Source organism: Microcaecilia unicolor, unplaced genomic scaffold (genome assembly GCF_901765095.1).
Source record: "Microcaecilia unicolor unplaced genomic scaffold, aMicUni1.1, whole genome shotgun sequence".
Taxonomy (NCBI): domain Eukaryota; kingdom Metazoa; phylum Chordata; class Amphibia; order Gymnophiona; family Siphonopidae; genus Microcaecilia; species Microcaecilia unicolor.
Genome location: NW_021963063.1, coordinates 54533 through 198711, shown reverse-complemented (window position 1 = coordinate 198711; position 144179 = coordinate 54533). Strand labels below are relative to the sequence as shown.

The 144179-nt window shown below is 43.5% G+C and overlaps 3 protein-coding genes across 3 annotated transcripts; 1 reads left to right on the top strand and 2 right to left on the bottom strand.

Moving 5' to 3' along the window:
- Positions 1-44068: 44068 nt before the first annotated feature.
- On the bottom strand, positions 44069-69940 carry LOC115458868 (borealin-like). Its single transcript, XM_030188704.1, has 11 exons — positions 69864-69940; positions 62528-62643; positions 57467-57595; positions 56575-56615; positions 52941-53007; positions 51542-51621; positions 51141-51226; positions 50599-50682; positions 46611-46734; positions 45392-45487; positions 44069-44368 (listed from the first exon to the last, which is right to left on the bottom strand). The coding sequence occupies exons 2-11, from the start codon at positions 62625-62627 to the stop codon at positions 44324-44326; spliced, it is 852 nt and encodes a 283-aa protein (XP_030044564.1). The 5' UTR covers positions 62628-62643; positions 69864-69940; the 3' UTR covers positions 44069-44323.
- Positions 69941-70249: 309 nt separating this feature from the next.
- On the top strand, positions 70250-85585 carry LOC115458867 (axonemal dynein light intermediate polypeptide 1-like). The gene is made up of 6 exons (XM_030188703.1): positions 70250-70419; positions 75346-75476; positions 76664-76833; positions 77674-77852; positions 78973-79137; positions 85360-85585. Exons 1-6 carry the CDS (start codon positions 70339-70341, stop codon positions 85393-85395), a joined length of 762 nt encoding a protein of 253 aa, XP_030044563.1. The 5' UTR covers positions 70250-70338; the 3' UTR covers positions 85396-85585.
- A 2814-nt stretch (positions 85586-88399) lies between these two features.
- Positions 88400-126217, bottom strand: LOC115458869 (nucleolar GTP-binding protein 2-like). The gene is made up of 16 exons (XM_030188705.1): positions 126021-126217; positions 124772-124856; positions 114567-114661; positions 113655-113794; positions 109413-109597; positions 106451-106517; positions 104376-104534; positions 103184-103297; positions 102916-103044; positions 99295-99399; positions 96396-96554; positions 95017-95124; positions 92414-92871; positions 92060-92139; positions 91067-91158; positions 88400-88593 (listed from the first exon to the last, which is right to left on the bottom strand). The coding sequence occupies exons 1-16, from the start codon at positions 126082-126084 to the stop codon at positions 88450-88452; spliced, it is 2184 nt and encodes a 727-aa protein (XP_030044565.1). The 5' UTR covers positions 126085-126217; the 3' UTR covers positions 88400-88449.
- Positions 126218-144179: the final 17962 nt, after the last annotated feature.

Below are 144179 nucleotides of genomic sequence, written 5' to 3'. Positions count from 1 at the left end.
GGACTAGGGGGCATGCGATGAAGCTACAATGTAGTAAATTTAAAACAAATCGGAGAAAAATTTTTTCTTCACTCAACATGTAATTAAACTGGAATTCGTTGCCAGAGAACATGGTAAAGGCGGTTAGCTTAGCAGAGTTTTAAAAAGGTTTGGACGGCTTCCTAAAGGAGAAGTCCATAGATCGTTATTAAATGGACTTGGGGGGAAAATCCACTATTTCTGGGATAAGCAGTATAAAATGTTTTGTACATTTTGGGGATCTTGCCAGGTATTTGTGACCTGGATTGGCCACTGTTGGAAACAGGATGCTGGGCTCGATGGACCTTTGGTCTGTCCCAGTATGGCAACACTTATGTACCTCAGTCAGGAAAATATCACATCAGTTGAAGTGGGGACGCAGAGCACTGGGAGATTTTTTAAAAAATGTATTCTACTGAGAGCTTCCAAACCTGAGCTGTGTTCGACTCTTTGGCCCAGAGTGGTCCCATCCGTGGGGCTGATTACTCTGATTCAGAGTAGAGCCTCGATACGAGAAATAGCATGCAACGTGATTTCTGACATCCAGTGGCCTTCTCTAGCATTTATCTGGCATCGGCAGCTGGTTTCATGGACATCCAGGGGACTTCTCTTCACCCCCCCCTCCTTCCCTCCCCCTCCCCATATTGGGGGGGGGGGGGTCATTTTGAGGCTGCAGAAGGAAATAACAAGGGTTGGAAATAGCAGTAGAGCTGGAAGTTATGAAGTTGGCGTGATAGCAGCCAAACATGACTTTTCTAGGTTTCTGTGCACTGTTCTTTTGTTTATGGGTTCAGCATCAGTTGCAGACATTAATAGCACGAGAAGAGAGGTTAGAAGTCATAATAAGGGGAGATTCCTGCATAGGTACTGTATCTAGAGATTCTCCCCGACTCCTACTGTTAAAACCAGTTAATTTGCCAAGGGCTAGATTCTATATATGGTGGCTGAAGAATCCATGCTGAATAAAAGTATGCCTAGGTGTTTTCTTTAAAGTATGCCTAAATTTAAGCGTACTTTATAGAAGTGGAGGAGTGGCCTAGTGGTTAGGGTGGTGGACTTTGGTCCTGAGGAACTGAGTTCGATTCCCACTTCAGGCACAGGCAGCTCCTTGTGACTCTGGGCAAGTCACTTAACCCTCCATTGCCCCATGTAAGCCGCATTGAGCCTGCCATGAGTGGGAAAGCGCAGGGTACAAATGTAACAAAAATAAAATAGATACTATTGGAGATTCTACATGGAATGTTGCTATTCCACTAGCAACATTCCATGTAGAAGGCTGCGCAGGCTTCTGTTTCTGTGAGTCTGACGTGCAGGACGTCAGGCTCACAGAAGCAGAAGCCTGCGCGGCCACATTGGTGATCTGCAAGGGCCGACTTCTACATGGAATGTTGCTAGTGGAATAGCAACATTCCATGTAGAATCTCAAATAGTAGCAACAGTGGAGGAGTGGCCTAGTGGTTAGGGTGGTGGACTTTGGTCCTGAGGAACTGAGTTTGATTCCCACTTCAGGCACAGGCAGCTCCTTGTGACTCTGGGCAAGTCACTTAACCCTCCATTGCCCGCCACATAGAGCCTGCCATGAGTGGGAAAGTGTGGGGTACAAATGTAAAAAAAAAATTAAAAAGTCTAAATTCCAGGCAGAGCGGGTGTATTCTATAACCATACGCATAGATTTTAGAAACTTCCATGCCCACTGCCACCCCCTTTTCAACTTTGCAACTTAGAATTTATGCACAACACGTTATAAAATACGCTTAGCTCTGTGTGTAGATTGTAATTAATGCCAATTAGTGTCAATAATTGCTTGTTAAGTGGCAAATTAGCACTGATTGGCTTGTTAACTAATTAAGTGCCTGCGTGTACAAAATCTAGAGTACGACTGGATTTGCATACACAACTTAAGTTACGCTACATAGAATCCGGGGATGGTGGCCCACAGTCCAATGACTCACACACAGAGTGCAGGGCTTGACCGTCCTCACTGACATTTGAAGAACTCGAAGAAGCCTTTCTCAGGTCACGGTTCTCAAGCGTTCCTACACCAAGTCACAGGAGCTAGGAGAATGTTCGGTCCTTCTCCTGAAGACCTTGCCACACCCTTCTCCCGCATCCTTACGTCCATTGACATCACATGGGCTAAGAGTTTGCCTAGGGTAGGCTAATCTGTGTTGCTCAGAATTTGCAAAACACTTCTGCCTTTCTCTTTTAAAAACCAGAAGTTATTTAACAATACATATACTTAAGTCTCTAATTCAAAGTAATCCCAGTTTTCACAGGCTTCACTCCTTTTAAAGTAATAATTTGAGGAAATATTTCTGAGGAAAACTTTAGGAGTCATACCCAGAACTCTGGGAAAAACAATAATCTCGATATTAATCATCTATAACAATATTCATTTTATTATTCAAAATTTCTGGTCTATTATCATTTGCAAAATCATAACCACTTCTTGCTCGTGTAGAATCATTTGTTATATCAATTTTTCACTCTCAAAGGGTTCAGTTAAATTGTCCACGTAACTCTCTAATAAGATTATATCTGAAACAAAATTATTTACTGCCACCGTTAGGTCCCGAGGCGCCTTCCAGATGGTATTCATTGTAACCTCCACGGGAGCCAAAAACTCCAAGTTGATTTCTCATAGGTGTTTAGGAGTGGTTCCGCCGATTCGGGTTCTGCTGTAAATGTCCTCCGTCTCAGCATATGCCTCTAACTCACTCCTCCACTCCTTTGGGCATGGTGGTTGAACACTTAATGGCAGACTACACCTGTGTGAAGATGCTACATCTGTTGGTCTGTTTGCTCTTCCCACTCTCATTTTTGCCTGAGGTTTTTTTGGCTTTTGCTTTTGTGTTTCTTTTTCTTGGAACGGCACATTCTTTCATTGTTTGTGTTTTCTGCAGCCTATTCTCACTGGAAACTTGATTAATATACTTTTGGTTTAGACTGAAAGGGCTTCCTGGCACTGATCTGTTTAGGGGGCTCCCAGTCTTCCATGGCTGAACCCTTCCCATTAGTGGCACCTTTCCTCTCCTGCCCTGATCTCATCTTCTTTGTAGCTGTATCTGGCCCAAGGACAAGCCAGTCAAGCTGTAGTGAATGTGATTCCACGGGGCTATGTTTTCTGACAATATTCTGTATTTCCAGAGGCTTACTTATCCATGCATCATTGTCTATAATGAGATTTGGCTATGGAGATTTGTAAGTGTGCTAATCTTTGGTGTGACTTTTTCTTATAATTAATCTCTTTGAACAGAACGTTGGCAGCCTGGAGAGCCACATTTGATGCAAGAATGAAAATAATTGCATGCGTGTCTGTCGATCTAATGTCCAATGTAAACACAGAAGAACCAAAGCCTTCGCAAACATGAAGACATAAGAACATAAGAAAAGCCATACTGGGTCAGACCAGTGGTTCATCTATCCCAGTATCCTGTTTTCCAAACAGTGGCCAAGCCAGGTCACAAGTACCTGGCAGAAACCCAAATCGTGGCAACATTCCATGTAGAACCCCAAAGAATAGCAAGATTCTGGAATCCTAAAGAGTGACAAGATTCCGTGCAGAATCTCAGAGTAGCAACATTCCATACTCCAAATCCCTGGGCAAGCAGTTACTTTCCATGTCTGTCTCAATATCAGACTATGGACTTTTCCTCCTGGAATTTGTCCAAACCTTTTTTAAACCCAGATACGCTAACTGCTGTTACCACAGCCTCCGGGAAAGAGTTCCAGAGCTTAACTATTCGTTGAGTGAAAAATATTTCCTCCTATTTGTTTTAAAAATATTTCCATGTAACTTCCTCGAGTGTCCCCTAGTCTTTCTACTTATGGAATGAGTAAAAAATCGATTTACTCTACTCGTTGTGCACCACTCAGGATTTTGTAGACCTCAATCATATCACCACACAAGAAACAGCGAAGGTGATTCAAATGATACACAGATGATGCATCAAAAGTTTATTGTCCAACAGTCAAGACTCAACACAGCCGTGTTTCGGCCTGTATGGCCTGCCTCAAGAGTCTCCAAAAGATTGTACGTCTGACCTCAAACAAATGACGTTGTGTATCACAAAGGAAAACGTCTGTTGCAAATATTTATTCTGTCATGATCCACTACACGCCAAGAAATTCACCAATTAGCTTTGTGATGAAATAGAGGAGCCTGACAAGCTGGAGTTACTGGTCGCTGCCATGTCCGTCTCTTTCTCCTGTTTCGCCAGAGAGCTGATTGGTGAATTTCTTGGCACGTAGTGGATCACGCCAGAATAAATATTTGTGACACACATGCTTTCCTTTGTGATACATGATGTCATTTGTTTGAGATCACACCTATACTGAATATGCATGAGAGAGATTTTGCACACAATGGATTTCCAATATATGCAAATTATCTTGTGCAAAAGCATCGTGGTGATCCTGAAAACCTCACTGGCTAGGTGTGTCTCTAGATGAGCAGCAGTGATTTAGCTAAGGAGAGCTGTTACATAGGAAGGTATTTTTACCTTGCTGTATTTCCTGTGTGTTCTGGTGTCTTCTGTTTGGAGTTTTATCAGAGCACCTGGTGACCAGTACAGTGCAGCCAGGGCTCCAGGCCTCAGGTTCAAAAATTAGATGTGGGCCCTCTAGGGACAGGAAAATAGCTACTGTACCTGAATGTAGCTCACATTGAGCTACTACTGAAGGAGGTGTGAGCAAAACCCAAATTTGTAATAATTAATAATTCCAAGTGACAAACATTAATCAGGCCCTAATCAGAACACCAGTGTTTCATCACACCATGTCCAGTGCAGCGTAGACAAAGCACAGGATTCACAAGGCTGTTCCAGTGGCAAGAATTGCAACATGTCAGGACCTGTCTTTTCGTGGTGGCCAAAGTTGGTGGTTGCAGAAAGGCAGCATTCACAGCTCTTGAGGGGAGGGAATCTTAAGCCATTATTTGAGACCTAGCTGCCATACTTAGGGTCCAAGCTAGTTGAGCTCTTGAGCGAGCTGCAGTGTGTGGCCCCTGGCCAAGGAATTGCTATCACCTTGACTGGAGTGTGGGGGACATGTATAAAAATAAGAAATAACTCCAATTGCAAATAAAGGCTCAAGGTGCTAGAACCAAAATACAGACATGTTTTGAGTGATCTGGATGCCTAGTACCCACCAAAGGGATAACCAAGTAGCACTTCATGAACAGGGCTATGGGTCCATCCTGCTGTGTTATCTTAATTCATTTCTCATCGACTTTTTCCACAGTCATTCCCAATGCCTTTTCCTATCACAGTAAGAAACTGCTCTTAGAGCCTTCTCTGTGTTCTCCCTCTTGCTTTCATTCACCGTCGGGCATAGGGTTGGTGCATTCTTTAAGCACTGCACATGCGCCTTCTTGTAATTCAGAAACTCCTCATCATTAACAGGTCTCTCTTCCAGTCTGAGTCTGTGAATTGTTTCCCCCCATAGTTGATGCCTGCAACATTTTGAATGGCGCTTGATTCTCCCAACCTTTCAGCATTATTTCAATAAGGTGGTCGATTAATTCGTAGCTATTGTACAATCACGAGAATTGGCTTAGAAAGCTTCATTAATGATTAATATTTCAATTAAAGTCTTGAAAATTCTACGGCATTAATCATTAGCGCTTTCAAAGGCTGCTGGGAGGGAGATTTGTAATTTTTTGTTTGACTGTCTCGTTGAGCGCATGCTGTCAGATGCAAAGGACAAAAAGCAAGTTGTCGTCTTGGTGAAAGAAAAACGTAACTGTACTAATGATGATGGTCATAATTATACAGGCCAACCTTTCAGGGTTTAAAATTAAAAATAAACATGAAACATGATCACGAACCTTAATGATGAATTGGAGTCGAGTCTGCTACCAGTCCATAACACTTTCACCTTGAACAAAATAATTGAACTTAGCTGAAAGAGAAAACTTTCTTTATTACCTGTCGCACTGATAACATCTATGGAGTTTATATACTTTTCCCAGATTCTATATATACTGTCCAGATTTAGGCGGACTCCTGAGATGATTATACAAATCAATTGAGTAATGAGCTCATAACATCAATAATCGGGTGCTAACAACCAATTATTGATGTTAATTTGAATCCCATTAGAATTTAGTAGATGATGGCAGATAAAGAACTGTACAGTCTGCCCAGCAAAATAAAAGTAATTACATAAGGTATAATATGATACTTCTTATGTATATCTGATCTTGATTTGTCCTTGCCATTTTCAGGGTATAGACTATAGAAGTTTGCTCGGCACTGTCTTTGTTCTAAAAGCACTTGAAAAGCTCCACTCCAGCCCATCCAAATCTATTCAGCCACAATCAGGGCACAGACCGTAGAAGCTTGCCCAGCACCGGCCTTGTTCTCCAACTTCTGAAGCTGAGTCTGCCTAGTCAAGATCAGGGCACAACCTGTAGAAGTCTGCCCAGGACTGGCACTGATTCCCAATTACCGGTGTTGCCATCTAATCTCCGCTAAGCTCCTTCGAATCCATTCCTTCTAAACAGGATTCCTTTGTGTTTATCCCAAACATTTTTCAATTCCATTGCCATTTCCATCTCCACCACCTCCCACGGGAGGGCATTCCAGGTATCTACCACCACCTCAGTGAAAAAAATACTTGCTGACGTTATTCCTGAGTCAGCCCCCCCTCAACCTCAATTTATGTCTTCTAGTTCTACCACTTTCCCATCTCTGGAAAAGATCTGTTTGTGGATTGATACCGTTCAACTATTTGAACATCTATATCATATTACCCCTGTTTTTCCTTTCCTCCAGGGTATACGTGTTCAGGTCAGCTTCTCTATTTCTGCAGGAGGTCTGTAGATAACACTTATCTGGATACAGGTTTCATCGTCTCTTTCCAGAGTGATGCATATAGATTCTTCCTTTCCCAAGGTTCCCTGCATTTCAGGCGCTCTGATATTGTTTTTCACGTACAGCACCACTCCACCTCTTCATTTTTGTAAAGCTGTATACAGTGGAGAGTTATTAGGCAATGCTTGACCTAGTCTGCTATGATCTTACCCCTTCTAATAATCTTTCTGGTATAGTCGCTCTTCAGTCTTCTGAAGGCAGAAGAGTTTCAGAAATATCATTTTGCACTAGGCAGAAGGCCGAGAGGAAACATTTTTGGTGGCAGGATTGCAAGAACATACAGCTGGCAGGATTGCAAGCACCATCCTGCTTCACAGAGAAGAGTACAGGAAGTTGGCAGGATGAATCGATGCTCAGGAATGGCACATTTGGCTCAGAGATGTTCCGCGAGGTCTTGCGTAAGTGATTGATTGATGGCCAAGCTTTTCATTGGCTCCATCAACTGTGAATTTAACAAATGTCCTTGTATTAAGCGTGGTATTATGATTCCGAATTGTTCTTGTTCACAGTACCTTGCTACCCTTATTCTCTATCTTAGTTTTCAGTCTTGGGTCCTCTCAAGTCTCACTTCTTTCACTTCCCCCACCCTCTAAATATCGCTCACAGGTTTGATTTTTCTTACCTGGATCCTCCATTTTGAACTCCAGTCGTCTGTACATTTGTCAGGTAGTCTTTCTTTCAAAGTTTAAGAAGACCAGAAAGCCTTAGCTTTTCCAACTCATTCAGACAGAGCTTCGGGTGAGGGTTAAGGCAATCTCTCCTGCACTTTTCCATGTTCCCTTCGCCCTCCTGTTCACTTTCATCAGCATTTCTTGTGATGACTGACTTTTCAATGCTTTGTATTATCCCTGTGGTTGATTTGTCGTAACAAGTCTACTTGTCTTGCTGGGGTTTTTTTTGTTTGTTTGTTTGGGGTTTTTTTTTTGTTTGTTTGGGTTTTTTGTGTTTTTTTACAAATAAAACATACACAGTAAAATAAACCAAACATAAAATACTGAAATCATTCTCAAACTTCCCAAATTCCTTACAAGAGTCCAACCACAACTGTAAATTATCATCTTTTCTTTACCCTGACAGTACAGGAGTCAATCCTCAGTACATTGATATCAGACTCCAGCATTTGCTTGGATAAATAGAAATGTTTTCAGTTCCTTTTTAAAGAGATCTAAACTCTGAATCCCTCTCAACTTAAGAGGCAAAGAATTCCAAAGCTGCGGACCGATTATTGTGAATCTGGCTGAATGATATTTTAATCGCACAGAACGAAAAGCTGGAATCTGCAAAAGGGCCTTGTTTATTGATCTCAAATTTCTTACTGGTTGGTGTAAATGTAACCCTGCTGCAACAATCATAGGAACGTTATTATTTAAAACTTTAAACACCAAAGATATTATCTTATACTTTATCCTTTGCTCAGTAAGAAGCCAGTGACGTTGTGTCAGCACAGGTGAAATACGCATGTAACGAGAACGTCCTACCAAAACTCTGGCCGCTGTATTTTGCATCACTTGTAATACTCTTAGTAAACTCTCAGATACTCGCTTAGACTGTAAGCTCCTTGAGGCAGGGACATACCTGAATTCTTATCACTGGTTTACAATGCTGTGAGTGCCCAATAGTGCTCGTAAGTGTGAAAAATGCTGTTTCCCTCCTCCCGTCTGGATTGAGGGGACAGAGAGGAGAAAAGGAGGAAGAACTGGGAATCACAGCAAAGGGGATGAAGGGAAAGAGGAACAGAAATTAGGTTGAGGAAGGGATGATGCCCCTGAATATATAGTTAAACCTCTAACTCATGGACTGAAGTTCTCGCACCTATGATTTGCACAATCAGTACTACTTGCTCTTACATTCAGAGCAAGTCCGTTCTGTCTTAGGACCACGGTCACCTCATTTCTAACATTGTCATATCTGTCCCTGCACTGAGAGGGTTAATCTTATAACAGAGGACTTAGGTTCAGTGAGCCTCTGTTCTGGTGCTGTTTTATAATGGAACTTTGTAAGTTTAAGTGCTTTGAAAATAGTAACATAGTAACATAGTAGATGACGGCAGAAAAAGACCTGCACGGTCCATCCAGTCTGCCCAACAAGATGAACTCATGTGTATACCTTACCATGATTTGTACCTGTCCTCTTCAGGGCACAGACCGTATAAGTCTGCCCAGCACTATTCCCGCCTCCAAACCACCAGTCCCGCCTCCCACCACCAATGAGCCCCGATAGGCACCTAATTTGTGATTTTATGGAATGCTAGTGTAAGTCAGCAGCACTAGCCACTAGATTCAAGCAGCAGACATCATGTCTGCTTGAGAGCAGGTATGAATGTTAGATAATGTACATGCGTGTATCTTATGAAACATACATGTACATTGCAACTCAGCTCATGCTCTCACCTAGAGAACATGGGCTTCTATAAAATTACCTGTCACCTAAATCAGTATTTTATACCCCTCCCCCAAGGTTTATATATGGTTCCCAGATTTGCACACCTAAATTTGCACGTGCTCCTGAGATGCATGAGCGTGAAACGCGATTTGAAAGCGCAAAACCCCTCAGCAAAAAACTACACTGGCTCCCAATCAAAGAACGCATCGCCTTCAAAATCTGCACCCTGGTTCACAAAATCATCTACGGAGAAGCCCTGAGTTACATGACAGACTTGATTGACTTACCAATTAGAAATACATCCGAATCAACACGATCTTATCTAAACCTGCACTACCCAAGCTGCAAAGGACTTAAATACAAAACTACTTACGCATCTAGTTTTTCCTACATAAGCACACAACTGTGGAACGCATTACCAAAAGCCTTGAAAACGACGTACGACCACCTAAACTTCCAGAAATCACTAAAAACCAACCTGTTTAAAAAGGCATACCCTACCGATCCAACATAAATGCCTGATCTCTGCAACACAACCAAACTAAAGCACGTAATGGACATAACACAACTCTTCCGTTCTCCGATTCCCTAATGTGTCTGTGCCACATGAACTTGATCTTACCACAACATCACCCTGTATTTGTTCACACTGGAGCCTGCAAAGGCCTCTCCGGTACTATGTAAGCCACATTGAGCCTACAAATAGGTGGGAAAATGTGGGATACAAATGTAACAAATAAATAAATTGGCTAACGAGCTGTTAACCATCAATAATTGGATGCTAATAACTAATTATTGAAGTTAATTGACACCCATTAGCATTTGCACGCATATCTGCCTGCGTGCTATTCTATAAGGCAGTGCGCCTAACTCCCATAGCGTGTATCCCAAAAGGGGGTGTGGTCATAGGCGTGTCAGGGTGCTCCAAAAGGTCGTAAGCGCAGTTATAGAGTACTGGCTCAGCACGGCCAATACTGGTTTCAGCACTGGAATCCGGGACTAAGTGTGATTCTGTAGAGGATGTGCACCCTAGAAATGTGCTTAGCACTGATCTTTTCCGATGCTCATTTTTTGAGCGTAATTTATAGAATCTGGCCCACAGTGGTTTATACAATTGCCCTCTTAATTGATTAGAAATGGAGAGAATAAAGAGTGAAATCTCACAATTCAACTATTTCATGCACACCCACACCCTTACCCAATTTACTTTTTTCTTACTATGCCAGAGATTCCAGTTCAGTAGCTTGATCCATTCTGAGAAAGCTGCGGGTTCAGTTGGCTTCCCAAGGGAAGCAGCAATATTTTTAAGCCCTCACAGTTACTGTTTCCACCTGACATTAATCACCATTCCATTTCTTCAGTCTTGATTTGCAGTCAGGAGGTGGATGTCTGAGGAGCAGAGAGGAGAAAAAAAGCCTCCTTAGACCTTATCAATCAGCATCTTCCAGCAACCTGGCTTCCCAGACTCCTGGATCAGAAGGTCACAATCAGTGGGAAATAAGCTTTCTATTTTAAGCAGAACTTTCCTGTCAAGCCATTCATCCTGCCAGGTGTGAAGAGCACAAGCAGAAGGTAAAGCAGACGGTAACCAGATGACTCTTCAGTTAGTAGGAACTGGCTGAATTACTTCTCAATTTGCTCTACCTCTAGACGGAGGTACAGTCTGGCAATTCTCTCACACCACCTGAAAACCATCACTTCTACAGGCAGCAAACGTACAGGAGCAGCGCTGCGGTGACCATGCTATAAATTCAAATCTGAGTGAAGAACCATTCATTATGAGATCTGAGTTTGGAACATAAGAGTTGCGTAAGCTGACCCAGTTGCACCCAGCAGCAGTGGCGTAGCCACAGGTGGGCCCGGCCCACCCATTCGGGGCTCAGGCCCACCCGTCAGTAGCACATGTTTAGCAGTAGCTGGTGGGGATCCCAAGCGCCGCCAGCTGAAGACTTCCCCCTGATGGTAACGAAAGCGCTACTCTCCACGATACTGGCACCTGCACATGCTCAGTTTTCAGCGTAAGCCTGCTGCAGACTGCCAAGGTGGAAAGAAGTGTTTTCCCGCCAGCTGAGATGTTTTTTTTCGTGGTGGTGGTGTTGGTGGGGGGGGGGGGGGGGCCGGAACACTTGGTGCCCACCCACTTCTTGCCCAGGCCCACCCAAATCTGTTGTCTGGCTACGCCCCTGCCCAGCAGCAGAATATTTGCAAAGCAGATGAGCTCATTTTGTATTTGTTTCAAATGATCTTTGTGTTCATTTAATAAGAAATTAATGCAGTCCAGTTACCTCTAAGCTAAAGGTCACCCATAAACTACAGTCTTCTGCTCTTTCTGGACACAGTTACATTCATTTATATTGAACCAGAGTTGAAGGATTTCTGCTCCTAACTTGAGAATTATACTTATATATTAGCCTCTTTATTTATTTTTGTTACATTTGTATCCTGCGCTTTCCCACTCATGGCAGGCTCAATGCGGCTTACATGGGGCAATGGAGGGTTAAGTGACTTGCCCAGAGTCACAAGGAGCTGCCTGTGCCTGAAGTGGGAATCGAACTCAGTTCCCCAGGACCAGAGTCCACCACCCTAACCACTAGGCCACTCCTCCACTGTTGCTACTATTTGAGATTCTACATGGAATGTCGCTATTCCACTAGCAACATTCCATGTAGAAGTTGGCCCTTGCAGATCACCAATGTGGCCGCGCAGGCTTCTGCTTCTGTGAGTCTGACGTCCTGCACGTACGTCAGACTCACAGAAACAGAAGCCTGCGCAGCCTTCTACATGGAATGTTGCTAGTGGAATAGCAACATTCCATGTAGAATCTCCAACAGTAGCAACATTCCATGTAGAATCTCCAATAGTATCTATTTTATTTTTGTTACATTTGTACCCTGTGCTTTCCCACTCATGGCAGACTCAATGCGGCTTACATGGGGCAATGGAGGGTTAAGTGACTTGCCCAGAGTCACAAGGAGCTGCCTGTGCCTGAAGTGGGAATCGAACTCAGTTCCCCAGGACCAGAGTCCACCACCCTAACCACTAGGCCACTCCTCCACTCATTTATTGCTGTATGTCTAAAGTTTATACTAAAGTTTCCCTGCAGTCCTAAATTTAGGAGCCACTTTTTATGGCAAAAGTCAGAGGTGGACTGACCCTATGGGCAACTGGAGAGTGTCTGAGGACCCAGAGGCTCTGGGAGGCCCAGTGCCTCTCTTCCCTTCCCTGCACACTATAGCCCCCCCCCCCAAGCCTCAGTGGGCCCTCCCCAGGTCTACTTTGAAAAGCCCACTCTTTCCTGCCCACTGCTGCTGCTCTGTTCGGCACTGCCGCGTCTTCAAAATGGCTGCCAAGATTTCCTGTGGCAGTCTCACTAGACTGCTGAGACCTGTAAGACTGCTGCAGGAAGTCTCAGAAGCCATTAAGGTGAAGCAACGATGGGCAGAAAAGAGTGGGGGGGGGGGGTTGTGCCACTGAAGAGGCCACTAGACCACTTGGGCTTTTCAAGGTATGCCCGGGGGGGGGGGGGGCCTGTAGTATGCTGGAAACAAAGGTTGGGGTGGTGGTGAGGGCACTGTAGTGGGGGCCTGGGGGGGTCAAATCACCCCTTCTGCCTGGGGCCAAGATCACTGTCAGTCTGCCCCTGGCACAAGTTTTTTCTTTAGTCGCTTCAGTTAACGCAAAACGTGATTAGGGATTTACATAATTATGATCTTATAACTCCCATATTGGTTTCTTTACAGTGGTTGCCAATTTCATTTTTGGGTGCATTTTAACTGTTTGTTTTTTTAAGACTGTCCATGTTAGAGGTTTTATTGGAAAGAGAGATACCACTTTGCATTCCTTTATTTTTGATCTTCTTAGAATTCCAAGTATACAAGAGCTTTGGTTGGTTGGTTTGAAGTTATTCTCAACTCCATTTTGTTCCTCATTCCCTTCAGCAAGACAAGATTTGCTTTTTCATAAATTAGTACAGGCTTATTTTCTGTGGCTTGTTCTGAGTGATGGAGGATTTTTTCTGTATGAATATTATTTATTGATTTTTTTGTACTATGTTATTGTGTCTTACAATGTATTGATTGTGTATTTTATTATATATATTTTTGTAAACCACTTAGGACCGAAATGATCCAGTATTAAATCTGTTGCATAGGTACATAAATACATTGGTAATTATGTTGACTGTAGCACTGGGCAGCTGTGAATGTGGCACCACAAAGCGTGATGCATCTGTGGAATTCCTGTGTTAATTCTGTGGTATAGATGAGGAAGGTTTAGGGTCATAATAGAACAGGACAAAATGCCCTCCTGGCTGAAATATGTGAATGAAATGATCTGGCTCAGCCTGTGGTTCACAGCTTCAGATGCCAAACTTTCATCTTTTCAAAGCATATGGACAATAACAACGGGAATTTCTCTGCACCAAAAGTGGGAAGAAATAATGTACATGCCTTTTTTTTCCAAAGAATTATAAACTGTGCATAACCTTTATTCACTACCAGCTCCTTCTTCTCCTGTTTCACGTTATTTTTGAAGTTGTTGAGTGTTCTAATTTCAGCCATGTAAAAATCTAGTTGTACTTAACTTTAATCATCATTCTGACTTTCCCTTTGAAAATATTGATTTGTTTTGCCCTAAGTCTGATGGTGTTAATGTTTTTTGGTTTTGAATATAGTATTCAATCAATCATTTGAAATGGAATATCAATTCCTCTCTGTCTTCACGGGGACTTGTTCGTCTGTGTGCCTGGCTCTACTTTACAACCGTAACAGAAACAATCTGTCTGGTTTCTAAGTGCATGAAATGATTTGCAGAATTGAAGAGAACAGCTTGAACTGGGAAGAGGAGGAAGGGCTCCTGGAAGTTGCTCCTGATTAGAGTTTAGGATAAGGTAGAGAGGGTTGTTACATGCTACCTGGGGATTCCTGACGGCAGTACTGGGGTACCAAATTGTTCAGGAGGAAACAATTTCCAGCCATCTTCTTCTACGGGGCCATTAAATGTAAAAGGTTAAGGGATCCTTTTACTAAGCTGCAGTTAAAAAGAAAAATAATAAAAAAAAGTGGCCTTAGTGCCCCCTTACATGTGTTTTTCCCGTGCACTATGGCCATTTTTACAGCTGGAAAATGACTGATTTTCTATTTTTTCTATTGATGGCCCTGCACTAAATGCTTTTCACAAGTATCACTCAATGCACACTTTATATATATATATATAGAGAGAGAGAGAGAGAGAGAGAAAGAGAGAGAGAGAGAGAGAGAGTAATCAAAATGTTATATGCTATATAGAACTATATGTATGATCACTGTTATGTATGTATATTATCTTCAGACCATCAGAGGCGGATCTCCATTAACTGGCGGCACGCCATTTAACGTTTCACATATGGTGACTATCCCCACCTTTCTCGTCATCGGTCTTTGATGTTTATACTATATATCTTTTGAATATTTAGTTACTTCAATTGCTTCTACTGTATCACTAAGACAAAAAAATGTCATTTTACTTAGCTTTTTAGTCTTGACGACTTATCAGACTGAAGGTCGGGGCTGCATACCGACACGTGTTTCACTAGATAGGCTTTTTCAAGGTATGCCCCTTTATGTCTCAAAAACAGAGTATCAAATATTCAGACCCCATCAGTTAGCACGCGATAACGTAGATGCACTAAGGGGCCCTTTTACAGAGTGGCGGTAAGCCTTACCGCTCGCTCTTTCGGGACTGCCGCCAGTGGCCTCTCCTCCGTGTCGAATTTCATCCTATTCTGTTAAACTTTCAGAGATTTATTCTTCCCCAGAGAGAGGAACAGACATTCTTGACCTCTTTTTTGCATAATTTTGTCTAAATACTATTGGGTCGGAAAGAATAAAAATGACTCTGCACTGCAGAAAATGCTATGACGTGAACTTCAGCAGAAATCCCCTTCTCCTCTTTTTGCAGATACTGTGCTCATAGAAGTTCGTTTGTGGAATTCCTTCCCTACCCCCCCCCCCCCCCCCCTCAGAGTTTAGCATATGAAGGCATTTTAGTTTCAAGATTAGTATGGACAATTAAAAAAAAAAAAACCTTTTCAGGGTTTCAGGCTTACATCTGATTCCTGGTATTACGCTCATTTCTCAGTTACTCTATCAACATGGTCCCTGGCAATATCACCTTCTTGGCCTGCCAGAGACTTGCAGAGCAGCATGTGCAAGGAAGGAATCAAATTCCCAGGCATTGGAAGATAAAGGTGAAGACACTTGTCATTGTAGCACACTCAGCTGTCACACCAGCTGCCCCTGACTTTGGTGGTTTTCTTCTCATTATCTCAGCAGGAAGCCCTCCCCCCACCACACACACAAAAATTGATCACAATACATCTTCCTTGATAGGAAGGGCTTTAGCTTTCTGACTAGTAATGTGCATGGGATGACAAATTACAGCAGGCCAGTGTCTTTGTAGCAAAAATGAGAGTTTCTCTCATTTCTCTGTTAAGTAACATAGTAGATGACGGCAGAAAAAGACCTGCATGGTCCATCCAGTCTGCCCAACAAGATAAACTCATATGTGCTACTTTTTGTGTATACCTTACCTTGATTTGTACCTGTCCTTTTTAGGGCACAGACCGTAACAGAACAGGAGAGGCACCTCGGGGAGATGGTGTATTAAGGATCTCAAGGTGGCAAAATGATGGGATAAGGTGTTGGCCAAAGGATGCTAAGCAGAAGAGAGGGGGTCTTAATGCCCCTGTAGACGTTATTGGTGAGGCCTCACTTGGAGTCCTGTGTTTAGTTTTGGAGGCTGGGGGATAGACAGGGTGATTTGATACAGATATTTACATTCTGGAAAGGTAGTAATGAGCAAACATATCTTTTTCAAAGACTGGGAATCTACTACTACTACTACTACTTAACATTTCTAGAGCGCTACTAGGGTTAGGCAGCGCTGTACAATTTAACAAAGAAGGACGGTCCCTGCTCAAAGGAGCTTACAATCTAATAGATAAGAGTGAGACAAATATAGGACAATCAAGCCATTGTGACATCACTGATGAGGTTGGCTCTTAGGCATTGGTGGAATGAGGCATTATGACATCACAATGTCAGCTCTGGTTAAATCACTGCTATATGTAATACTACTACTACTACTACTACTTAACATTTCTAGAGCGCTACTAGGGTTACGCAGCGCTGTACAATTTAACATAGAGGGACGGTCCCTGCTCAAAGAGCTTACAATCTAATAGATAAGAGTGAGACAAATATAGGACAATCAAGCCATTGTGACATCACTGATGAGGTTGGCTCTTAGGCATTGGTGGAATGAGGCATTATGACATCACAATCTCAGCTCTGGATACCAGAGACTGAAACTCTTCACACTAAGGGGGGAAGTGGGCCAAGTATAGGACAGTTGAGCCATTGTGACATCACTGATGAGGTTGGCTCTTAGGCATTGGTGGAATGAGGCATTATGACATCACAATCTCAGCTCTGGTTAAATCACTGCTATATGTAATATTACTACTACTACTTAACATTTCTACAGCGCTACTAGGGTTACGCAGCGCTGTACAATTTAACAAAGAGAGACAGTCCCTGCTCAAAGAGCTTACAATCTAATAGATAAGAGTGAGACAAATATAGGACAATCAAGCCATTGTGACATCACTGATGAGGGTGGCTCTTAGGCATTGGTGGAATGAGGCATTATGACATCACAATCTCAGCTCTGGTTAAATCACTGCTATATGTAATACTACTACTACTACTTAACATTTCTAGAGCGCTACTAGGGTTACGCAGCGCTGTACAATTTAACAAAGAGAGACAGTCCCTGCTCAAAGAGCTTACAATCTAATAGACAAGTGAACGGTCGGTCCGATAGGGGCAGGCAAATTGGGGCAGTCTGGATTCACTGAACGGCAAGGGTTAGGTGCCGAACGCAGCATTGAAGAGGTGGGCTCCAAGCAAAGACTTGAAGATGGGCAGGGAGGGGGCTTGGCGCAAGGGTTCAGGAAGGTTGTTCCAAGCATAGGGTGAGGTGAGGCAGAATGAGCGGAGCCCGGAGCCGGTGGCAGTGGAGAAGGGCACTGAGAGGAGGGATTTATCCCGTGAACGGAGGAGGTCTATAGAATCTATAGAACTAGAGGGCATGAAATGAAACTGTATGGAAGTTAACTTAAAAACAATATCAGGAAATACTTGTTCACTGAAAGGATGGTGGATGCCTGGAATGTTGTCCTGGTGCAGGTGGTGGGGACAAAATGGTGATAGAATTCAAAAATGCATGGGATAATCAGAAAGGATCCCTGAATAGCAAGAGGCCAGGGCCAAAGAAAAGCTAATTCTCCACAGAGGTGTAAGTGCTCAGAGTTGCAGGTATAATTCTAAACAAAGGTACAGAGAAGGTAGCCTGCATGTTCTGCGGTGAGCGGCAGCTGTGACTCTGGCCACCTTGCTGGGCTGACTAGATGGATTGTGCTGGTCTTGATCTCTCTATCTGCCATCCATTATTATGTAAACATAATGTCCTGCCCTGTATAGCTTGTAGAATAAAAGTGAAAAATTTGGATTTGTGGTTTATAAAACAAAAATACATTAACTAATACTACTACTATTTAGCATTTCTATAGCGCAACAAGGCGTATGCAGCGCTGCACAAACATAGAAGAAAGACAGTCCCTGCTCAAAGAGCTTACAATCTAATCTAAACATTAAAAGGTTATCTCTTAAAACAAAAATCAGTGACAATTCAGTAAAGATATGTCAAACTTCTATTTTGAGTTAGAAACCTAGGAATTTAAACAATACTATAACTTTCTCATGCAATACAACACAAATGAATTCAACGCGATAAACACACCAAGCCTAAACCTTCCTACATGTCCGAGTTGATAGACCTACCACCCAGAAATGCTAAAAGATCATCCCGAATATACCTCAACCTCCACTTCCATAATTGCAAGGGCGTGAAATACAAGACGCTACACCCGTCAACCTTTTCTCACGTGAGCACGCAGCTTTGGAATACACTGCCGCGCAACTTAAGAACGATTTACGAACAAGCTTCCTTCCGCAAATTATTGAAGACCCATCTGTTTGAAACAATTTACGGAAAGAGCCAAAACACATAGAGTCCACACTCACTGTTCATCAATGCATCATACATCCACTTCTGATCTCTCAACCCCCGTAATTCCACATCACTCATACATTTACTCACAGAAATATGTACACCATATGTCTTTGTGTCTTAATACTGCCCTTTATGCTTCCCATTGTCTCCTTCCAATGTATCAATGTTGATGTCCCATTGTTATATTCCTAACGATACTTCGATGATCTTGCATAACTTGTACAATGTAACCCATAACCAAGTTGTAACAAATGTATTTCCATTATTCATATCTTATTGTAAGCCACACTGAGCCCGCAAAGAGGTGGGAAAATGTGGGATACAAATGCAATAAATAAATAAATAAATAAATAAAATAAATATTCTAAACAAAAATATATCAAAAGTTTAAGAAAATGTTTTCAAAACATTATAACATAGAAATAAACAAACTGAAAATCTATTGAATCAAACAATAACACACAATATAAAAAAAAGTGCACTGCAATTCCCCCATTAATTTATACATACATTCACTAACTATTAAAACCCAAAACGGTTCTTCCATGTGTTGCTCTTCAATATTTTAGATGCAAGTTTCACCTGATTGCATCAAAGCCAATTGTCCAATGGACAAGGTAATATAACGTCACACACTTTTTTTTATATTGTGTGTTATTGTTTGATTCAATAAATTTCCAATTTGTTTATTGCTATGATATAATGTTTTGAAAAACATTTTTTCTTAAACTTTCTATATATTTTTGTTTAGAACTTCTATTTTCACCATAGAAAAGGAATACTATTTCAAACCCTTCTGCAAAGCTCTCAAATCTGTCCTAGAGACCCCACAACCAGTCGATTTCAGGATAGTCACAACAAATATGCACGATAAATTTGCACGTTCTGGTTCTCCGGTGCATGCAACTTTATCTTATGCATATTCGTTGTGAAGATTCTGAAAATCCAAATGGTAGGGTTCTCAAGACAAGTTTGGGAAGCCTTGCTCTACAGACTCAGTTGACTCAGCAAATCATCTCTACTGGTACAAATGAACTCAAGGTTGTTTGGTAAAGCATTTTGAGACAGACAAAGGAGCAATGAATATTAATGTCTCAGGTCAGGTTTGAAAGAAACCCCACAATAATAACAACATTAAGTGAATTTAAGCAGCAAAAGAACAAATGCAATGAGGCAACTAGCAGCAAATTAACATCTTATTTATTTTAGAGGACTTGGTGTTATCTTTAGCAATAGGAGACAGAAGAGTCAGGAGACATTTAATTTAATTTGGCATTTCTAACCTGCTTTACCGACAAGTTCTGAGCGATTTACATTATCAAAAGATTAGCTAAAGTAGAGGCTGACCAAAAGACGAATCCAACGTTGGAGATACCTCTACTTCTCCTTGCTTGGTCTTCTTGACGTAGAGGTTTCTTCCTGCCTTTGTTTTTTTATCAAAAGATTGGCTAACATTAATTAGTAATAACTTACAGTGGAACTGTTCAGTATACAGTAAACAATATTACATTACATCATATTAACTAGCTAGACATGGTTGAGCATAATTGTTTATGTAAGATCATATTTAATATGAAACTTGATAGTCTTTGGAACTCATCGTCTGTAATGTAGACCCTTTGCCATTTTTATCGGGACAAGTTTAGGCAAAACGTTTGCTGTCTAAACTTATACCTTGTTCATTTTGTCTTTTAGTTATGGAAGATAAGCTACTGTCAGTAGTAACTAATAATGGAGGGAAGACCTCCAAACAGCAAACAGGGTGAAGGAATGTCCCAAAGAACAAACAGAAGTCAGATAAAAATGCATGCAGGGATAACAGCAATGAGGTGTCTGCGTACATTTTTATGCTTTCAAGGTCACTATTTTACTCCATTCAAGATGAGGCATTTTCTCCTAGTAACCATGGTCACACATCCTCAGCTATGACCCCTGAAGAAGGCATAACAGCCGAAACACGGACCATGTTGGGTCTAGATGACTCATGTGACTTTTTAAGGAGAATAAATTTATTGGACGATGTCTGACTTCTGTTGGCTCTTTGGGGCATTCCTCTACCCTGTTTGCTCAATTTTTTTTTTAAAGGACTTTCCCACTCATTTTGCTTTTGTTTGGGAAGACCTCCAAAGACATTAAGTTAAGACCCTGCAAGTCATGGTTTCCAAGACCTCTAGCATTTGACCACTGCTATGCAACGTCATGCTATCTGGCTTAACTACAGCAACCTCTCTGGGGGCAATATCTCCAAGAGGGTTAGTTTTGGACATACCACGACAGTGATGAACCTCGTTCCTAAACCAGAGTATGTGCAGTATGATCTCAGTCTCTCAAATTTACTGCTAATGCTAACCATTGTACTTGGAGGGCTTCCTTCTGGAATTCATGGGATGCGGCAGCTACCCTTGTGTGCAGGTTAAGCAATGTGAATGGTACATTAGAAGGGATCTGTAAAATGTTGACTCCATTACACAGCAGGCTAGACCATCTTCTCATAATTATCTCCTCATTCCTTTTCCGATGACATTCACTGATAGCTAATCACCATCTGCTGTAAGCATGAACAGTGCCAGAGCATAGTGTGTGCTGATGGCTTTAGCGATGAGAGTATTTTAAAAAATGTAGCTCTAATATCTTCGCTGCTTCATGACACTGGGAGTTATGTATTGTATTTGGCTTGATGGAGTAAGAGCAGCATCAGAAAGGGGGATGGATGCAAGGAATGCACTCCTAGCGGAGACAAAAATAAGTCTTGATCTGGAAAGCCTGGACAAAGCACAAGGTGTGGTAGTAACATAGTAGATGATGGCAGAAAAAGACCTGCACATTCCACCCAGTCTGCCCAACAAGATAACTCATATGTGCTACTTTTTGTGTATACCTTACCTTGATTTGTATCTGTCTTTTTCAGGGCACAGACCGTATAAGTCTGCCCAGCACTAGCTCCGCCTCCCAACCACCAGCCCCTTGATTTGTATCTGTCATTTTCAGGGCACAGACCGTATAAGTCTGCCCAGCATTAGCCCCGCCTCCCAACCACCAGCCCCTTGATTTGTATCTGTCTTTTTCAGGGCACAGACCGTATAAGTCTGCCCAGCACTAACCCCGCCTCCCAACCTCTGCCATCCAATCTCCGCTAAGCTCCTAATGCTGAAGAAGCTAGAGGAAAGCCAGGAATAAGCTGACGGTGGGAAAACTGGATGGATCTAGTGGACTTTATCTGCTGTCATTTTTTTTAATGACAGTCGTAGGAACAGGGTTGTGAGATTACGCTAATGCAAGCAACCTACCTTATACTTCCTCAAGAGCGGAAGCAAGGGGAGATGTATGGACAAAAAGTGAAGCAAGCACAATCTAAGAATATTATAGGCCATAGGGTAGTTGGATCAGGAGTAGCAGGCTACATCTTCTTAGAAACCACTACTGTTGACGGTAGTAGGTTGATGGTGGCCGGATATTGGGCATGCACATTCTGCTAACGCTATGGAATGAGGGAGCATATAATTCTCATTTGTTATTTCCCTGCGTATTTTGGCCAATGACCTCATAAGAATGCAAAAAAAAAAAAAAAGATATTTACACTCTACCCTGGACTCTATATATGGTACCCAGATTTGAGTACGATCCTGAGATCAGCGCACAACTTAATTGACTATTGAGCTGTTAACAGGTAATAATTGTCTACTAACAACCAATTATTGATGTTAACTGGCACCAAATAGGATTTGCACGCGCATCTGGCTATGCACGATTACATAATGCCGGGTGCCTAAATCCCTACAGTGTGCAACTCAAAAGGAGGCGTGGCCAAGGGAGGGGTGTTCTGAAAAGTTGCACACGTTACAGAATAATGGATCGGCGCGGCCAACTTGGGTGTTGGTATTTTACACCACATTTCAGTAAGCACCCAAAGTTACGGCGTGGGAATCGGTACTAAGGGGTTTTTTTTTACAAAGGCGCAGTACCATTTTTAGCACTCACTAATGATTAGGGGGCACTAAATGCTAGAGATGCCCATAGAGATATACGGGTGTATCTAGCGTTTAGTGCACACTTATTTTTAGCATGTGCTAAAAACGGTAGTGCGCCTTTGTAAAAGGTCTATAAAATAATAAGTGGAGTTGAACGGGTAGATGTGAAGCGCCTGTTCACGCTTTCCAAAAATACTAGGACTAGGGGGCATGCGATGAAGCTACAATGTAGTAAATTTGAAACGAATCGGAGAAAAGTTTTCTTCACTCAATGTGTAATTAAACTCTGGAATTTGTTGCCAGAGAATGTGGTAAAGGCAGTTAGCTTAGCGGAGTTTTAAAAAGGTTTGGACGGCTTCCTAAAGGAAAAGTCCATAGATTGTTATTAAATGGACTTGGGGAAAATTCACTATTTCTGGGATAAGCAGTATAAAATGTTTAGTAATTTTTTTGGGATCTTGCCGGGTATTTGTGACCTGGATTGGCCACTGTTGGAAACAGGATGCTGGGCTCGATGGACCTTTGGTCTGTCCCAGTACGGCAATACTTATGTACCCCCCTTAGTGCTGATTCCCATGCAAAACCCTTTATAGAATCGTGCTTAGTGCTAATCTTTTTCCGGCAACCACGTCCAGAAATTGGACCTGTGTTTTAATGCCTCAAGTCTTTTCTTAATCTGACCTTTATCTGGTAAAATTGAAACTCAGGAACTTTCTTCCAATGAAACAGGGCTGCCGAGAGGTGGGGGGAGGGGGCAAAATTCACCAAGGCCCGGGTCTCCAAAGGGGGTCCCACGCTGGAGGAAGACATCTTCTGCTGGTGGGGCATCGGGATCCCCGCCAGCCAAGGTATTTCAAACTTCAATCCTGTTGGGGCAGAGATTGGGGGGGGGGGGGGGGCGGCAGCAATGGGAGGGGGGCAGCAGCGGCCCTGCCCCGGCAGCCCTGCCCTGGTTCAGTCTCTCAGCGGTCCTGCAATGAAACAGAAGCATGCCACACCTGTTTCTTTGTTCTACATGTACCAGGATGATGCTTGCTTGACTCTAGACTTCGCGCCTTCTGTCTCGCTGCACCCTACGCCTGGAATAAACTTCCTGAGCCCCTACGTCTTGCCCCATCCTTGGCCACCTTTAAATCTAGACTGAAAGCCCACCTCTTTAACATTGCTTTTGACTCGTAACCACTTGTAACCACTCGCCTCCACCTACCCTCCTCTCTTCCTTCCCGTTCACATTAATTGACTTGATTTGCTTACTTTATTTATTTTTTGTCTATTAGATTGTAAGCTCTTTGAGCAGGGACTGTCTTCTATGTTTGTGCAGCGCTGCGTACGCCTTGTAGCGCTATAGAAATGCTAAATAGTAGCAGTAATAGTAGTAGAGGAGTAGCCTATTGGTTAGTGCAGTGCAGCTCCTTGTGACTCTGGGTAAGTCACTAAACCCTCCATTGCCCCTGGTACAAAATAATACCTGAATATATGTAAACCGCTTTGAATGTAGTTGCAAAAACCTCAGAAAGACGGTATATCAAGTCCCATTTCCCTTTCCTCCTTTCCCTTATGACATCACAATATCAGAAGTGAGCCAAGTATCGGGCAATCAAGCCATTGTGACATCACTGATGAGGTTGGCTCTTATTGGTGGAATGAGTGGAGGAGTAGCCTAGTGGTTAGTGTAGTGGACTTTGATCCTGGGGAACTGGGCTCGATTCCCACTGCAGCTCCTAGTGACTCTGGGCAAGTCACTTAACCCTCCATTGCCCCTGGTACAAAATAAGTACCTGAATATATGTAAACCGCTTTGAATGTAGTTGCAAAAACCTCAGAAAGGCAGTATATCAAGTCCCAGTTCCCTTTTACCCTCCTCTTTCCCTTATGACATCACAATATCAGAAGTGAGCCAAGTATCAGGGAATCAAGCCATTGTGACATCACTGATGAGGTTGGCTCTTATTGGTGGACTGAGCCTCCACCTACCCTCCTCTCCTCCTTCCTGTACACATTAATTGATTTGATTACTTTATTTTTTGTCTATTAGATTGTAAGCTCTTTGAGCAGGGACTGTCTTTCTTCTATGTTTGTGCAGCGCTGCGTACGCTTTGTAGCGCTATAGAAATGCTAAATAGTAGTAGTAGTAGGAGGAGGTGATAGTTACTGTCTGGCATCAGTAAAAGGCTTCAATAATCAAAATCTTGACAAATTCTTAAGCATCAGTTAATGCAAACCAAAAAAAGAATATTTGATAGCATTTCACTAACAACTAAACGACACAAAATTCTTGGTTTTAGTATTCAGTGATAGTTTCAAGGTGACTTTCCCTCCCAGCTTCTTCAGTGCTACAATGTAATTTTCTTAATCTTTCACACATTGTGCACTGTCAAGGTTGCTACTGATGGACACCTGTCAGACAAGCCACAGAGAGAGTTTATGGTTTGCAACTTCAAAGGCTACTGACCTATATAAGGTAACAGAGTTACTATTCTAAATCGTTTTCAAACACGTTGAAAGTGAAATCAAACCTCATTAAAAATGAACACGGAGGCACCCAAAGTTCTGTGAAATTTCTACACTTTTGAGGTGTTTTAAACTAGCTTAATATATAATGAGGCATGTTCATACTGTTAATAGGATCTTGGAGGCAATGTAGATTATCAAAACCCTCCTACAAGCCTATATTTAAAACAGATGCATAGGTTTGAAATGCTCTTTCACAAAATGGAAAAAAAATAAGTTATTTTTACCATCATCTGTGATTGTTATAAAGTGGTCTTTCTCCAAAATTGTTTTAAAAATCCAGAAGGATATCGATTATTTTTAAAGTTATGTTCATCTACATATGACTTTTCAGATAGGGAAATATCTGCCTAAAAATTTAAAGGCTCAGAGAGGGGTGTGATAAATTCATACTTAGGATAAATCTACATCAATGGACTACACATGGTCACGACTCAATCTAAGCGGCTAATTTCTATACTATTCAGTAACTATAACTGCTTTCAGTTTTGAGATGGGGACTTGTATTTTATAAAAATGAGAGTTTCCGCCTCGGCATCATTAGACCTACAGTAATATAATCACACCAGTCATGGCCTCTCTGCTTTAAGGATGGCAGGTAGAAAGAGTTGTATCTGCCTTCCACCATCTAGGCTGTCAGAGCAATTCCACAGTGCTGCGGTTGAATGTAGAACCAGTATCTCGTTGTAAATGAGCTTCAGCTGAATGCAGACACGGCTGGCTCTATTTTCCCCATGGTTGTGCTGAATAAATCAATGCACGAATCCGATATATTAATTTGGACTTTAGACAGGATCCAATTCATCCTATTTGGTGGTCTATACAAACCACCGGTCTGATTGTTTAGAGAGGAAATAGTGTTTTGTTTTGTTTTTTAAAGACCTTTGTGTACCAGAACTGCTTTTTCAGCCAAGGTCCTAGACTATGCTTCCAACAGGAAATGCAAGCAGGAGCAAGAATGCATTGTAGAAAGTAGTTTAAGAGACCCTGTATTTTGTTTTTAATATTTTATTGAGTATAATTGAAAATACAAAAATATATAGTTAAATTACTACTACTAGCATTTATATAGCGCTACCAGACGCACGCAGCGCTGAACATTTGACAAAGAGCTTACCATCTAAGTAAAACAGACAGACAAGACATTAAGGCAAGGGAAATACAGGGTAAAGAGGAACAGGGGAGGAGGAGGGCAAATGAGTAGGTACAAGCAAGTCACAAATGTATAATATTTACAAGAACAGTAGAACAAGTCCTTTAAAGAAAGCATGAGTACAATGAGTAAATATCCAGGACTAAAGTATAAATATTCTCAGATAACAAAATGGCCGACCTTTGTGATTTATATGCTAGATAAATAATTATCTAAAGTTTTCCATTTTAACAGTTTACGAGATTTCTGGAAAGTACAACTTAAGTTATTTTCATATTTTTTTATACAATATAACCCAATTCCACCACATGTGGAAAGAGGTGAGTTATCCTTCCAATGATTAACGATGACTTTAAGGGCAACAGATATTAGAGGCAAAATAATGGACTTAAGAGAAACCTATTCCATATCTTCTCCCACAACAAATCCTGTCTCAGTGGTGCAAGCACAACAAATTTGTGCCTTTTCACAAAAAGGTTATCCCTAAAGTGGTTGAAATGGACAATAAATTGCAGCATTCAGATAATTGCTATAAATTGGGCCATTACAAGAAATTAGAACATTTGGGATTAAAGATAGTTTAATCCTGCGTAGACGGAATTAATAGAAACTCAGGTCAGAGCTACCAGTTTGAGACGTCTGAGTTTTCATGCAGAGATACTGTTGAGGAAATATCTCAAGGAAGTGGAATACTGATTCAATATCTGACATGATAGAGGTATATAAAATATTGAGTGGAGTGGAACAGGTGGATGTGAAGCGTCTGCTCACGCTTTCCAAAAATACTAGGACTAGGGGGCATGCGATGAAACTACAGTGTAGTAAATTTAAAACAAATCGGAGAAATTTTTTCTTCACCCAACGTGTAATTAAACTCTGGAATTCGTTGCCGGAGAAAGTGGTGAAGGCGGTTAGCTTAGCAGAGTTTAAAAAGGGGTTGGACGGTTTCCTAAAGGACAAGTCCATAAACCGCTACTAAACGGACTTGGAAAAATCCAAAATTCCAGGAATAACATGTATAGAATGTTTCTACATTTGGGTAGCTTGCTAGGTGCCCTTAGCCTGGATTGGCCGCTGTCATGGACAAGATGCTGGGCTCAATGGACCCTTGGTCTTTTCCTAGTATGGCATTACTTATGTACTTATTAAATGTGAATATTTACCTCAGGAGGTCAAGATGAGAAGGTACCTGATGTCCCAACGGGTAGAGAAAATGTCTCTCTTAATCTGAGTTTTAGGAAACTACGCTGATCTATCAGAGCGTGCCCACTGTCTTGGCAACTTTCTTTTCAGAAGATGAAATTATGATTCTTAAAACTTAATTTAGAAAGAAAGATTTCCTATGTTGTGGAAGGAAATTGCAAATTTTTTCAGATCTTTCTAGTTACACAGTCTCAATGTAAGCAATCTACTACTACTACTACTTAACATTTCTAAAACGCTACTAGGGTTATGAAGCGCTGTACAATTTAACAAAGAGAGACAGTCCCTGCTCAAAGAGCTTACAATCTAATAGATAAGAGTGAGACAAATATAGGACAATCAAGCCATTGTGACATCACTGATGAGGTTGGCTCTTAGGCATTGGTGGAATGAGGCATTATGACATCACAATCAGCTCTGGATACCAGAGACTGAAACTCTTCACACTAAGGGGGGAAGTGGGCCAAGTATAGGACAGTCGAGCCATTGTGACATCACTGATGAAGTTGGCTCTTAGGCATTGGTGGAATCAGGCATTATGACATCACAATCTCAGCTCTGGTTAAATCACTGCTATATGTAATACTACTACTACTACTTAACATTTCTACAGCGCTACTAGGGTTACGCAGCGCTGTACAAATTAACAATTAAGGACGGTCCCTGCTCGGAGGAGCTTACAATCTAAAGGACGAAATGTCAAGTTGGGGTAGATAAGTTTAAGGCAAAGATTTTGGCCCTTAGGCCTACATTTTCTTAATTCCCCTTCAAATGTATAATCATTTTTACTAATACTATTTATTTCTTCTTTGAGCCAGATCAGTTAGAAAGATTATTAGATAAGGAAGTGAAATAGTATATCTATAGGTGGAAGATTCGTTAGATCGCTTTAAGTATTGACCTGGTAGAATTTGGTGTCTTTGACTTCTTTGCCTCGGTTTCCTTGCTTGTCTCTCCTTTCTTTGATGTGGACTAGATTGTTTTCTTTGAGTGCTTGCTGTACTTACTATATTTAAAACGTGAATTAAAAAACAAATCCTTTCTGCTAATAAGCAAAATGTTTTAGTGTAAGCTTTATTGAACAGGGATGACCTTTTATGTATCAGTAAAGTACTTGGAATACCCAGCAACCATTTCAGAGGGCCCTATGTCAGAAGTCTGTGAAGTAACCCCCCCCCCCCCCCTCCCAAAGTAAGATTCATTACATAGGACCTGATTGTGCGAGGCTTCCTGTGCCAGGAAGACAATATGGATGAACCTTATTCCATGATGCTATACAGTCATGAGAAATACAGCTTTTTCTCTTTGTGGCCAGTTTTGTAGAATAAGCTGGCTGCTCGGTCATAAAAGCATTCAGATTTATCTGCTTTTAAGAAACAATTGAAAACTTATATATTTGTCAGCTGTTTTTTTTTCTTGATGTTGAATTTACTGTATTCTGCAAATGGTACACATAAGTACATAAGTAATGCCACACTGGGAAAAGACCAAGGGGTCCATCGAGCCCAGCATCCTGTCCATGACAGCGGCCAATCCAGGCCAAGGGCACCTGGCGAGCTTCCCAAACGTACAAACATTCTATACAATCAAGCCATTGTGACATCACTAATGAGGTTGGCTCTTATTGGTGGAATAAGCCACTATGACATCACAATAGGTTAAATCACTGCTCTATGTAATAAAAGTGAGCCAAGTAGAGGACATAAGTACATAAGTAATGCCACACTGGGAAAAGACCAAGGGTCCATCGAGCCCACGACAGCGGCCAATCCAGGCCAAGGGCACCTGACGAGCTTCCCAAACGTACAAACATTCTATACAATCAAGCCATTGTGACATCACTAATGAGGTTGGCTCTTATTGGTGGAATAAGCCACTATGACATCACAATAGGTTAAATCACTGCTCTATGTAATAAAAGTGAGCCAAGTAGAGGACATAAGTACATAAGTAATGCCACACTGGGAAAAGACCAAGGGTCCATCGAGCCCAGCATCCTGTCCACGACAGCGGCCAATCCAGGCCAAGGGCACCTGGCGAGCTTCCCAAACGTACAAACATTCTATACAATCAAGCCATTGTGACATCACTAATGAGGTTGGCTCTTATTGGTGGAATGAGCCACTATGACATCACAATAGGTTAAATCACTGCTCTACGTAATAAAAGTGAGCCAAGTAGAGGACAAAATTACATAAGTAATGCCACACTGGGAAAAGACCAAGGGTCCATCGAGCCCAGCATCCTGTCCACGACAGCGGCCAATCCTGGCCAAGGGCACCTGTGGTGTGTTGTTTAGTGATTTTGATATATGTTTTATTTTAATGTTTTTATATCAAACTGATGCTTACAGAAAGTGGCCACAGAATACCAGCTTCAGTTGAAAGGAAGCACAGATACCCTACGCATGTGGGACAATAATTCCTTAGTGTTCTACTGTGGCAGACAAATACTTAACTTTTTGCACCCAAGTGACAGTGATATGTACACATAATACACTGAAATGTGCTTTTGCGACTGTTATCTGGACAGACCAAGACAGCAAGAGAAAGAATATGAAATGCAGGACATTTTTTGGCACTGCTACAGACTCAGACATAGGTAAACAAACCTATCCAAGGTAGAGATTCAAAGGCTCTCAATTAAATTAATCCTGCTTCAATTAAAGCCTCAAATATTAAACTTAAATACAGAATTGTAAAACAATTTGTAGTAATTAGCATATTTTATCAATGTGCTTTAATGCTGTGTAATGTGCTGGTAACTGAAATTTATAATGAGTTGTACCAGCAGATGGATTGCACACTTCATGCATCTAATGAAAAATGGAAGGAAGCCTGCAGCTCAGTCCACCGTAAGAGCAAAATAGTCTTGTAGTGATATTGGGGAATTGTTTGAGTGGATCAAAGCTATTTTTAAGGGGGGGGAATACAACTGATTTGAAGCTTGTGTGTTCTGCCTTTCAGAACACAAGTTATCTAACATAAGTAAATTAAAGAATTAGAGCACCGTAATAGAATTTTTAATGAATTTATAAACCAGCAGTCAAAGAAGAAGTCATAAGGCAGTGAACTTAACAATGCAATTAAATCATATAAAGAAACCAACACATGTTTAAAAACAAAATGCAAAACCGCAAAAGTAGAGGCTGACAAATGCGTAAACCAATAGGGAGATAATATCAAAAAACAGTTTATTCAGAATATTCATATCGGGGACCCGACACGGTCCGTGTTTCGGCGCCAAAGTGCCTGCCTCAGGGGTCACAAACAACTTTCCCTGAGAAGAAGCTGATTGGCTTGAATAATTCCTTTATATATGCACGTGGTTATAAAAACAAGTTAATCCACAGAGAGACTAAAAGACCGGCCAACCGATCAGCAAACACAGATATTCTGAATAAACTGCTTTTTTAAAAATATTATCTCCCTATTGGTTTGCGCATTTGTCAGCCTCTACTTTTGCTGTTTTGCTTTGACTCTCCGTGGAGGCTCCTCCTGTCTTCTTGTAAAAACAAAATGCACCATACGCAGTAAGACTGTCAGCAAGAAGGCCACACAATTACAAAGAGATGAAAAATAACCAGGTCTTTAAACATTAAAAAAAAAAAATTTAATTCAATTTCTCCATTAAAGAGCCAGGAAGAGGTTCTCAGGACGCACCTGGCCAGTCAGGTTTCAGGATATCCACAATGAATATGCATGAGAAATTTGCATGCTCTACCTCCTTGTATGAAAATGTTTCACGTACGCATTCATTGTGGGGTAGCCTGAAATCCTGACCCCTGGACTAGGTTGAGAATCCCTACTCCAGCACAGTGTAGGAGCAGTAACTGAAAAGGGTAGCCTCGCTCCTTGACGGCTGCAACCCAGTTGGGATTTCAGGATTTCCCCAATGAATATACATCCATACGACGAAGTTAAGAGGGAACAGGCTTAGGAGTAATCTAAGAAACTATTATTTCACAGAAAGGGTGGTGGAGGCATGGAATGGCCTCCAGGTGGAGCAGGACTGTGTCAGAATTTAAAAAGGCAAGGGATATAAGCACGTGGGATCGCTTAGGAAAAGGAAGAGTTAGGGATTACAGAGGATGGGCAGACTGGCCTTTATCTGCCGTCATGTTTCTATCTATACCACCTTACAATTACACAAAATACATATCAAATCCTGTTCGGGCGCACCTGCTTCTCAGAGTGGAGGAGTGGCCTAGTGGTTAGGGTGGTGGACTTTGGTCCTGGGGAACTGAGTTCAATTCCCACTTCAGGCACAGGCAGCTCCTTGTGACTCTGGGCAAGTCACTTAACCCTCCATTGCCCCATGTAAGCCGCATTGAGCCTGCCATGAGTGGGAAAGCGCGGGGTACAAATGTAACAAAAATAAATAGATACTATTGGAGATTCTACATGGAATGTTGCTACTATTGGAGATTCTACGTGGAATGTTGCTATTCCACTAGCAACATTCCACGTAGAAGGCTACGCAGGCTTCTGTTTCTGTGGCCTGCGCGGCCACATTGGTGATCTGCAAGGGCCGATTTCTACATGGAATGTTGCTAGTGGAATAGCAACATTCCACGTAGAATCTCCAATAGTAGCAACAGTGGAGGAGTGGCCTAGTGGTTCGGGTGGTGGACTTTGGTCCTGGGGAACTGAGTTTGATTCCCACTGCAGGCACAGGCAGCTCCTTGTGACTCTGGGCAAGTCACTTAACCCTCCATTGCCCGCTGCATTGAGCCTGTCATGAGTGGGAAAGCGCGGGGTACAAATGTAACAAAAAAAAAATATTTAAAACCAGCCCCCACAATACACAGAAAACATGTTCTCCCAGCCCCACTAGATTTCCCACTGGAGCATCCAATAGCTGTGCAGCCGGTGACAGTGCTCTAGAGTCACTGATGTCATGTCAGTGGCTCTGGGACATACTACCTACTGGGCAGGGTTTCTGGCTCCTGAAGGCACCATGCAGTGAAACATATTGTGTCGAGCCTGGATGTGAGGTGCATCATCAGAGCACTGTGTCTAGTTGGTCTTATGCTAGGCCCTGCTGTTATCTACAATGCGAGATCTTCATGAACAATAATTTGGATATTGTGAGATATTTGGAAAATGCACACTGAGCAGAGACAGTCTCGAACATGCCATATGATTTCAAATGTTACTTGCTCAGAATAGAGAATGGGTAGGCCTAAATACGCTTAACAATTTAAATCACAGCACATCTGTAATGAAGATTTAATTTTTTGCTCCATCAAATGAAAGATACAGGGAGGAAACTGATGTCTAACGAACTGGTCATACAACAAGCAAAAGCACTCAAAGTGGAGGGACACTCAATCCCTACGAGCAATCATCTCGCTTGTGGTTGTTTGGACGTGAGGCTCCATTGTATATGTAACAGATTTTTATTGTCCTATGCAAGCCTTGAGATCACAAGGTTCCTATTGGCTTGTTGTAGAGATGTCTAGTGGAGATGACAGAATCTGCATTTTCTGTGATTGGACCCCTTGAACGGAACAAGCGCCTGATGGTGCCAGTTAAAAAAAAAATGGTTGAAAACTTTTTTGTACGAACATATGGTGGGCAGTGATAGTTTGGCAACAGTACTAGGGGGAAGAGGATGTCTTTGGTTTGGATCTGTATTTGTGTCTGTTTTGTTGAGTTTTTCTTGTTTTATATTTGGCTTTGGTTTTATGTATGTGAATTGTACCCCGCCCAGTTATTAGGCAAGCTAGAAATGTGCAATAACTAAATGTTTCTTCCAGTTGTGAGTTGTTGTAGCACTGATTAGTTAACTAAACTGAAGTTACCTAGGTTTAGAATATGCGGGATGCAAAGAACAAACAAAGAAACTTCAGACCGTACAAAACATGGCAACTAGGCTTATATTTGGAAAAATGCGATTTGAAAGCGCAAAACCTCTCCGCAAAAAGCTACACTGGCTCCCAATCAAAGAACGCATTGCTTTCAAAATCTGCACCGGTTCACAAAATCATCTACGGTGAAGCCCCAGGATACATGACACATCTGATCAACTTACAAACCAGAAACATATCAGAATCAACACAAACATTTCTAAATCTTCACTACTCAAGCTGCAAAGGTCTTAAATACAAATCAATCTACGCATACAGTTTCTCCTACATAAGCACGCAATTATGGAATGCATTACCAAAAGCCTTGAAAACGACATACAACTACCTAAACGTCAAGAAATCACTACTACAACTTGTTCCAAAAGGCATACCCTAACGACCCAACTAAATGCCTGAACTCTGCTACACAAAACTCAAGTACATAATGGACATTACTCAACTCTTCCGTTGTACGACTCCCTAATGTGACAGTGCTACATCAACTCTATCCTATCACAACATTACCTTGTATTTGTTCACCGGAGACTTCAAAGGCTCTCTGGTACTGTGTAAGCCACATTGAGCCTGCAAATAGGTGGGAAAATGTGGGATAGAAATGTAAAATAAATAAAATAAAAGATGAATAGATTGGAAAAATACCTTTCTACTCTTTCCTCCACTTGCTGTGATCAATGGCTGTTCCTTCCCCTACAGGGCTAGATCATGGACTTCCACCTACTGGCCAAAACGTGCAGTTTGTAAATTATCAAATGTAATTTTAATACTGAAAAGGTCAAAATGTAATCAGATCTGAGTTACACCTGGGTACACCTATTTCCTATCTACTTCTGCTAAGATTGGGAAGGCTGAGCATGTTGTAACCTTGGGAGACTCTCATCTGGGTTACAACTGGTTCTTGTCCTTACTTAAAATATGGTGATATAGACCACTAGAAGCTGTCTGACTCCATGGGCATTGTGAAGTCTCAGATGGTTCAGTAACTTCCCAGACAGCCACCAGCACATTGGCCATGCCGACAACTGCAACAGCAATGTGTGTCTTAGGGTGAAAATCACTTAAGAAATATTTAGGGGTACACCTCTAGAAAATCCTGCTGGTAAAAGTAAGGCTGCCAACTGGACCCAGATGCACAGAATAGGGTTGAGCTAGTCCTGGATTAATCCTTTTGCATGCAGGGCCTTGTTCTGATATCCCCATTGCATTCCCTAAAAAAAAAGACAAGTCCCAGCATGCAATGGGGTAAATCCAGGACTGGATCAAGTGTCCTGCAAATCTGGGTCCAGTTGGTAGCCTTATCTTAAAAGGGACTGGCTCTGCTACTATGCACCTGTCTAGGCAGGGGGGGGGGGGCTATTAATATATCTAATTTAATTATTTAGTACCAGTAGCATTTCGCCAATTGGACTGGTCAATGGGCCAATAGATTTCAGGTAGTCTACAAATGCAAGCAACAAGCAGTCTCTTCCACATGGCATGTCTGCAAACACTTATAATGAAATAGACAGCAATACCTATTAAGATGGTCAATGCAGACAGGTTTGGCTGACAGCCCTCCAGCTAAACCCCCAAAACATCACATACAATACCTAACAAGTGTCTTGAGACCTGATCTGTTATAAAGTATCTTAAAAACTGAGATTATTCAGTTTCACTGTGGAAATGGTGTGCAGCTAGCAGTTTGAACTGAATAATACAACACATGTGGAATTGGAGTTAAAATACGGAACTCATTGTCTCCCTATCCGTTTCCGCATTCAATTCAAACTTCTCTTGCTGACCTATAAGTGCATTCCCTCTACCGCTCCCCAGTACCTCTCCACTCTTCTCTCCTTACGCCCCCCCCCCTCGGGTACTCTGTTCCGTGGATAAATCTCTCGTCTGTCCCCTTCTCCTCTACTGCTAATTCCAGACTCCATTCCTTTTATCTCGCTGCACCTCACGCCTGGAATAGACTTCCTGAGCCTGTACGTCTAGCCCCAACTTTGGCCGTTTTCAAGTCCAGGCTAAAAGCCCACCTCTTTAACGCTGCTTTTGACTCCTAACCACTACTCACTTGCCCTGTACCCTTTTACCCCACCTCTTTAATTCCCTTACCTCTTACTTGTTCTGTTTGTCTGTCCTATTTAGATTGTGAGCTCTTTGAGCAGGGACTGTCTTTTCATGTATGGTGTACAGCGCTGCGTATGCCTTGTAGCGCTATAGAAGTGATAACTAGTAGTAGTAATATAGAAGCCTGCCCTTGCAGATCAGCAACGCGGCCGCGCAGGCTTCTGAGTCTGACGTCCTGCACGTATGTGCAGGACGTCAGACTCACAGAAACAGAAGCCTGCGCGGCCGCATTGCTGATCTGCAAGGGCAGGCTTCTAGATGGAATGTTGCTAGTGGAGGAGTAGGCTAGTGGTTAGTGCAGTGGGACATGGGATGTTGTTACTATTTGAGATTCTGGAATGTTGCTATTACTTGAGATTCTACATGGAATGTTGCTACTGTTGGAGATTCTGTTGCTACTATTTGAGATTCTACATGGAATGTTGCTACTGTTTGAGATTCTACATGGAATGTTGCTATTCCACTAGCAACATTCCATTTTTAGATTGTGAGCTCTTTGAGCAGGGACTGTCTTTTTGTGTATGGTGTACAGCGCTGCGTATGCCTTGTAGCGCTATAGAAGTGATAAGTAGTAGTATTTATTCAGCAATATTTATTTTAGATTTGCTCACACCTTTTTCAGTAGGAGCTCAAGGTGAGTTACATTCAGGTACACTGGATGACAATTACTCATTATTTTCAGAGAGGTTTAAAAACCTGGTTAAGAATATTTGTCTTAAGTTGTGGGTAAAGAAAGTGGTAGATGTTGGAATGTAGGAGAACTTTTATGTATATTTCCAGGTAGGCCTGGTTCTCTTTTTGTGATCCGCACAGAACTCTTCCCAGTTCTGTGATCACCTAACTGAACTAAAGAAGAAAAAAAAAAGTGACAATTGTTTGGCACTGAACAATCAGAGAGCACAAGCCAATATAGGAAAGTGAACTATGCTCAGGGTGACTGTTCTGACACTGGTAGTGAAAGGTGCTGCCTTTGGCACCAAATATGTTTTTAAGTCACTAAAAGATCCATTTCTTAGCTCAGTGACATTCACCAGACATACAGGGTAAGCGGGCACAAGAAAGTACAATATGTTTGCAAACGCTGCCACTTGCAGGAAGGTGATGGGCAATGCAGAGAGGGCTTAGCTTCATTTTAGCAAGTCAGATTTACAATGAGAAAAAAAGAAATACAGTAGGTGGCTATGCTCTCCATAATAATCAAAATCCACTAAATGAAAATGTGTTATGAAAGGAAGGAAAAAGGCCTCAAAGAGCTCAAGAATCATATAGATTTTTTTTTTTTTTTTTTTTTAGAGCTGAACAGATCAAAAGATCTTCTCTTCATCATTGGCCAAAAAAGTCCAACTCTTAGCTGTCACTGCTAGTTGGCTTTTTCTTGTCAATTCGCTGTAGCTCGATATAGTATCGATCGTATCACTGAGTTTTTTTTGATGGACATTATACTCATAAAAAAATAGAAAAACGAAAAAAAAAATAAAAATTTGATGGATATCATAATCAGAGAAAAGAAGAAAAGAAAAAAAAAAAAGAGTGGAGGAGTGGCCTAGTGGTTAGGGTGGTGGACTTTGGTCCTGGGGAACTGAGTTCGATTCCCACTTCAGGCACAGGCAGCTCCTTGTGACTCTGGGCAAGTCACTTAACCCTCCATTGCCCCATGTAAGCCGCATTGAGCCTGCCATGAGTGGGAAAGCGCAGGGTACAAATGTAACAAAAATAAAATAGATACTATTGGAGATTCTACATGGAATGTTGCTACTATTGGAGATTCTACATGGAATGTTGCTATTCCACTAGCAACATTCCATGTAAAAGGCTGCGCAGGCTTCTGTTTCTGTGAGTCTCACGTGCAGGACATCAGACTCACAGAAGCAGAAGCCTGCGCGGCCACATTGGTGATCTGCAAGGGCCGACTTCTACATGGAATGTTGCTAGTGGAATAGCAACATTCCATATAGAATCTCAAATAGTAGCAACAGTGGAGGAGTGGCCTAGTGGTTAGGGTGATGGACTTTGGTCCTGGGGAACTGAGTTTGATTCCCACTTCAGGCACAGGCAGCTCCTTGTGACTCTGGGCAAGTCACTTAACCCTCCATTGCCCCATGTAAGCCGCATTGAGCCTGCTGTGAGTGGGAAAGCGCGGGGTACAAATGTAACAAAAAAAAAGATAAGGATGTCAACAAGGAAGGTTTTTTGGCCAATGATGACGAGAAGATCTTTTGATCTGTTCAGTTCTAAAAAAAAAAAAAAAAATCTATATGATTCATGAGCGCTTTGAGGCCTTTTTCCTTCCTAAGACATTTTCATTTAGTAGATTTTGATTATTATTTAGTCAAGTGATCTTGCATTTCCACACCCTTCACTTTTATTTGGTTTAGTGTATCCTCTCCATAAATACAGACACTGTTAATCTGCTATGGGGCTGAAATAGAAAGCATTTTTTTTTCTTCAGACACACAAACTTGGAAAAAAAAAACCCTTTAATACATCAATCCTTTGTCACACAGTGCATGTTACTACTTTAATAGTAAATGTCTATCTGTATATACATACTGTTTAAAAATGTGAAGGGTGCATCTGTATAGTCTATTTCCCTACAGGATAAAGTATGCTTGTTTTCTGATCTCTACTGAGTCAGACCTCCATCATCCACAGCAGGGCTGAAAGTATCTATTTAAATGAGGCAGCGGAGATGAGCTCTTATTTTAGGACAGAGAACATGCTAAAACACAACATAAGGAAATTTAGTAAATGTTTTATGGTAAAAGAGTAGCTTAAAAATAATTGTACATGTTCTCCCATAGCCTGTGGAGGGACGTAAATAGAGCACTCACGATTGGCTGAAGCTCTCTGGGATTTCATAGGTTCCATGACAAAACAGAGCTTCTCAACCTCTCTCAGAGACACATTTTCAGGATTGCACAATTAATATGCATGAGATAGGTTTTCAAGACCACCACCATAAATATGTATGACATGAACTTCCAGAGAGGCCTGTTGTATGCAAATCTAACTGGCAGGATGTGCCTCCAGGAGGTTGAGCAGCGCTGTGATTTAAAAAAAAAAAAAAAAATCAACCATGCTGTAGCTGGTGTAGTTGAGTTTAATATTTTCATTCTAATTGGGTCGATTGTTCAGCCTCTACTAACGTATAATTATTTCAGCAGTAGCCATTTCTGGGCAGACTTACAATTACACTGGCTCAAAAGTTATTGGTGCAATATTTAGAAGTGTTAGAGACTTCTTCTCTCCTCTCAATATTGCCTGTCTATTGTCTTCAAAAATGTATTTTGAGGGTTAAAGGAGGGAGGCCTAGAACATTTTTTTCAAGATACTATTACCTGAGGTGGAGGCGATTCCCACTTTTTTTTTTTTTTTTGGCTTACTACTACTACTTAACATTTCTAGAGCGCTACTAGGGTTACGCAGCGCTGTACAATTTAACATAGAAGGACAGTCCCTGCTCAAAGGAGCTTACAATCTAATAGATAAGAGTGAGACAAATATAGGACAATCAAGCCATTGTGACATCACTGATGAGGTTGGCTCTTAGGCATTGGTGGAATGAGGCATTATGACATCACAATCTCAGCTCTGGATACCAGAGACTGAAACTCTTCACACTAAGGGGGGAAGTGGGCCAAGTATAGGACAGTCGAGCCATTGTGACATCACTGAGGAGGTTGGCTCTTAGGCATTGGTGGAATGAGGCATTATGACATCACAATCTCAGCTCTGGTTAAATCACTGCTATATGTAATACTACTACTACTACTTAACATTTCTAGAGCGCTACTAGGGTTACGCAGCGCTGTACAATTTAACAAAGAGAGACAGTCCCTGCTCAAAGAGCTTCACATAAGAAACCTTAAAATAGGGAACGTGTATGCTAAAACCAAGCGCATGTTGTCCAGAAAGGAAAGATGTCAACCATCATTCATGAAAAGGTGCCTCTAAACCAAGTAAAAGTTTTAGCTATGGAAATCTCACCACTACAAGATCAACTCTACATAACTTTAGCAGGCATATTTTTTCAGTAACATACCAGAATATTAATACAAAGTATGATTTTTTTTTAATGAAATTCTCTTTCTTCTTGAGCCCCAGTAAGTCAATGGATGTTTTACTGAAAAGCTCACTTACTACTACTACTACTATTTAGCATTTCTATAGCGCTACAAGGCGTACGCAGCACAAATATAGAAGAAAGACAGTCCCTGCTCAAAGAGCTTACAATCTAATAGACAAAAAAATAAATAAAGTAAGCAAACCAAATCAATTAATGTGAACGGGAAGGAGGAGAGGAGGGTAGGTGGAGGCGAGTGGTTACCAGTGGTTACGAGTCAAAAGCAATGTTAAAGAGGTGGGTTTTCAGTCTAGATTTAAAGGTGGCCAAGGATGGGGCAAGACGTAGGGGCTCAGGAAGTTTATTCAAGGCGTAGGGTGCAGCGAGACAGAAGGCGCGAAGTCTGGAGTTGGCAGTAGTGGAGAAGGGAACAGATAAGAAGGATTTATCCATGGAGCGGAGTGCACGGGAAGGGGTGTAGGGAAGGACGAGTGTGGAGAGATACTGGGGAGCAGCAGAGTGAGTACATTTATAGGTTAGTAGAAGAAGTTTGAACAGGATGCGAAAACGGATAGGGAGCCAGTGAAGCGACTTGAGGAGAGGGGTAGTATGAGTGTCATTTCTGACTATTGGAAGTAGGGACGGGCTATCATTATGTGAAGAAATATTGTTCGCCAATAATATTGGCGCTAGAGTGCATACGCTTGACAATGTTTGTTCCAGAATGGGGGGGGGGGGGGGGGAAGACACAGTTTCTGGCTGCCCACCCCTGTGTGCTAGGCTTACATTTGCTGCATGAAAAATTAAGTATAGTATCAGATTGACATGTTGCCTTATTATATATATTTGCTTGAATAGTTTTCTGCCCTTTTGTAAAACATTATTGAAAATTCGGTGTCTTACGTACTGCTAATAACAGAGAACTTAATTTACTTAGCCCAATTAAAACCACAAAGTCTACACTACATTATATACAGATGACTGGTGCTTTACTACAAATATGTAAGGAGGCTAGGAAAAGTGGATATTGGTAAGCTGAAATATAAGTTGTTTTTTTTTTAAGCAAGTGGGGAAAGTATGCAGAGTACAGCTTGTGAAATTCTTTCCAACCCCCTCTATATGTGGGGTGGGGTGTGTGTGTACTTTCCATGTTTCTGGGATCAGGCGAGGAGATGGCAGGTTTAAAGATGAAATTTCTTAAATCACAGTGCTACAAGTGTATATACGCTTCATTTGTGTCTCCTACAGAACTGTATTGTGGCTTTTTTGGAGGGGGTTCATTTCTCTTCTGCCTCCTACCAGAAGCTTCCTCCATATTACCTTCTCCTTTCGAGTCCAAAAATGTCCAGATATACAGTACCACCTATCACTCTACCCGAAACATTAATATAAAATTCTGCTGAAGACAACTGTACTCAGGTGGTTAGGATTGACATCTCACAGCCTCCTCCCCCTACCCAAAAAAATTATTGTGGAGATAGTCTATTTTTTATTTGTTACATTTGTATCCCACATTTTCCTACACATTTGCAGGCTCAATGTGGCTTACATAATACCATGAAGGCATTCGCCAAGTCCAGTATGGGAATACTACAAAATGTTATAGTGGGATAGGGAAGATAAGATTCAATCAAGTTGGGTTTGAGGTAAAAGGGTTTGTCAATGTTCAACACGATCTTTGATAGTGAAGTGTTGCAGGGTTGAGTCACTTAAGTTGGGTCATTCGGATATGCCCTTCCGAATAGGTGAGTCTTTAATAATTTTCTGAATTTTAGGTGATCATAAGTTGTTTTCGCCACTTGTGGCAGTGCGTTCCACAAGTGCGTGCTTATGTAAGAGAAGTTGGACGCATGGGTTGTCTTGTATTTTAGTCCTTTGCAATTAGGGTAGTGGAGATTCAGATAAGACCGTGATAGGGGTTAGTGCAGCAACCTGGAAGCTAACTGCATACTGGCCGATATACAGACCAGTGCACGGAGACCTTGTCCAGGAGTCCAGAAAATTGGCAGATTTATGGGGACTCATAATTAAAACCGCAGTAACGACAAGCAGAATTGGTTATGGCCCCCGTAATACATAGTAACATAGTAGATGACGACAGAAAAAGACCTGCATGGTCCATCCAGTCTGCCCAACAAGATAAACTCATATGTGCTACTTTTTAACTAACTCAGGACAGGTACAAATCAAGGTAAGTATAGTAGTAAATATATGCAAAGTTTGCCAGTGACTTGATCTGGCCCTGTCCACAGCAACAGATCGCAGTGGGCAATACACACAGCAACCAATCGGAAAACTGTACGATTTCTGAAGTGGTTTTCAGAACAGAATTAAAGGGATAGGAAAATAGTGCTGGGCAAGTAGGGGAAGTAGATGGGCTGCTGCTTTTCCTGATTTGGCTACACTTGCATTTTAAATGTACAAATGAATGCATCTTTCTGATCAGCAATTGCTCTGAGTTCAAATGATCGGCAATGCACAGCAAAACAACCCATTCTGCAACTTTGTGCTGTTCTGTGAGAATAAAAGACAAGTCCAGGGCAGCGTCCACGCTCTCATTACCTCTCGCCTGGACTACTGCAACTTACTCCTCACCGGCCTCCCACTTAGCCATCTATCCCCCCTTCAATCTGTTCAGAACTCTGCTGCACTTCTCATATTCCGCCAGAACCGATATACTCATATCACCCCTCTCCTCAGGTCACTTCACTGGCTTCCGATCAGATACCGCATTCAATTCAAGCTTCTCCTTCTTACCTACAAATGCACTCAGTCTGCTGCCCCTCACTATCTTTCTACCCTCATCTCCCCTTACGTTCCCGCCCGTAACCTCCGTTCACAGGATAAATCCCTCCTCTCAGTACCCTTCTCCACCACCGCCAACTCCAGGCTCCGCTCATTCTGCCTCGCCTCACCCTATGCTTGGAACAACCTTCCTGAACCCTTACGCCAAGCCCCCTCCCTGCCCGTCTTCAAGTCTTTGCTTAAAGCCCACCTCTTCAATGCTGCATTCGGCACCTAACCCTTACCGTTCACTGAATCCAGACTGCCCCAATTTGACTGCCCCTATCAGACCGACCGTTCACTTGTCTATTAGATTGTAAGCTCTTTGAGCAGGGACTGTCTCTCTTTGTTAAATTGTACAGCGCTGCGTAACCCTAGTAGCGCTCTAGAAATGTTAAGTAGTAGTAGTAGCGTTTATAAAACGTCTTTCCAGCAGTGATGTACTGCATCATGGAGCTCAGCTGTACCCTAGATTATCTGAGAAAGACCACTTTATTGGAACTGGGCTGAATCTTTAAAACTGTAGAAAAGCTTTATAGAAAATTCTTTTCAACACAGTAAAATAAGGTGGAAAAACTGCCATGTTCACTTTGTACATTAAAACAGATGGCCCAAGAGTTAAGAACTATAACCCTCATACACAAGCAGACATTGACAAATGATTATCCAAGTTGACTGTAGTGGGTCTCACATAGTAACATAGTAGATGACGGCAGAAAAAGACCTGCACGGTCCATCTAGTCTGCCCACGATAAACTCATGTGTGTATACCTTACCTTGATTTGTACCTGTCTTTTTCAGGGCACAGACCGTATAAGTCTGTCCAGCAGTATTTCCCGCCTCCCAACCACCAGTCCCGCCTCCCATCACCGGCTCCGGCACAGACCCCGTATAAGTCTGCCCTCCCCCATCCTAGCCTCTCAACCACCAACCCCTCTTCCCCCCACCACCCAATTTCAGCTAAGCTTCTGTGGATCCATTCCTTCTGCACAGGATTCCTTTATGCCTGTCCCACGCATGTTTGAATTCCGTTACCGTTTTCATCTCCACCACCTCCAAGCGTTCACCACCATCTCCGTGAAGAAATACTTCCTGACATCTTTCCTGAGTCTGCCCCCCTTCAATCTCATTTCATGTCCTCTCGTTGAGATTGAAGGGGGGCAGACTCAGGAAAGATGTCAGGAAGTCATGAAGGACTAGGTGAGTATTACATGTTCTAAGAATTCAGCAGAGAGCTTTGGAACAGAACATGCTAACTACAGCCACTGTGACAAACATGATTGCGTTGACAAGCCTGCAATCACATCTAGTTCCACAGGATACGTTGCACAAGGAGCTGCTGGGATCTAATCTTCTTTTTGAAGAACTCCTACAGCTTAATTTTTCTTCAAGGACGGACAAAGTGGCCCTGCTATCCCAACCAGCCAGTGGGGTAGGGGCCCAACCATCTGAATCACTCCTCTCACTTTTGTAGCTTAGGCAGCAGTGGGGTCTATGTTTTAAGGTCCTGAAGCAATGTGCTCTTGCTGACATTCCTGCACATACTGACAGCAATTTGAGACATTATGGCCTGCCCTGGAAAATGTTACCGAGTCCATAATAAACTCTCTCAGTTAAAAATAAGTGCATTTTGGGAATGTGTCTGCTATGGTAAACAGTTTGTCACACAAATTAAATGCAATTTTAAAAATTCCTTTCTCCTATTTGGTGAGAGGGTACATGGAGGCAGAGAGAAAAAAAAAACCTGAACAGTATTCATTAGCTAGCTCAGGAAGAGAGACTGGATTCAGAAGCACTTAGCGGCACAGCAGCCCATGTGCTCAAACCAGCTGTTCAGATTATTTTAAACTCAGAAATCGTCCATTAGCACCTGTGTAGCTCTCACTGGAAAACAGGTTTTAGACACAGTGCATGTACTGAACAGCCCCAACATTCCAAGAGGATCTGCTAATATTCCCCTTCCCCTGCTATTTTTCAACTGAAGACAGTGTCCAATTTCACTATACTCGTGTATGATAAAACAAGGAAAATAAAAGTTTATTATAAATGTACAACATAAGACACCAACAAGTCCGTATAAAACTGTTTAACAATGAGAGGTACTGTACAAACTGCAGTGAAAGCACATATTTCACAAGATTTGTTTCCCGTCCCAGTCTTATGTACAAGGCACACCATTGTACAGATAATCATTAAACAATATTAACAATTAAAGTACATCTATTAAAGGCAGAATTAAAAGCTTCAGGTAAAATGTTGCCAGCCCGGGAATCAACTTTTGTTCTGTATTTTCTTGCATATTTTTGCAAGTCGATTCTTGAAAAGACAAAAACAAATTAAAAAAAAAAAAAAAGGAAAAAGTTAGACTTCTACAATGCAAGTAGGTTCATCTTAAAAAAGAATTATCCCGTATTAGAATGAATACAAAAGGGACTAAATTGGTCATACACCCTGCAGAAACAGATGCACCTCCTTATAGCATGGTCCATGCATCTCAACAGAACACACAGCAAACTGTAATGATCATTTATCATCAACTGAATTAACAGTGAAAAACACTTTCTAACCTGGCAAAAAAAAACAAGTCACAGCGATCATGAATGACCTGACAGAATGGATCTGACGCATTCTGGCACTATGTAGATTTTTGATATAACAAAAGAGAGGGAACGAAGTACAAACTAAAGTCCAAACAAAAAAAACAGCACCACGGGCCTTTAAAAATGGAACACAGTTCTTTAATGAATGAGCCTTGACAAAAAGACCCGACACGGGCCGTGTTTCGGTGACTAGCACCTGCGTCAGGGGTCACAGTGATGACGTGGAAAACTTGGGGAATAACTTGAATATATTCCTCTACAATATATTATTCCTTACCCCACGTTTGGATACAGAAAGTGAAAGTGCCTTGGTGCTTTGTAGCTTTTACTATATGAGACGTGGGGTAAGGAATAATATATTGTAGAGGAATATATTCGAGTTATTCCCCAAGTTTTCCACGTCATCACTGTGACCCCTGACGCAGGTGCTAGTCACCGAAACACGGCCCGTGTCGGGTCTTTTTGTCAAGGCTCATTCATTAAAGAACTGTGTTCCATTTTTAAAGGCCCGTGGTGCTGTTTTTTTTGTTTGGACTATGTAGATTTTTGAAATCACAGCAATGATATAATAGTTAGCTGACAGAGTAACAGTTACTGCTAGAGATGTAACATCTGTATATGCAAAGTAAGTATGCCTGATATCACTGTATCTAGAAATACATGCAACCTATGGGTCCTCCCAAAACACACATGCATTCCATTTTGCTATATTGATTAAAAAAAAAAAATAGGGACTTACTGATAACAGCTGAATACTTTGAAAGGTCTCATGATTCAGGTTACTAAGGTTACTAAGATCCTCTGTGTCCATTTCATTGGGCAATAATCGGATGTTCTGTACAAAAAAAAATGTTGATATTAATAAGCTATTGGTCCTAGTATCTTTCACTGCCTGCATATCGGACAATGATCGGAGATGCTAAATTTCATTCACTAGCTACCACTACAGTGAACCTAAATGGTGAAAGCCATGACGAAACTTTGTAGTATGTAAAAGAGATGTTCCTTTGATACAGTGCAATGTAAATCTGCAGGCTACATTAAGCACTGCCACGCTGGGAAAAGACCAAAGGTCCATCAAGCCCAGCACTCCGTCTCCGACAGCGGCCAATCCAGGCCCCAAGAACCTGGCAAAAACCCAAAATTTAATAACGATCAATGGACTTTTCCTTCAGGAATCTGTCCAGACCCAGGTTAGTATAGACACTAATATTGCCTGGCCTACAGAAGAAAATCTAGGAATGCAGACACACAGTTTATGTATAGTGTTTGTAGCTACAGTGGAACAGATGCTGGGCTGTAGGAAGCAGCAACATTTAATCCTGTTTTATAACAATGTGGTTGTTAACACAATGTCTTTTGCTTTCACACTATCATGTATTTCACCATCATGTAACCAAAACTTCTGCTAAAACAAATGTACATTCTTTTCTATTTCCAGTATCCACGATGAATTGTAAGCCACATTGAGCCTGCAAAAAGGTGGGATAATGTGGGATACAAATGTAATAATAATAACACTGGAGGACATCACGTGATGAATCAAAGTTCAAACAAATTTCTGCTGGAACTTTACTTCATGAGCTATAACCGAGTTAATATGACTTACTAAAAGCATTTTTAAAGCACACAGGCCTGTGGCAGCATGGGTACATCTTTTAGGCACGCGTTGGGCCATTTTATTTTTTACCGCAGCTCAGAAAAAGGCTATTTTTTAATAGGCCTGCACTAATATTAAAACTAGTGCACACCTATTTACGGCCTGAGCCCTTACTGTCACCCATTGACCTAGCGGTAAGGGCTCACACGCTACCCCACTCTCTGCGGTAGAAAAACAGAACATTATTTCTACTGCGGGATTCGGCATGCGCCAAACTCAGAATTGCATACAGGCCAACTGCATAGGTTCAAAACAAATTTGGATGGGGGGGGGGGGGGGGGGGGGAAGTCTCCTTTACCTTTCCATCTCCAACCGGCACATTGACAAAAACATTCTGAAAGTCTGTAAGAGGGCTTCCATTTGCTGAGCAGGAGTACACCTGTTCCTGGGGACCCGGTGTACGAAACGGTGTTTTGTAGAGCCTGCCAAAAATGGTCTTGCTTGTAATTAATGCCATCTGTGCACTCTTACACTACATTAATTAGGTTTTACAGCATGTTTTAGCTTTCAGGTTCGCACAAGATTCACTTATTACACTGCCTTCCTTATGTGGCCTATCACTTAAAGAGAGTAAGCCCTAAACAAAGTTTTAGTTTCAGTTAATTGTACATGACAGCAATCAAAACAAAAAAAAAAAAAAATCTTGTCATCTATTAATACTACTGTTTTTTCTTTTTTAATTTGGATTTATTTACCACCTTTTTGAAAGAATTCACTCAAGGAGGTGTACAGTAAAAATAAATCAAAGCAATAGACAATTACAGCAGTAAAAATATTCAAGCAAAACAAAGTATGGCATAGTATACTACTTACAATGTCAACACAATACGTAACAGAACATTTTAATAGACAGGATTGGGTATAAGCAAAGATGGAACATACAGATAAGAGGAGTTAGAAAATAAGGTGACTAATTTAAAGAAAGTTGCACATGAGGTCAGAGAGATGATTAAATGTTATCGCAGCTAGGGTAGGAGTGGATAAACATGTCCTGCTGCAGTATGTGCAGCCCGTGCCATTCCTTGTGTATGTGTGAGACTAACAAGTTAGTTACGTCTTCCATTAAATGCCTGGTTGAAAAGCGAAGCTTTCACCTGCTTCCTGAAGTAGAGATAGTCTTGGGTTAAGCGGAGCCTTTCAGGGAGTGCATTCCAGAGTGTGGGGGCTACTCCAGAAAAAACGCGCTTGTGGGTATCACTAATCTCTTTTGAAGAGGGTGTGGTTATGGATACCCCTTGGGAGGACCTTAGTGTCCTTGGAGGTATGTAGAGGGTCATCCTATTCTTCAAGTACTCTGGGCCATTTCCTTTAAGGGCCTTGACGATCAAACAGTGTTTTAAATTTAGCCCTGTATTGTACTGGTAGCCAGTGAAGTTTTTGCAAAAATGGTGTGATGTGGTCACATCGCTTGCAACTTTCTATGAGTCTTGCTGCTGCATTCTGAATCAATTGGGCCTAGTGCAGACCCTTTGTAGACTGCATTACGGTAATCCAGTCTTGATGTTATCATGGCATGCACAACTGGGATAAGAGTTTCCTTCTCAATGTAAGGAGAGGAGCAGCGTAGTTCTCGCAAACTGTAGAAGCAGCTCTTGAAGGCTGCTTGGATTTGAGGAATCAAGAGTAAGTGTTGAATCTCTGTATTCCAAGGTTCCTGACTTCTGATTTGAGGGGGAGTTTATGCTTCCCAAAAGAGATTTTGATGTCAGGTGTGTCCACTTTTGTTAGGGACCCAGACAAGCTCTGTTTTACTTGGGTTCAGGCAAAGTTTGTTGTGTTTAGCCCATTCTTGACTTGATGTTAGACAGGTAATCAGTTTATTCAGGGCTGTAAGTAAGTCAGGTTCAATGGGTATGAGTAGCTGCACATCAACCACGTATATGTAGAACAGAGAGTGTCCATTGACCGAATCAGCTTGGCTAGTGGCTTCAGGTAGATACTGAATAGGATGGGTGACAGTATTGATCCTTTGTGGTACCCCACAGGTCAGCACCCATGGTGGCGATGAGGTGCTGCCAAACATTACGGATTGTTGCCTGATTGATAGATAGGATGTAAACCAAGCAAGTACTGTTCAATTGATACCTGTCTCTGCCAGTCGTGCTACCATGATCCACAGTGTCAAAAGCTGCCGAGAAATCTAGCAGTACTAACACCGAGGTGAATCCCCTGTCTCAGTTTCTATGAAGATCACCTAGTAGGGATACAAAGACTGTTTCTGCTCCATAACTGTGTCTGAATCCAGACCGACACGGATCTCGCCAGTTTCTCTCTTCTAGTCAATCACTGAGTTGAACATAGACTGTTCTATAAATTTCCCTACAAATGGGATGTTGGATACTGGCTGGTAACCTTCAAGTTTCTTTTTCTCTAGCAAAGGGTGAACCATTGCCCTTTTTAATGTTGTTGGTAGTTGCCTATTAGAACAGGAGGAGTTCACGATTTTTGTGGCGCCTTCTATGAGGCCCATACTTGTCTGCTGCACTATCTTTGATGGGCAGGGATCAAGGGAGCAGGTAGTTGGTCGAAGGTCTCTTAGGATTTTGTCAAAACTCTCCTCTGTTATTAGGTTAAAAGTGTTCCATCTATCTCTGTCAGGAGGGGGTGAGTTTGTGCACTCCTGGTTAACTGATTGGAGGCTGGGTGGGATTGCCTGTGAATCCTGACTGAGACTTTTTGTTGGCAAAGTATGCAGCAAAATCATTGCAGTTCAGTTTTAACTGGGCAGGCTGGTTCTATTGTGGGAGTTACAGTAGGTTGTTTACTATACTGAACAGCTGCCTGGTTGATTTGGCATCCTGCGCAATGCATTGAGAGAACTATTGTTTTTTTGGTTGCTGTTAAGGCTTGGCGATACTTTATTATATAACATAGTAACATAACATAGTAGATGACGGCAGAAAAAGACCTGCATGGTCCATCTAGTCTGCCCAAGATAAACTCATATCTTGAATTTGTACCTGTCTTTTTCAGGGCACAGACCGCATAAGTCTGCCCAGCAGTATTTCCCGCCTCCCAACCACCAGTCCCGTCTCCCATCACCGGCTCTGGTACAGACCGTATAAGTCTGCCCTCCCCTATCCTAGCCTCCTAACCACCAACCCCTCTTCCCCCCACCTGCTCCGCCACCCAATTTCAGCTAAGCTTCTGAGGATCCATTCCTGCTGCACAGGATTCCTTTATGCATATCCCACGCATGTTTGAATTCAGTTACCGTTTTCATCACCACCACCTCCCGCGGGAGGGCATTCCTACCGTTTAGCCTGCCTTCATCTAGGCGAGATTTATGAATCTCCTTTCCAGTTTGTCCTTTATGTTTAAGGATCTGAAGTTCTGGAGTAGGGTATAAGATCTTTTTTAGTGGTACTGTTTTCTCTAAGGTCTTGGCTAAGTGTGTATTCCAGATGTCAACCTGTTCTGAAACTGTAATTGCCTTTTCATCCACATGTGGATAGTCCAAGGCCTCTAGGAAATTCTTAACCGTCAGCTTTTTTTTTTTTTTGTCTCTAATCTCCTTCCAAACTCTGGGAGCTGCCATTTGTTTCAGGCGGTCACTTAGGAAAATTTAATTAGAAAATGGTCTGACCATGATAGGGGTGTTTCAATACTGCCATCCCAGAATTTTGGGATGTCAACTCCCTTTGTAGAATACCAGGTCTAGTATGTGACCCTTTTCGTGGGTTGGAAAATTGATCACCTGTGTGAATCCTAGTGCTGTCATTGTGTCCAGAAAAGCAGCTGTAGTGGTATCTGCGGATTTGATGTGTAGATTGAAATCTCCCAAGATCACCATCCTAGGGTCACTCGAGTAACCAGGCCTAGGAGTTCTTGCACAGATAATGAGTTGTTATGAGGTGCTTAGTATATCATGAGTAGCCAGATTGGTTTCTCCTCTTCAAGCTGGATTAAAAGAGATTCTGATTCATTTAGATGGGGGATGGAGATTCTGCGCAGTTTGATTGTATCCTGAATCAAGACTGCTACCCCTCCACCCCGTGTTCCTGGTCTTGGTTAATGTTGGATATTGAAATGTGTCGGGCTTAGTTCAGCCAGTGGTAAACCCCCACTTTCATTTAGCCAGGTTTCACTTATTCCTCGGATGTCGAGATGTTATTACTTTACTATTCATTTACCCTTTTGGGAAATGGAAATCACTTTACATTTGTTATGCAGTTAATACAAATGTAAGTTGTTTATATACTTGTTGTACATTGCCTTCAATGAATTTCTTCAGAAAGGCTGTTAATAAATAAATGGGGGATTCCTGAAATTAAATGACTATTTACCTGGAGTTCATGTGCATTGACCCACTTGCTGACACATCTGCTACTCTGTTATTCAACGGGGTCACTAAGTTCCTTCGGCTTGATCTGTTTATAACAGAAAAAAAGAAAAGAAACTGAGTAACTTTTGCAAGTGTTATGATTAAATGCAGTCATGTCAACCCATTCTTTTGTATATTTTCACAAAATACACATCACAAGCTATTATGAAAATTCTAAAAATCCAAATGCTTTCTAATCTCAGAATGAACCTTCAGGTGCTCATTTTCAAAGCACATAAAGTTACTATGGAACTTTATAAGTCTAAGTGCTTTGAAAATGAGCCTCTTTACATAGTTTTAAATGTGCTAAAATTTTTTATTTTAGTCCAATAACAGGTATTAACAGAGAAAGATTCTTGGGTATGAAAAACTTCTTAGTTCCTAGCAGAAACCTATCATCTAAAGACATGGCACTGCTTTATAACAAGCTACCATCCCCTGACCGAGATCACAGGCAAACACCCGTTCTTCTATGCAAAAGCTTCAAAAAAACAGAATCGCTACCTTTTACTTCTGTTCATGGAGTTGGTGATGGAGCATGCTCTGTTCTTCCTGGTAGCAGCGGGGACTCTCTTTGCAGTTGGCTTGGTCTATTTAAACAATTAAGAAAACACGTTCATGGAAATCTGAATGTACTGTTGGCCCTGTGCAATTTAAAACTGCAAGACAACAGTGGGAACTTCGTTGAAAATGAATATTTGTCAGAGAAGACACCATGTTGTCAAAAAGTACTACAGGCAGCGATGTTCAAACCGATCAAGAAGTAAAGAAATTGAGAGGTGAATGTACACATCAAAAGAATTCCCAGGAGGCTCTTTAAAGTAGATGATCAGTATTTGTTTCTTTGCAGTATTTAGCACAGCTCACTGCACTTCCTACCTACCAAAGCTCCAGACGTGGTTTACCTTTGTTCTGGTTTTTTGAATTGTCTTTTCAGTTAAACAGACAACTTCTTGAACTGCTTCCATATTCTTTGTTTCTTTTGCTATAGGGAAGACAACAAATAAATGTTTAACAATAAAATGAAATGTCCAGGAAAAAACTAATAGCCATGTAGTTCTCCATTCAAAAGGAACCTGGGTGAACTGTGAATCATTCTTACTTCCAAAATTCTATTATGGTCTACTCTGACACAAGTTCTCTCTCTCTCATGTATTACAAAGTAATTAGGGCCGGGATAACAATTAGGCAAACTACATGATGACTTAGGGAACAGAGAGCTGCTGTAATCAAACCAAAACAATAGGTACTGACAGGCACACCAACTCAAAGCAGTTATTTCCCCTGGATTTTTGGAAAGAACCCAATTATGCATGTTTACAGGATTGGTCTGGGAGGAGTGGTGTTGATTGTTGAGTCTTGGAAGGTGAAGAGAAGAATTTCTTCTCTCAAATTAAACAAAGCTGCAATTGACTGCCAGTATAGCGAACCACTAACAAACACCCTGCAAATTTACCTCCCAATATACTACCTTGAATGATGAAAGGGGAACTTGGATTTTACTACAGCTGCACTTAAATTGCATATTTTACTATTCGGCCGAATACGAATAACAGGCATTGTGCTTTAACATAACAAATAATAAAACAAGCAACGTGAAATCAGAAACAAGTGTTTAATCAATAAGATTTAGCACAGTACAACCCCGGATTATTCGTATTCAAATTGAAATCACTATTTGGCCGAATATGAATAATGTATGTGGAGCTCAATCGACTCAAATACGAATATTCAGTATAGCCTAGTTTCAACGTCAACACAATCCCCAAAGACTTGCCCAGATTACCAAATATGCTGAGAACTGTAATACTGGGTTTAGTGAAGCAAGCTCCTGGTTCCTAGGAAGTGGTCAGAAACCAGCAATTCATCTGGAATAAGCTCGTAGAATCTAACAAGACAATCTAAGCACTAACTGGATTCAGACCAGGACCAGAAATGAGAAGCTCCAGGCAGCTATCAACTTTTAACAAATGCTGAAATCCAGTTTGGTGCTTAAAATGAAAACCGCTTAGATTTTATACATGATCCGTTTCACAAATATAAATCGGGTAAACAAAGGCCGAAATTTCACTGAAGCACTGGAGTGGAGGAGTGGCCTAGTGGTTAGGGTGGTGGACTTTGGTCCTGGGGAACTGAGGAACTGAGTTCAAATCCCACTTCAGGCACAGGCAGCTCCTTGTGACTCTGGGCAAGTCACTTAACCCTCCATTGCCCCATGTAAGCCGCATTGAGCCTGCCATGAGTGGGAAAGTGCGGGGTACAAACGTAATAAAATAAAATAAAAATAATAATATGCACACTGACCTTTCTTGACAGACTTGAAAGGTGTCTGAGAAACTTTTGTTATTATCTCTTCAACATCCAAATCAGCCTGAAATAAATCAGTCACAAAACCAGCAAATAAGATTACTAGAACATCACAAAAATGCCATCTTGTGAGCTTCCTGGGTTTCCTTTCCTTTTTGAATAGGCCTGTAGCTATCTAACCTCATCTATTGTTCACATATATGGGTTGCAAACTGAAAAGAAAACCCTGAAGTTTTATATTCAAGTTCAAAGCAAATCACAATTGAACTTATACAATACACAACAGACACCACAAAAAATAGGGGGGAAGGCCGACAGTCGCTCAAAAGAGCATGGTTCGGGATAAGGTATCTTTCAAAGATATCACCATAACAGGGAAGATAGAGTATCCTGATAGTGAGGTTGCAAAAGAGATTGTAGTAGATCGGGTATCTTTAAATAACAATAAAAATCAGACAAAAGATTGCCAATTAATACTGTCAAGTACTAAGCATGATGTACTTAGGAACAACAAACATAGTTTGAAATGTCTATATGCGAATGCCAGGAGCCTAAGAAATAAGATGGGGGAGTTAGAATATATTGCACTAAATGAAAATTAGATATAATAGGCATCTCTGAGACCTGGTGGAAGGAGGATAACCAGTGGGACACTGTCATACCGGGGTACAAATTATATCGTAGTGATAGGGTGAATCGGATTGGTGGAGGGGTAGCATTGTATATTAACGAGAGCCTTGAATCAAATAGATTGAAAATTCTGCAGGAAGCAAAACACTCCTTGGAATCACTGTGGATTGAAATTCCATGTGCAAAGGGGAAAAGGATAGTGATAGGAGTGTACTACCGTCCGCCTGGCCAGGACGAACAGACGGATGCGGAAATGTTAAAGGAAATCAGGGACGCAAACAAACTGGGCAACACAATAATAATGGGGGATTTCAATTACCCGCATATAGACTGGGGTAATGTAACATCTGTACACGCAAGGGACATAAGATTTCTTGATGAAATCAAGGACAGCTTCATGGAACAGCTAGTTCAGGAGCCGACAAGAGAAGGAAAAATACTAGACTTAGTCCTTAGTGGTGCTCATGATCTAGTGCAGGGGGTAACGATACGAGGGCCGCTTGATAACAGTGATCATAATATGATCGGTTTTGATATTGGCATTGAAGGAAGTGAAACTAGGAAATCAAGTACGCTAGCGTTTAACTATAGAAAGGGTGATTACGACAAAATGAGAAAAATGGTGAAAAAAAGACTGAAAGGAGCAGCTCGCAGAGTAAAAAACTTGCATCAGGCGTGGATGCTGTTTAAAAACACCATCCTGGAGGTTCAGGACAAATATATTCCACGTATTAGAAAAAAGGGAAAAAAGACTAAACGTCAGCCGGCGTGGCTAAACAGTAAGATAAAGGAAATCATTAGAGCCAAAAAAACAATCCTTCAGAAAGTGGAGAAGAGAACCAACTGAAAGTAACAGGATAGATCATAAGGAATGCCAAGCCAAATGCAAAGCGGAGATAAGGAGGGCAAAAAAGGACTTTGAGAAGAAATTAGCGTTGGAAGCAAAAATACATAGTAAAAACTTTTTTAGATACATTAAAAGCAGGAAACCGGCCAAAGAGTCGGTTGGGCCGCTGGACGAAAATGGTGTTAAAGGGGCGATCAAGGAGGACAAAGCCATAGCGGAGAAATTAAATGAATTCTTTGCTTCGGTCTTCACCGAGGAGGATTTGGGGGGGACACCGGTGCCGGAAAGAATATTTGAAGCGGGGGAGTCGGAGAAACTAAACAAATTCTCTGTAACCTTGGAGGATGTAATGGGTCAGTTCAGCAAGCTGAAGAGTAGTAAATCACCGGGACCTGATGGTATTCATCCCAGAGTATTAATAGAACTAAAAAATGAACTTGCGGAGCTACTGTTAGAAATATGCAATCTGTCCCTAAAATCGAGTGTAATACCGGAAGACTGGAGGGTAGCCAATGTTACTCCGATTTTTAAGAAAGGTTCCAGAGGAGATCCGGGAAATTATAGACCGGTGAGTCTGACGTCGGTGCCGGGCAAGATGGTGGAGGCTATTATTAAGAATAAAATTGCAGAGCATATACAAAAACATGGACTGATGAGACAAAGTCAGCACGGATTTAGTGAAGGGAAGTCTTGCCTCACCAATCTAATGCATTTTTTTGAGGGGGTAAGCAAACATGTGGACAATGGGGAGCCGGTTGATATTGTATATCTGGATTTTCAGAAGGCGTTTGACAAAGTGCCGCACGAAAGACTCCTGAAGAAATTGCAGAGTCATGGAATCGGAGGTAGGGTATTATTATGGATTAAGAACTGGTTGAAAGATAGGAAGCAGAGAGTAGGATTGCGTGGCCAGTATTCTCAGTGGAGGAGGGTAGTTAGTGGGGTCCCGCAGGGGTCTGTGCTGGGTCCGTTGCTTTTTAATGTATTTATAAATGACCTAGAGATGGGAATAACTAGTGAGGTAATTAAATTCGCCGATGACACAAAATTATTCAGGGTCGTCAAGTCGCAGGAGGAATGTGAACGATTACAGGAGGACCTTGCGAGACTGGGAGAATGGGCGTGCAAGTGGCAGATGAAGTTCAATGTTGACAAGTGCAAAGTGATGCATGTGGGTAAGAGGAACCCGAATTATAGCTACGTCTTGCAAGGTTCCGCGTTAGGAGTTACGGATCAAGAAAGGGATCTGGGTGTCGTCGTCGATGATACGCTGAAACCTTCTGCTCAGTGTGCTGCTGCGGCTAGGAAAGCGAATAGAATGTTGGGTGTTATTAAGAAGGGTATGGAGTCCAGGTGTGCGGATGTTATAATGCCGTTGTATCGCTCCATGGTGCGACCGCACCTGGAGTATTGTGTTCAGTACTGGTCTCCGTATCTCAAAAAAGATATAGTAGAATTGGAAAAGGTACAGCGAAGGGCGACGAAAATGATAGTGGGGATGGGACGACTTTCCTATGAAGAGAGGCTGAGAAGGCTAGGGCTTTTCAGCTTGGAGAAGAGACGGCTGAGGGGAGATATGATAGAAGTGTATAAATAATGAGTGGAATGGATCGGGTGGATGTGAAGCGACTGTTCACGCTATCCAAAAATACTAGGACTAGAGGGCATGAGTTGAAGCTACAGTGTGGTAAATTTAAAACGAATCGGAGAAAATTTTTCTTCACCCAACGTGTAATTAGACTCTGGAATTCATTGCCGGAGAACGTGGTACGGGCGGTTAGCTTGACGGAGTTTAAAAAGGGGTTAGATAGATTCCTAAAGGACAAGTCCATAGACCGCTATTAAATGGACTGGAAAAATTCCTCATTTTTAGGTATAACTTGTCTGGAATGTTTTTACGTTTGGGGAGCGTGCCAGGTGCCCTTGACCTGGATTGGCCACTGTCGGTGACAGGATGCTGGGCTAGATGGACCTTTGGTCTTTCCCAGTATGGCACTACTTATGTACTTATGTACTTATGTAGACTGAACAAAATTACTTTAGCATATTATACAGATCAGGGCCCTCTTTCACCTATCGATTATCTTAAAGAAATACTATATCTTCACAAGTCATATAGGTATGAGGAAATACATTCAGCATATGCCATCTTACCTCTGCCGCCTCTGCCAAGGCCTTCTTACATCCTCCCTTAGCTGGAAAAGTACAAGAGCATTATTCAAGAGCAGCACAACAAGAACTATGTTACTACTGTATAAATATAACCTTAGAAAGATATTAGAACTTTTTTTTTTTTTATTTAATTCTGTACTTAGAAAGGACATAGAAGTTGATGGTTTACAGACAAAGGCTATAGTGCTTTCATATCGCACACACTCTCCCTTCAAGGTTAAGCACAGCAGCCAGAAGACTGCCATTATATGTCAGGGTGCTGTACGATCATTCCATTTCATGGGCTCACTGTTTTAACATGATCTATGGATCTGTACTTGACCTAAGACAGATTCAGAAACAAACTTATCTGACACTTAGGGGCTCATTTTCAGGGCACTTCCCCCCCCCCCCCCCCCCCGATATTCAAAAGCATTTAATCAGCCAAGATCAGCACCTCATAACTGACTATCCGCCAATTTTCAGCCCCACTTTAGCAGCTACATTTGGCCATGTGAATACTTGGGATACCTTTGGTCGATTTGACATAACCGGCGTAGTCTTATGTTCAAACTGGACAAAAATAAACCCGATATTCAATGCCGGTCACCGGAAACCGCCCGGCATTGAATATCTGGGGTTAGCACTGACTGCTCTCGCAGTCTGAATATCAGCCCCTTAGACATTACAAAGTCATGTGGAAGTGTATTTTCAAAGCACGTAGACTTACAAAGTTACATGTAGGGCTATTTTCAAAGCACTTAGACTTACAAAGTTCCATAGTAACCTAAGGAACTTTTTAAGTCTAAGTGCTTTGAAAATATGCCTCTTAGTGACTATAAAGAAATGGTTAACACTTTACACAGACAAAAGAAAAAAAAATGTTGTATCATACCCAAGTACTCCAGCCAGTTCATCTCCCTCAGCGACACTGGAAGCTTGATAATTTCCAAATTATAGAGAGCATCTATTTCTTTTAGCATTCTTGAACCAGCTGTTTTCATCTGTTCGACTATAGTTTTGACTGGAAGAAAAAGATAGGTTTAGGCTTAAGCAGATATGTTCTCAATGTTTAGTACTGAGTTGAAAATTGCTGAACAGGATTATTCTATTTAAAGATGTATATTCCACAAGCTCTGCCTAAAACAGTTTACAGGATAACAATCAAACCTACATAAGTATTGCCATACTGGGAAAGACCAAAGGTCCATCAAGTCCAGCATCCTGTTTCCAACAGTGGCCAATCCAGGTCAAAAATACCTTGCAATATCCCAAAAGTACAAAACATTTTATACTGCTTATCCCAGAAATAGTGGATTTTCCCCAAGTCCATTTAATAATGGTCTATGGACTTTTCCTTTAGGAAGCTGTCCAAACCTTTTTTAAACTCCGCTAAGCTAACCGCCTTTACCACCTTCTCTGGCAACAAATTCCAGAGTTTAATTACACGTTGAGTGAAGAAACATTTTCTCCAATTCGTTTTAAATTTACTACATTGTAGCTTCATTGCATGCCCCCTAGTCCTAGTATTTTTGGAAAGTGTAAACAGACGCTTCACATCTACCTGTTCAACTCCACTCATTATTTTATAGACCTCTATCATATCTCCCCTCAGCCGCCTTCTCTCCAAGCTGAAGAGCCCTAGCCTTTCCTCATAGGGAAGTCGTCCCACCCCCTTTATCATTTTCGTCGCCCTTCTCCGCACCTTTTCTAATTCCACTATATCTTTTTTGAGATGCGGCGACCAGAATTGAACACAATATTCAAGGTGCGGTCACACCATGGAGCGATACAAAAGCATTATAACATCCTCATTTTTCTTTCCAATTCCTTTCCTAATAATACCTAACATTCTATTTGCTTTCTTAGCCGCAGCAGTACACTGAGCCAAAGGTTTCAACGTATCATCAACGACGACACCTAGATCCCCTTTCTTGGTCTGTGACTCCTAACGTGAAACCTTGCATGACGAAACTATAATTCGGGTTCCTCTTTCCCACACGCATCACTTTGCACTTGCTCACATTAAACGTCATCTGCCAATTAGACGCCCAGTCTCGTAAGGTCCTCTTGTAAATTTTTCACAATCCTGAAGTTGCATCATTTTCCACTTTGAAAATACAGAACCAGAAAGCTGAAGATTTATCTGGCCCTACAAGGGTATCTGTAAACCATGTTCTGGTAACGATACAACAGATATGCACACATTAATATGTACTGTATATGGTAATTCAATTAATATAAACTGTGCTGTGCGCAGTGAACAACAATATTAAGATAAGCAGCCCTGTCAGCTTGAAAAAGGATGCCATCAGGTCCAGCGCCAGGGTCCCCCATCTCTGCAAAATCACGTGGAAAGCTGTTTCCAACATCACTCATTCCACTGGGTCTAAGGAGTTCCTGCCGAGATAGTCCGCTTGGACATTCAAGCAAGCGGCAATGTGAGCTGCTGAAAGCACGGGCACATACTTCTCTGCCCACTGAAATCAAGACGAGACATGCACTTTGTGTGCCTCCTTGCTCGTTCATGTAGACTACCATTGTTAAATTATCCAAAAGGACCCGTACCAGGTTTCCTTTCAGAGTGGACTGAAAGACTCAAACAGCCAGGGCCCACAGGGCTTCCACTGCAGACCAAAGTACCTGTGCATGGAGATGAAGACAATGAGCTCTCCACCCCCACAGATTGGCATCCATCACCACCAACATCCATTGTAGCATCGACAACTTGGCTCCAAGGAAAAAGTTGTTTTGACTGCAGCCATCACATCATGCTGGCCTTCAGCTGACGGGTCCAAAACAAACAAAGTGTAATCCTGAGATATCGGGGACCAGAAGGATAAGAGCAACTGCTGAAGAGGTCACATGTGAGCTCCGGCCCAGGGAGCAACACTGAGAGTTGCCACCATAGACCCCAGAGTTGAACATAATCCCAAGTGCAAGGGTTCTGGATCTGAAGCAAGCAATGAATCTATTCTTGAATCTTGAGTCTCCTGAGATTTGGAAAGAAAACCTTGCCTTGTAAAGTGTTGAACGGGCCCCTAAATACGCCGGACTCCTAGATGGCTGCAACTGACTTTTGTGAAGGTTGATTACCCAACCTAGCGACTGAAGAAGAACCATAACTCGAGAGGCTTTCCTGGAAAGAAGAGATCATCTGCCTCAGAGAAGGTATCAGCAGCTGGCTGAACCCAGCTTAAACAGGCTCTGGCTGCGTAGCAACTGCAGATGGACACTTGAAGAAACAAATTGGAAATTTCAAATGTAAGTTTTAATGCAGACTCCAATTTCCTGTCCTGAACATCCTTAAGCACTATATCTCCCTCAACCGGGAGGGTTGTCTTTTTGGCCACAGCTGCCACTAAGGCATCAACCTTCGGCAATTTCTCCAAATCATCTGGGTAGATAAGGTGGACAGAGCCATGGCATGCTTGTACCCCAAGGCTTGCATCTGGAGAATCCCACTGCGCAGAAATTAACTCATGCATAGCCTCATGAACCAGAAAAGACCTAGGAGGCTTTTTTGTACTAGCCATCATGGGATTAAGGATTGCTGCGGGCTGAGGACAGGAAATGTTAAAGACCTCCAAAGTTTTAGTGATAAAGGCAGGAAGCTCTTCCCTATAGAACATCCAGCTCATCTATAGGCAACTCCCCTTCCCTAAGAGCTTCTGGTAGAAAAGAATTGTACAGACACCACCGACAGACTCCCCCCTTCTGAGACAGGAGGGGACTGGGGACAGAAAGAGTACATGTCAGGAACAGATTCCACACGCATCCTCTTTGAAGCAGAAGCTGCCTGAGACAATGAAAACTGCTTCTTACACTCAGCTACAGGGAAAGCCCTCTTCATTAAATAGGCCTGATGCATCAGAAGGGCAAATTCAGGAGTAAAGGGTACCTGACCCACTGCCTCTAAAGAATTCAGGGTGGAAGCCTTGGATCCCCTGTAGAAACAGATGCTGACGCGTGAGAAGCAGTCAGTAAGAGAGATGGACCAGTGGGACTCCAAGATGGCTGCTGCTGCAGAAGCTGACGAGGACTGAGCAAGCGCCGCGTAGGAACCAGAAGCGCCCGCCATTACCCCCAAAGCCATACAAGGAAAACAACTGTGCAGAAAACCTTGGCCACTAAAAATAACTCTTCCCCGCAGGAGCCGAAAAGTACCACTGCAGCCGCAAGCATGGGAAGTGAAAGAGAGCTACAGTAGTCACAGAGCAGACACTAATTAAAGATTTAAAGCAGTACTCGCCGTGGGCTGGTAAGAACAATGCTGATAATTTTTCTGTGAAGGGAAAAGCTGAGCAGTGCTGGATTTTAGTGTTTCCCAACCCCCCTCTAATGTTTAGCCACCCTCAGCAGATAAACTCATTGAGAACTTATGGTTGGATCTGCTTTTTTTTTTTTTTTTGCTAATGAGGAAGAAGCCTGTGGCGGAGGGGGGGGGGGGGGCAAGGAGGGACCTAGCACCACCAAGTGTACCCCAAAAAGGCACCATAATCACCCCTGGGCTCAACTGAACCAAAAACAGAACAGGATCCCAAATCCTCAGAAGACACCAGAAGCTGGGGAGGGACCTAGCACCACCAAGTGTACGCCAAAAAGGCACCATAATCACCCCTGGGCTCAACTGAACCAAAAACAGAACATGATCCAAAATCCTCAGAAGAGACCAGAAGCTGTTGGGAGACCATCCACCACCTGCTGGAGATAGAGTAAGACTAACTGACCAGAATGCAAACCGTCCTATATGACAGAGTTTTTTTTTTTGTTACATTTGTACCCCGCACTTTCCCACTCATGGCAGGCTCAATGCGGCAGGCAATGGAGGGTTAAGTGACTTGCCCAGAGTCACAAGGAGCTGCCTGTGCCGGGAATTGAACTCAGTTCCTCAGGACCAAAGTCCACCACCCTAACCACTAGGCCACTCCTCCTCCATCTCCACCTGCTGGCAGATGGTCATAATCCATCAGTTTCTGGATTCATCTGCTCTGATGACGAGCAAATACTGTTGATGTTTATAAACTAATTTGGGTTAAAATTGTTCACAAAAACCATCCATAACAAATACAGGCAGTCTCATGCTAGACAGGAATTGAGATATGCAAGGTCAGTACGTTTTAAAATTTCGTAAGCGTTTTAGAACGGAATCTGCAATCATAGGGCCTGTTCTAAAACACAGAAGTGGATGTAGACAACAGTGACGGGTTGAAAGCCAGCACCATAAACCGAGTATGCCATCACTTACTTGTTTACCTTTGCAACTTTAGAAACATAACTGTATCATCCTGACGCTGTCACAGAGACTGTTTTCCTTGCTAATTTGGTATTAAGTGTGTGTGTGTGAGGGGGAGGGGAGACCACTCTGCCCTGCAATGGCAAAAAGAAGCAAGTGCCTCATTAAAGGTAGATGCCTGATTCTTTTTGCCATTGCAGGGCAACACTGGGAAGTGAAGGAGGCAACCTCCCCTAATCATTCCAGTGGAATTCTGCTCATTAGCAGCTGTTTACAAAATCCTACACATGCTTGGAAGCAGCTGTAACTCCTGAGGTCGATCTTTTAGGACACTGACATTTAGGGCCCTGTTTAAAACCGCAGTAGCATTTTTATCACGCACTCAACGCTAGTCGCCCTTTAACACGTGCTAATCATTAGTGCGTGCTAAAAACGCTAAATGCGCCCTTAGCGTTGCTTAGTAAACAGAGCCCTTAGTCTTGCCCAAAACATGCCCAGAGTACATCCCCTTGCCACTTGCGTGCACGTGGGTTCGATATGGGCATATCCTGGCTTTGTAAAATGGGGCTGAGACATTTATGCAAGGCTCAAGTATGAAAAGGGCTCAGTAAATAGCTGGGGCTGAAAAAGAAACCAAAATTCTAAAGATTAACAATTTTCTTGACAACTTTAGCTTAGTCTCAAATTAAACAGAGACTAAGATAAACTTAGTCCCGTTACCTTGACTGTCAAAATCCTTCAAGAAAGCAGCCAGCTTTTCATTTTTCACCTTGGCATTTTTGCGTCCTCCATTAGCATTTTTCTTCTTTGCTGGTGCCATGGTGCAAATATAATTGCTAAAACACAATAAAAATAAATCAAAGGCAATAAGAACATCAAATTTCACCAGAAAGGAGTTATCACTATTTCTTCATGAGAATCCAGTTAGGATAAATTCTTTATGCCTGCAGCTTCTCTCTTTATGCCACTGACATTTAAACTTGGTGCAAAGCATGAAGGTGCTTGACAACAGACATAATGTCTTCCCTATCCTCTTTCAGTATCGGTATCACTTGGCAGGAGGCAAGGAAAAGACTATCATAAATTACGTAGGTTGAGGGAATGATTGACAATTGGGAAATAAGCAATTTTTAGCTTCAACAGTTTCAAAGTAAGAATGATAAAAGCCCAAGAGGCAACATAAACAATTAGGACAGTAGTTCCCAATCCTGTCCCCGGGTTTTCAGGATATCCACAATTAATATTCATGAGAGAGATTCGCTCAAAGAAGTGAAGAGGAAAATAAGGCACAAGCAGAAGAAAAAAATGGAGAAAAGCTAGGAATGGAATTGGTAGACAAAGATGTTCAGAATAGCTGTGTGGAAAGTGATGGGGATAAAGTGAACGTGCTAAATACTTCTCTTTGGTGTTCACAGAAGAAAATCCTGGAGGATAGCGGTCAGCTGCCAGGGCTATATCTGCAAATGGAGTGGATTCTGTGTCGTTCATGGAAGAATCAAACATATAAATGGCGAGTGACAGACTCACTCGCAAATGCGCAGTAGAGACTCCCCTCTCTGTCCCGCCCCCGCGTCAATATGTGATGACGGGGGCGGGACAGAAAGGGAAACTGCGCAAAACCGCCGAGGTTGCTACCGCTCCCCCCGCCTGAGGTTGCCGCTACCACTCCCCCCACCCGGTGTCACCGCCACCAGCCCTCCACCCGGCCCAGGCCCTCTCTCCCTGAACTTACATTCATTCGCCGGAACGCAGCATGCGCATCAGCTGAGCTGCCGTCCGCCTTCCTTCCCTGCCTGTGTCCCGCCCTCGCTGACGTTACGTCACACGAGGGCGGGACACAGGCAGAGAAGGAAGGCCGACGGCAGCTCAGCTGATGTGCGTGCTGCGTTCCGGCGAATGGATGTAAGTTCAGTAGCGGAGAGAGAGGGCCTGGGACGGGTGGAGGGCTGGCGGCGGCTCCGGGGGGGGGGGGGGGGGGGGGGGGAAACAGTAGCGGCGACCTCGCGGGGGGGGGGGGGGGGGGGGGAAGCATCGTCAACCTCCGAAACCCAATACCAGCCCGTTTTAACGGGCTCAACAGCTAGTACGTTTATAAATGACTGGAAAATCTGAAAGTGTACAAAGCTCCCAGGATACTGAGGGAACTCACAGAAATTCTGGGTGAACCTATTAAGGATTCATTTAATAGATCTTCAGAGACAGAAGAAGTTCCACAGGATTGGCAACGAACGGATGTGGTCCCTCTTCATATAAACGGCGACAGGGAAGAAGTGAGAAACTACAGGCCAGTAAGCCTCACGTTGGTAGTAGGAAAAATAACAGAGTCGCTGCTGAAGGTTGCGGGACGCAAGTCAACATGGCTTTTCCAAAGGAGAATCCTGCCAAACAAATCTGATCAATTTCTTTGACTGCGTGATCAAAGAACAGGATAAAGGACATGCACTAGATGTAATCTACTTGGATTTCAGCAAAGCCCTTTGATACAGTTCCTCACAGAAGACTCCTGAATAAGCTGAGAGTGTCAGCTGAGAGGGTTGAACTTAGGACCCAAAGTGGTGAAGTGAACTGGAAACTGGTTGACCAACAGGCTGCAAAATAGGATGGTGATAAATGGAATCTGTTCAGAGGAAAGGAAGGTGAGTAGTACTAGAGAGAAACAGGATGCTGGGCTTCATGGACCTTTGCTCTGTCCCAGAATGGCAATACTTATGTACCCCTGAGCCAAACAGTGGCCAATCCAGGTCACAAGATCCCAAAAAAGTACTGGGGCTGATTTCAGACTGGATGGAACACACAAAAGAAAGGTCCAAATCTCCCGTAAAATCAAAACAAACCACAAAAAATGGCGGAAGATAAACCAAAACAGACCAGAAAAACAAGGGAGTAAGAGCACCAGAAAAGTCCCTTTCTGGTCTGTTTTGGTTTATCTTCTGCCATTTTTTGTGGTTTGTTCAGACTGGATGGATCATACATGCACCTGCTCCACTACATGCAAATCTCTCTCAGGAATATCCTGAAAACCTGACTAGCTGGGGGTTCCCCCCAGACAGCTTTGGGAACCACTGGATTAGGGTTAGAGTATGTAAAAACTAAACATTAATCGTGTCATTCAGACCAACTACAGAACTCCTTAAAAAAAAAAAAAAAAAGGCCCTGCATTTCATATACCACCAGCTGTTAGCTGGTGGTTAAACTCATGAAGATGAACTCCATTTCCACTCAGATATTTATTTTGTCGCTTAAAAACTATTGTATGTGTGCTTGAAGCAAAACACAGAAAATGAGAAATGAAGTTGAATGTCTTATCACCAATAATATATCAAATTTTAATCTTTTGACAGCAACATATGAAAAGAACAGTTTGGAATTAAAGATGATCTTATAACGTATCTCATTTCATGCAAAAATTGACACTCTCGTTTTCAGGCGACAATTTGTTATCGGAGGAGATAGAGAATCTATCATATAACTGCTAACTTTGCAAGGTTCTATAATGATTTTTATGTTACCTATCACCACATATATGGATAGGATAAGAAAAGATCAGGGCCCATGATATTAAATCACCTATGAAAGTGTGTGTGCGTGTTACAAATCAAAATGTTTGTCACACCAGATCCTAGCCCTTGGTTCTAACTGAGCTGAAGAGTTAAAAGGAGCAGAAGGAAACCACAGGATCAAGAAAACATGATTAATCTATATACATGATTCACTTTACTGTCACACCCTGTTTTTTTACATTTTATGAAAAACAGCAGGTAATCAAGGGTGATGGAAATAAACGCTAAATTCAGGAAACTTCCACAGCACACCAATATGGACAATAACAAACTGCTGTTACTTTATTCATGTACATCTAACATTTAGACTGAGTTTCACTACAGTTTTTTGTAAAATGTATATGTTACAATTTGACTTTGTTATTAAATGCCTGAGTTGCTGCATGCTTACAACTATCAATTGCACAAAAGAACCATACTACTGGTGTGGAAACCATAACTGAACTTCACACTAAATCAATGTGGGGGCAACTTAAGAGGTAGTATTGCAAGATTACTGCACTTACAGGGTCTAGAACACCTCTCCCCTCCCTCCTGTTTCATCCTTGTCCTGAGCTTGGTGAAATTCTGTTACAACTTGTGCCTCCAGTCTATGCCAGGCATTTGATTCTTAGAAGGCTTGAAATTAATATAGCACCTACCATATCATATCACCATAACATAGCACCTACCATATCATATTACAACCCTTCTGAATACGATTCCCTTATGTGGCTATACCACATGAACATTATCTTACCACAACTTCACTATGTATTTGTTTACACCAGAGTCTGCAATCGCCTCTCCAGTACTATGTAAGCCACATTGAGCCTGCAAATAGGTGGGAAAATGTGGAATACAAATGTAACAAATAAATAAAAAGCTGGATGCAAGAAAAGCAGCCATTGTGGTAAAGGAGAAGTAGAAGAGCAACTTTTACTGACAGAAGTGTCAGTGCAAAATGACCACTGTACACCATGAATGGAGAAACAGAAGATCCTCAAGCATCAACCAATGCAACTAGAGGCCAAGAAAAAGGCAGATATTGTACCAATTGTCAGCATTTGGTTGTCTGGACAGGTGCTGTCTGAACTGTAACATTATGGTGCACAGACTTTTAAGGTGGTCATATAATGGTGATGGTGGGGAGTTGGTAAGATAGTAAAGTTTGTTAATGGAATGTGATTTTATTGCGAGGACGTTTAATTCCGAGAGGGAAGTTAATTTTGCAAATCACCTCCAAATTTGGTGCAAGTACGCCAGGGGTTCTCAACCCAGTCAGGTTTTCAGAATATCCACAATATATTTATTTATTTAGATTTGCTCACACCTTTTTCAGTAGTAGCTCAAGGTGAGTTACATTCAGGTACTCTGGATATTTCTCTGTCCCAGGAGGGCTCACAATCTAAGTTTGTACCTGAGGCAACGGAGGGTTAAGTGACTTGCCCAAGATCACAAGGAGCAGCAGAGGGATTTGAACCGACCACCTCTGGACTGCAAGATCGGTGCTCTAACCACTAGGCCACTCCTCCACTCCACAATGAACATGCACGAGATAAATGGAGGAAGTGCATGCAGATTTCTCATGCATATTCATTGTGGATATCCTGAAAACCTGGGTTGACAACCCCTGGACTGATCGAAAAAGACGGTTCTAGGTTGCCAACTGGCTCCAGATTCACCTAACAGGATTGATCCAGTCCTGGTTTTATCCCATTGCATGCAGGGAATTTATGGGCTTGCATTTCTCCATTTGCATTCTCTAAGAAAGCAAGACCACAAACTCTTGCATGCAATGCGGTGAACCCAGAACACTGGATCAAAGACAAAAAAGACTGGCTGGCTGGCTTCACATCGGGCTCTGCAACTTTCACTTAGAAGACCCAAACTCAAACACGTGAAACAATTCTTCCCGAGGGAAACATTAAAGAAACTTCAGACCGCTCAAAACACTGCAGCAAGGCTTATCTTTGGAAATACGCGATTTGAAAGCGCGAAACCCCTCCACCAAGAACTGCACTGGCTCCCAATCAAAGAACGCATTGCTTTCAAAATCTGCACTCTGGTTCACAAAATTATCTACAGTGAAGCCCCGGGATACATGACAGACTTAATCGACCTACTAACTAGAAACACATCCGAATCAACACGGATGTACCTAATCTGCACTACCCAAGCTGCAAAGGACTCAAATACAACTAACTTAGGTCCAGTTTTTCCTACATAAGCATACAACTGTGGAACGCATTATCAAAAGCCTTGAAAACTACGAACGACCACCTAAACTTCCGGAAATCACTAAAAACCAACTTGTTTAAAAAGGCATACCCTACCGATCCAACATAAATGCCTGATCTTTGCAACACAACAAAACTAAAGAACGTAATGGACATAACACAACTCTTCCGTTGTACGATTCCCTAATGTGGCTGTGCCACATGAACTTTATCTTACCACAATATCACTTTGTATTTACATAGTAAAATAGTAGATGACGACAGAAAAAGACCTGCACGGTCCATCCAGTCTGCCCAACAAGATACTACTATTACTATTTAGCATTTCTATAACGCTACAAAGCGTACGCAGCGCTGCACAAACATAGAAGAAAGACAGTCTCTGCTCAAAGAGCTTACAATCATATGTGCTACTTTTTGTGTATACCTTACCTTGATTTGTATCTGCCATTTTAAGGGCACAGACAACAGAAGTCTGCCCAGCCTCCCAACCACCAGCCCCGCCTCCCACCACAGGCTCTGCCAGTGTTGCCAGGGCTGCGGGTTTCTCGCCCAATTGGGCTCCTTTCTGCGAGCCGCTGTGGCTTTTTCACGCTGCGTGCGGGTTGCAGGATTTTGGGTGGCTTTTTAAAGCCCCGCCCACTTTTTTGACAATTGCGGTTCCCCCCCCCCGCGGCCAGTAGAAGCCCCATGGAGGTGGGCTTAATGATGTCATTTGTATGCAAACGGCCTCATTAATATTTATTAATGCCATTCATATGCAAAGCGACAATATTTCCTAATGTCATTTGTAAGCAAACGGCCTCATTAATATTTATTAATGCCATTCATATGCAAAGCGACAATATTTATTAATGTCATTTGTATGCAAACGGCCTCATTAATACTTATTAATGCCATTCATATGCAAATCGACAATATTTATTAATGTCATTTGTATGCAAACGGCCTCATTAATATTTATTAATGCCATTCATATGCAAAGCGACAATATTTCCTAATGTCATTTGTAAGCAAACGGCCTCATTAATATTTATTAATGCCATTCATATGCAAAGCGACAATATTTATTAATGTCATTTGTATGCAAACGGCCTCATTAATACTTATTAATGCCATTCATATGCAAATCGACAATATTTATTAATGTCATTTGTATGCAAACGGCCTCATTAATATTTATTAATGCCATTCCTATGCAAATTGACTCACTATTTATTAATGTCATTTGTATGCAAACGGCCTCATTAATATTTATTAATGCCATTCCTATGCAAATTGACTCACTATTTATTAATGTCATTTGTAAGCAAACGGCCTCATTAATATTTATTAATGCTATTCATATGCAAATCGGCAATATTTATTAATGTCATTTGTATGCAAACGGCCTCATTAATATTTATTAATGCCATTCCTATGCAAATTGACTCAATATTTATTAATGTCATTTGTAAGCAAACGGCCTCATTAATATTTATTAATGCCATTCATATGCAAATTGACTCACTATTTATTAATGTCATTTGTAAGCAAACGGCCTCATTAATATTTATTAATGCCATTCATATGCAAATTGACTCACTATTTATTAATGTCATTTGTAAGCAAACGGCCTCATTAATATTTATTAATGCCATTCATATGCAAATCGACAATATTTATTAATGTCATTTGTATGCGAACGGACTCATTAATATTTATTAATGCCATTCATATGCAAATTGACAATATTTGTCATTTGTATGCAAACGGCCTCATTAATGCCATTCATATGCAAATCGACAATATTTATTGTCATTTGTATGCAAACGGCCTCATTAATATTTATTAATTCCATTCATATGGATATTGACTCAATATTTATTAATGTCATTTGTATGCAAACGGCCTCATTAATATTTATTAATCCATTCATATGCAAATTGGCTCAATATTTATTAATGATGTCATTCACACGCAAATCGACTTTGTGCGGGCTTTGGGCGTGATCTGTCCATTCCTTCTGAGCAGGATTCCTGCAAAGGCCTCTCTGGTTCTACGTAAGCCACATTGAGCCTGCAAAGAGGTGGGAAAATGTGGGATAGAAATGCAACAAGTAAATAAAATACAATCAACCCTGTCAAGGGAAACTGGCCTGTGGACATTAGGCCTCCTGAAGGCCCGCAGGAGACTCTTGAGATGACACAATACAAAGAGCCTCCCCCACAGCACAATGACAAAGTACCTGAAATTGGGCCCCCGGAGCTCTTGAACAACCCCCCCTCCCCCTCTCACCTCGCTTTAACGCCGGCAAATCCCGCAGCACTAGTAACCGCCCGCCCGCCGCAACAAACTTCAAACTCAAAGCAGCTCCGCTGTCACAGCCAATCAGTGAAGGCGGAGGCCACGCACGCGCGCCACAGGACCAATCGGAGGAGGTGTTGTCAACCTCCACGGCCCAATGAGGAAGTAACAGTAATTCGTTCTGGCCAATGAAAACCACCTCTGCTCCCTTCCCCGCCCTATATCGTTTTTAAACGCCCGCCCATTCCAGTCCCCTATGTCTGGTCTTCTGCATTTTTTTTTTTTAGTCGCTGTCGCTTATTAGTCTGCAAGACTCCTCCCACCATCTCTTCGGCAATCTCCCAGTTGGCCACATCCGCTTCCGGGGTTCGCTCACTTCCGGCAGCAGTTTCCAGGGCAACGGTAATAAACAAAGAGCCTGTCCTGAGGAAGACGGAGGCAGCGGGCTAATCCCGGCCCAGCAGCCATGATCCCGCCGGCAGACTCCCTGCTCAAGTACGACAACCCCACGCTCATCAGCCGCAACACGGACAGGAAATCTCCCAAGGTGAGGAGGAGGAGGAGGGGCGGCCCCGGCCGTAGCCCTGAACCCCAGGCAGGCAGGCAGACACCCCTCCCCTCCCCTCCCCCCCCTCCCTCTCAAGGCCCCGGCACAAACGGTCAGAAACGTGGATCACCAAACTGAAATCCCAGTGCATGGTGGGATTTGTAGTCTTGCGTCTGTTTTTAAACGTCAGTACATCTGAATCACATCTGCATGCAAAGGAGGCTGTGCAATGAATGCAAATCTACTACTATTTAGCATTTCTATAGCGCTACAAGGCGTACGCAGCGCTGCGCAAACATAGAAGAAAGACAGTCCCTGCTCAAAGAGCTTACAATCTAGTAAACAAAAAATAAAGCAAACAAATCAATTAATGTGTAGAGGAAAGAGGAGAGGAGGGTAGGTGGAGGTGAGTTAAAGAGGTGGGCTTTCAGTCTAGATTTAAAGGTGGCCAAAGATGGGGCAAGACCTAGGGGCTCAGGAAGTCTATTCCGGGCACAGGGCGCAGCAAGACAGAAGGAGCAAAGTCTGGAGTTGGCAGTAGCGGAGAAGGGAACAGATAAGAAGGATTTATCCAGGGAACGGAGTGCACGGGAAGGGATGTCAATAACTGACTTCTACAACCCCAACTGGAATCCTAATCCACCCTGTTAAAATGACCAGACAGGGGCGTAGCCAGACTTCGGCAGGGGGGGGGGTCCAGAGCCCGTAAGTTTCTGGAACGCCCTGACACACCCATGCCCCTCCCATGGCCACACCCCTTTTGACTTATAGCCCTGACAAAACAGTCCTGTAACAAAATAGCCCCCTAGAAAAAAATAACACATTACAAAAAAAGATGATAAACAAACAAGTGAAATCTTCACTGATAAAGGCTCCAACCAGCATTGCATTGCATAAAGCATATATACTACTACTATTTACTACTACTATTTAGCATTTCTATAGCACTACAAGGCGTCCGCAGTGCTGCACAAACATAGAAGAAAGACAGTCCCTGCTCAAAGAGCTTACAATCTAGTAGACAAAAAATAAAGCAAACAAATCAATTAATGTGTAGAGGAAAGAGGAGAGGAGGGTAGGTGGAGGTGAGTTAAAGAGGTGGGCTTTCAGTCTAGATTTAAAGTTGGCCAAGGGTGGGGCAAGACGTAGGGGCTCAGGAAGTTTATTCCACACGTAGGGTGCAGCGAGACAGAAGGTGCGAAGTCTGGAGTTGGCAGTAGTGGAGAAGGGAACAGATAAGAAGGATTTATCCATGGAGCGGAGTGCATGGGAAGGGGTGTAGTGAAGGACGAGTGTGGAGAGATACTGGGGAGCAGCAGAGTGAGTACATTTATAGGTTAGTAGAAGAAGTTTGAACAGGATGCGAAAACGGATAGGGAACCAGTGAAGCGACTTGAGGAGAGGGGTAGTATGAGTAAAGCGACCCTCGCGGAAGGCGAGACGGTTGCAAATCTAATGCATGCATATTTTATTGTGGATATCTTGACTGGCTGTGTGTGTGGTGTGCCTCAAGGACTGGGCAGGGAATCACTGCCATAATGCACTGGCAGTGGGAGGAGGGTCGGGAGCACCCAGGGTCTCCCACCAGCTTGTAAAGAACTTAGTTTACTGGGGTATTGCTTCCTATTGGAGGTGGTTTATTTGGAGCCCCCCCCCCCCCCCACCACCAAAACAAAATCTTGAAACCCATCCTTTAGTTCTGTGGTCTCAACCCAGTCTTCAGGACACAACTAACCAGTCAGGATTCTAGAATACCTTTAATGAATATGCAGGAGAGCTCTGGAATGATTAGGTATATGATGAAATTAAGAGGGAATAGGTTTAGGAGTAATCTAAGGAAGATCTATTTCACGGAGAGGGTGGTCGAGGCATGGAATGGCCTCCCGGTGGAGGAAGTTGTAGAGTCGAGGACTGTTCCAGAATTTAAAAAGGCATGGGATAAGCATGTGGGATCGCTTACGAAAAGGGACAGTTAAGAGTTAGTTAGGGATTACAGAGGATGGGCAAACTGAATGGGTCATATGGCCTTTATCTGCCATCATGATTCTGTTTCTATCTAATTACTTGTATTTTGATGACTCTCTAAAATGATTACAACAGCATTTTTTTTGAAAAATGTCAAAAATAACATATCAAATATTTAAGAACACAAAAACATTCCTAAAATACACACTAAAGCACATCCCACATCCAAAAATGCAAACCCTATATTAAAAGTTGAACTTATCTCTTGCTGGAATTCATGTCTTTCTCAAAGTTCAGTCCTAGCAAATCCATTAACCAGACACTCTGCCTTTAGAAGAAAACTGCTACAAATCTTGTTGCTCCTTTCCTGGATTCAAAACCGTAGATTCACAAAAAGTTCTTTAAACTGATAATTGTGCAAAATTCTTACCTTGCACAGTTCTGTTATCCATTCAGTAAACCAATATTGGTAAGATCCCAGATTGAAAAATGTTCCGCCCACAAGACACACTTGAATTGATGAACACTGATGACAATGATGAACTCCTCGCAAACTGTATAAATTTTCACAGTCACTTGATCTCACAATCCCTTGGTCTCAACATAGGTCATTTTTGCAAGGAGTTATCATTGTCGTCAGCTATTTATCTCATGCATATTCATTGTGGGTATCCTAAAAACCTGACTGGTTAGGTGTGTCCTGAGGACTGGGTTCAGAACCCCTGCTTCATGAGCCTTTATGCTAAAGGATGTTAAGCCCTTAACACATGGTAGGCTACCGCAGAAACACATTAAAGCATTTTGTGGTTTTCTTTCTGTTTGCATGTGCTAACCCATGCTTTACTGATTTAAAAAATATATATATTTGTGGAAGGAGGCATGTCATGGACAGAAAGAGGGCATGGCAGCATTAACCCGCTAGCACAGTGGTTCCCAAAAAAGCCAGGCAGGTTTTCAGGCTATCCACATTGAAGATTCATGAGAGAGATTTGCATGCAGCTCTTCCACTGCATGCAAACCCAGGACAGGTTTTGGAATCACTGAGCTAGCTTGTTATACATAATGGGGGGGGGGGGGGATTCTATTTATGGCACCTAAAAAATCCACGCGGAAACATTTCCGGCTGAGCATATGCTATAAGTGGTGCGTAGATTTAGGAGTGGTATATAGAATACGCTTTGTTGGTATCTTAGCACCTAAAACTATGTGCATCCATCGAAAACATGGCGTAAATTCCAGTGCATAGATTTAGGTGCATAAATTTTGGAACACCCATGAAACGCCGATTTCCCCGCTCATAACCACACCACTTTTTGCCTATGCGCATTAAAATTTAGTTGCTCTGTATTACAGAATACGCTTAACGATTTGTGGATGTAAATTCTAATTATTGTCAATCAGTGCTCATTATTGCTTGTTAAGTGCTGTTAACAACACGGATTGGCTTGTTAAGCCAATTAGGTTACGCGCATTGTTATAGAATCCACTTGGATTTCAGTGTAAAATGCTAGGCGCACTATTTAGAATATGGGTGAATATGCACTAACTGGTTAATGCAGACTCCTAAATAGGAGGTGGTAAGTGCCCCCGCGTTAGCTCTGTACACATGTCCTGCGATAAAATATTTTTAAGAACATAAGAATAGCCACACTGGGACAGACCAGTGGTCCATCTAGTCCAAAATTGCTGCGTTAAATCTGGGTTTAGCTTGTAAAGTCCTGCATTACCAGACATTAAGCCCACATTAAGCATCTCAAGAAAGATATAGTAGAATTGGAAAAGGTGCAGCGAAGGGCAACTAAAATGATAGCGGGGATGGGACGACTTCCCTATGAAGAAAGACTAAGGAGGCTAGGGCTTTTCAGCTTGGAGAAGAGACGGCTGAGGGGAGACATGATAGAGGTATATAAAATAATGAGTGGAGTGGAACAGGTGGATGTGAAGCGTCTGTTCACGCTTTCCAAAAATACTAGGACTAGGGGGCATGCGATGAAACTACAGTGTAGTAAATTTAAAACAAATCGGAGAAACGTTTTCTTCACCCAATGCGTAATTAAACTCTGGAATTCATTGCCAGAGAACGTGGTGAAGGCGATTAGCTTAGCAGAGTTTAAAAAGGGGTTAGACGGTTTCCTAAAGAACAAGTCCATAAACCGCTACTAAATGGACTTGGGAAAAATCCACAATTCCAGGAATAACATGTATAGAATGTTTGTACGTTTGGGAAGCTTGCCAGGTGCCCTTGGCCTGGATTGGCCGCTGTCGTGGACAGGATGCTGGGCTCGATGGACCTTTGGTCTTTTCACAGTGTGGCATTACTTATGTACTTATTCTAGCACATTTTAGTAAAAGGGTCCCTTAAATTATTTGTTGAAAACAAACTGGCTGACCAAGGAGAGTAGAACTGTGAGAGGCTCAGTGATAAAAAAAGAACAAAAAAAAAAAATAAAGTCACTGGCTGTGATCCAGGGCTAGGAAGGTGGACAAAAGCATATTTTTCTGAGTCGGGAATGATGGTTGTTTCTGCTCTGTTGATAATGCTTGGTTGCTGATGATCCATCGTGTTAGCAAATTTTTCAGGTCAAGGTTTAGTTGCTGCATCAGCAATTTTTAAGATGCCGATTGCAGCGGTAAAAATATTCAACGCCACTATCTAGACGGTGGCTAATACTGATTATCCAAATAAGATGTGTCTATTCCAGGCCCTTGGAGAGACATTCCTTCTTGAGAGAAAGAGAGAGACTGCTCCCTGGGAGAAGAGTGTGTGTACCTAGAATGAATCAAACACAAAACCCGGGAAGAAAAGGTTGTGAATCCAGTTATGGTCCGCTCTGAAAAGAAAGAGAATGGGATTTCCTTGGTTCCTCAGTCAATGCACCTCCAGGCTGAGACCAGAATGCCGCATTTGCATCTTTTTCTGTGCAGTGATTGTAAATGTTGGATCATGTTTATACTTTTCAGGCCCGTCCTTTGAAAGTGAGTCCGCAACAGCCTGCTATATCCGGCCCAGTTCCCCCTCACAAGCCCAAGTCGCCTACTGTAGATACAAGTAAACAACCTGAAGAAATTTTAAATGCAATCCTGCCTCCTAGGTAAGAACTCTGTCTTAAAGTACATTTTTCAAGCTTTTCAGCTGAGCTACAAGCTGAGGTTGGCCTTTTGACTGAAACTGAAAACCGGTACAATATTAGGGGTTAAATACCCTACCTCCAGCTAGAATAACCTTTGCCAAAGCAAGATTATACCTCCTGCAGTGAAGCAACAAACAGATGTCTATTGGATTTGTACATTATCAAACCACAGTGGTTTGCTATTAACATATCTTATGAGTTTTTTGGTGAAATAAACAGCATAGTGCAAATCAAAGCAGACATGAAAAAGAAAAAAAAAAACACTTTCTTGTTTGTAATGTTGACCTATTGGCTACTACTGGATGCCAACTGTAACTCAATATTGTATCATTTTTGGATGAATACTGGCATTTTGTTTTATATGTATTAAACGTGCATTTGTGTTACATGATTAGAGGCACACTGCATGAAGTTATTGCTGTATATTTGATTTCATTTGCCTTATTTTTAACCTATTTAAAATCCTAGGGATCCTTTTACAAAGCTGCAGTAAGCTGGGGACGGAGAGTGGGCGTGTTCTGCGCTGATCAGTTAGCGCAGCTACACTGCCACACGCTAATCGAGCTGCAGTGTTCTGAATGTTTAGCCTCACAATTCCCTACACGCCAGCCCATATGTTGCGTTCTTTGAATGATCATCTCCTCGTCCTCCCTGGACCTAGGCTTCCTCGTTATGAGTCAGCTAGACAAAGCGCTTTCTTCTTTCTTGCATGCAGGTCCCCGGAGTAGAGTAAGTGGTGGCTGTAGTGCACTGTAGACAGGTGGACCCAGGCCCATACCTCCCCCTACTTGTTACACTTGAGGTGGAAACTGAGCCTTCCAAAATTCACCAGAAACCCACTGTACCCACACATAGGCACCCCCTTCACCCATTGTACCGGTGAGCAGTTGGGGGTAGTGTGTTTTGAAGTGTTCAGCAGACAAGATAAGGGAGCAATGGTGAGATGTGTACCTGGGAGCTGTAGACGTGCTAACTTTTTAGCGCGCGCACTAATGCTAGAGAGACCCATTATATTGCTATGGGTGTCTCTGGCGTTAGCGCGCACTGTTTTTGTACGCGCTAAAACGTTTACCCGTCTACTGCGCGACTTAGTAAACAGGGGCCTACGTTTAAAATTTGACAAACAATGTTGTGTTGTCATTGTACAGAGAATGGGTGGAAGGTAATCAGCTCTGGATCCAGCAGGTTTCCAGCACACCAAGCACCCGTATGGATGTGGTTCATCTGCAGGAACAGCTGGATATAAAACTGCAGCAAAGGCAGGCTCGAGAGACTGGGATCTGTCCTGTGCGCAGGGAGCTTTACTCCCAGTGTTTTGGTGAGTAATTTCACCGTGTACTGCAGAAGGAGCTAAGAACTTCTTCCGTAGGTGATAAAATTATAGTGTAGTAGTTCTCAGGTGTTCCTGAGGACCTCTTTGGGCCATGCATGAAATTAGGGGGATGAGAGTTCCAAGTTTACTGAGTAGCCTACAAGAGGGACCACACTGCTGCTATTCCTGATAACCACATACAAATGCAAGGAGTCCTGGGTGGTATAAAGCTAGGAAACCACTGCTGTTATCTATTTGACATACTATTACACATGTACGTTTGGAAGTGCATTCCAGAATTCTAAATGTCCCAAATTAAAATATATACTTTGATGTAAATTTCTGGGCAATGGAAGCATGCAAGGCCTTCAACTTATTACAGACCGAGTGCAAAAGGTCTCTGCCACTTTGTAGCTATGGTAAAATTCTCAGTTGCTGAACCTTTTGGATAATTCTCTTTGCTTTTTAAACAATATATATGTTATCATGGAACCATGTATAGTATACCTTCTGCTATTAGGAAGCCTATTATTTCTGGTTAGAAAAGCAGATGTGGTGAGGTATTCCTGAGCTGTCTAAAGTGATTTAATATCCCTATAGATTTAGATTCCAAATTGCCCTAAATTCTGAATTATTGAAATATGCAAAAATGCATCGTGTGTTACTATTGTATACTGTGTCCGAGTAAGATGCCAGTTGCATGATCCTATGCTTGGCTTTCTTGATAGCAGTTCTGGTTATTACTTCTCATTTCTGTGGCATTAATAGACCAGATCCATGTAAGAGACAGCTCCTGCTCCGCAGAGTGTTTAGAGGGTATTTAAAACCTGCTGCCATCCTTTTTAGATGAGCTGATCAGGGAGGTCACCATTAACTGTGCGGAGCGAGGTGTGCTTCTGTTGCGAGTGAGAGATGAGATCCGCATGACCATCGCGGCCTACCAGACCCTTTATGAGAGCAGCGTAGCATTCGGCATGAGGAAGGCCTTGCAAGCTGAGCATGGCAAATCCGACATGGAGAAGCGAGTAAGCTCCGTTCTGAAGTCTGTGCCTGATCTTTGATGTGATTGTCTGTTCAGGTTTTAACGATAATGTTATGTCATTATCACAGCAGTAGGCTTCCTTGAATGGGCTGGAACCATCTAGGCAACATTGCAAATTCTATTGATCAACATTCTACTTGTTTTGATACGCTATCACCAAGGATTGCCTTCCTATGGCATATCTTTTTTAGTCTAGAAAGTGGAGCGTCTGGCTATTTTACCTTCCCATTAAGACCAGATCCAAACAAAGTATAGGCCTCGGACCAGGACCAGTTGAGTTATTCAGTTCAGCATTCAAGTAAAAACTCATTTCTAGATCAGTATTTGCGGATAAGGTCCTACCCCACATCCCTCCATATTCAGCCTACAAAATACACAAACAGCATGGGTTGCAGGCCATCCTTACCCTGTTGCCACTAGATGGCAGTAAAAATTGCAGAAATACTGCCGATGATATTAAATTGCATATGATCTTGATTAACCAGGGAAATAATTTTAACACCAATTCCCAGATCATTTCAGGAACACCGACAGTTTTTCTATTTTATTTTTTATAGATTTTCAATTAATTACAGAAAAATACAATAAAGTGAAGCGTTTGAAATATTCAAAGCTATTTCTCACACTATCAAAAGTTATCAATAGAAATAAAACATGGAAAAGAAAATAAGATGATAAGTTATGTCCAATAAAAAAGGTATCATCTTATTTTCTTTTCCATGTTTTATTTTGCTTGATTTCTATTGATAACCTTTAAGAGTGGACTAGCACGGCTACCACACCTCACACTATCAAAAGATGATTTGAAAGATGCAGCCTGAAATGTGTTGAGATTTTATTTCTCATTGATGATATATTCAGGTCACTACCACCTGTCTCCAGAGGGGCATATATATATATATATATTTTTATAATAATGTAGTTTTGTCAGCTTCTTACATGCTTCCTTGTATTCAGACATCTCGAGCTCCACTTGTTTCAGATTGTTTTTGATGCTTTTATCCCCAGTACGCCAGGGGAAAGTTGAATACTACTGGGTGCAAAGGTGAATGTTGGAGGTTACTAATATTTTTATGGAATCTGCTGCTTGTATTTTCTTAAAGGTTTTAGAGCTAGAAATTGAGAAGAAAGAGTTGGAGAGACAAGTAAATGAACAGAAAGCCAAGTGTGAAGCCGTGGAGAAGCGGGAGGCTGAAAGGCGACAAGTAGAAGAGAAAAAACATGCAGAGGAGATCCAGTTCCTTAAACGGACCAATCAGCAGCTGAAGGTTAGTAACCCCCCCCCCCCCCTTCTCTCCAAGGACACCATTTCACTACCATCTTGTCACACGCACAGACGGCCCAGTCCTGCTCTAGTGTAAAACCAGAGAGTCTTCACGTGGTTCTAATCAGTGTGTGTGTGTGGGGGGGGGAGCGATGCGGTAAAGTGCGCTAGGTATTGTGCACCAGTTAGCTCAGCTTTAGTATACAGTTTTTTGGGTGCCTTATGTAAAATGGGTTTTGTGCATGAGCTAACTATGGGTCCCTTTTACTAAGCCACATAGTCATCAAATTACTAAGCGTGCTGAACATGTGCCAAATTGGAGTTACCGCTCGGTTACCGTTGAGGTAATTTCAATTTTGGTCCACGTCCGCTACGCGCATCTGAAAAATATTTTTTATTTTCTGGTGCGCGTCAAGAGCATTTGATGCACGTAGGTCATTACGACCCGGATTATTTACTGCTAGGTCAATGGCTGGCGGTAAGGTCTCAGACCCAAAATGAACGCGCGGCAATTTTGATTTTGTCGCACGTCCATTTTCGGCAAAAAGAAAAAAAAGGCCTTTTTTACAGGAACGCGAAAAAAATGTATTTATTCAGAACATTTATACCACTGAGAGCGCCCAAAACCCGCGGCTACACTACCGCAAGCCATGGACCCCTATGTGCAAAGCTCTGTACAGACACCAGTGCACAGCACTTTTAAATCACATAGTAATGAGGCTATTAGCTATTCAGTGCAGATGCAGACAAATGTGGACACTAAAAACTGAAGCAGCATAAAAACTTAGCCTGTTTTTTTGCGACCAGCTTTAGTGGGAATTTGATGGCCATTTCTTCTGCTTAATGCAAGCATATAAGACCCACTACTTTTTTTATTCTTTCCAACCCAATGGAAGTTAGAAAGAAGTATACAAAAGGGTTGAAAATGTTTGTCTGTTTAAGGGCAAAATAACTCTTAACAATTTAATGAAGAAACTTGGCATGAAGGAAAAATAGGTAAAATGATGTGAGTTTGAAAATGGGCCAGATTGAACTGAGGGTTCCTAAGAAATGAGCCCCCCCCCCCCAAAAAAAAAAAAAAAACAACAAAATGGCTTAATATGGTTCTAGTTTCTGTAGCATAGATAGTTACATACAGTGAAACACAGCAGTTAGGTTTAAACTGCCTTTGCCCATTCTCTACTCTCCCAGCCCTCCAATCTATCTCATCCCAGAAACTAATACCCCACATATTGCTGCCAGGACCTTCCTTTAAAAATCAGCAACAAAATATAGGTCTGCTCTGATAAAGATTCGGAGGCTGGAGTTACTTCAGGAGATTGTCTTAGCTGGCCACTCTTCCTGCATTTATATCCAGGACCTGCAGGATAGCAAAGCACCACTCAATGTCACTTAAAAAAAAACAGTTTTTAACCCAAAAGGTAGCTGGGAAGTTGGCTCCTGACTTGTTTCACAGTTGGCACTCGTAGAGGCTGCTGGGACCAAAATACCCACTGACCGAGCTAAGTGCTGTCTGTACGGGGCTCCCTCTGGAACATGCCCCAAAGAGTTCCTCGGGCACGTGGGCTGTGGTGTAACTGGAAAGCTGAACTATCTAAGGATCACTGTACTGTCCCAGATGAGCAATCTTAAAGGATCCATGACCCACCATTACTAGAGTGAGTAAAGGCAGACCTTAACAGGTGGATCTTTGTTTCCTCATCATTTCAACAAGAATTAATATAATCAAGCTCTAGCTCTCAATAATTTGCGATGCCCCTTTGCAGAATAGAAACTGAATAGATTAATTTCAGCATATATTTTGGAATAACAAGTGGCCTTGGATAAACTCAGTTCTTTGATGATACAGAAGCAGCGAGGATTCTCCTTGCCTAATTTAAAGCATTGCTATTGGGCAGCCCCAGAGGAGACCATCGTCGTTCTGGTGGGCGCAAATAGAGACAGCATTGGAGGGAGTTGGAAGCGTATTGTATTAGTCATTCCAATGAAGTTCACTGCCTTTCCTGAAGCTTAACGATGTGCACAAGTTTGTGGAAGGAAACTCCTTAGTTCATTTAACTTTCCAAGTTTGGGAAAGGGTGATGAGATGCTCTGCTAGCCCTGACATATTTAAACCCTAGATTCCCCCCCCCCCCCCCCCCCAGGTTATGATGAAAGGAATGGTAGGCGCAGAACAGTCTAACCTAGATAATAATAGATTTTGTTCAAGAGGGTAACTAGGGGAGAAAGTTTGGGACAGATGCCAGAGGCCTCCGTACCCTTTATCTCTGTTCCAAGTGGAAGATTTCCTATGCCTCAATTATAAGTTATTTCAGAGAGAAGTGACCCCAACTGAGACCTTGTTTTTAAAAACTCCCTAAAGGGATGACAGCAAAGATGTACAGAATTTTGGCAGACGAAAAAGCTCCCTATCTTTTCCCTATCAGAGACATGAAACAAACGTGGATAGCGCAACATTGACAGAAGGTTTGGAACAGTGTTGGATGGACTCCTCCTGCACAAGTCATCAGGATAGGCAATACAAAATCCTGTCTCCAACATATTTAACCCCAGTAAGACCGTGAGATGTTTTAGGTCACAGATCTTTGCTGGAGAGATTGTGGTTGTAAAGGCACATTTGCGTACAACTGGTGGAAATGTGACAGATCAGGCCCTTGTGGGAGGTGGCCAATGGCCCTTAAGAATACTGGGCTGAAGCTTCCTTTCATTTGCCACCTAATCTTAATTGGGGGGGGGGGGGGGTGGTTAGTAGGCAGTAAGAAATAACTCTGGTAAGTAACAAGGACCTACTGAATTATTTAGTACTGGTAGCCAGGCTAACTATCCTTCTCCCTTCACGATCCCAGTTCACGCTAGGGATCTGGGTAATGTTGAGGCAGAACTGACATCCACTCACTTCTGCCCTGGTAGTTGCTGCTTGTCTCCCACTAGGGATCAGGGGGTGCTCTTTTTAAGAGGCAGAAGCGAGTGGAGATCATCTCTCTCTGAACCCCTGAGCATGAGTCGGGGTCCTAGGAGGTAGGGAGCGGAGGGCCAGCTTTCTGATTAGTGGGCGGGGCCTTTAATAAATGTTTTTGCACGTTGCTGTGACCAAGAATGTGCAAAGTTCATGATTATGGCAGCACGTGAAAATGTTTTCTGAAATTTACCCACTGATTAGCCAGAACTCACTTGCATCCTGTAGGTAAATTTTGCAAAACCTGGTACTAACCCACAGACATTTTCATATGTTAAGGCATCAGGCCCATTGTCTGCTTACTTTGACTTGTGTTCCATCTATCTCTGTACATCAACATAAAATTATTACTCCTGCAGAATTCTGAGCCAAAAAAATGGAAAATTCTGCTCACAAAATGTACAAATTCTGCAAAATTCTCAAAGTTTGTCATATTTTAAAACAATATTAAAGCCCCCTCCCTGTACACAGATACCATCCATATTTTGCCCAGCCCCCTTCCCAGCATCTATATCATCCATCTTTTTTTACTGCCCCTCCCCTGCACCCACACACCAGCCATAGTTTTATATAGTCTCCCCACCACACTAGCCATATTTGTTTCCAGCCCCCCTAACCCCGCATCCACCTTCACTCACATTCGCACTCACTAGGGAGCTGCAATCAGGAAGAGCTGCATCGGGAGTACCTCTTTGGAGCAGGAAAAAACTTGACTCTCTGCCTGTTGCCACTTCTTGCAAATGGCCACCAAGACTTCCTGCGGTAGCCTCACGAGATTACCGCATGAAGTCTTGGCCATTTTGAAGAAGCGAAGCACTGGCCAGAGTGGCAGTAGCAGGCAGGAACGAGTGAGGCAACTAGACCACTAGGGAGTGTGAAGGTAGGCCTGGGGAGGGCCCACCATCCAGATTCTGTGCGGCTAGGGTATTCTGCACCACAGAATTCTGGCAGGAGTAAATTATGAACTTAGATCTCCAGAAGTGGTTTCTGCCTCTTGGAGTCAACGGTATATGTCCTGTGTATCTCCAACTGATGCCTCTTGGGCTGGAAGGAGACAGGGTGGAGAATCTGTCGAGCAGGATTCAACACCTACTGCTGGATACTGGGAAAAGCTGCAAGATAACCTGGTCCGTGTGTGCCAGAGAATGAAAACAAGCAGGTGGGACAGTGAATTGGGGGGGGGGGGGGGGGGGGGGGGGTACCTGTTTTATGGACAGCTATTTGTAATTTTTAATACTATAACAACACCATTCATCCCTGTGCACCAGAAATTCAGCTTTTAGAGGTATCACTTCTAAGTAGTAAAAAGGAGGCGCTGAGGTTGTTACTCCTGAAATCTGTGACTTGTTAGGTCTCCCATGTGAAGTTAAACACAGGGCCCAATATGCAAAGGTTTTATGATCCTACATCGGTATCTGAAAATTTATTAGGACTAAGTGCCTATCATTAGATAAATGGAGGATCTTAAAAAGTGGGTGGTGATGGGGAAAACAAAATAAAGCGTCACAATGATTTTCAATACTAGGCTTATAAATTTAGGTAAGTGAATGACAGGCCTAAATTTATAAGCATAAAACTACTACAAATCATTTCTATAGCGCTACCAGTCGTACGCAGCGCTTCACAGTTGAACATGAAGAAAAGACAGTCCCTGCTCAAAAGAGCTTACAATCTAAATTAGGACAGACAGACAGGACCAATAAGGATAAGGGTAGAAGGACACATAGGAATGATTCTAAATGGAATGTTGCTACTATTGGAGATTCTAGATGGAATGTTAATGTTGCTATTCCGCTAGCAGCATTCCATATAGAAGCCTGCCCTTGCAGATCAGCAACGCGGCCGCGCAGGCTTCTATTTCTGTGAGTCTGACGCACGTCAGACTCACAGAAACAGAAGCCTGCGCGGCTGCGCTGCTGATCTGCAAGGGCAGGCTTCTACTACTACTATAAATCATTTCTATAGCGCTACCAGTCGTACGCAGCGCTTCACAATTGAACGTGAAGAAAAGACAGTCCCTGCTCAAAAGAGCTTACAATCTAAATCAGGACAGACAGACAGGACAAAGAAGGGATAAGGGTAGGACAGACAGATAGGACACATAGGAATGATTCTAAATGGAATGTTGCTACTATTGGAGATTCTTTTGCTACTATTTGAGATTCTGGAATGTTGCTACTGTTTGAGATTCTACATGGAATGTTAATGTTGCTATTCCACTAGCAACATTCCATGTAGAAGTCGGCCCTTGCAGATCAGCAACGCGGCCGCGCAGGCTTCTATTTCTGTGAGTCTGACGTCCTGCACGTACGTGCAGGACGTCAGACTCACAGAAACAGAAGCCTACGCGGCCGCGTTGCTGATCTGCAAGGGCAGGCTTCTACTACTACTATAAATGATTTCTATAGCGCTACCAGTCGTACGCAGCGCTTCACAATTGAACATGAAGAAAAGACAGTCCCTGCTCAAAAGAGCTTACAATCTAAATCAGGACGGACAGACAGGACAAATAAGGGATGAGGGTAGGACAGACAGGACACATAGGGAAAAGGGACTATTGAAGAGAGGAAGACAAGATAAGGTTACGAGCAGGCGACAAGTTAGGAATTAAAAGCAGCATCAAACAGGTAGGCCTTTAGCCCAGATATGAAGGTGGCCAGGGATGGAGCTTGACGTAATGGCTCAGGAAGTCTATTCCAGGCATAAGGTGCGGCGAGATAAAAGGAACGGAGTCTGGAGTTAGCGATGGAGAAGGGTGCATACTCCTAAGTTATTTTCAGCCAAATTTATGAGCTCTGCTTTCTTTGAATATCGAGTTCCTCTCGTTACGATCGCCCTGTTTTTGCCAATGAAGGTTGCATATTCTAGAAGGTGAAGGCTCTGTATGTGCCTTTCCTAGTACCGCTCTTGTAAAAGCATTAGCAAATGTCAACGAAATTACAACGCTGCTGTTCCAGAGAGCTCTGGACCACAGCATGGGACATGATGGAAGGCCAAGTGATTTTATGCAAAGTAAAATGTTTTCTGGCTTAGAACCCAAGAGCCAAAACCACAGTTTTTTCTATTTCTTTTTCAATGTTGTACATTTACAAAAGTGTGATTTTCATTGTACAGAAACTAGGTCAGCTCTCCTTTATTTATAGAATCGCTATAAAGATATGTCTTACAACAGCCCCAGCAAAGACACGACCTCTCTCAACCTTAGGTCTTTCTTTTTGAGTGAACATTTCATAATCATTTTTAAGAATATTTGTCTTGTTTGTTTTTCAGGCACAGTTGGAAGGTATAATTGCACCAAAGAAATGATGGAGTTTCTTCTTTGGCCCGATACGCCTGCCAGGATTCTTGTTTTTACTAAAACTTTGTAATGGTCATTGCCAGCCAACTTGCATTCTTCATAAAGTTTATTCCTCCAATATTTATCACAGAGATGAGAGCAACTGTAAATCTTGAAATATATCATTTTCATAATTAAGGTTAATGATCAAATTTTTCATAGTATTCCAAGTTCCCTGGCTTTCTTCTTTGGCTGTCTTTTCCCAGGAGTGGCAGTAGATTTCGACCACCGTCAAAAAATAAAAGTGAATTCCCTGCTGAACTGAATATTGCCTGATATCCTGTTTGTGCTCACATAAGATCCCTCATCATGATTCTGTACCCTGGCTGTCATCTTTGCTATGAAAGGTGGCCAGCTCACTCATGCCCGTAATCTCTCTGCTCTCCTCCTCATTCTACCTAGATGTTCACCACCAACCAGTCTGATGGCTCTGATCCAGACATCAGATTGCAACCTTAAGCAAAAAGCCTGTACAGCACAGAACTGTAAGATAAAAACCAGAGTGCACTGCTTGAGCCTGTGTCCGTACGTTGTTGAAGGCAAAAACCAAAGGGTGATTCAATGGAGGAGTGGCCTAGTGGTTAGGGTGGTGGACTTTGGTCCTGGGGAACTGAGGAACTGAGTTCGATTCCCACTTCAGGCACAGAGGCAGCTCCTTGTGACTGTGGGCAAGTCACTTAACCCTCCATTGCCCCATGTAAGCCGCATTGAGCCTGCCATGAGTGGGAAAGCGCAGGGTACAGATGTAACAAAAATAAAAGAGATACTACTGGAGATTCTACATGGAATGTTGCTACTATTGGAGATTCTACATGGAATGTTGCTACTCCATGTAGAAGGCTGCGCAGGCTTCTGTTTCTGTGAGTCTGACGTGCTGCACGTACGTGCAGGACGTCAGACTCACAGAAGCAGAAGCCTGCACGGCCACATTGGTGATCTGCAAGGGCCGACTTCTCCATGGAATGTTGCTAGTGGAATAGCAACATTCCATGTAGAATCTCAAATAGTAGCAACAGTGGAGGAGTGGCCTAGTGGTTAGGGTGGTGGACTTTGGTCCTGGGGAACTGAGTTCGATTCCTGGCACAGGCAGCTCCTTGTGACTCTGGGCAAGTCACTTAACCCTCCATTGCCCCATGTAAGCCGCATTGAGCCTGCCATAAGTGGGAAAGCGCGGGGTACAAATGTAACAAAAAAACTACAAGTGGCTATAGCATTTTGAAAAGAAAGGGGAGCACGTTAGCAGCAGCAGTATGTTAAATACCCAGAAATATTTCCTTTTCAGCTTTGTTCACATCACTTTCATTGAAAGGTAAAGAAGGGACTGAACCAGCAAAAAAGCCAGGTGAGACATGGGCTATTTTCCTACAGCAGCAAAATAGGGGTCATGTGACAGTAAACTCAATGGGGAGCTAAGTACACAGGCCACCAGGATCTCCTGTACAAATTCCCAGGGCCACATTTATTCCTTTGTCAAAAGGTGTAAGTTTCTATGTTAGAATTTATATGCTATAAAGACACATTTCCTAGATCAAATAAACACCTTTATGGAACACTGCCCTGTTTATAAAGTCACCCTATTAGCATAATTACCTCCCCTCCCCTTTATGTTGGGTCTGAGATGAAAATGGCACGGCTATGTTGCCTTCCACATGCCCACATTAGAAGACTTAAAAAGAAAAGGAAAACGCACTGCTATTAAGAGATTCAGCTTTACAACCAGTTGCCTCATCCTCGGGTCTTGTTTTTGTAAAAATCAAGAGTTCGAGCTGCTGCTGGCTGCATTTATTTTGCTGGCACATGGCTGCAGTTCAGCTGGACGACGTTTGAGAACTTCTCATCTTCCCCAGTTCTGATTCTGTTATGCAAACTACCCATATAGCACTGGAAGTGGGAAGGCAGTGACTTTGCCTTTGTTCGTCTGAGCTACAGCAGCATCTCATAAAAAAAAAGGTGCAACTGGAACTAGGCATGGCCGAATCTGGCAACCCGTTTGGGACCCCTTATTCCTTGGAAAACTGGAGAAGTTACTCTCTGGTCACTGCTCTTGCCACAGAAATCAAGAGAAAATTGAATTACATTTCCCTATAACCTTGTTATAATGGAGGCAGGAAATCATTTGAAGTTTTTACAGAATTTTAGCCAGCTTTTCTGCCAACAAAGAGGAAGGTAATTTAATCCGGCCAGCCAACATTTCAGAAAACTGACAAACAAGCGGCATGTAACGCTGTAAAGAAATAAAAACAAGTTTGTGCATCAGATTTGAACTTGGGGCCTTAGGGTGTATACATAATACAACAGCTGGGCTGCCGTCCAAGTCTATAATGTACTCCACACCAGTCATAGGCCAGCTGTGAAGCTTCCCTATACACAAAAACCTTACAGTCGCAATCCGAGCCCTTATGGTATGTGCAGTGTGAATCAAATGCGAGTGCTCTCTTATAAAAACCTCTTTCAGACTCTTGACGTTGTCTTCGGGGAAAGTGGCGGACGTTTTCTCCACATGGGAGGAAGACAAGCTGCCACCAATGCTATACCTTCACTGTGGTTGAAACAATCCCCCCGTCACACCTCTACAGGCCAGGCTTCTCTGCCTTTACCAAGTGGTCCAAGGAACTACACTGGAACGTCAACCTGAAAGGGCAGAGAACAGCCAGCGGGCGGTGGGAAAGATAGCAAGAGATTTTTAGGCTCCCCAACATATGCACAAGTTCTTCATCCTTTTAAAGAAAATGTGGCCCAGTGGTTAGCACAATGGGCTGTGAAGCAGGAAAACCAGGGTTGAAATCCCACTTCTGCCACCAACATTCTTTGTGACCTTGGGCACATCATGTTATCTCCAGCTGCCTGTAAGCTCTCTCAGGCAGGAACATATTGTGCATATTCATCACCACTGTACACTGCTGTGTACATCCAGTAGAGCTGTAAAAACAAGTATCATAAACATCTATAAAGAAATAAAACTGATACTATACATTCCTGTGTCTTTTTAAAAATAAATTTAATATCAAATAGGATTTGTAGGATCACTGTCCGAGTTTTATCTGTTTTGTTCTCTGTCCCTCTGAGCCTTCCCTCTTCTTGTTCCTGTTTCTGTTCTTCACATTGTGAGTGTCGTAGTATCGCACACCCACTTTCCGCACGCGCTGCTCTCGCTCCAGTCTTCTCCTCTGCAAAGATGGCAATAAAGATTTCAACGTGGCCATGTGACAACCCAAAACCTTCACCCTACAAACTAGTTATTTCTTGGTTTTAACCCTGTACGTACAGATGAACTAAATCATCAAGCTTGCTTTTATGTAAGATGACCATATGCTTTACGGTTACTTTGATATACCACTGTTCCTTAAGGCAACAACAGAGCGCTGTACAATAGAGAAAAAAAGGAACTTTATGTAACCTTGGGTTTACGCCTCAGTCAGAGTCGCACTCCTGAAGCTGTAAATTAAGCCCATCATGACAAAGATTGTAGTTGTCAACGTGGGATACCATTAAGACAGGTTATTTTATCACAGGTCCCATTTTATGCAGTGAGACCTAGTTACTAATAACTGAGGTTAACATTAAAATAACACATCTTAATGGCAGCCCAAATTGATAACTTCTCTTAATTAAAGAAAAAAGTAGTGTCTCTATAAATCACAATCACTGCTATATTTAATAAAAGTGAGCCAAGTATAGGACTGTCGAGTCACTGTGACATCACTGATGAGGTTGGCTCTTATTGGTGGAATGAGGCATTACATCACAACATCAGCTCTGATTACCAGAGACAAACTCTTCACACTAGAGGGAAGTTCATTGCTATATGTAATAAAAGTGAGCCAAGTACAGGACAATGAAGCCATTGTGACATCACTGATGAGGTTGGCTCATTGGTGGAATGAGGCATTATGACATCACAACATCAGTTCTGGTTATCAGAGACAAACTCTTCACATCAAAGGGGGGGGGGGGGGGGGGTGGGAACTGTCAAAGTGGGCTACTGTTAAGAATTGTTATGTTACCACTAACATGCTATTTTAGCACAGGTCCCGTTTTGTACAGTGAGACCTAGTTACTAATAACTGAGGTTAACATTAAAATAACACATCTTAATGGCAGCCCAAATTGATAACTTCTCTTAATTAAAGAAAAAAAGTAGTGTCTCTATAAATCACAATCACTGCTATATTTAATAAAAGTGAGCCAAGTATAGGACAGTCGAGTCACTGTGACATCACTGATGAGGTTGGCTCTTATTGGTGGAATGAGGCATTATGACATCACAATATCAACTCATCAGACAAACTAAGGGGGGAAAGTGAGCCAGGTATAGGACAATCAAGCCATTGTGACATCACTGATGAGGTTGGCTCTTATTGGTGGAATGAGGCATTATGACATCACAACATCAGCTCTCGTTACCAGAGACTGAAACCCTTCACACTAAGGAGGGAAGTTCATTGCTATATGTAATAAAAGTGAGCCAAGTACAGGACAATGAAGCCATTGTGACATCACTGATGAGGTTGGCTCATTGGTGGAATGAGGCATTATGACATCACAACATCAGTTCTGGTTATCAGAGACAAACTCTTCACATCAAGGGGGGGGGGGGGGGGTGGGAACTGTCAAAGTGGGCTACTGTTAAGAATTGTTATGTTACCACTAACATGCTATTTTAGCACAGGTCCCGTTTTGTACAGTGAGACCTAGTTACTAATAACTGAGGTTAACATTAAAATAACACATCTTAATGGCAGCCCAAATTGATAACTTCTCTTAATTAAAGAAAAAAAGTAGTGTCTCTATAAATCACAATCACTGCTATATTTAATAAAAGTGAGCCAAGTATAGGACTGTCGAGTCACTGTGACATCACTGATGAGGTTGGCTCTTATTGGTGGAATGAGGCATTACATCACAACATCAGCTCTGATTACCAGAGACAAACTCTTCCCACTAGAGGGAAGTTCATTGCTATATGTAATAAAAGTGAGCCAAGTACAGGACAATGAAGCCATTGTGACATCACTGATGAGGTTGGCTCATTGGTGGAATGAGGCATTATGACATCACAACATCAGCTCTCGTTACCAGAGACTGAAACCCTTCACACTAAGGAGGGAAGTTCATTGCTATATGTAATAAAAGTGAGCCAAGTACAGGACAATGAAGCCATTGTGACATCACTGATGAGGTTGGCTCATTGGTGGAATGAGGCATTATGACATCACAACATCAGTTCTGGTTATCGGAGACAAACTCTTCACATTAAAGGGGGGGAAACTGTCAAAGTGGGCTACTGTTAAGAATTGTTATGTTACCACTAACATGCTATTTTAGCACAGGTCCCGTTTTGTACAGTGAGACCTAGTTACTAATAACTGGGGTTAACAGTAAAATAACACATCTTAACGGTAGCCCACACTAACTTCTCCCCTTAATTAAAGAAAAAAGAAATGCCTCCTAGAAATGAAAATCACTGCTACATATAATAAAAGTGAGCTAAGTATAGGACAATCAAGTCATTGTGACATAAAGCAGCAGAGTCACCCCCTTGCCGCAAAATATCACCTCTACTTTTCTTCAGATGTTTCCCAGTCAGCTTTTGAAATGAGACGGCCTCGCATGAATCTGAAGGGCACATCGGATACTCACCTCCTTTGACGTGAGCTTCTGCTGGGACGCTACAGCTCCATCATCATCGCTGTCATAATTGATTTTCCGTTTCTTTCCTTGTTTTCTGTACCCTACAGATGCAGAAAAACACACCTTGGAAATGTTGTCGAATAGCACAGACCAACAAACTTGTTACTCAGGATAAAACAGTTGTCTCTTTCCAAAGCAGGCACCGAAATCGGCGCAGGGTACTGAAGCAGCTGAATCTTGAGAAACATCGACAAACCACACGGATCTATTTGTTTCTCAGGCTACGGGCCAGATTCTATATAAGGCGCATAAAAAAAAATCCACGTGAAAAACACTTCCGCCTAAGCGTATTCTATAAGCGGTGCCTAAATTTAGCTGCGGTATATACACTCAATTGATATCCCAGCACCTAAAACGACACGCCTCCGTTTACACCAACGAAAACCTGGTGCAAATCCCTGCGCATAGATTTTGGTGCGCTGGGCTATAATTCTATAACTATGCGTGTAAATTTTGGAACGCCCATACCTTCACCCCTTTTGAACTGCACGCAGTTCATCTTAGCAAGTTGTGTGCGTACATTCTAATTATTACCAATTAGTGATTATTGCTTAAGTACTGTTAGCAATGCTGATTAGCTTGTTAAGCCAATTAAGTTACGCGCGTTGTTATAAAATACGCCTGGATTTCGGCACAGATCACTAGGCTGCAGCAGCTGCACAGATTAAAGGACAACACAAGGAAGATGAGACACGATAGGCAGCGAATTCATCCACAGCCAGTAAATGGTCTATGAAATCGGGGAGTGGGTACGGAAAGGAGCACTAATGTTTCCCCTGTCCAACTCTCAGAAGAGGCTAATGGGTAGGGTCAGTACATGGTCAGCCAGCCAGCGAGTGAAAGAGGGCCACTCCTCAAAAAAATCACGGACCTACAGAAAAGACAGACTCCCTTCATGACCACGTTCTCCTCTAGGCTCAAGTCATTTGAGTTTCACCATACCTTGGACTTTCTGCTGTTGCTGGCCCTCTAACTTCGGCCCAGACTTGATGAAAATCTTTTCGCTCAGTCCCTTACAAATCCTGCAACACAGATGTAGAAGGATAATTTTGCAATATAGCTAGTGAACAAGTAAATCTTTTTAAACTGTAACTTTCTTCCCTACGTGGTGATAACAGGGCACAGCTCTTAGCCCCCTCACCACGCCAGGCCAATATCTGCCACTTCCTTGGTTTTGAGGCGCTGGTCTACCACCATCATTTTCCAAAATGAAAACATAATTTGAAAACCATGTGAGGAGAGAAGCAAATATCCTGTAAGACGGATCAATGGAAATGTGTTCTGTCGCATAAATACCTGACGGCAGAAAATCTCTTGGCTTTGGCTTTGCTCAGGAATTTTTTACATTTTGCGATCTTATCATCCAGAGTCCGATTTACAGCTTTCGAGCTTTGGTCATCTTTTCTACCATGCGACAGCTGCTTGGTCTTGCTGTCTGCGTCACCAGACTCCTCAAGTTCATCGACACGACTATCTTCCTCCTCCTCTTCTTCTTCCTCCTCTCCCAAGGACTCTGTCTCCTCATCACCTGACCACTCCAGTGGTACCAGGTCGTCCCCTGAGAATTCAGGCGCCACATGAATTTTGCCAAAGTGCTGTTGGACCCCTGACAGGAGTTTCTTTATTTCAGTGTTTAGGGACCGAGCGTCTCCTTTGGGATCTGCTGGCTCCACGCTGACCTCTGCAGATTCCAACGTTTCTGCGCCTGTGTCACTCTGAATGGCCACTGTAGCAACTTTGGCAGTCTCTGAGGGCTTAAAAAAAAAGTGTGGGGGGGGGGAGGGAGAAAGAACAAATCAAAATAAACCTCTGTCATGACCACAGCAAGCCACACAATAATAATTTTACCCCCGCTTTCCTTAAAAGATGTGCAAAATACAAAGGGGCATTTTCGTGTGACGTCTAAGTCCGACTTTGAACGTTTTGCTCAAAATGTCCAGTAAAACGTCTATATTTTTGTTTCGAAAATGGCCACTTGCTAGATGTTTTTGTGCTCTGTGCGTTTATTTTTTGGGTCCATTTTCAGAAAAAACAACAAAAAAAAAGACCAAATAAAAAACGCACAAAATCAAGCCACTGGGATGTAGGAAGAGCCAGCATTCTTAGGAGACTGGCCACACAGACATCCCAGGAAAGCAATGGGGCACCCTAGGGGGCGCTGCAGTAGACTTCACCTAAGAGTTCCCAGGTACACATCTCACTGTTGCGCTCTTATATTGTATAGTGAGCCCTCCAAAACCTACTGTACACCGCTACAATTGCCCTTATGGTGTCACCTATATGTGGGTACAGTAGGTTTTTGGTGGCCTCACACTTTCCACCACAAGGCTGCAAGGGTGGTGGATATGGTGAAGATGGCAGCGGCTGGAGGTCGATATTACGGCAACGAAGGTGGCAGGGCACCCAAGAGACAGAAAACGGATAACAGCGAGCACGGAGCGGGCGGTAGCGGTGAGGCGCCGCCTGGGGTAAGGATGGCACGGCGGCGGGCTTTGCTGGCCACGAGGTCGAGTAACGGCTGCTAGACCCGGGCAGGGCCTGGCTGGAAACCGCGTTAATGGGATTTCCCGCTTCGTGGTGGAGTGACGCGCACAGATTAGTCGTGGATAGGGAGAAAGGGCCCTTCTCGCTCGGTTTTATTCTATTCATTCCTTCCTTTTTTTTTCTTATCACTATCACGTTGCCAAAAATTTTCTGTAACACTAATTGTCTATTTTCTATTATATTTCCAGTACCCAAGATGCATTGTAAGCCACATTGAGCCTGCAAATAGGTTGGAAAATGTGGGATACAAATGCAATAAATAAATCCACGTGTAAAATAACCAGAAATGTCTTATAATGTCTTTTGCTTTAACACTATCATGTATTTCACCACCATGTAACCCAAACCCCTCTGTAAAACCAAATGTATATTCTCTTCTATTTCCAGTACCCAAGATGCATTGTAAGCCACATTGAGCCTGCAAAGTGGTGGGATAATGTGGGATACAAATGTAATAAATAAATCCACGTGTAACTGTATAATATTTAAAATAACCAGAAATGTCTTATAATGTCTTTTGCTTTAACACTATCGTGTATTTCACCACCATGTAACCCATAACCCTCTGTAAAACCAAATGTATATTCTCTTCTATTTCCAGTACCCATGATGAATTGTAAGCCACATTGAGCCTGCAAAGTGGTGGGATAATGTGGGATACAAATGCAATAAATAAAATAAAAAAAAAGTGTAACAGAATGGATTATTGGCCTGGGTCCCCTTCTCCACAGTGCACTGCACCGACTACTAGGCTACTCCAGAGGGACCTGCTTGCTCCTCTAATAGGAATGACTATAACATCTGAGGCTGGTACGTACTGTCTTTTACATTTTTTGGGGGGATGAGAGGGGGTCATTCCTTCTGTGGTTATTTATGGCACTTTTTTGGGGACTTAGTCATTAAAAGAGGTCTAGCTCAAAACGCCAGTTTCAGTCCTGGACGTTTTCAATTTGTTCCATTATGGCTGAAAAATGCCCAGGTCTTAGGAACGCCCAAAATCCCACCCCCAACACACCCCCTTGAGATTTGGACACACTGCACTGAAAAACGGGTTTTGAAAATACTGATTTGAACGTTTTAGTGAGCAAAACATGCAAATGCTGCTTTATGCCACTTTTTAGACATTTTTCTCGTTTGAAAATGAAGCCCCCCGCCCCCAGTGTCCTGATTAGACAAATTCCGTCATATTAATACACTTCCTTTTTCCACTAAAACACATTTGTAATTTCTTATTTCAAAAGATTAAATTCTTCACAAAATTTACTTTGCATAAAACCCTAAACTGAACCAGTTTAAAACCAGGACAAATTCCGACTTCAGGGTGATCAGTGGCCAGCCTGCATGCGAATTATTACCTGAGTAACTGGCTCCATATTTGGCGGTTTCACGAAAAATGGTATGCGGCCCCTCTGCCAATCGTTAAGCACCATTTTGGCTACAGTTTGCACGTCGGGCTCACCACCCTGAAAAAAAAACAAATATACAGAGGCCAGTAGAGTCGCTGAAAGTTTCTGTAACCATCTATGCATCCTTCCGGTACCAACCTCCCAACAGTTAAACAATGGTGTATAAGAGAAGACCTGGCATTGGAGAATCCAGGTATAAACCTGTCCAACCAAAAGATACAAGCACATCAGAAATTAAGTACTTTTCCAGAAGGCCTTCGCTTTAAGGCATGCCCACAAAATGAGCAGCATAGTTCCCCAACTCCCATACCAGCTTGGGAAGTCTAACAGCTCATACTCTGGCCAGGCAGGAGGTCTGGGTTTGAGACTGAACTCCACAGGCGCGGAAGGGAAAGGAAATGGGTCTTGATATGCCGCCCTTCTGCAGTTTTTGCAACTACACTCAAAGCGGTTTACATAGTATATACAGGTACTTACTTGTACCTTGGGCAATGGAGGATTAAGTGACTTGCCCAGAGTCATAAGGAGCTGCAGTGGGAAGTGAACCCAGTTCCCCAGGATCAAAGGGCCACTGCATTAACCACTAGGCTACTCCTCCACTAGCGACATTCCATCTAGAATCTCAAATAGGGAAGGAGAAGTGGGACTTGATTATACTGGTTTTTGCAACTACATGAAGTGGTTTTACATAGTATATACAGGTACTTATTTGTACCTGGGGCAATGGACGGTTAAATGACTTGGCCAGAGTCACAGGGAGCTGCAGTGGGAATCGAACTAAATTCCCCAGGATCAAGGTCCACTGCATTAACCACTAGGCTACTCCTGCACTAGCAACATTCCATGTAGAATCTCAAACAGTAACAACATTCCATGTAGAATCTGAACTAGGCTGGGATTCTGGAATCTTGCTGTTCTTTGGGTTCTACACTGAATGTTGCCACTCTTTGAGATTGTGCATGGAATCTTGTTAATGGGACTTGATATACCGCCTTTCTGAGGTTTTTGCAACTACATTCAAAGCGGTTTACATAGTATATACAGGGACTTATTTGTACCTGGGGCAATGGACGGTTAAGTGACTTGGCCAGAGTCACAAGGAGCTGCAGTGGGAATTGAACCCAGTTCTCCAGGATCAAAGTCCGCTAAATTTAACCTCTAGGCTACTCCTCCACTCCAGGCACCACAGAACTGTGCTTACAGTCCCATGGGGCAAGAGAGTGGCACATCACAGATGACATCATCCAGGGACTCTAATCTTCTTCACGTCATCCTCTGGTATTCCAGCCCCCTCCTTCCCCGTGTTAGCATGAAGCTGAACTGCTCACTTTCAGTAATTTGCCTGTGCGGAAGGCGAGCTTCTCCAGGAAATCCTCAGCATGCTCCCAAGACTCGATCCTGTAGGTTTTACTGATGTATTCCGGCTTTGCTCTCTCCAGCACAGCAGCAATATGGTCCGTTGGGGTCTGAATTTTCTCAACTTGAACCTAAAGAACAAACAGATGTCGTAAAACTGCTTTGCAAGAAAGTAGTGTATTTGTCGGTCCTATCTGACCAGGGACTCCCTCTAATTTTGATTTTGCTTTTCCCTTTGATATATTGTCATTGGGCTTGAAATTGTCTTAAGTCTCACCCTGGCAGGCTAGGGCAGCGTAGGGTAAAGGATAATAAAACATTGATAACCTAGAGGTCACTTCCTTGTCAGCAAAATTATGTAGTCATGCATCGCCATTTCAAAAAAAAAAAAAAAAGTTGAAGCTACAGTGTGGTAAATTTAAAACGAATCGGAGAAAATTTTTCTTCACCCAACGTGTAATTAGACTCTGGAATTCATTACCGGAGAACGTGGTACGGGCGGTTAGCTTGACGGAGTTTAAAAAGGGGTTAGATAGATTCCTAAAGGACAAGTCCATAGACCGCTATTAAATGGACTTGGAAAAATTCCGCATTTTTAGGTATAACTTGTCTGGAATGTTTTTACGTTTGGGGAGCGTGCCAGGTGCCCTTGACCTGGATTGGCCACTGTCGGTGACAGGATGCTGGGCTAGATGGACCTTTGGTCTTTCCCAGTATGGCACTACTTATGTACTTATGTACTTATGACCATCTCTGGGGAAAGGTGAACTAAAGTCGACAGAAACAAAAATGAGGTTTTAATGAATTCCACTACAGCCAACAATTTGCAATACGACAGTCCAAACTTTATCCTTTTATGTGGGGAAAAAATGAGAAAAAGTTACAGAAGTTCCAGTGTAATTTTTGCAGACTGCTTACGGACCCCATGACATGAAAAAGTAGCCAGTCTGAAAAGTTTGGATCCGAGACTTTAGTTATGTTTTCCCAGAGACAGTCGGTTTCTGCCAGGTACTTGTGACCTGGATTGGCCACTGCTGGAAGCAGGATACCGGGCTAGATGGACCGTTGGTCTGACCCAGTAAGGCTAGTCTTTTTTTTTTTTGTTACATTTGTACCCTGCGCTTTCCCACTCATGGCAGGCTCAATGCGGCTTACATGGGGCAATGGAGGGTTAAGTGACTTGCCCAGAGTCACAAGGAGCTGCCTGTGCCTGAAGTGGGAATCCAACTCAGTTCCTCAGGACCAAAGTCCACCACCCTAACCACTAGGCCACTCCTCCACTGTTGCTGCTATTTGAGATTCTATATGGAATGTTGCTACTATTGGAGATTCTACATGGAATGTTGCTATTCCACTAGCAACATTCCATGTAGAAGTCGGCCCTTGCAGATCACCAATGCGGCCGCACAGGCTTCTGCTTCTGTGAGTCTGACGTCCTGCACGTACGTACGTGCAGGACGTCAGACTCACAGAAACAGAAGCCTGTGCAGCCTTCTACATGGAATGTTGCTAGTGGAATAGCAACATTCCATGTAGAATCTCTAATAGTAGCAACATTCCATGTAGAATCTCCAATAGTATCTATTTTTTGTTACATTTGTACCCTGCGCTTTCCCACTCATGGCAGGCTCAATGCGGCTTACATGGGGCAATGGAGGGTTAAGTGACTTGCCCAGAGTCACAAGGAGCTGCCTGTGCCTGAAGTGGGAATCCAACTCAGCTCCTCAGTTCCCCAGGACCAAAGTCCACCACCCGAACCACTAGACCACGCCTCCACTGTTGCTACTATTTGAGATTCTACATGGAATGTTGCTATTCCACTAGCAACATTCCATGTAGAAGTTGGCCCTTGCAGATCACCAATGTGGCCGCTCAGGCTTCTGCTTCTGTGAGTCTGACGTACGTGCAGGACGTCAGACTCACAGAAACAGAAGCCTGCGCAGCCTTCTACATGGAATGTTGCTAGTGGAATAGCAACATTCCATTTAGAATCTCCAATAGTATCTATTTTATTTTTGTTACATTTGTACCCCGCGCTTTCCCACTCATGGCAGGCTCAATGCGGCTTACATGGGGCAATGGAGGGTTAAGTGACTTGCCCAGAGTCACAAGGAGCTGCCTGTGCCTGAAGTGGGAATCCAACTCAGCTCCTCAGTTCCCCAGGACCAAAGTCCACCACCCAAACCACTAGACCACGCCTCCACTGTTGCTACTATTTGAGATTCTACATGGAATGTTGCTATTCCACTAGCAACATTCCATGTAGAAGTCGGCCCTTGCAGATCACCAATGTGGCCGCTCAGGCTTCTGCTTCTGTGAGTCTGACGTACGTGCAGGACGTCAGACTCACAGAAACAGAAGCCTGCGCAGCCTTCTACATGGAATGTTGCTAGTGGAATAGCAACATTCCATGTAGAATCTCCAATAGTATCTATTTTATTTTTGTTACATTTGTACCCCGCGCTTTCCCACTCATGGCAGGCTCAATGCGGCTTACATGGGGCAATGGAGGGTTAAGTGACTTGCCCAGAGTCACAAGGAGCTGCCTGTGCCTGAAGTGGGAATCCAACTCAGTTCCTCAGTTCCCCAGGACCAAAGTCCACCATCCTAACTACTAGGCCACTCCACTCTTATGCTCTTGTCAAACTGTTTTACACCTGCAGAGCCTGTGAACACCTGTTTTGCTGAAAATACCACACTTTTGGAATCATCTGTACACACGTGTTTAAACAAAAGCCCTTATCCTAACAAAGGTATGAAAAGCGGGTCCTCCAGCAGTCATATGCTCTGCGCAATGCCAGCACAAGACGCAAATCTCGGGCGAGGAGATATTATAAACCTGATAGGTACATATGTTGCTGAAATACTTACGACTCCCTTCAAGACGATGTCCGTCTCACTGTCTCCCGAAGGGTAAACCACTCCGGGGCAGTCAATAAGGTAGATACGACGCATCAGCGTGATATACTGCCAGACCTGCCAAGGACCAAAGGGTTAGTTACACCACATGACTTGAGTTAAATCATAGTATTAAGCTGTAGTAAATCAAAAGAAAAATAAAAAAAGCAGATCAAAAAAGACAAAAAAATAGAACAGGAGGGTAACAGAAGAAGTGGTTTATTACAAGTTACCCGACGTGGCCACGTTTCGCCCTCAGGCTGCGTCAGGGGTAAAAAAACTACAAAATAAAAATACATAATGAGTAAAACATAAACTTCACCATTGTATATTTGATAATAAAACATATCTAAAAACACTATCACATCATATAAAATAAAAACAGATAAAATCTAAAAACATAATACAATAAAATATAATATCAAATCAATATCAGTTAAAAACATTCAGATTAAATATGCATACAATAAAATAAAATAATAATTTTAATACAAGACATGATATCAACACAAAATATAATAATATCAACACTAAATGTATATTTTGTGTTGATATCATGTCTTGTATTAAAATTATTATTTTATTTTATTGTATGCATATTTAATCTGAATGTTTTTAACTGATATTGATTTGATATTATATTTTATTGTATTATGTTTTTAGATTTTATCTGTTTTTATTTTATATGATGTGATAGTGTTTTTAGATATGTTTTATTATCAAATATACAATGGTGAAGTTTATGTTTTACTCATTATGTATTTTTATTTTGTAGTTTTTTTACCCCTGACGCAGCCTGAGGGCGAAACGTGGCCACGTCGGGTAACTTGTAATAAACCACTTCTTCTGTTACCCTCCTGTTCTATTTTTTTGTCTTTTTTGATCTGCTTTTTTTTTTTTTTTTTTTCTTTTGATTTGCCATTTCTGTGGCAGATCTTTGCCTTTTTTTTGTTTCTGTCTTAAGCTGTAGTAATACCAAAGGAGGAACACTTCCAGTGTCCCTGCCATTCCACATGCTCATTCCAAATTATTCTGCTCAAGCATGGCGCCAATGTCTCCCCCTCCAGACGGTTTCCCCGATGAACTATGAATTAATGTCCTGCACGATTCCTGTAAGAGCTCTCATGTGCTTCGAGTAAAGCCAGGGATTCTCAATCCAGTCCTGAGCACACAGCAAGCTTCCACAATAGGCATATTCGTTATGGATATCCTGACAGGACTGGACTGAGAACCCCTGAATTAAGCAGACCTCTGCTATGCATGAGAATCCACTGCTCCTATGTACTTTTCAAGGCCGAGCAACTGGTGGCTTGTGTGTATTTGCAGGCAGGAGGTGGTGGTGAGCGCGAGACTCTTCACTGCCAGGCACAGGTTAAAAAAAAAAAACCAAAAGAAAGGAGGGCTGGCTTGATGGCAAGTGCTGGAGGACCCGATTTGATGCTTCCATTGGACCTTTGCTCCCTGGGTCCACCGGGACTGAGGAAAATGTGGGATATAAATGTGTTAAATAAATAAATAAAATAAAATATTGTATTGTGTTCTGTTTTATTATGAATGTTCTTATTGTAATCCGCTTAGAACGATGGATAATACAGAATCTAAGCTTTATAATAAATAAATAGACATCCACAATTTGAGCATTTCAGTTTGTAAAACAGCCTGCTACTCTTTAGACTGGCACTTAACTGGTTTTAGTCCTATTTTTCATGCCACAAGTGCCATGTGTCCACTGACAGAATCTCCTCTAGGATCTATCTCACTCAAGCCGGTGTACAGTAAGAATAAACATGGCCAAGACCGAGCTTATTGTCTGCTCACCCAAACCCACTTCCCCTCTCCCTCCACGCTCTATCTCAGTTGATAACACCCTCATTGTCCCGTCTCATCTGCTCGCAACCTCGGAGTCATCTTCGACTCCTCCCTCTCTGCGCATATCCAGCAGATAGCCAGGACCTGTCGCTTCTTCCTCTAAAACATTAGCAAAATTCGCCCTTTCCTCTCTGAGCACACCACCCGTACCTCTCATCCACTCTCTCGTTACCTCTCGCCTTGACTACTGCAACCTACTCCTCACTGGCCTCCCACTTAGCCATCTATCCCCCCTTCAGTCCGTTCAGAACTCTGCTGCACATCTTATCTTCCGCATGGACCGATATGCTCATATCACCCCTCTCCTCAAGTCACTTCACTGGCTTCCGATCAGGTACCGCATACAGTTCAAGCTTCTCTTATTAACCTACAAATGCACTCGGTCTGCAGCCCCTCATTACCTCTCTACCCTCATCTCCCCTTACGCCCCTACCCAGGACCTCCGCTCTCAAGACAAATCCCTCCTCTCAGTACCCTTCTCCACCACCGCCAACTCCAGGCTCCGCCCTTTCTGCCTCGCCTCACCCCATGCTTGGAATAAACTCCCTGAGCCCATACCCCAGGCCCCCTCCCTGCCCATCTTCAAATCCTTGCTCAAAGCCCACCTCTTCAATGTCGCTTTCGGCACCTAACCACTATACCTCTAGTCAAGAAATCTAGACTGCCCCAACTTGACATTTCGTCCTTTAGATTGTAAGCTCCTTTGAGCAGGGACTATCCTTCTTTGTTAAACTGTACAGCGCTGCGTAACCCTAGTAGCGCTCTAGAAATGTTAAGTAGTAGTAGTAGTATTACATATAGCAGTGATTTAACCAGAGCTGAGATTGTGATGTCATAATGCCTCATTCCACCAATGCCTAAGAGCCAACTTCATCAGTGATGTCACAATGGCTTGATTGTCCTATATTTGTCTCACTCTTATCTATTAGATTGTAAGCTCTTTGAGCAGGGACTGTCTCTCTTTGTTAAATTGTACAGCGCTGTGTAACCCTAGTAGCGCTCTAGAAATGTTAAGTAGTAGTAGTAGTAGTATTACATATAGCAGTGATTTAACCAGAGCTGAGATTGTGATGTCTTAATGCCTCATTCCACCAATGCCTAAGAGCCAACCTCATCAGTGATGTCACAATGGCTCGACTGTCCTATACTTGGCCCACTTCCCCCCTTAGTGTGAAGAGTTTCAGTCTCTGGTATCCAGAGCTGAGATTGTGATGTCATAATGCCTCATTCCACCAATGCCTAAGAGCCAACCTCATCAGTGATGTCACAATGGCTTGATTGTCCTATATTTGTCTCACTCTTATCTATTAGATTGTAAGCTCTTTGAGCAGGGACTGTCTCTCTTTGTTAAATTGTACAGCGCTGCGTAACCCTAGTAGAACTCTAGAAATGTTAAGTAGTAGTAGTAGTAAAACGGATGTTCATGCTGTATTTTAGAACCGACTGTACTAAATTACAAAGCGAGATGCACGTCCATTTGTGACGAACTGACTGGGACGGCCACATTCTGTATTGATGTCCTCATAACCATTAGCGCTATTCGACTTGCTGCACTTTCAATTCAAGCGATGTAAAGCAGTCACAAGGAACGTCTTCTGTTTAAGTGTCACGTGCACCTCCTGGGCAGCAGGTGGCGCATGTCAAGGTGGTTTTAGATGGCTAACCCTCAAACAGCTCACTTCCTCCACCGACACGATACAACAACATTCTTACGTGCGCACTTACCTTGGTTTCTCCCGCAATGGGAGCCACATTACAGACTTTCTTCGATCGCAGTGTGTTTATCACCGAGCTTTTTCCGACATTTGGATAGCCGATGAAGCCTACACTGATCTGCTTCTTGTCCTTGTGCAGCTGCGGGAACATGACAGACGGAGAATCACACTTACATGCTCTTCAAAACGAACGGAGCACAATTCACTCAAGATGATTTTGGTAGAATTCTGTTCGGCAAAAAAAAAAAAAAAAAAAGAACTAGAGGACATTTATTTACCTTCCCAAATTGTCGCAAGAGCTGTATAAAAGCACCTTTCCCAAAGGAATTTGTGAGACTGGCGTGGAAAGCAAGTGTGGGATATTCTTGGGATAGAATAGCAACCCAACGTCTCTAGGGAAAACAAACAAACAAAAAAAAAAATTAGTCACAACAATTATGATAAAATCATAGGAAAACACACACTTGTTACCATTAACATTCATTATGAAGAGAGACCTGACCAGCGACACCTACTGGCGAGATTCAGAATGCAAGCATACCAGGCTACGAAGGAAGCTGCAGTCTGTGGGCCCCATTAAGAGGTGATGCTGCAATAACTGGGTTCTAAAGGTGAAGAGGAGGGTGTGTGAGCAAGAAACAAAAGTCTCAGCAGCTGCGACTCGACGGCCGGGACGCTTCAGCTGTGCACCTTCCCCCTCCCCCCAGTGAGAATGGAGCAGGTTCCAACCAGAATGCCGTGCGAGGCGTGGCAGAAGATGAAACGAGACTGAGATGGAAGAGAAGATTTCTGCTTTTATTTTTCTTTACAGAGAAGAGTGCTCAGCGTATCTACAAAACACTTCCAGTTAACCCGAATGACCCGATAAATAAATAAAACCAAAATAAAACCAAACGAACCACAGTGGTCCAAAACCAACAAGCCAAGGAATTTAAACTCTCTCAAATATGACAATGCATGTTTGGACTATTACTCTCTAAATCCCAAAAAACAATCCACCACGAAGGCTTTTGTTACCAGCTAAACTCAATTAGTACGAGCTAATACAAACCAGATTTCTCTCGGTGACTGCAGACGAGCCCTCATCATAATATGCAGCGCATAAAGGAAAGATCATTTTTCATCTTCAGCACCAAAGAACCTCACATGTCACCCACCTCAGGCTCCATGGACAGAAACCAATTTCCCAAACCAAGTAGCCGAAACACCTTTTGACAGGGCACTGGCCACCCCGATAAATCCGGCCTCTTAAGTCTCAGGCCAAAAGAAATAAATATTACAACATACCCACGGGTCAGTCATATGTACACAACTTTGAACCAGCTGGCACTGCTTTTGCACAAAGATTCAATCTCTTCCAACTTCCAGACAGCAAAAAAAAAAAAAAACCATCCACAATAAAAATAAGAGAGAAATACATTCTGTGAGGCATATGTGTATAAACAAGGGGTTAAGCAGGGTCATACTTACTGTGACCCAGGTAGGGACAAGGTCACATTTATTGAGGACAAACACTAAGTGTTTCCATGACTTTTCCTTCTTAAGGTAGGCCTCTATGTGAGGGGAGCGTGTACCCACTGGATCTCTGGCATCGAGTACTTGGATAACAACATCGGAAGAGTCAATCACCTGCAAAATCGAGACACGTGGATGGTAAGGGGAAAAGGAAATGGGACTTGATATACTGAGGTTTTTGCAACTACATTCAAAGCGGTTTACACATATTCAGGTAATTATTTTGTACTGGGGCAATGGTGGGTTAAGTGACTTGCCCAGAGTCACAAGGAGCTGCAGTGGGAATGGAACTCAGTTCCCCAGGATCAAAGCCCACTGCACTGACCACTAGGCTACTCCTCCACTAGCAACATTCCATGTAGAAGCCTGCCCCTGCAGATCAGCAATGCAGCCGCGCAGGCTTCTGTTTCTGTGAGTCTGACGTCCTGCATGTATGTGCAGGATGTCAGACTCACAGAAACAGAAGCCTGCGCGGCTGCGTTGCTGATCTGCAAGGGCAGGCTTCTACATGGAATGTTGCTAGTGGAATAGCAACATTCCATGTAGAATCTCAAATAGGGAAAGGGAATGGGACGTAATACACTGCCTTTCTGTGGGTTTTCCAACTACATTCAAAGCAGTTTACATATATTCAGGTACTTATTTTGTACCAGGGGCAACGGAGGGTTAAGTGACTTTTTGAGCCATTTAACACACAGCTGGATAAGTCAATATTCAGCCCATGACCTCATAAGCCAAACCGCTTAAAGATAGGACTCTATACAGCCTGATTTAAGCAGGCTACTTATGCAGTGAAGGGCTGAATATTGGCCTTGGAACATCCACAAGTTAGCCGCTTTCGAATTTGGCGCTAACCAATCATTTTCAGCAAAGGTAACCGGTTAAGTGCTGCTGAAAATGACTGGATAGCCGCAAACGAGTGATTTAACTGGTTGGTCATTTCCGGACGGCCTAGTGGTTAGGGTGGTGGACTTTGGTCCTGGGAAACTGAGGAACTGAGTTCAATTCCCGGCACAGGCAGCTCCTTGTGACTCTGGGCAAGTCACTTAACCCTCCATTAACCCATGTAAGCCACATTGAGCCTGCCATGAGTGGGAAAGCGCGGGGTACAAATGTAACAAAAAATAAAAAATAAATCTATTTTGTTAAGTTGCTCTAAAACAGGGGTTCTCAACCCAGTCCTCGCGACACACCAAGCCAGTCTGGTTTTCTAGATAGCCACAATGAATATGCATGCACTCTCTCACTGTGGATATCCTGAAAACCTGACTGGCTTGGTGTGTCCCGAGGAATGGGTCGAGAACCCCCGTTCTAAAACAGGCGAGCATATGCTGGAAGGTAACATGCGCTCAAAGGTTTCAGCGGCAGACTGCTGCAGGAGCTCAGGCATCTCCACGAGGTGCTCCATCCCTTCTAGGACAGTGCTTTTCAATCCAGTCCTCAGGGCACCCTCAGCCAGTCAGGTTTTCAGGATATCCACAATGACTATTCATGAGGTAGACTGGAATACTAAATCTATCACACACCCACTGTTCTAGGGTACTTCAAGAGACGTTTTGTTCCATATACACACTATTCTCAAGACATGGAGGCAAAGAAATAGTTAAAAGACCATTTTTAGATGCTGGGCTAGCTCCAAAGCCCAGTCTGCTGTGGCACTGGAGGCTCCATATAATTTGAAAACAGCCATTTTTCGTGTGCAAGACACACTTTAGAGATGGAAAACGCTTTCTCAAGTTGCCCCTCCCCCTTAGTGGTCCGGGGAAAACGCTGCGTCTTACTGAGCTCTTTCTGCCCTGGAAATATTCTCCGTCTGAGCAGCTCAGCAATGCATCATTCCACGAGGATCATGTGTTCACAACCCCCCCTTCCCTCCTCCTTATGAATTCTCCTAATATCTATGTTGGGCACCAGTAGCTGCATTGGTCCTGGGGAAACCTAGATTCTTTGCTGCTGCTAAAAAAGTTACCATATCTACAGTTACCAGTGCATGAAGGGGGGGGTGGGGGGTGGGGAGAGATATAACATACCTTATAGAGCTCGCCCCAGATTCTTTTGGACTGGCCCTTCTTATAAATCTCCTCTCTAGCTTCATTTCTAAACAAGACACAAACAGGACGACGTTTGACTTCTGTGGGGTTAAATTAAGATTTTACTCATGCTTAACCAGGAGAGTCACGAAACGCTTTTCACTAGGAGTCTCGAGTACACCACTTATGGGTTGCCGTCACGCTGGCTTCATGCACACGTAGAAACAGAGAAAATGAAAGCCAATATTCAGACCACGGTGGTCAGGATTAGCCTCAGATACTCATTGTCGGGCCGTGTCCGGACACTTGCATTGAATTTCTGGGGCTAAATCTTCAGGCACTAGCCACCAGGTCTTATGTGGATCCCGGCCGATATTTGGCTGGGGATTTGCACAAGGCCTAAATCCACTTTTCACCCTCCCAAGTTTGGCCCAACTGGTGGAGTTCTGCAGAAGCAGATGGAGACGCTGAATCGCTGTTACCACGCTTTCAGCCCTGTGTCTGAAAGTGCTAAAACCTCCCAACATTTCACTTTCGCAATTTTCAAATGAACTCTTTATTGTAGTCGAGAATTCTGTAACAGGGCGTCTAGAATCAGGCATCAAGGAAGGAACATGGTACGAATCTGTGCTATAAAGGCACCTACTTTCCTTTATAAAGAACATAACTGAGTATTATCACGCCTACCGTTTAGGACATAAGTACATAAGTACATAAGTAATGCCACACTGGGAAAAGACCAAGGGTCCATCGAGCCCAGCATCTTGTCCACGACAGCGGCCAATCCAGGCCAAGGGCACCTGGCAAGCTTCCCAAACGTACAAACATTCTATACATGTTATTCCTGGAATTTTGGAGTTTTCCAAGTCCGTTTAGTAGCGGTTTATGGACTTGTCCTTTAGGAATCCGTCCAACCCCTTTTTAAACTCTGCTAAGCTAACCGCCTTCACCACTTTCTCCGGCAACGAATTCCAGAGTTTAATTACACGTTGGGTGAAGAAAAATTTTCTCCGATTTGTTTTAAATTTACTATACTGTAGTTTCATCGCATGCCCCCTAGTCCTAGTATTTTTGGAAAGCGTGAACAGACGCTTCACATCCACCTGTTCCACTCCACTCATTATTTTATATACCTCTATCATGTCTCCCCTCAGCCGTCTCTTCTCCAAGCTGTATAGCCCTAGCCTCCTTAGTCTTTGTTCATAGGGAAGTCGTCCCATCCCTGCTATCATTTTAGTCGCCCTTCGCTGCACCTTTTCCAATTCTACTATATCTTTCTTGAAATGCGGCGACCAGAATTGAACACAATACTCAAGGTGCGGTCGCACCATGGAGCGATATAACGGCATTATAACATCCTCACACCTGTTTTCCATACCTTTCCTAATAATACCCAACATTCTATTCGCTTTCTTAGCCGCAGCAGCACACTGAGCAGAAGGTTTCAGTGTGTTATCGACGACGACACCCAGATTCGGGTTCTTTTTTCCCACATGCATCACCTTTCACTTGCTCACATTAAACGTCATCTGCCATTTAGCCGCCCAGTCTCCCAGTCTCGTAAGGTCCTCTTGTAATTTTTCACAATCCTGTCGCGATTTAACGACTTTGAATAACTTTGTGTCATCAGCAAATGTAATTACCTCGCTAGTTACTCCCTTCTCTAAATCATTTATAAATATATTAAAAAGCAGCGGTCCTAGCACGGACCCCTGAGGAACCCCACTAACTACCCTTCTCCATTGTGAATACTGCCCATTTAACCCCACTCTCTGTTTCCTATCCTTCAACCAGTTTTTAATCCACAATAGGACATTTCCTCCTATCCCATGACCCTCCGATTTCCTCTGTAGCCTTTCATGAGGTACCTTGTCAAACGATTTTTGAAAATCCAGCCACAGAGCGGCAAAGCACATGAGTGCGGTTGGTACCCATGTGATTTACAGCATTCTGTACATTATGCACATAAGCCAGAGCCTTGCCTATGCCCCATCGATGTGTAGACGTTGGCCGAATTTCAGGCCCAAAATCCACATTCAGCCTCGTTTTGATTCCAGCCAAAAATGTTGGTGCATTTTTTTGGGGCCGTATCCCTCCCCCTCTCCCTGGAGGAGCCCTGTCCGTCCTTCCCTGAAGAGCTGTCCCTCCCTCCTCCCCCAACAGGAGGAGCTCCCCCTTCTTGGCTCATGGGTATGGTCCGGGGGGGGGGGGGGGGGGGGGGGGGCTCTGAATGGCTGCAGGGAGGGGGACTGGGTGTTGTTTTTTTTTTTGGTTTTTTTTTGGGGGGGGGGGGGGGGGGCAGTTTCGGTTTTGGCCACAATCCGGCAGCAAATTCTAGCCACAGATTTGGTTTTGATTGGCCTCTAACCAATATTTACACCCCCTTGCGAATATGCGCTATATACGTTAAGCTGGCAGGCTTATGAACCTCAACATGCATACACTGGAAGAGAGGGGATAGGATAGAGATGGTTAAATATCTCGGGGCATTAATGTACAGGAGGAGAGCCTTTTTCAAATGAAGGAACCCTCTGGAATGAGAAGGCATAGGATGAAGTTAAGAGCAAACAAGCTTAGGAGGAATTTAAGAAAGTAATCGTTTATGGAAAGGGTGGAGGATGCGTGGAATGGCCTCCCGGTGGAGATCGTGGAGATGAGGACCGTGTCAGAATTCAAGAAAGCGTGGGACAGGCATGTGGGATCCCTTAGGAAAAGGAAGAGAGTTAGAGGTTATGGAGCATGTGCCCTATGGCCTTTATCTACTGTCATGTTTCTCTGTTTCTATTCCCAGAATACAGCTTAGGCGGCATGCTGGCAAATATATGGTTAACTGTACACGTATACGCGTAATACGCTAGAATTGCAAACATTTATGCGCATAAACGTCAGTGTGTACATTATAGAACTGCCCCTTCAAAGCTGCTGCGCTGTATAGGTGCGCGCTCTTTTCCTGACTCGGCACCTGACTCCCGTGTCCTCAGTGACCAGATCCCGATCTTTCTCCTGGCTGTAACCCTCTGCAGACGCCTCGGCGTGCTCGGCCAGGCCCACGAGGTCGCTCGCTGTCAGGTTAGGCCTCTTCCGCTGGGATTTCGGGCCAAATGTGTTTTCGAAAGTCTCCGTGTCTAGGATATGCACTTTGGCGTTCTGTGGAGAAAGAAAAGAAAAAAAAAAAACAAGTTTACAAGTTTCTCATTTTTACAGAACTTACCAACAAAAAGTAGAAAACGCCCACAACACTGTTCGTGCCTTATTCAAACAAAAATGAGCTGTCACTGTTTTGACTTTCTCTAACACGAGGTTAACTTTCAAATCTGGATGCCTGGAATGATGTTTTCACTTTCCTAGACACAAAAAATGCCATTTTTTCCCCCTAAATAACCACGACTGTGGTATTTTGCAGAAACAACACAAGCACAGCGCCACGGCAAAACACGAGGCCACTGGCTGCGTGGATTCCTACTTAACGCTGATCACCGGAAGAAGCCAGGAAGCCATTTCTCTTCCATCACTGAGCTGCTCAGTCTGTGGACAGGGCTGTCTCTTTTCAGCGCACCAGAAGCATTTCTCCTGTCAGTGCTGAGAAACCCGGGAAATACTTCCAAAAGAAACGGCCACATAAATCCAAAAAAGCATGGCAACGAAGTCTAAACAATCCACAGCAAGAGAAGGGCCTCCTGCCAAACCCCAGTGCCCCGTCTATTTTATCAGCCACTGACATCCAACAACAACAAATTCACTATCTTCGCTCTCCATCTTCCTTTGTTTTGCCAATAAAGGCGCAAACCCCGCCAAACATACAGATTTGTCATGGGGGAGGGAGGCTGGGGCTGTTTTTGAACACAAGTTCTTTGTAAGCTGAGCCCCCTTTTGGATGCGGACTCTCTTCACGGATGAAGGACAGGCTTGCTCTACAAATGCCTTTTACTTCCAGATAACTGTGCTCAACTCAAGACAGCGTAGTTATTAAATGCACATGAAAAAACTGTCGAGCCTGGATGCCTAAAATACCAGTCTTTGTGATTAAAGAAATGAACCTTGACGTTTACCGACTACAGGAATTTTGGACCACGGATGAAAGACATTAGCCATGGCGTGGGACACCATCAAGAATTGACAAGTTGGCCTGTTTACGCTGTTCTGCAGGGATCACGGAAACAAAGGCCATTAGGCCAACTTCAGTCCCGGTGCAATATCTGAGACCTGATTCCGACTCTGCCCTCAGTTCTTTTTATAACCAGGACTCCTCTGTTCTTATCCCCCATTCAGAGGTCATTCCATGCTTCTTCCATTCTTTCCTGATGCAAGAAGCCCGAGTTTACCCCATGAACCTTCATCCCATGACCTCTGAACTACAGCAGTACTTCCTCTGATAAATATTTGTCTACCACTGAGGTACCTGAACGTCTCATTCAGGGTACCCAGTCGAAATGGGCCCGACAAAAGGACTCCAAACAAAAAAGCTCCCTGACATAACAGCCACTGTAAAAACAGCCTGCCCACAATATAGCCCCCCCTCCCCCCCCGACAAAAGGGTCCGATCAGGCTACCCAGAATATGACACTCCATTTTTTTCCCTAATAATCTTACTTTGCCAAACAGGATAACGTTGGTAAGACTATGAAAATGATGGCAATATTGTTTTTTTATTAATTAGCATGTTGATGGAAGAATAGTTTCCTCAAACAGCAGAACAGATCATGAATACCAGTTGGTAGCTCTTGTTTATTTATATACTAGTAAAAGAGGCCCGTTTCAGAGCAAATGAAACGGGCCCTAGCAAGGTTTTCGTTGCCAACACCCCCATCCCTCCCTCCCTGGCCAACCCCTTCGTTGTTCTGGCATTGCTCCGCCCCCAATGTCATGATGTTTGATGCGAGGGCGGGGCCCAGAACGATTCCCCACCCCCCCCACCTCCCTCCCTGCCAACCCCTTCGTTATTCTGCCATTGCTCCGCCTCGAGGGCGGGGCCCGGAGCGATTTCCCACCCCCCGCCTCCCTCCCTGCCAACCCCTTCGTTGTTCTGCCATTGCTCCGCCCTCGAGGGCGGGGCCCGGAGCGATTTTGGTGGCTTCACCACCACGAACCTTCGAACCTTTTTGAAGGCAGTCAGGGCTTGGCTTCACTGACGTCAGTGTCCTCAGAACGTTGAGGGTGAGTTTTATTATAGTAGATGCTTTATACAATGCACCCAACGCATAATTAAAAACTCTGGAATTCGTTGCTGGAGAACGTGGTGAAGGCAGTTAGCTTAGCAGAGTTTAAAAAGGGGTTGGACGGTTTCCTAAAGGACAAGTCCATAAACCGCTACTAAATGGACTTGGGAAAAATCCACAATTCCAGGAATAACATGTATAGAATGTCTGTATTTTTGGGAAGCTCGCCAGGTGCCGTTGGCCTGGACTGGCCGCTGTCGTGGACAGGATGCTGGGCTCGATGGACTCTTGGTCTTTTCCCAGTGTGGCATTACTTATGCACTTATGTAATGCTGGTTGGAGCCTTTATCAGTGAAGATTTCACTTGTAGTTTATCATCTTTTTTTGTAATGTGCTTTTTTTTTTTCTAGGGGGCTATTTTGTTAGAGGCTGATTTGTCAAAGGTTATTTTGTTACAACACTGTTTTGTCAGGGCTATTATGTCGGGGGCGCCCTCATTCAGCTACCTGCCATCTTTTCTATAGGATGTACATATTTAGTCTCGGTGTGCTCTACTGTTTTTTGTAGACTGCCGCCATTCTGTCGCTATCCTTTCAGAAGTACAACTTCCAGCACTGAACACAATATTCTAGGTAAAAAAACAAAACAAAACTGAAACCGTACACCAAATAAATCTAGTTTAATAAATAAGAACTAAGGATAGCCATACTGGGTCAGACCAATGGTTCAGCCAGCCCAGTGCTTCCAACAGTGGCCAATCCAGGTCACAAGTACCTGACAGAATCTCAAAAAGTAGCAACATTCCATGCTACCAATCCCGGGTCAAGCAGTGGCTTCCCAAATTGTCTATCGCAAATGCAGACTATCGACTTTTCTTCCAGGAACTTGTCCAAACCTTTTTTAAAACCCAGATAGGCTAACCGCATCCTCTGGCAACAAGTTCCAGAGCTTAACTATTTGTTGAGTGAAACCATATTTCCTCCACGTAATTTCATCGAGTGTCCCCTAGTCTTTGTACTTTTGAAAGAGTGAAAAAAAAATCATCAATTCACTTTCACCCGTTTTGCACCACTCTGGATTTTGTAGACCTCAATCAGCCTCTCAGGCATCTCTTTTCCCAAGCTGAAGTGCCCTAACCCAAATCATGAACAAACATTAGAAAGTAGCGATGAATAACTCACACTCCTCCACCAGTGCTACATTCATGCGTCCGCTTGGTGTACACTAAAATCTTGATTTGGTCACAGCACTGTGCCTTGGTTTACACTTCCTGGACAACTGGGCTCTGTCACATTGTGGAGGTGAGGCCCTGTGCACCCTGGGAAGGGTCACTACTACGGCAACTGTGCCCTATTTTCAGAACAGAAGCATCAAAAGACTTCATCGCCAAAAGACTTAACTTTGCAATTCCAAGTCAGACAGCTCGGAGCTTGCCTATCCCAGGCTTGCTGTCTGGTGAGTGGTGGGTGGGAAAGACCACTTTACCTCACTGGCCACAAGTGGCCTATAATCACATGATGGGACCATCTGGTCAGGAGATGCACAGAACGTACTGTAGTAGATGATGGCAAATAAAGACCAATTTGCCCAGTTAAGAAAATTATGGGAGCTAAATGTTATGCAGAAGAGTAAGAACTGAACGCAGGCAATTAGTGAGCCATCTGCAATTCATTAATCCACTTCTGGCCCTTTCTACTTCTCCACAGGAAATCAATCCATCAGCTAAGCGCACGAAACTTTCACAGATTTTTCAAACAGCACAATTTCTAAAGCTCGACACGAGCCCTGGTTTTCATTACTTTCAGTAAAGGCTAAATATTTGTATTTAAAACTTGATTGTTTTCTGTTGCTGTTACTAACGGAAGAGGAACTCCCTGCGATTCAAAGTTGACTAACTTCACAGCTCTCCGATTCCTTTCTATCTGTGGACAAAAAAACCAGCTCCGTCGTCCTACCTGGGTTAACTGCCTGGCTGCGCCCTCAGGGCTTCAGATTCAACTCTCTACCCAGCTAACAGATGGAGCCTTGAAATGAGCGGCTGCACTCACGTGAGGTCTGATGCGGTCGTGAAGGAGAGACATCGGCAGTTTGCTCTGCTTCATGACGACTCGGTAGGGGTCCTTCATGACAGTCTCCATTTCCTCCTGGAACTTCTGCAGAGAGGACTGCTTGACCACGCGCGTGTTTCCTGGTTATTTGAAAAGGGATGGAGGAAATCAGAAAGTGAAATGCGCCGACACATCATCAATAGGAAGAAAAAAAATATATATAAACGCCTCTAGCCCTCTACAATGTATTACAAACAGCTTCCACCCAAATTCCCGCTTGAAAGCAAGGCCTTGCTAGTTATCTGCAATTAATGATGATACACTCTGCTGTGCTTTTATAAAGCAGCGGTAGAAAGTGCGCTTAGCGTACCTTTTCTGCGATTTGGAGAAAAGGCGGCTGAGGGGAGATATGACAGAGGCCTATAAAATAATGAGCGGAGTGGGATGGGTAGACGTGAAGCGTCTGTTTACGCTTTCCAAAAATACTAGGACTAGGGGGCGTGCGATGAAGCTACAAAGTAGTAAATTTAAAAGTAATCAGACATTTTTTTCTTCACTCAACATGTAATGCCAGAGAATGTGGTAAAGGCGGTTAGCTTAGCGGGGTTTAAAAAAAAGGCGCTAACCTGGCAGTAACCGGGAAACACACAACACTGACCAATTACCACCAGGTAACCAGCTTGCAGAAATATTTTTTTTCAATATTCCCGTAAACGCCGAAATTGGCGCGCACTGGGGGCGAATCTACCTGCGGCACCCGCGTTGGGCCGGTGGAAGTTCTGGGTTGCCGTGCGGCAACCCTTTAGTAAAAGGGCGTCTAAGAGTGCAGCAATATTAAGGCCCAGGAAAGTGTCCCTTATGATTTAAACCTGCCCTGGGATTTCAAAAACACTGAGGATTACAGCAACTCACCAAACCATTTTATATTGGGTTCCACTCGGGCCACGGTGCCAGAAGCGACAGAGGACTGGTACTGCAGGGTCTTAATGACTGCCCCACGTCTGTTTCTGAAATCGATAAAGCCTGTTAGCAACAAATTTCATTTTTCCTTTTATTTATTTGTTGTTTTGTACCCCCGCATTATCCAAAACATGTTTGGTTCAATGCAACTTACATCGTAATATTATAACAATAAACATCATACAATATAACATTACTTATTTATTTGTCCACTTGTATCCCACATTTTCACAGCTTATGCGGGCTCAATGTGGCTAACAAAGTTACCATAAAAAGGGAGGTGGTGGAAATGAAAACGGTAACGGAATTCAAACATGCGTGGGATAAACATAAAGGAATCCTGTTCAGATGAAAAGGATCCTAAGGAGCTTAGCCGAGATTGGGTGGCAGAGCCGGTGTGGCCGGGATAGTGCTGGGCAGACTTATACGGTCTGTGCCCTGAAAAGGACAGGTACAAATCAAGGTAAGGTATACACAAAAAGTAGCACATATGAGTTCATCTTGTTGGGCAGACTGGAAAACTCTTTTTATTGGAAAAAACTAAAAACAAATAACATACAAATCAAAAACAAGCCCCTAGCTATACACAGTCCTCCTATCTATGTACACACCCTCCCCTCCTCAATACTACAGTGGAAACTGTGTATTAGAAAAACCCAAGAAAAAAAAAAACCGGACATGCAAATCAAACCCCAGGCTCCTAGCTAGACATGGTCTGCCTATCTATGTACACCCCCTCCTCAATAATACAATGGATCAACCCCCCCCCCCCCCCCCGACCCCCCACAACCCCTTCAGACAACTGGCACACAATCCCCTGGGAAGCATGTCCCCTCATGGTGGCTTAAGCCTCACGTGTCTCCACCACCTCGAAGCCACCCCCACCCCTTTTTCCACCCTTTCCCACTTTGCCGCTTCCTGCACCGCCCTTACCACATCCCAGCTGACTACCTCCGCCGGCCGGACCTCCTGGTACAGGGACACCCTGCAGCGCGCCATCCAGAGGCAGTACCGCAATATCACCGAAATCAGAAAGCGTGTTACCGGATCCCCGCGTCCCCCTCCACCCTCTGGGCCGTACACCCAGTCCGCATAGCTGTAGTTGCGGAAACTGGGGATCTGCAGCAACGAGGAAACCCGGTCAGAGACCTGGACTGTAAATGGGCACCTCACCAGGAAATGCTCCATCGTCTCTTCAGTTCCAGCACATTCCTCCCGTGGGCACCCTCTATCCCGCACATTGCGATATTTCAAATTTCCTCGGACGTACAGTCTACCGTGAAAGGACAGCCACGCCAGGTCTTTATACTTCACCGGGATGCGGTTCGAAGCAATCAACCGTAACCCCTGCTGCATCCGTGGGGCCGGCGCGTCCCTCAGCGCCAGAGGAGCTGAGAACACCTGCGCCCGTACTCTGTCCATCCAGACCCCCCGTTGTCCTGCCTTCACCTCCCCCACCGTCAGCCCCCACACCCTCACCAATTTCACTAGGGTCTTGCAATAACTCACCCCCCCCGGGGCCCCCCTTCGCAGTGCCACTACCCTCCCCCCCTCCCGCCATAGGTCCCAATATCTCGGCCACCACTGCAGGACACTCCTAGCCCACCCCGGTGGCTCCCGCCCTACCGCCCTCCCCAGATTGAACTGCAGGAACAAAGCGCTGAAAAACAGGACTGGGTTTATCATGCCCACCCCCCCCTCCCTCCTAGGCAGATAGGTAACATTCCGTTTTACCGGATTCGTCCTGTTGCCCCAGAGCAGCCGGAAGAACACCCCATACAAGGCCGCGTACTGGCTCTCCGGCAGCAAGCAGATGTAACTGACGAACAGAAACAAAGGAACTAAGTGTGCCTTGATGAGCTGTACCCGCTCCCCCATGGTCATTTTCCACCCCTTCCATCTATCCACCCTCCCCTTCACTTCTTGGAGACACCTATCCCAGTTGTAGAGCCTATAATCCCCCTTCTCGAAATATATTCCCAAGACCCGTATACGTTCCACAGCTGTAGGAAACCTACCTCCCAACTCAAATTGCAGCCCCTGATCCCCAACCCACAGGCTATTGGACTTTTGAAAATTGACCTGCGACGCTGTTGCCTGCGAGTATTCCTGGATCAGGTTCTGCAATCTACCTCCCTCCCTCTGGTCCGCTACCCACACTGTAATGTCATCTGCATACGCCACGACCCTTAACTGGTTATTGTCCCCCACCTCCACCCCTTCCAGCCCCTCCGCCCCCCCCTTCTCCAGCCGTCTTATAAAAGGGTCGATGGCGTATGCATACAACAGCGGGCTGAGTGGGCACCCCTGTCGGACCCCTGCCCCTACCTCAAACCCCTGCCCTCTCCACCCGTTAACCAGGGGGAAACACCCCGCATGCCGATAAAGTAGCTGTAATTGCTCTATCCAGCCCTTCGGAAACCCATAGCGCTCCAAAATGCTCCATAGGACACCCCACTGCACTCTATCAAACGCTTTTTTCCTGGTCGAGTGTTACCAACAGCCTACCATGCCCTCCCACTCTACTGCGTTCTACCCCCTCCCGCACCCACGCTGCCGCTTCCAAGACCCCTCTCCCTTTAACCCCACATGCTTGTGAGGCTGCCAGCAAATCCCCAGACACCTGCCTCATTCTCTGGAATAGCATTCGCGCAAAAATTTTCCGATCTGTATTAAGCAGTGCTATAGGCCGCCAGTTGGCCAGCATCGCCGGGTCCTTCCCCTTACTTAGTAGGATAAGAGCCGCCTCCGTCAGGGACCTAGGCAAGGAACCCTCCAACTGGGCTGCCCCCCATACCCTCACCAGGATCGGCACCAGCTGCTCCTTAAAGGCCTGGTAGAACTCAGTTGTTAGCCCATCCGGCCCCGGCGAAGTCTTCCTGTGGAGCGCCCCGATGGCTTCCTCCACCTCCTGTTCTGTCCACGGGTTCAAGAGGGCCTGAAGCTGGGGTCCCCCGTGACCTATCCCCGGGGTTTCTTCCACATAACACTCCATCTGCTCTATATCAATCTGCTGGGCTGAAAGGAACGCCGCAAAGTGGTCCCTCACTGCCCCAGAATCCCCTCCCTGGTGTCCTGCAGGACCCCCTGTGCGTCCCGTACCCCCTCCATCACCCTGCGCGCCCTCCGCTCCCGGCAGCATGCGAAGGGGTCCGGGCTACACATTTTCCCGAAGTCCCGCTCGTACACCAAGGAGGTGTAGCGGTTGTACTGTACCTGTTCCAGGAGTGCTTGGAGATCATGTATTTCTTCCTCCCTCCCCCCTTGTGAAATCAGTGTGTCCCTCTTTTTCTTTATCGCCATGCCCAACTTTGTCCTTTCCCTCCCCTCCCTTCTCGCCTGTCTGAGAAAGAATCCCCGCGTTCGTCTTTTCACTGTATCCCACCACTCCCCCAATGACTGAAATGCCCCCTGCACTGACACCTGATCTTCCAAAAACCGGCGGTACTCCTCCCGCACCTGCTCGCTACCTAACCACTTTAAATTTAGTCGCCATAGCCCCCTCCCTGGCCTCTGCGCTGCCGCCCCCCCCACCTGAAGGAGGACCATGTGGTGGTCTGAAAAGTCCACGTCCACGGTTCGTGGACCCCCCAGACAAACCCCCTTCTTTACCAGGAATCTATCGATTCTACTTTTACACTGCCCTCGAAAGAACGTGAACCCCTCCTGTTCCTCACAGAAGGCCACATGCGCGTCTACCAGCTCCGCCTCCCGCATGATCCCTGCCAGCCTCACCCCGTCATAGCCCACCTGTACCGATCGTCCCCCACTATCCTTTTTCCGCAATATGGTGTTAAAATCTCCCCCCCAGACTACTTGGCGCGAAGTGTATAGGTAGGGCTTGATCTTCCCAAAGAGGAGCACCCTTTCCTTCTTGCTTTGGGGCCCATACACATTCACCACCCTCAGTGCTCTATCCTCCCAAATCGCATCCACAACAAGACATCTCCCCACCCCCAGCTCCACCACTCGCTGAATATTCACCCGGTGGGACTTAAATAAGATCCCCACCCCACCATACCTCTCCCCCGCCAACCCCCACACCGAGGGACCCCACTTCCAGGCCCGCCTTGCCCGCCTGATCACCTCAATGGACCGCAGCCGAGTCTCCTGGAGCAGGAAGCAATCTGCTTGGACCCTCGCGAACCAGTCATACGCTAAACCCTGCTTCTTCGGAGAGGCGATGCTGGCCACATTCAGCGTGGCAAATGTCAACACTAAGCCTGCCATCCTCATTGCGAGTCACGGGTCTGCTCACTCCCAACTTCTTTCCTTATCTCCTGGGATACCCCCTTCTTACCCTGAAGCAGGTCCTCTGCTATGCGGTCTACATCATCCCCTGCCACATCCCCCTCCCCCCCCTGCAGCCGTCCTGTCTGCACCTTACCCCCACCTCCCCCTTTCTTCCTTCCTTTCTTCTTTGCTCTATCCGGACCCACCCCCTGATCCCTCCCTCTCCCCTCTTCACCCCACCCCCTACCTCCTCCACCGAGTCCTCCACCTCCCCCAAGTCCTCCAAGTCCTCCAGATCCTCCTCTAGCTCCACTCTGTCCCCCCAAGCCTGCACTTGGGCCTTCACCACCTGCCCAGCCCCCTCAGCTTTCCTCTTACTCCCCTTTCCCCTCCCTCCCTCCCTTCCCTCTTCCTCCTCCCTCACCCCTCCCCCTTCCCCCAGAGCCTTCCCGCCCTTCTTCCTACCACCAGTACCCTCCTCCAGTGCTTCCTCATATTTCCGTTTGCCCTCTCCAATCCCCCCTGCCGCCCCCTCTTCCTCCATTAACTCCACCTCTTCTCCTTCCCCCTGTTCTTCCTCCTCCCTCCCAACCTCCCTATCCTCCTCCTCCTCCTCCAACACCTGAAATCTGTTCCCCCCCCTCTTCCCCTGCAGCGACCCCTCCCTGCCCACCCCTAGTTTCCCCCCCCTCCGAAACTTCCCTTTCCTCTGTGGCACTTGTACCCACTCCCCCTCTCCCCCCTGCTCCACTCCTGACCCAGCCCCCTGCCGCCCCCCCTCCTGCATCCCCTCCTTCTCCCCCCCTTGCCCCTCCCTGCCTATCACCCCCTGCCCTATCCCCTCCTCCATTACCCCCCCTCCCCGTCCCTTCCCCCACATATCCCACTCGTTATGGGCCGCCCTAGGGCAGTTCCGATATGCATGGCCTAACCCGCCGCAGAGGTTGCACCTGATCGCGGTGCAGTCCTCTGTGGCATGCTGATCCCCGCATCTTCCACACTTTACCACTGGGCATGACATGCTGAAGTGCCTAAACGAACCACATCTGAAGCACTGCCGCGGCTGCCCCTTGTAAAAGCACAGTATCCTGTCACGACCGATAAAGGCAGCCGAAGGAATGTGCTGGACCACATGGCTCTCCTGTCTCAATTTGACCAGGGCTCCCCAACCTCCTGCCCAAACCCTGCTTGGATCCGGTAACTTTGTAAGTGGGGATCTCAGCTCCGCGTACCTCTGTAGCCAGTAGGCTAAATCTGCCCCAGAGATAGACTCATTTCTCACGAGCAGGGTGATCTGCACCAGGTCCGGCTTGCTGACTGGAATGGCCCTGAGGTCCCGCCACTCCCCCTTTCCCCTCACCCCCTCGTACCTTTCCCAGAATATTTCCATCCCCCTCTGGGTCATGAAGCTCAAGTCATATTCTGGGATGTTGATGGGGTGTATACACGCGTAAAAGTCCTCGGGTATAAACCCCATCCCCATCACCAGCCTCAAGACCCGATCCCTGGAGGGCATTGCCCCCTCCCCTATCCATTTGAGCTGTACCACATTTCGCCGCTTAGGCAGCTGTCCACCCCCTGTCCCCGCTCCCCCCCAACCCCTCCCTGGGCCCTCAAAACCACCCGATCTCCCCCCCTCCCTCCTTCCCCCTCCCTGGACTACTGCCGCAAAGGACTTGGACCCCAGCCCCCACCGCCCCCCCTCCACACTTGTTCCAGCCCTTCCCTCTGCCTCCCCCCCCTTCTGTCCCTCTGCCCCTCCCCTCATCCCTCTCCCTTCCTCAATATCCACCGCCCCCTCCCCCTCCCGTTGTCCCCCGTCCCCTTCCCTCTCAGACAAACATCCAGCAACGTCCATAGTCAGTTCTGCGGCTTGGGCTGCCTCCAACTGATTGTCCTGCCCATCTCCACTTCCTGGAACGTCCCTGCTCGTCCCTGCCACTGCAGGCTCCAGCCTCTGGGCTAATCGCCTCCTCTCCTCTGTCTCCTGGCGATACTCTGGCACCTGCCCAGTCAGGTCTGCAGCTGGCGATACCAGACTCCCTGCTCGCTCTGCCCCCGAACTCCCTCCAACCTCCGGCACCAGGGGCGAAGCCTCCGGAACTCCGCCGCTCCCCTTGGCTCCTCGCTCCCAGCCGTCCTGCTGGCAGGTCTGCTCCACCACCCGCTGCACATCTGTTAGACTTGCCATGTCCACTTCTGTAGTCAACGAAAGTCTCTCAACAATCGGGTTACTTCCCCCTTGCTTCTGGTGCAGTCCCTCCTGCGTTCTCCCAATGGCTGGCGCTTCCCGGGGGCATGGCTTGTCTGTTCCTGATTCCGCCACAGGCTGGCTGTTAGCACCCCCCGATTTCACCTCTTGTAATGGACAGCTGGTCAAATGAGCTCCCAGCTGCTGCCCGCTCCTATTCCTCTCTCTCCGACCCCTCTCCTGTAAACCGCCAGCTACTCCATGCTCAGGGAAGACCTCCCCTGCTCCCGGACTTCGTGGGCGGGGCTTCTCCAGATGCCATGCTGCTTCGGTTTCCACTTCAGTCATTGCAGACCCGGCCAAAAATACCGGAGTCTGCCTCTGCTGACCCTTTTCCAACAGGGCCTCCTTCACGGCAACTGTCTCTGCTGTTTGCACAACTGCAGGTAAGCCCTCTGAGACTTCGACCACCACCTCTGTAGAAAACAGGCTGCTACCTGCGTCTCCCTCTGCTGCCTCCATTATCTGGAGTTTTGAAAAGTTACTGAGTTCTGTCCTCCCCTCCACAGGTAGGATCTCTACTCCAGCCCCCACCTCAGAGCCATGTCCTGCCGCTGCCTCCTTATCCTCTGGCTGCTGGGTAAGTGCTCTGGACTGTGTTGCCAACTGTCTCATGTATTTTAAAGTGGGGTCACCTCTGAACCCAGACAACTCTTTTGAGTCTAATGCTGCTGAAGACACTGAAGCTTGCTGCAACTGTAGTGTTCCTGAACCCCCAGACTGTGGTATTGAAGCCATCCTTTCTCGGTTAACATAGAGCTCCCTCAAAGGATTCACAGAGCCCTTTTTTAAACAGTTCAACAAGTGTTCTTTTTTCCCCAACAACTTTGATATCCGGGCTTCCTCTTTAACATACATTTGTCTGTGCTCCGCTGGGGCAAATTTACACATAGTTCTTGCCATTTTCAGACGTTTTCCTAGCTCCACTACTTCTTTTTCCACCAGCTTAATTCGTCTTACAATATTTACCACACTACTTGCTGGATCATCAGGGTCATAGCTCACTTCAAGGAACTCCTCATCTGACGATCCACTCTCCTCACTCTCACTCTCAGCTGCCTCCAGCAAAGGCTTCTGGCAAACTTCCATCGCCTCTTCCTTCTCCCTTCCTTGGAAGCGCCCTTCTGGGGCCTGTACTATCTTCCTCCCCCCTCCACTGTCTTCTCGCTTACCTTCCGCAAGCTGGGCCATGGAGGGGGAAATGCTCTGATGGCCTCCACTGGGCTGCTTCTCCCTTCGGTCCACTGGACTCCTTTCCCTTCTCCCGGTAGTCAAACCAGGGAGAGAGCCACTCCTTTCGGCCTTCTGGTCCCGGGCCCCAGGAGGCCCCATAGCCTGGGACTTTCCTGAGGCCTTCTCCCCAGGGACCCTCCTCATCTTTGGGGAGGGAGCTAGGTCTCACTCCCTTTCCACTGGAAGTCAGCAGAGCTCTCTAAAACACCTCCTTCCTCCTCAGCAGACTGGATAGACCGTGCAGGTCTTTTTCTGCCTTCATCTACTATATGTTACTATGTAAGATACAAAATACAACAGTACTACTACTACTACTTAACATTTTTAGAGCGCTACTAGGGTTACGCAGCGCTGTACAATTTAACAACAGCAAAAAAAGAAGAATTTGATCCACTAAAAGAGCTTGCAAATTAAGTACAGAGTAGCAAAGATAAGAGAAGCTGACAGAGGGGAAAGAGCGGATAAACAAAGCGGGAAAAGAATAAGAGGGTTAAACAGCATTGCTGACTTCAGGGTAGGCTTTGTTAAACAAATAAGTCATTATAACAATAAGCAGCGAAACCACAGAACAGACTGAAGCTTAACACTCAGACTTGGGTTAGCATTAGTTGACACTGGAGAAGATATGAGCAACTTTGCGTCATGAATGGCTAGTGGGACAGGTCAAAACAGAAATTGTAGGACGTGGACCTTCTCCGAACAGCTACCACACAACAGAGGCTCTCAAGCACACAGTAAACAAATTAAAACAATCTGGGAAATTACAGGCTCGGAGGGTGCCCTAAAGTGAATCTCCGCTCCTATAAATTCAAGCACTTAAAGGGGCTCTTTCTATGGACGGAGGTGAATGAAATGCGGTAGGATTGGTGGAAGTTCAGAAACAATCTATTCGTCCGCACAGATGGACTGACAAAGCTCACCAATTGATATCATGCCCTCAAAACCCCGTTTGAATTTGTGCAGGTAATCCACCGCACCAGTGAAACGTTCTGGTTCACACATTAGCACCTGCACAAGTCTTTCATTGCTGGACCGTATGCAACAGAGCAGGGCTTTTGTTACACATTCTCTGATCTTCCATAGAGAACGACACGGGGACGGGGACGGGGACAAACGATGTCCCTGTGCCATCTTCTGCTTTGAAGTCCGTTAATGAAATGGACTGCTTATGTTTAAGCAATGCAGACGATAATATTTGGATTTTTTTGAAAAAACAAGCAAACACGCTGGCCACAGCTAGCGAAATTTGCACGAGGGGGATCCTGTACATTCCTGCTACCAGCACAACTTCTATTGCATGAAGGACTGTGGAAAACTACTTATTCATCCACAGATTAGTACAATCACTTAGACTATTGCAATGGTCTTCTTGCTGGCTGTAAAGAACAAATCATTAAAAAAAAAAAAAAAACTTTACACTGCCCAAAACACCGCAGCTAGACTTACATTTGGAAAACCAAAATACAAAAGTGCTAAGCCCCTAAGAGAAAACTTACACTGGCTTCCTCTGGTGCGTAAAATAATTCACGGTGATGTCCCAACCTACATGTTAGACCTCATTGACCTACCACCCAGGAATGCTATAAGATCAGCTCGCACGTTCCTAAATCTTCATTTCCCCAGCTGTAACGGTCTAAAATATAGAGTAATATATGCGTCCAGCTTTTCATATTTGAGTTCGCAATTGTGGAATTCTCTACCACTTGACCTGAAAATAATTCACAACCTAATCAGCTTCCGTAAAGCACTGAAGACACATCTCTTTAACATGACATACCATAATGACTCACAATTAGAACCGTAATTCGCCATCGGATTATTTTCTCCCTATATCATATCGTCTAATTTTATTATATCATCCATGTTCTATATATATATTACCAATTGTATCTGTACTCTGAAATGTCATGACGGAAAATTGTAAGCCACATTGAGCCTGCAAATAGGTGGGAAAATGTGGGATACAAATGCAACAAATAAATAAATAAAATCATAACAGTGCATCATAGGGCATAATTCTCCCCCACTAGGGCAAACAGAACAGGTTGTATTTTGTACCCCTGGACATTTTAACAGGGTGGATTAGGATTCCTTGGGGTAGTAGAAGTCAGTTGAAAGGGTAGAGGGTGCGGGCTATTATAGTTGTTCGTTGTTATTATTGTTTTCTATTTGTGGTTTATAAACACAACAGTTGCACAGCATATTGTTCCTTTCTATCTTTAATAAAAAGATTTAAATATAAAATCATAAGTGTTCAAGGCTTCTGCAGATGAGGACAGAGCCCACGGGGACGAGGCGAGAACGGGGACAGAACCTGCAGGGACAGGGTGGGGACGGAGACAGAACCCACGGGGACAAACTTTGTAAAAAGGCTGTGGCTAATGTAATCAATGTTCTGTGCTCGATTCCATGCCCAGGTCCGAAAGGATCAGGCACCTACCTGCGCTCTTTCTGCCGGTACATGTTAAGGCGCCTGATGGTAGCCCGGTCTCTCATGTTGTTGCCTCCAGCTCCCTTAACACGATCTAAAAAAAAAAAAAGCACATCTGAAGCTTAAAATATACAGACGGTGGCAGAGCATTGAACTGTAGTGAAAACTCTACCCAGTAGAGAGACGAAAAGACAACATGTTTCTGCGATGGTCCATAACAGAGCTTCCCAAACTGTGGGTTGGGACTGCAAATGGAGCCAAGAAACCTACATTTGGGGTCATAACCTGGGCAGGCACCTCATAGGACAACACTAACCTGAACAGCCTGAGGTTACGTGCTTTCCATGGCTGCAGAAGATTATGAGTAATTGGTGGGGTGGGGGAAAGGGTGTGGGAGTATTGGCTAAAGATTAGTGGATGGGGGGGGGGGGGTATCAATACCTGGTGGAGTGAAGGGAGTAGCCTGTTAGTGCAGCGTCCTAAGAACCAAGGGAATTGGGTTCAATTCCCACTGCAGCTCCTTGTGAGTCTGGACAAATCACTTAACCCTCCATTGTCCCCGGTACAAAATAAATACCTGTATATAATATGTAAGCCCATCCCCTTTCCTTTTACCTGAGGGGAAGTACTTGCTGGGAGAATTAATGGATAAGTTGGGGGTCAGGGTATCTAGGTGGGATTACTGGCTGGAGATGAACAGACCAAATCCAATTAAATACCAGTCTATGCGTGTGGTGCTACAAACCCAGGACCAAACCGACCCCCGTCATTTATGGATGAATTGGAGCCAGTGTCCGGATGTTCAGCTGCAGGTTTGTGAGCAGAGCCACAACAGTGAAATACATAACTACTACTACACCTGTATGTAATACAGAAACTGCTCTGGCACCAAGAATCTCAAAAAAACCCCCACAATGGCTCTATCTTCCGCACATACCCACCACATTCTGTGTTTCTGATATAGGCTGCAGGCAGGAAATTAAAGCAGAAGGTGCAGGAGTGCCAGAAGAGGTGGGGGTAGTAGATTGGGGGGGGGGGGGGGGGGGGGGGAACACCTATCAGCATAAGAGCCAACTTTTCCAAAATTATTGGGGGTGCTAAGCCCAGTGGACATAATCCTTCTTTGGACAAATACAAGGAATTTTCTCAATATTGGGGGGTGCTCAAGCACCCACAAACCTGTCTCCTATGCCTATCAGTACTGGGGTGGGGGGGGGCTCCAAGGGGAGTTTATGGATGATTTGGAGGGGGGGGGTACCTGGGTTGCTGCTGGAGTTGGACGGGTTGATGGTACTCTTCCCTTTGTAGCGCGGCTTCACCATCTTGTCGCTGTGAACGGGTCGAAACCAGGACCGGGACTAGACGCGGATCCAGGGAGGAAGGAGTTGGAAGACCAGAGATCCCGAGGCCGCAGCAGCAGCGCCGCGTGTAACAAGAAGACAAGAGTTGGGCCCGGCTGGCGCTTACGTCATCAGCAGCGCGACCGGACAGAGCGAGACGCACGTTGCATACGTCATCGGCAGTGAAATGCCGCCATTACTGTGGTACCCAGCGGTGTCAGGTGTCACCAGTTGAGGCAACCCTTATCCCCTCAGTTTTTTCTGTCCCACTTCCCTCTTTGCTTTCTCCCCCACCCTCAGTTTTCCCAGAAATGACAGCTTACCCAGGTCCAGGCTGGAGACTTTTTTCTTGGCCAGTCCTGGTTTTGAACTTACATCCTAAAAGCAGTGTGGGATTTGTAGTGTCTGAATCCAGCCCATTGAAATCAGTGCTGCCAGTGGTCAGAAGTCCAGGATGCCCCCAAATCTTCCACCTAGAACTGCGCAACTTGACATCGTCTGCATTCCTTCGCAGAGCTGCCCCATTCCAGGAGGGAGACTGTTTGGCCGGTCCTGGATTTCTGCCAGCCTCATCCTGGTGCATTATGGTACCTGCAGCACTGATTTCAATGGATAGAATCATGGACTACAAGTCCCACACTGCTTTGGGATGTAAGTTTAAAACCAGGACCGGCCAAAGAGTCTCCCTCCTGGAATGAGTAACTTGGCAGCTCTGCCTCTGTCCCCTTCTCTCTTTGCTTCCTCCTTATCTTTTCTTTCTCTCCTCGTCCTCCCCAGAAATTAAAGTTCCCGGGTGACGGTCCTTCTGCAAGAGTGACTCTCCTACATGCACCTGCTCAGCAGAGACCCCTTGACGGGAAGAGGCAATGGAAGCCTACTTCTTCACAATATACCTCTATTCAGGAAATCTAGACTGCCCCAATTTGTTTGACTGCACATTTTGTCCATTAGATTGTAAGCTCCTTTGAGCAGGGACTGGCCTTCTTTGTTAAACTGTACAGCGCTGCGTAACCCTAGTAGCGGTTTAGAAGTGTTAAGTAGTAGTAGTAGTAGAATGACATGGGGACAATCCCCGTGGGCTGTCTCTTAATCTGCACAAGCCCTTCAACACTTACAATTTTATATTTAAATGTTTTTATTAAAGTATAAAAAGGAACAATATTGTGTACAGCTGTTGTTTATAAATCACAAATAGAAAATAATAACAAAATAACACCCTCTCCCCCCAGTCATCCTCTATCCTTCCAACCCCAATAATATATGACTTCTACTACCTCAAGGAACCCTAATCCACCCTGTTAAAATGTCCAAGGGGACAAAATACAACCCGCTCGGTCTGCCTAGTGAAGGAGAAATATGCCCTATGAAGCACTTTTATGATTTTAAATATGTAGATGAATAAGAAGTCATCAGCAATCTCAGGATTCAGTCTACCTGTCCTAGTCCTTCCCACAATAGAACATGTCCTCTCAGAAGCCATGATGCTGGTAGCAGGAATGCACAAGATCCTCCGTGCAAGTTTTGGCCAGCATTTTTGCTTGTTTTTCCAAAAAAATTATTCAAACATAAGTAACTGCCCAATTCATTAAGAATAGGTTTCAATGGAGGCGTTGTTCCATAAAAGTCACTCATAAAAACTGTTAACATCCATTTTCATTCTTTTGGAGGAGGGCTTTTCCACAGATGTGATGCTTTCTGGGAATGTGGATTCTGAGGGATCCTGAGTTGTCGATGTTGATGGACTCAAGCCTTCCATTCAATCTGGTTTTAATACAACCTTTTCAAAGATTCATTTGAATCTGGTTTTGGTACAGCCTTCTGAAAGATGCAGTTGCCTGTGTTTTTACATCATCTGGGAAGATAATTGAATTGTCTTTCAGACGTGGGCATAGCAAAGAACCCACACCGTGTAATGGATGAACAGGAAAATAAGTGTCAATTAATTGTCGTAAATACTCCCTGATGCCAGGAGCAATGAACGAATCTGTTGCAGTAACAGTGAGAGATGCTTGAGCACCTGAGCATGTGATGGAAGGACCTTGCAGATGGAGTCTGATCAGCAGACAAGACTGTTGCTGCCATATGAAAGGCAGACAAGATGTTCTGTTCCCATTTGCATGGTATGAATTACTGTTAGCGATGATGTAGCTCTGACAGATTTAGTGATAATATTGATTTAGATCTTTCCTTCAGAGAAAAGCACATTATCTATTTTCTATGAACCTGAACAATTACGTAATATTTTAAATATGCAAGGTAACAAGAAAGACTGACTGATAGATATGGTTAATTGAATTGAAGGGGTAACCTTCTGCTCTTTTTCTTTGTTTTATAATGATTCTTCTAAGACCAACTTCCTTTGGTATAAATTGGATTCTCTCCGATATAGTGGACTGTTAAAACCAATATTTTTATGATTACTTATTATTATATTTCTTTCTTTTTTTGATGTAGATGTTATTCAAATATTGCTGTATCTTTTCAAAGATAGTTATCTTTGTATAAAGTGAAATTAATAAAGAATATAAATAAAAAAGAAAAGCACATTATCATTCTCTCTTGGAGCACGGATTCTTTATAGAATAGCGTTCAACGCGTACATCTAGTTCTAACTTCATAGAATAGCGCCTAAGTACAGTTATACGTAATTACAAATTAGCGCTGGCTATCACCAATTAACATCAGTTAGGGGGAGATTCTACATATGGTGCCTGAAAAATCCGCACTGAGTAAAATTACGCCTAGGCGTATTTTATAAGATTTAGGCGCGGTATATAAAATACGCTTAGTTGATATCCCAGCGCCTAAAACTATGCGCCTCCATTTACACCAACGAAACCATGATATAAATCCTGCGTGTAGATTTACGTGCAGTGTCCCATATTCTGTAACAAGCATAAATTTGAGAATGCCCATGGAATGCCCATTTCCCCGGCAATAGCCACGCCCATTTTGAACTGTGTACTTTAAAATTTAGGCGCAGTTCATTACAGAATACGCTTAGCGACTTATGCTTATAAATTCTAATTATTACCAATTAATGCTCATTATTGCTTGTTAAGTGCTGTTAACAATGTTGATTGGCTTGCTAACATAGTAACATATAGTAACATAGTAGATGACGGCAGAAAAAGACCTGCACGGTCCATCCAATTTTGATTGTAATCATTTAACCACTGGTCTGGTGGGGGGGGGGGGGGGTGCAGGACGTCAGACTCAGAAACAGAACAAAGGAAGAAGAGGACCTCAGCTGGTGGGGGTTGGGGTCCCCCGCAAGCAAAGGTAGCAGACGGTGACGACGAGTTGGCGGTGGGAGGGTCGAGCGGGTCATCGGCAGGGGGGTCCAAGGACAAATCTACAGGGGCCCAGGCCCCCATGGCCCCACGTAGCTACGCCCCTGCCACAGAGTTTAAATTTTAACCCTTAGATTTCTTTTATATCTAACTCTCCAGTGATTCTAAATTTTTTAAGGTTACTGCTGGTATCCTTGGAGAAAACAATGGATTGTTCTTTATAGGTAAGAGAGGTACATTTTAATTTAGGTCCCATTATGAGGTAATGACAACACACCCTTTCCTTATTTTCACTGCACTGCCCTTGTGTTTGGGAAGGCAGAGGTCAGTCCTAATAACATTCACTTTGGTCGTTACCCCTTCTGTTTTGCACAGAAGAGAAGCAGGTGGTCACTGTGCAAATGTATTCCCATTACCGTCTCTTCTGCTCTGATGTTAAACTACAGCTGGTGTTTAGTTTATGGTAGCTGTGAAAATCCCATAGGGATGCCGGGGAAGTGTTTCAGTGCACAAAACACCAGCCAGGCCTCTGGTTATTTTATTAACTAAACTACTATGACCTTGGCTACTGTTGACTCATTCCGACCTGTAATTTGTAACCTGCTCAGAATCTCTGGGGCACGACTTGCCTCTCTGACACTGTCTTTGCCATTCAAAGTTGCTTAAGCCTTATCATACAGCATGCATGACCACCTTCTTTTCACAGCATGGGGGAGGTTTGACAATTTCAGGTTGCTGTCGCACGATTTCACTATTTCTTTAGGCGTACAGAAAACCTAGGGCCCTGTTTACTAAGGTGCGCTAGCATTTTTAGCGCGTGCTAAAAATTAGAGTGCGCTGTCTAGACGCCCATAAGAATATTATGGACATCTACACGGTTAGTGCACGCTAAAAATGCTAGCGGGCCTCTATCACAGCTTAGTAAACATGGTCCTTAGTTGCTGCATACATCCTGGAAAAACTGCATTTGTTACAGTTTGCAATAACACTACTACTACTACTTAACATTTCTAGAGCGCTACTAGGGTTACGCAGCGCTGTACAAATTAACAAATAAGGACAGTCCCTGCTCAGAAGAGCTTACAATCTAAAGGACGAAATGTCAGGTTGGGGTAGTTAAGATTTCCTGAGAAGAGGTGTAGTGATTAGGTGCCGAAGGCGACATTGAAGAGGTGGGCTTTGAGCATTGATTTGAAGATGGGTAGGGAGGGGGCCCGGTGTATGGGCTCAGGGAGTTTGTTCCAAGCATGGGGTGAAGCGAGGCAGAAAGGGCGAAGCCTAGAGTTGGCGGTGGTGGAGAAGGGTACTGAAAGGAGGGATTTGTCTAGAGAGCGGAGGTTACGGGTGGGGACACCTGTTGAGCCAGCATAAAAATTGCTTGTGGAATTAAAATTGGTAGAAAATTATATGGCTTTAAATATGGTGGTTTGAAAACATATTTAAAGAATGTATCCTGTAGAGACCTCTTGGGGGCTGTAAAGTTTATTTTATCTGATATTTTTATTCTGAATTATAATTGCATTGTATAAGGGATTTGTAGAGGAGTGTGGTAGCCGTGTTAGTCCACTCTTAAGGTTATGAATAGAAATCAAACAAAATAAAACATGGAAAAGAAAATAAGATGATACCTTTTTTATTGGACATAACTTAATACATTTCTTGATTAGCTTTTTTTTAAATGTCCAATAAAAAAGGTATCATCTTATTTTCTTTTCCATGTTTTCTTTTGTTTGATTTCTATTGATAACCTTAAGAGTGGACTAACACGGCTACCATACTCCTCTCTACTTAAGATGGAAGGTTATCAATAGAAATCAAACAAAATAAAACATGGAAAAGAAAATGAGATGAGAAATAAGCAAATGTGCTAGCTGACAGTGTATATAAGTGAAAACATTCAAGCATTACTATGACAGTCTGACAGGGTGGGAGGATGGGGGTGGGTCGGAGGTATGCATGGGGACATCAAAGCATATCATTGATATTCTAACAGGATGGGTGTGGATAGGTGAGGGGAGGGTGATCAACAGAGACATACAGCTTTATGGTTTATAATGGGCTAGGAACCCCAGATCCTTGTTAAGTCCTTTCTGTTGGGTGTTAAAATATTCAATCATTCTGAAAGGTCTTACGTTCTTGTATGGTTTTAAAGTTACCTTTGAGGATTCTCACTGTGAAGTCACTGGTACAGTGTCCTGGTCCTGTAAAATGTTGACCAACAGGCGTGGGAACCCTGCTGGCACCAGTATTGTTCATATGATGTCTATGTAAATTGAATCTTGTCTTAAGCATCTGGCCTGTTTCTCCAATATAGCATCCTTCGTTACATTTTTTACACTGAATGATATATACCACATATATAAGGGATTTGGTAATCTGCTTTAGATGTTCTATTGATTACTAAAGCTAGACTATAAGTTTTTAACATTAAATTAAGTTAATTATTCAAAGCTGACCTTCATCTGCCTTTGAGACCATTTAAGAAACCTGTGTGGTCTCGAAAGCTCATGTGCAAAGTCATTTGAGGATAAACCTTCCCTTGGTTCACTAAAATGTCTTGGAACTTTCAAACTTTGAAAGCTCAACTGCTTCTCATTCTGCAAAATGTAGGTGTTCAAGTCTGAGGCGCTGTTAGGAAGGAAAAAGTTAAACTGGCATTGTGTTTAAAAATGTTATATTGTTGATATATGCTGCGAAAGAAAGGCCATGGATAAAATTTCACACTGTAAACAGTTTAGAGAATGATTTTATTTCTGAGCCATCTTCCTCGTTACCTCTCTGCCTGTTGTGTTAGTCATTATTAAAAGTGTAACCCCTGACGGTCTGGGGTCCCAAACAGCAGCTTTTTATAATTGCTGTATGATGGACCAGTAGCATAACTACTACTACTATTTAGCATTTCTATAGCGCTACAAGGCATACGCAGCGCTGCACAAACATAGAAGAAAGACAGTCCCTGCTCAAAGAGCTTACAATCTAATAGACAAAAAATAAAGTAATCAAATCAATTATTGTGTACAGGAAGGAGGAGGGTAGGTGGAGGCAGGTGGTTACAAGTGGTTACGAGTCAAAAGCAATGTTAAAGAGGTGGGCTTTCAGTCTAGATTTAAAGGTGGCCAAGGAAGGGGCAAGACGTAGGGGCTCAGGAAGTTTATTCCAGGCGTAGGGTGCAGGGAGATATTGCTATAATTTGCAGGTCTAGTTCCCTGGGATTTTCACAGATTCAGGTTGGAACTAGTAATACCAGGAGGCCTGTGGCAGCTGGATTCACTCTCTCTGTGTACCTTCACTTGCACAAAAATAAGTTCCAGACTTGATTTTTTTCTGAACCAGATTTTACATAAATAGTGGAGGAGTGGCCTAGTGGTTAGAGCACCGGTCTTGCAATTCAGAGGTGGCCGGTTGAAATCCCACTGCTGCTCCTTGTGATCTTGGGCAAGTCACTTAACCCTCCATTGCCTCAGGTACAAACTTAGATTGTGAGCCCTCCTGGGACAGAGAAATATCCAGAGTCCCTGAATGTCCCACGGTAGCCATCTATCCCCCCTTCAGTCCATCCAGAACTCTGCCACACGTCTTATCTTCCGCCTTAACCGATATACTCATATTACCCCTCTCCTCAAGTCACTCCACTGGCTCCCAATCAGATACCGCATACAGTTCAAGCTTCTCTTACTCACCTACAAATGCACTCAATCTGCAGCCCCTCCTTACCTCTCTACCCTTATCTCCCCTTACGCTCCTACCCGTAACCTCCGCTCTCAAGACAAATCCCTCCTTTCAGTACCCTTCTCCACCACCTCCAACTCCAGGCTCCATCCTTTCTGTCTCGCCTCACCCCATGCCTGGAACAAACTCCCTGAGCCCATACGCCATGCCCCCTCCCTACCTACCCATCTTCAAATCAATGCTCAAAGCCCACCTCTTCAATGTCACCTTCGGCACCTAATCACTACACCTCTTCTCAGGAAATCTTAACTACCCCAACTTGACATTTCGTCCTTTAGATTGTAAGCTCTTCTGAGCAGGGACCATCCTTAATTGTTAATTTGTACAGTGCTGCATAACCCTAGTAGCGCTCTAGAAATGTTAAGTAGTAGTAGTAGTAATGTAACTCACCTTGAGCTACTAATGAAAAAGGTGTGAGCATTCAAATAGCAGCATAGAGCACTGGATTGCCTGTGAGTTTGGCTGAGCGCCTCTGAATCAGTATTGCTACATCCACTGCAAAGTTTTTTCTAATGACACAAGTATCAGGGTAAGTACGTTTGGTGCGTTGCAACAGCACAATTTCAATTGATGTTTGTACATTCAAACAACAGTAATGGGTGCTGGATTGCCTGTGAGTTGTAATCAGGTTTTTTCATGGCCACTGTGGAGTTCTTTTTAATGATATCATCATCAGGATACATGTGATTGTCATAGAACAATATGATGTTTTTAGGTACTTTGTATCGATTTCTATTGATTTGAGTTGTTATCTATTAGAACATGGAAACCCACTGATTCTTACTTTTTAACAAAGTGAATATTAATTTCAATATCTTTAGATCATTGAATGTGTGTAAAAGACGGCAATTGAGGCCAAGCATTGTGAGATTTTATTTATTTATTTCATTTTGTATTTTTTAGGTGGTTGTAGGACTACTTTTAGGGGTTCACTTTGCTTTTTACCCCTATTAGGTAGGTGATATTTAGTATGTATGGTCATTCAGTTATTTTAGTGTTGTATATCTCCACCTATCTGTCCGATGCAGTTCTATTGATATGCATTTAGTGTTGATATTATTATATTTTGTGTTGATATCAAATTATTATTTTATTGCATGCATATTTAATCTGAATGTTTTTAACTGATATTGATTTGATATTATATTTTATTGTATTATGTTTTTAGATTTGATCTGTTTTTATTTTATATGATGTGATAGTGTTTTTAGATATGTTTTATTATCAAATATACAATGTGATGTTTTACTCATGTATTTTTATTTTGTAGATATTTTTACCCCTGACGCAGCCTGAGGGTGAAACGTGGCCACGTCGGGTAACTTGTAATAAACCACTTCTTCTGTTACCCTCCTGTTCTATTTTTTTGTCTTTTTTGATCTGCTTTTTTTCTTTTGATAAGGTATGATGTGATACTATGTATGTATACCTGATCTTGATTTGTCCTTACCATTTTCAGGACACAGACCATAGAAATCTGCCCAGCACTGGCCTTGTACTCCAGCTACTGAACAGCAATGGTGAGGAGGGACACAGGCCTAACCTGGTGCAATGGCTTAGCTAGCTCAAAGACCCATATTTCCTTTGGTTTAGTATTGTACACCAATTTCCCTGCAAATGAGGTCTCCTCCTATCCTTAGTTCCCTGATCAGAAGATCCTCCCTTGTTCTGGAAACTGTAAGGGTATAAACGGGTCACCATGCAATACACTAACAGAACCACTGGAGGTCTCTGTTATATAAACAGGGCAGAAGAGAGCTGTGCTCTATTTAGTTTAACGCAAAGTGGATGGGCCCAGAAAGCCTCGTGTCAGCTTTAACAGCACAGCTGCTGAGTTACTGCCTTACCCAGTTCCAAGAGGGAGATTTGAAGCTGGTCATGGATTTGGGGCATCTCAGGTGTCCCTTTAGAACCTCATTGTAAAGCAGTCTTTTTCTCCACTCTGTTCTCCAGATGTCTCTTTCCCTAACCAGACTTAACTGCTTAACTTTAGCCAGTCAGTGCTGATAAAAGTTTAGTCTCATGCACTACACCAATGGTCTCAAACCTCACACTAACACTACCTGCTTTTGTCTCACCTAGATTGTAAATTGCACTGAACCCTGGAAAGGGGGTATTAGCGGTATACTTGAATTGAATCGAACTACAGCTTGGAAATTCCTCCACCGCTGACTCTTTGGATAGAGGTACATTTTGTGAGGGCAGCCCGAAGAATATTTACCCCTTGGTTGGGGATGGGGGGAGGAGGGTGAGCGAAGGTTTTCAAGCGCTTAACTTTTGTCTGTTTAGCTCCCAAAGCTAGCCAGGCAAAGCTTTTAAATAACAGCCTCAAAGAAGGCAAATATTTAGGTATTGGTTATGTTTAAACCTCGACGTGAAAACAGAAGAAACCTTCACAGTCAACAAGGCAAACACAAACACAGCGAAGACGACTAAAAATAATACCCGGATGATGAGAAAGTATAAGACGTTTCAATAGTTGGAAACACACCCCACACAAACTAAAGTTTTGGTGACTGGCAGTTTATAGGATGAATCCAATATTCAAAGGTACTGTAAAGCAAAATACAGTGCACTCCATTTAAGTGGATAAGCGCATGCTCTGTTTAACTGCATGCCGTACTTCGGTCCCGTTTTTGGCGCCATCAATTTCTATGGGGACAAACTTCGGTTTAGCGCACCACTGATAAGTGAAAGATTCGCTTATATGCATGGTTTAAGACCGCAGATGATGAAATGAGCAGCGAGGCACACGCTGACGAAATTCAGCAACCTCCTGTCACTTTTGCAAGAGCGCTGGAGAGTCTCAACACCGTGCGGGTCTATCTGGAGGCCACTGGATGTCAGTGCTATGACAGTTTTTACCATCTGGCAGACGTAGTCTATGGAACTCACAGACACAAGAGTGTACAGAGGACTATGACTGATTACTTCAAGTAAGCCTAACGTCAGTTAACGGAGACTATATAACGTCAGTTTACGGAGACTGTATACTGTACGTATAATAAACAGTACTGTACATATGTTTATCAGACGTCAAGCTTCTTTGGGTCACAACGGTTAAGTGCACGCTCCGGTTAACTGCATGTATTTCTTTGGTCCCAGACCCCCTTGCACTTAAGCGGATTGCACTGTATTCTCGATTTTCTAACCGCTAGAGCTTGTGTGCGGTGTGTTTCCAACTATTGACAAGTTTGATTCCAGACAGATCTTTTAGCTAACGTTCCCTTAAGACTCCTGATACAGGCTCATCTGACCGAAACATGGCCCATGTCGAGTCTTGGATGCTAATGAACATTTTTCACTTTCACATCGTCTGGATATTATTTTCAGTCACCTTTTGATGTGTTTGTTTTTGTTACATTTAAACCTTCAACTAGAGCTGCCAAATTGCCCAGTTCCAGGGGGAAGATTTTAAGCCAGTCCTGGATTTCTGACAATCCCATCCTAATGCATTATGGGTCCTGCAGCATTGATTTTAATGGGGAGAGCCAAGGCGGAATGGGGCAGCCAAAACATTTTGTTTCCTGCTGTTTTCCAGGAATGTTCATTTTATTCATTTTCGTTTGGCCATTTTTTTTATCCCAGGAACAAAGTTGTTCAGGGGTAAATTCAACAAATGGTTCTGAAATTTTGGCGCTGGAACGTTGCGTGCTGAGTTTGAATTCTATACTGGCATTTCTATGTGGAACCTGCATTGTAGAATATTAGGCTAAATTCTCAGTTTTGTGCCTAACCTTAGGGGATGAGTGTGCACTCTTTCTGAAAGAGGGAACATTATGAGCACATGCGTAGTGGCTTGCGCATCCACAGTGGGCACTCTCATTGCAAATAATGCGCATTCTCTTGAAAGAGTGCGCACTATTATCAGCAAACAGCACAATATGAATTTTTGTGTTTTTCCTGCTCATTTTCGTTTGATAATAACTTGCAATGACACGGATACATGGCTGACATTTCCCCATGTCGTTGATCTTAAGTACAGAGGTGTGGTAGCCGTGTTAGTTCACTTTTAGAGGTCATCAATAGAAATCAAACAAAATAAAAAATGTTTATCTCCCTCTTCCCTCACCTACCCACCCCCATCCTCCCACCCTGTCAGACTGTCATAGTAATGCTTGAATGTTTTCACTGATATACACTGTCAGCTAGCACATTTGCTTATTTCCGATCTGAGGAAGAAGGGCAACCTTCGAAAGCTAATCAAGAAATGTATTAAGTTATGTCCAATAAAAAAGGTATCATCTTATTTTCTTTTCCATTTTTTATTTTGTTTGATTTCTATAGATTCTACATGGAATGTTGCTATTCCACTAGCAACATTCCATGTAGCAGTCGGCCCTTGTAGATCACCAATGTGGCCGCGCAGGCTTCTGCTTCTGTGAGTCTGACGTCCTGCACGTATGTGCAGGACGTCAGACTCACAGAAACAGAAGCCTGCGCAGGAATGTTGCTAGTGGAATAGCAACATTCCATGTAGAATGTCCAATAGTAGCAACATTCCATGTAGAATCTCCAATAGTATCTATTTTACTGTCATAGTAATGCTTGAATGTTTTCACTTATATACACTGTCAGCTAGCACATTTGCTTATTTCCGATCTGACGAAGAAGGGCAACCTTCGAAAGCTAATCAAGAAATGTATTATGTGCAATAAAAAAGGTATCATCTTATTTTCTTTTCCGTGTTTTATTTTGTTTGATTTCTATTGATAACCTTAAGAGTGGACTAACATGGCTACCACACCTCTCTACATGTAGAACCCCAAAGAATAGCAAGATTCCGGAATGCTAAAGAGTGACAAGATTCCACAGCAGAATCTCAAAGAGTAGCAACGTTCCATGTAGAACCCGATCTGAGGAAGAAGGGCAACCTTCGAAAGCTAATCAAGAAATATATTAAGTTATGTCCAATAAAAAAGGTATCATCTTATTTTCTTTTCCATGTTTTATTTTGTTTGATTTCTATAGATTCTACATGGAATGTTGCTATTCCACTAGCAACATTCCATGTAGAAGTCGGCCCTTGTAGATCACCAATGTGGCCGCGCAGGCTTCTGCTTCTGTGAGTCTGACGTCCTGCACGTCAGACTCACAGAAACAGAAGCCTGCGCAGGAATGTTGCTAGTGGAATAGCAACATTCCATGTAGAATGTCCAATAGTAGCAACATTCTATGTAGAATCTCCAATAGTATCTATTTTACTGTCATAGTAATGCTTGAAGGTTTTCACTTATATACACTGTCAGCTAGCACATTTGCTTATTTCCGATCTGAGGAAGAAGGGCAACCTTCGAAAGCTAATCAAGAAATGTATTAAGTTATGTCCAATAAAAAAGGTCTCATCTTATTTTCTTTTCCATGTTTTATTTTGTTTGATTTCTATAGATTCTACATGGAATGTTGCTATTCCACTAGCAACATTCCATGTAGAAGTCGGCCCTTGTAGATCACCAATGTGGCCGCGCAGGCTTCTGCTTCTGTGAGTCTGACGTCCTGCACGTATGTGCAGGACGTCAGACTCACAGAAACAGAAGCCTGCGCAGGAATGTTGCTAGTGGAATAGCAACATTCCATGTAGAATGTCCAATAGTAGCAACATTCCATGTAGAATGTCCAATAGTATCTATTTTACTGTCATAGTAATGCTTGAATGTTTTCACTTATATACACTGTCAGCTAGCACATTTGCTTATTTCCGATCTGAGGAAGAAGGGCAACCTTCGAAAGCTAATCAAGAAATGTATTAAGTTATGTCCAATAAAAAAGGTATCATCTTATTTTCTTTTCCAGGTTTTATTTTGTTTGATTTCTATAGATTCTACATGGAATGTTGCTATTCCACTAGCAACATTCCATGTAGAAGTCGGCCCTTGTAGATCACCAATGTGGCCGCGCAGGCTTCTGCTTCTGTGAGTCTGACGTCCTGCACGTACGTGCAGGACGTCAGACTCACAGAAACAGAAGCCTGCGCAGGAATGTTGCTAGTGGAATAGCAACATTCCATGTAGAATGTCCAATAGTAGCAACATTCCATGTAGAATCTCCAATAGTATCTATTTTACTGTCATAGTAATGCTTGAATGTTTTCACTTATATACACTGTCAGCTAGCACATTTGCTTATTTCCGATCTGACGAAGAAGGGCAACCTTCGAAAGCTAATCAAGAAATGTATTATGTGCAATAAAAAAGGTATCATCTTATTTTCTTTTCCGTGTTTTATTTTGTTTGATTTCTATTGATAACCTTAAGAGTGGACTAACATGGCTACCACACCTCTCTACATGTAGAACCCCAAAGAATAGCAAGATTCCGGAATGCTAAAGAGTGACAAGATTCCACAGCAGAATCTCAAAGAGTAGCAACGTTCCATGTAGAACCCGATCTGAGGAAGAAGGGCAACCTTCGAAAGCTAATCAAGAAATATATTAAGTTATGTCCAATAAAAAAGGTATCATCTTATTTTCTTTTCCATGTTTTATTTTGTTTGATTTCTATAGATTCTACATGGAATGTTGCTATTCCACTAGCAACATTCCATGTAGAAGTCGGCCCTTGTAGATCACCAATGTGGCCGCGCAGGCTTCTGCTTCTGTGAGTCTGACGTCCTGCACGTACGTGCAGGACGTCAGACTCACAGAAACAGAAGCCTGCGCAGGAATGTTGCTAGTGGAATAGCAACATTCCATGTAGAATGTCCAATAGTAGCAACATTCTATGTAGAATCTCCAATAGTATCTATTTTACTGTCATGGTAATGCTTGAATGTTTTCACTTACATACACTGTCAGCTAGCACATTTGCTTATTTCCGATCTGAGGAAGAAGGGCAACCTTCGAAAGCTAATCAAGAAATGTATTAAGTTATGTCCAATAAAAAAGGTCTCATCTTATTTTCTTTTCCATGTTTTATTTTGTTTGATTTCTATAGATTCTACATGGAATGTTGCTATTCCACTAGCAACATTCCATGAAGAAGTCGGCCCTTGTAGATCACCAATGTGGCCGCGCAGGCTTCTGCTTCTGTGAGTCTGACGTCCTGCACGTATGTGCAGGACGTCAGACTCACAGAAACAGAAGCCTGCGCAGGAATGTTGCTAGTGGAATAGCAACATTCCATGTAGAATGTCCAATAGTAGCAACATTCTATGTAGAATCTCCAATAGTATCTATTTTACTGTCATAGTAATGCTTGAATGTTTTCACTTATATACACTGTCAGCTAGCACATTTGCTTATTTCCCATCTGAGGAAGAAGGGCAACCTTCGAAAGCTAATCAAGAAATGTATTAAGTTATGTCCAATAAAAAAGGTATCATCTTATTTTCTTTTCCAGGTTTTATTTTGTTTGATTTCTATTGATAACCTTAAGAGTGGACTAACACGGCTACCACACTCCTCCTCAGGTACAAAGCTTCCACCTTCTTTGAAAAACATTTCACTATCACAAACACACAGCAAAATCACCAGGGGCAGAGTGGCAAAGTGCTAAAAGAAACCCTGACCAAAGTACTGCCAAACCATTCATGCACTTCCCTTTGAGGCATATTTTCAAAGCACTTAGCCTTCCAAAGTTGGAAGGCTAAGTGCTTTGAAAATATGCCTTGTGCCTCTATCATTCACCTGAATCTTCCTGCTCCATCATCATGGCCTGTTTTTAGAGAGCGATCTCTTTGCTGGCAGTGTCCTGTACAACCTGTTGGTTGTCTGTTACAAATACACTTTATTTTTATTTGTCTCTGCAGCACTGACATGGGGAAGCAAAATGTTTGCCCTGGGATTTGTAGCATTGAATGTTTCCACGATTTGGGTTTCTGCCCGGTACTTGTGACCTGGATTGGCCACTGTTGGAGACAGGATACTGGGCTAGATGGACCATTGGACTGACCCAGTATGGCTACTCTCCAAAGATATGCGCTATCCTTTATATACACTGTGTCTGGAAAAAAGTGAGCTCCCTAAACATTTTGCAATTACAGCCGCAAACCTGCACCGAATTAATTAACGTTTTACATGCACAATTTACATCTATTTCAAACAATATTGTGTGGTTTCATAGAAATCCAGCTTAGCGTTACTGAGATGTCAAATTTTAAATAAATGCCCCCAAATTAGAATTTCTAACATAGTTAATGTCAACCTGAACAGTCCGAATGTTTAAATCTGATCCTTTTTCAACTCTTGAGTATTTTAATTAAAACTCGATCTTCTTTTGACAACAGTTTTATCAACACGCAATGACATCACGGATGATGTCAGCGAGTAAGTAATTAAGTCATGTCGGAAACTGACATTTGTGACTACAAATTAAAAAAGGGACGAGGGATTCCTGTGCAATTTGACGTCAGTGATGTAAATAGATGTCACTTTGTGCATGTACATTTTTAATTAATTCGGTGCAGGTTCGAGCATGTTATTGCAAAATGTTTAGGGGGCTCACTTTTTTCCAGACACAGCGTATAATAGGCAACTGTGTGTGTTTCCGTTCGTTCTTTTTCACCCATGCAGTCTTCATATGGATAAACTGGACAATATGAGGGTAATTCTTTAAGTGGGGCCTTCATTTAGGCACCCCAGTGCTGCATGGTGAAAGCCTGTTCTATACTGTCATACAGTGTGCAGATTCCAGTATCAAATACTCGTGTAACACGGTGTAGGCTGTGCCTAACATTTACACCAATGAGTTATTTAGGTTGTATATTGATCTTCTTCAAAGTAACAAAAACACAACCCCTTTCTATATTACCCTGTTTACTAAGCTGTGCCACGACCGCTGAGAGGGGGGCGGGGAGGGGGCAAAATTCCCTTGGGCCCAACCTCCAAGGGGGGCCCGGCCATGAGCGTCCTCCCCTCGGCAGTGTTCCTGCAAGCTACTGGCAGCATCAAAAAAGAAAGCAACCTGCCTCCGTCTGGCCTCAGACGTGTTCCCTCTGCTTTGTCCCGCCTCCTCTGACACAACTTCCTGTGTCCGCACAGGTGAGACACATAGCAGAGAAAACACTTTGGAGGCCAGCCAGAGGTAAGTTCCTTCTTTATTGAACAGTGCTGAGGAGAAGAGGGAAAGAAGAGAAATATTGAACCAGGCGGGGGTGCAGTGGCAGCCCCAGGCCTGGCGGCATCTCTCGGCAGTCCTGAGCCACGCTAGCGGCTGCCATGCGCTAATGCTGCATTGCCACATGGCTTTAGTAAACAGGGGGTTTAGTTTTTTATAAATTGGATCATCAGAAGATAGGCCGAATTGAATCAGTTTTCTCACTAAGCTGTCATTGCAATTCCTCATTGATCCATTGATTTGGTAAATTTTATAATTTCTTAATTTGCACATGTTAAACATTCTGGGCCCAACATTCAGCTGGTGTCAGGCAGCGCATTTGCTGTTCACCGCCTGCATTAAATCCAGATATTCAATGCCAGGCCATTTCTGGTGACCAGCATTGATTATCCAGGGTTTTAAACCCTGGAATTCATTGCCAGAGAATGTGGTAAAAGCAGTAAGCTCAGCGGGGTTTAAAAAAAAGGTTTGAATAGCTTCTTGAAGAAAAGTCCATAAGCCATTATTAAGATGGACTTGGGGAAAATGCACTGCTTATTTTTAGGATAAACGGCATAAAAATGTACTGTTTTGGGATCTTGGCAGCTACTTGTAACCTGGATTGGCCACTGTTGGAAACATGATTCTGAGCTTAATGGACCTTCGGTCTGTCCCAGTATGGCAACACTTATGTTCTTATGTAACTGCTAAAAAGTTAACCGTTAAGCCCATATTCAGCGCTAACTGGTTAACGTTTTAGCGGTTAAAGATAGGCTTGCTAATTATGCAGCCTATTTAACCGCTAAACATAGCCGGTTAAGCGCTGAATATCCATGCATAACCAGCTAGCCACTATCCACGGATATTTACCGGGAGATAACCGCTTATCTCCCGCTCCGTATCCGTGGTTAGGTGCCAATGTGCTATTTAACCAGCCAGCGGCCGTGTCTGGGCAGTTAAATAGCTTTGCATATCAAGGGGTACAAGTCTATTTTAATACTTCAAAAAATTCAAAACAAACTTAGGGCCCTGTTTACGAAGGCACGCTAGTGTTTTAACGCGTGCTGTCTAGACTCCCATAGGAATATCGTGGGCATCTACACGGTTAGCACATGCTAATTTTTAGCGTGCGCTAAAAAGACCAGCGGGCCTTTGGCAAGCCTGTTTTGAATTTTTGAAGTATTAAATAGACTTGGAATGTTTAAGACGTGCAAATTAAGGAACTATAGAAATGACAAATACGTGGCTGAATGAGGAATGGCGGTGAGTGATTACATTTACACCAGCCGCAGACCTGACGTAACTACGGGCGCCTTAAATGCGGGAAAAGCTCATGGAAGTTTCAGTGTTCTGGAAGTTCCCTGTGTAAGGGGAACCCCCGCCCATGTGCATTTATTTATGCACTGTGCCACGTGCCCTTAGAGAATAGCCGGTATCCTGTACATTAACGTACACATGGGATGCGTAAATGTGGGTGACCCAGTAATAAAACTGCCCTTATGTGCTGTCTGGTGGTCCACCGTTATTTAGATGCACTGGGGAACAGTGGCGTAGCCACAGGTGGGCCTGGGTGGGCCAGGGCCCACCCACTTAGGGCTCAGGCCCACCCAACAGTAGCACACATTTAGCGGTAGCTGCTGGGGATCCCATGCTCTACCAGCTGAAGACAACCCCCTGATGGTAACGAAAATGCTACTCTCCATGATACTGGCACCTGCTCATGCTCAGTTTTCAGTGCATGTCTGCTGCAGACTGCCAAGGTGGAAAGAAGTGTTTTCCCGCCAGCTATGTTTTTGGTGGGGGAAAACACTTGGTGCCCACCCACTTCTTGCCTAGGCCCACCCAAAATCTGTTGTCTGGCTACGCCCCTGCTGGGGAAGCTGAGGGGGCAGGGTACTGGCATATTAGTAGCATCGCCTGGAGGGACCATAGCATATGTGTCACCTCCTGTCTCAGTAGGAACCCAGATAGGTTGCGGAACAGACAACACTGCTATGGGGAAAAGTGATCTACTCAGGGCTTT

Bases quoted from the DNA above. Each gene is read 5' to 3' on its own strand.
- LOC115458868 (XM_030188704.1), bottom strand. From the start codon at position 62,627: ATGGCACCAGCAAAGAAGAAAAATGCTAATGGAGGACGCAAAAATGCC. The intron at 50,683-51,140 runs GTAGCGATTCTG...TGTTATAAACAG, and splicing joins TCCATGAACAGAAGTAAAAG to ATCAAGCCGAAGGAACTTAG. The intron at 45,488-46,610 runs GTAAAGGAGACT...TTTTTTGTACAG, and splicing joins TGCCGGTTGGAGATGGAAAG to AACATCCGATTATTGCCCAA.
- LOC115458867 (XM_030188703.1), top strand. From the start codon at position 70,339: ATGATCCCGCCGGCAGACTCCCTGCTCAAGTACGACAACCCCACGCTC. The intron at 75,477-76,663 runs GTAAGAACTCTG...GTCATTGTACAG, and splicing joins AATGCAATCCTGCCTCCTAG to AGAATGGGTGGAAGGTAATC. The intron at 79,138-85,359 runs GTTAGTAACCCC...TTTGTTTTTCAG, and splicing joins GGACCAATCAGCAGCTGAAG to GCACAGTTGGAAGGTATAAT.
- LOC115458869 (XM_030188705.1), bottom strand. From the start codon at position 126,084: ATGGTGAAGCCGCGCTACAAAGGGAAGAGTACCATCAACCCGTCCAAC. The intron at 92,872-95,016 runs GTAATAATTCGC...TTTTTTTTTAAG, and splicing joins ATATGGAGCCAGTTACTCAG to CCCTCAGAGACTGCCAAAGT. The intron at 91,159-92,059 runs GTATGGTGAAAC...CTGCATCTGTAG, and splicing joins GCAACAGCAGAAAGTCCAAG to GGTACAGAAAACAAGGAAAG.